We start from the raw sequence: 144,179 nt of genomic DNA, 5'->3' as shown, positions 1-144,179 counted from the left end.
CAAAATATATTTTATATTTGAGATTCTTCAAATAGCCACCCTTTGCCTTGATGACAGCTTTGCACACTCTTGGCATTCTCTCAACCAGCTTCACCTAGAATGCTTTTCCAACAGTCTTGAAGGAGTTCCCACATATGCTGAGCACTTGTTAGCTGCTTTTCCTTCACTCTACGGTCCAACTCATCCCAAACCATCTCAATTTGGTTGAGGTCGGGTGATTGTGGAGGTATGTCATCTGATGCAGCACTCCATCACTCTCCTTCTTGGTAAAATAGCCCTTACACAGCCTGGAGGTATATTGGGTCATTGTCCTTTTGAAAAACAATTGATAGTCCCATTAAGCCCAAACCAGATGGGATGGCGTATCACTGCAGAATGCTGTGGTTGCCATACTGGTTAAATGTGCCTTGAATTCAAAATAAATCACAGAACGTGTCACCAGGAAAGCACCCCCACACCATAACACCTCCTCATCCATGCTTTATGGTGGGAAATACACATGTAGAGACCGTTCACCAACACCGCGTCTCACAAAGACACAGCGGTTGGAACCAAAAATCTCCAATTTGGACTCCAGACCAAAGGACAAATATCCATTGCTCGTGTTTCTTGGCCCAAGTAAGTCTCTTCTTTCTATTGGTGTCCTTTAGTAGTGTTTTTTCCCCAGCTATTTGACCATGACGGCCTGATTCACACAGTCTCCTCTGTACAGTTGATGTTGAGATGTGTCTGTTACTTGAACTCTGTGAAGAATTGATTTGGGCTGCAATTTCTGAGGTTGGTAACTCTAATGAACTGATCCTCTGCAGCAGAGGTAACTCTGGGTCTTCCATTCCTATGGCGGTCCTCATGAGAGCCAGTTTCATCATAGCGCTTGATGGTATTTGCGACTGCACTTGAAGAAACTTTAAAAGTTCTTGAAATGTTCTGGATTGACTGACCTTGATGTCTTAAAGTAATGATGAACTGTCATTTCTCTTTGCTTGTTTGAGCTATTCTTGCCATGATATGGACTTGGTATCTTCTGTATACCCCCCATACCTTGTCACAACACAACTGACTGGCTCAAATGCATTAAGAAGGAAATTCCACAAATTAAAAAGGCACACCTGTTAATTGAAATGCATTCCAAGTGACTACCTCATGAAGCTGGTTGAGAGAATGCCAAGAGTGTGCAAAGCTGTCATCAAGGTAAAGGGTGGCTATTTGAAGAATCTCAAATATAAAATATATTTTGATTTGTTTAACACTGTTTTGGTTACTACATGATTCCATATGTGTTATTTCATAGTTTTGATGTCTTCACTATTATTCTACAATGTAGAAAATAGTAAAAATAAAGAAAAGCCTTGAATGAGTAGGTGTTCTAAAACTTTTGACCAGTAGTGTATATATATTTATTTTTTAATCCCAGCCCCCGTAGGCCATCATGGTAAATAAGAATCTTAACTAACTTGCCTAGTTAAATAAAGGTTAAATAAAAAAAATTGCCAGAAATGGATAGGCCTACGCATTGTTTTTGCGCTCGCCCTTTTACCCAAATTAACTGCCGCGAAGTCCAATTTGAGAACAGGGCTTTCGAGATCACACACAAAATCCTGGAGGGCTTTCTGTTAGGGCCCTCTTTGTCCATAATTTGGCGTGGGTATCCCATCTGTGCAAGCTGAATGGACAGTGATCCTTTGTTGGGGAATACCTCGAAATGTGGAGGAAATTATCATGTTTTTGTTGGCCACTGTATCGGAGATGCTGTGCATCATGGATGCGCTGGATGAGGGGTCACACAGCAGCTATAGAACAGACAAGTGTTCCGTTTTAGCTGGGATAATGTCTGTGTGCATCAGGATATAGGCTACATGAGCCATCCATGTTTGTCAACGAGATGTGGGCTAGTGCATCTATTTCAGTATGACAGTACTCCCAGTGCAAGAAACCATTTCATTGACAGATTATTTTCCAGTTAAGAGCATCCAATGACTATTTTGCACATTGAAGATCTAAACTATTTAATTTAACCTTATTCAATATTTATGCAATTGGCATATTTTCATTATCTAATTCACGTCAATGTGGTACAGGACTACACTATGAAAACCTTAGAATTATTATTCTATTGGCCTATTATGTTGTAAATAAGATCATGCTATGCATCATAAATGGTGAGATTCTGGGTTTGAGCGGGTTCGCAGACGCAGTGCACCCCCTCATTGAACTCGTTATGAAAACGGCATGAGACTGACACGAGCCAACATTTCAAGACAGATGGGGGTCAAATGAAAATTCAGTGAAGCATAAAGTGGAACATCAAGCTTCTATTTGGGGTAGACTAGCCTTGTTGGAACAGTTATTTGAATATTATAAGAATGCCATGGATTTGCCATCATGGAATGTAAATGTTCCAATATTAAATGGATCCAGATGTTAAATATGTATAGGCCTACATCAAAACTGTATTTGCTAGCATAAGTTACCTATAGTGCTATGATGGATTCATTGTTGTCCATAACGGATATTGATTGCCATTCTAGTGGCATATAGAGTCATAGGCTACCCTCCCTATAGGTCTTTAGCAGAACGATGGAGTGCTTATCTATATACAGTGGGGCAAAAAAGTATTTAGTCAGCCACCAATTGTGCAAGTTCTCCCACTTAAAAAGATGAGGCCTGTAATGTTCATCATAGGTACACTTCAACTATGACAGACAAAATGAGAAAAAAAAATCCAGAAAATCACATTGTAGGATTTTTAATGAATTTATTTGCAAATTATGGTGGAAAATAAGTATTTGGTCACCTACAAACAAGCAAGATTTCTGGCTCTCACAGACATGTAACTTCTTCTTTAAGAGGCTCCTCTGTCCTCCACTCGTTACCTGTATTAATGGCACCTGTTTGAACTTGTTATCAGTATAAAAGACACCTGTCCACAACCTCAAACAGTCACACTCCAAACTCCACTATGGCCAAGACCAAAGAGCTGTCAAAGGACACCAGAAACAAAATTGTAGACCTGCACCAGGCTGGGAAGACTGAATCTGCAATAGGTAAGCAGCTTGGTTTGAAGAAATCAACTGTGGGAGCAATTATTAGGAAATGGAAGACAAACAAGACCACTGACAATCTCCCTCGATCTGGGGCTCCACGCAAGATCTCACCCCTTGGGGTCAAAATGATCACAAGAACGGTGAGCAAAAATCCCAGAACCACACAGGGGGACCTAGTGAATGACCTGCAGAGAGCTGGGACCAAAGTAACAAAGCCTACCATCAGTAACACACTACGCCGCCAGGGACTCAAATCCTGCAGTGCCAGACGTGTCCCCCTGCTTAAGCCAGTACATGTCCAGGCCCGTCTGAAGTTTGCTAGAGAGCATTTGGATGATCCAGAAGAAGATTGGGAGAATGTCATATGGTCAGATGAAACCAACATTTTTTGGTAAAAACTCAACTCGTTGTGTTTGGAGGACAAAGAATGCTGAGTTGCATCCAAAGAACACCATACCTACTGTGAAGCATGGGGGTGGAAACATCATGCTTTGGGGCTGTTTTTCTGCAAAGGGACCAGGACGACTGATCCGTGTAAAGGAAAGAATGAATGGGGCCATGTATCGTGAGATTTTGAGTGAAAACCTCCTTCCATCAGCAAGGGCATTGAAGATGAAACGTGGCTGGGTCTTTCAGCATGACAATGATCCCAAACACACCGCCCGGGCAACGAAGGAGTGGCTTCGTAAGAAGCATTTCAAGGTCCTGGAGTGGCCTAGCCAGTCTCCAGATCTCAACCCCATAGAAAATCTTTGGAGGGAGTTGAAAGTCCATGTTGCCCAGCAACAGCCCCAAAACATCACTGCTCTAGAGGAGAGCTGCATGGAGGAATGGGCCAAAATACCAGCAACAGTGTGTGAAAACCTTGTGAAGACTTACAGAAAACGTTTGACCTCTGTCGTTACCAACAAAGGGTATATAACAAAGTATTGAGATAAACTTTTGTTATTGACCAAATACTTATTTTCCACCATAATTTGCAAATAAATTCATTAAAAATCCTACAATGTGATTTTCTGGATTTTCTTTTCTCATTTTGTCTGTCATAGTTGAAGGCCTACATACAGGCCTCTCTCATCTTTTTAAGTGGGAGAACTTGCACAATTGGTGGCTGACTAAATACTTTTTTGCCCCACTGTACAACACCCTCGTGATGACCAGCCAATGAGTACTGTTACATGCACACAATAATGCTTTACAAGAAGAATACATTCCCTTATAATCCTGTTTACATGGACACATCTGAAACCTGATGGCATTCCGATAAGTGCAGAAAACCGCCACTCAAAATGAACGTTCTAATAAACAGCGACCATGTTACTTTTGAGAAGCATATTTGATTCTGAGTTGGGACATATAACGTTTTAATGTGAAAACTACTTCGAAGACACATACATTCAGTTGTTCTGAACTTACTTCACTCGCCCTAAAGAGGGAGGCTCTCGGCTGGTGCTAGCACATGCGCAGATCAAATACATTGCTGAAACGCCCATGAAGGTGTTTACATATCCTAATAATTCTAAAGATTACTAAAAAAAAGTTGTTTTAATCGGCATATGCTTACTCCGATTTTGACCTTATGCTGATTCAGATAAGTAGAGTAAGGTGTTAACATGACTTTTGCATAATCTGCCTACTGATACTCAACACGGGGGCCCCTCAGGACTGCATACTTAGTCCCCTCCTGTACACCTTGTTCACCCACGACTGCGTAGACAAACAGCATCAATAAGTTTGCTGACGGCACAACAGTGGTAGGCCTGATCACCGACAATGATGAGACAGCCTATAGGAAGGATGTCAGAGACCTGGTCGTGTGGTGCCAGGACAACAACCTCTCCCTCAACGTGATCAAGACAAAAAAGCTGATTGTGGACTACAGGAAAAGGAGCACGCCCTCATTCTCATCGAAGGGGCTGTAGTAGAGCAGGTTGAGAGCTTCAAGTTCCTTGGTGTCCACATCACCAACAAAATCACATGGACCAAGCACACCAAGACAGTCGTGAAGAGGGCATGACAAAACCTATTCCCCCTCAGCAGACTGAAAAGATTTGGCATGGGTCCTCAGATCCTCAAAAGGTCCTACAGCTGCACCATCGAGAGCATCCTGACTGGTTGCATCACTGCCTGGTATGGCGACTGCTCGTCCTCCGACCGCAAGGCACTACAGAGGGTAGTGCGTATGGCCCAGTACATCACTGGGGCCAAACTTCCTGCCATCCAGGACCTCTATACCAGGCGGTGTCAGAAGAAGGCCCTAAAAATGTTCAAATTCTCCAGCCACCCTAGTCATAGACTTTTCTCTCTGCTACTGCACGGCAAGCGGTACCGGAGCGCCAAGTCTAGGTCCAAGAGGATTCTGAACAGCTTCTACCACCAAGCCATAAGAATACTGAACATCTAATTAAATGGCTACCCAGACTACCTGCATTGCCCCCCCCCCCCCCCCCCCCCCTTTACACTGCTGCTACTGTCTGTTATTATCTATGCATAAGTCACTTTAATAACTCTACCTACATGTACATATTACCTCAATTACCTCGACTAACCGGTGCCCCCACACATTGACTCTGTATCGATACCCGGCTGAGAAGTGAGTTTCACAAATCCCCATATGCTACATTCACCCCCCATCTCACTCCACAGCATTAAGCTATGTGCAAACGCAGATCCGGGTCACAGTACCATTGTAAAGAGCATCACACTGCTTGCTTAATGAGTACAGCTTTCTCCTGATTCAGCTCTTAACGAGGCTCAAAATCATCCCTTCTGGCTTGCAAACACATGCGACTGCCCTCCTAAAGCGTATGACCCTATCTCTCCACCAAAAAGCCAGCCTTTCGGGAGTGCAAGTGGGGACACTTCAGGCTATGGAGTGAGTTTCACAGATCCTCATCTACTACATTTGGTTCCATCTGACCATCCTGTTTCTTTTGATCATGAAAAACTCCCCAGATCCTGCCCTTGACAAGCACTCATAACATAATGCAGCCACCACCATGATTGAAAATATGCAGGGTTAGTGATAGGATTTGCCTCAAACCTAGGCCAAAAAGTTAATTCCTTTGGCGTTTTTTTCTTCTTCAGTAACAGTTTTACTTTAGTGACTTGTTACAAACAGGATGAATGTTTTGGAATGTTGTTGTTTTTTCAGTACAGGCCTCCTTTTTACTTACACCAGTTTTGTGTAGTGACCAAGCAATTGAACGGTTTCCTTCCTCTGGCAGCTCAGTTAGGAAGGACTTCTGGATTTTTGTAGGGTCTGGGTGATATGATACACCATCCAATGCTTAATTATTAACTTGACTGTGCTCAAAGTGATATTCAGTGGGTTTGTGTTCATTTCGTCAACAATAACTATGACGAAAAATACTTGGCAATTACCTATTTATCCTGACAAAAACTATAACAAGATGCCCTGGGAAAAAATGATAACAATTAAAAATGACTTTTCATTTTAGTAGAAAATATGAGTCGAGACTAACGGATATTTTATTTGACATGAAGCTCCTTTTCATCTGTTTTGTCCAATCCTAAACATGCATGCAGAATATTTCATGCAATCTGTTTGAGCTGATCTGCCCGGCTTCCAGGCGGTCACTTCAGTCACTCGTCCGTCTTTTTAACTGATGCGAAACCAGGACACTTGACTTGTAACTAACCTCAACTAGAAACAATGTTTACTCTTACTTTCATGTAGGCTATTTTTCCTTTGATCACATTATAAGCTTAATTTCCCCATGTGTTCTGTTATTCATTCATCTGTGTTGCCGCTCTCGTTCCGCCGTCCACAATGAGGTAGCGGTAGCTCTTTCCTATGGGAAAAACCAATGCTATTTGTTGAATATTACACTGAAAAAATGATTGGAATTTACGTCATTCAAATGTGTACATCGATTCCACATTAATGAAACATGTTAGATAAACACTTCTTTTTCAGTTTACCTACTCTTTTTGTCAAGCAAATATAATGTGTTCAAGTAAATGCACTGTAATGGAATACAATCAATTTAACATGATTTGGTAAAGCACATTTTATTTGAATGAAATGTGAAGCTTCAAATGGATTTGATCATGTTCCCTAAACCTGATCACAACTTAATAATTAAAATTTTATTGATGATATTACTCATAATTATGTAGAACTTTGTCCATAATTTATATTATAGACAAGGTTCTACATAATTATTCATGGAAGCACAAGATGAAATGCTGCCATTTTCTACCTTAGTGTTTGAATTGACAAAAATAAGGGAATAAAAAGCATATGCTAAAGATGCGTAACCAAGGAGCAAGAGACCATTTGCATCAGTGACTAAGACAAAAGGCATGCGTTTCAAAAATTACTGTATTTTAAAAAAAATGGTTCAGCTCTTTGGAATGACAAATGTCCATTCACTGACATTCAGTGTTCAATGAATTGCACAGGTCTAAATCACATTAATGTAGGCTATACAGCGGCAAGAAAAAGTATGTGAACCCTTTGGAATTACCTGGATTTCTGCATAAATTGGTCATAAAATTTGATCTGGTCTTCATCGAAGTCACAACAACAGACAAACACAGTCTGCTTAAACTAATAGCACACAAACAAGAATATGTTTTCATGTCTTTATTGAACACACCGTGTAAAAATTCAAAGTGCAGGGTGGGAAAAGTATGTGAACCCTTGGATTTAATAACTGGTTGACCCTCCTTTGGCAGCAATAACCTCAACCAAACATGTTCTGTAGTTGTGGATCAGACCTGCACAATGGTCAGGAGGAATTTTGGACCATTCCTCTTTATAAAAAGGTGTCAGTTCCACAATATTCTTGGCATGTCTGGTGTGAGCCGCTCTCTTGAGGTCATGCCACAGCATCTCAATCGGGTTGAGGTCAGGACTCTGAGTGGGCCATTTCAGAAGGCGTATTTTCTTCTGTTGAAGCCATTCTGTTGTTGATTTACTTCTGTGTTTTGGGTCATTGTCCTGTTGCATCACCCAACTTCTGTTGAGTTTCAATTGGCGGACAGATAGCTTTACATTCTTCTGGAAAATGTCTTGATAAACTTGGGAATACATTTTTCCGTCGATGATAGCAAACTGTCCAGGCCCCGAGGCAGCAAAGAAGTCCCAAACCATGATGCTTCCTCCACCATACTTTATATTTGGGATGAGGTTTTGATGTTGGTGTGCTGTGCCTGTTTTTCTCCACACATAGTGTTGTTTGTTCTTTCCAAACAACTCTACTTTAGTTTCATCTGTCCACAGAATATTTTGCCAGTAGCGCTGTGGAACATCCAGGTGCTCTTTTGCGAACTTCAGACATGCAGCACTGTTTTTTTGGACAGCAGTGGCTTCTTCCGTGGTGTCCTCCCATGAACACCATTCTTGTTTAGTGTTTTACGTATCGTAGACTCGTCAACAGAGATGTTTGCATGTAACAGAGATTTCCGTAAGTCTTTAGCTGACACTCCTGCATTCTTCTTAACCTCATTGAGCATTCTGCGCTATGCTCTTGCAGTCATCTTTTAGGCTTTTTCTTCTCTTGACTTTATATTGCGATTGGCAACTTTCAGAAATTAGGTGCATTACCGCCACTGACCTAGTTCGTCTTTCAGTCACCCACGTGGGTATAACCAATGAGGAGATGGCACGTGGGTACCTGCTTCTATAAACCAATGAGGAGATGGGAGAGGCAGGACTTGCAGAGCGATCTGCGTCACAAATAGAACTGACTTCTATTTTAGCCCTTGGCAACGCAGACGCTCGTTGGGGCGCGCGAGCAGTGTGGGTGCAATAATTGAATAATATAGATTCCTACATTTATTTTGCAATGCTCGCGCAAGCGACGCGAGCGGTTGAAGTCATTCTGTTACCGTGGACTGATGAACATCAAGGCTTTTAGAGATACTTTTTTAACACCATCTGTGAAGATACGTGTGATGAAAGACTGAAGTGAGAAACAAGAATGATGCAGCCCATAAATAACAATAAACATAGTAGTGTCTAGTCTTCTTAACTAGGGGCTCATTTGACTATACAGGAATAGATTGTGCCTCAGTAACACAATTACCAAACACTGCATCAACAGATCTTTACCAAATAACCTGTTAAGTGGGCAATTCTAAATTGGGATTGGGACCCATCATTAATATCTATTGATAAGATTAAACGTTGACACTGTCTCCAACACATTTTGACCATGATGACAGTGTCTCACAGGAGATGTTTAACAAGGTCCCTAGTAGCTATCTATAACCGTTCCCTACTCTCATGCTGTGCGGCTTTTCACTCTTCCTCATGGACCTGTAACAGGCAGCCCTCACGGTGATCTCCCCTGTCAATGTATATTTGTTAGATACTGTGTAGAAGACATGAATAACAATTATTTTTTAGCTAGCAAATATAGCTAGCAAGCATAACTTAACCAAGCTAACGAAAATACACACATTCTCAGATAGTTTCTGTCAACGTTACATCATTTTACAAAGTAACTAGCTATAGTTAAATTAGCTAGCTAATATGATTGTATCTAGCTAACGTTATATCTGTCACTGACTTGGTACTCACCTTCATAGTTGTCTATGTAGCTTCCTATATACATCTTGAACCCCTTTTCATTCTTGCTAGCTGGAGGCTGATTTAACAATTCGATGTACATCATTAATATTAATTTGAGGCAAGTCCTGAAAACACCTAGTAAAAAACTGCGACATAGTGGTAGTAACATTATATCGTCGATAACAACAAGACTGGCTTCCGTTCTATAGTATGCGCCACCGGAAATTGCCACGCCGGTAGGAAGTGTGTTTAGAACGTTCGATCATGGAATGTGCATAAGGGCTATTCGGACTACAACCACACAGACAAACGTTGAATAAAATCAATCACCATGCTTACCTTGACCAAGATTCTAGGTACTGTCTTCTCCAGCGTTCTGTCGTGGCAATTTCCTCTATTACCAAATGAGGAGAGTTACAAACCACACACCAGTCAGAGTTATACTTAAACTTCATCTTTAATAATGTGAGCTTTACCATAGCCCTGTGACTTTCAACAATTCACTATCTATAATGAATTGTTGAGAGTCCCAACATAATGGCAACTGAGATCTTTTATAGCAAAGATACACCCCTCTCAACTTACATGACGAACCACAGACCTTTAGGAACTCTTCACAAAGGGCCTTTTACTTGAGAAAGGAGTATCCCTTAGCCAGATTGCATTCTCTATAAATTATCGCTCAGTTTGGTCTCTAAAACGAGGTTCTAATCTCGTTCCTGGTACTTCATAGTACCAAAACATTACCTCATCCAAGGCATAACTCAATTGTCAACTCTATATACTCCCATCTCAAGTAAACCCCCTCTTCTCCCCACTCCTGGACAAGCTCACTGAGTGACTTGCGCACAGACATTGTGGAGCCAAGAGATAATTGGTTCCCCGTTAATCACGCCATCCCTTCACATGGTTTAACAGATACATTCACATATGAAGACAATGTTCCATTCTGTACTCCTCCCTTTCTGATATTCTGCATATTACCAGAGACATGTAAAAGACAAGCCTGACCTCTCCCCTCTCTGGGCCTCAAGTGACCGAGCCCTAGCTGAGAAGGGAAAAGTGCAACTGCCAACAGTATAGTCCAAAGGGATACATTCTAATGACAAGTATCTCACATAAGCATATTATGTAAATAAAACATCTTATTTATCTATGTTACCCAACTAATTCTGATTCATCCGCCACATTTCTTTCTGGAAGGTTCTTCTCTCGCGCGGTTCGAATTGTTCCTCATGACTCGTCATAAATTAACTTTATTGGTTCACACTCCCCCTACATGATTCAAACTAGCAGATCTGATTTTGCTTCGTGTTGCATTGATTGCAAGCTAATGATATCGCGTTGAGAGGAGAAACAAACATGTTTCAGTAAATCACACACAATATATTTTGTAAATCTGACAGCCCACCTTGTCCCGTTTTTCTCTGTGCAGGAGTACAGTAATACTGTACTTCTGGCATCTTTGTAAAGCTCATTCTCTCCTTTTTAAGGAAACTACTGTTATTTACCGCCCTTGATGGTTATGATTGGAAAATCTGAGCTGTAAATTGTTTCACCTGTAACCAAGGCCTATGGCTGTCATTGGTTACAATCTGCGACAATATCAATGTTGCCGGCTAAGGTATAGGAGGGGATAGTGGGCCTAGTTGGACAAGGCTATTCGAATGTACACATGATGGAATTTAGAGGTAGTCTAAATATTCATTATTTAGCAGAAAAAAATGCACTGACTATTGTGACTAAAATGGCTGTGAATAATTTCTCAAGAGATTTAGGCGACTGATAAAAACTAAAACTAACGATGAACGATGAAATGACTAAAATGTGACTTAGTCTAAAAGGTATTTTAAGACTAAAATCTAAGACTAAAACGAAATAAAATAGCTGCCAAAATTAACACTGGTTTGTTTTTTTTGCTGTTTTTTATGTGTACCTATCTGTGCACGTTTTTATGAGCCATTGGAAAAGGTCCTTGGTCTTTGTGGTAGGGAGGGAGCCTGATCCTAGATCAGCTCTCATACTCTAAAACACTTTAAGTACAGGCACAGGTTTCATTTAGTTTAGTTTATTTGGATCCCCATTAGCTATTGCACATGCAGCAGCTACTTTTCCTGGGGTCCACATAAAACGTAAAACACATAAGGTTATATTACATTAAATAAAAAATCAAATAAGAGTTATATATTGTCAAGACACCAAGAGACAACAAATAGACTATTTACACACTATTTATAAATACATATTCATATATTCGTACACTCTTATATTACAGTACAGTTAAAGATGCAGTCCGGGATCTTAAGCACTTACAAATTTGCAACATATTGTACGAATTGGAGTTGGAATTCATAACATATGGTACAAACTCTTTGCAGGACCTAACATATAACACCAAATGGATGACGTAGTGCACTACTGGCACTGGCTCGTGAACACTACTTTCAAAACTACTGGCGGAAATTATACAAAAGCTCTGGAGCATCACTTTAAATTAGATCTTTAGAAAGAGGAGAGGCGTTGCGAAACAAGAAAATGTTTTATCTGTTTTTTAAAGCTTAACTTGCTTTTGCCTGAGTAACCTCTGGTGGCAGCGCGTTCCATGATGACATGGCTACATAACTGAGCGACGCATTCAATCCGTTTTTTGGTTTGGGTACCGTGAAGAAACCCACAGTGGTGTGTCTGTTGAGGTGTATGCAAATACATTTACGAGTGGTTAGGAATTTTCATAAAACACTAATGTTTTCATAACACCAGAAAATAAGTGGTCGATATCTCCTCAACCCTCAACCAGGAAAGACAATCATGCATGTTGCTAGTTCTGTGTTGAGCCAGTTGCAGCTTTGCTATGTCTTTCTTTGCTAAACCTAACCATATCACTAGACAGTAATCAAGATGGGAAAAGACCAAATCCTGAACAACTAGTACAGTTGAGCTTGAGTCAAAAACGTATTTTTTTTTTAAAACAGACATACCTCTCCCGATCCTCACAACAACTTTGTCAATATGATCTGACCATGATAGCTGACCATCCAATGTTCCTACTAGGAGTTCAGCTTCTTCGACTTGCTCAACACCCTTCATGCTCAACTCCAGTTTAGGTCTTAGAGAATGTTTTGTCACCTGGTCCCCAGGAAGGTTACGCATCGCACAAGGATCTACATAGTAGTAGTGGGGAGGTGGAGTAGTCAAACATTGGAATATTTTTTTTTACATCTCAAAACATGTAACACACTGCAACAAGAGAAAGATGGTGCTATGTTAACTAAACCAAGGTGCCACGAAGCCTAATGATCTGTGCCCACCCACTTGGCAAAAACTGGTTGCGTCGACGTTGTTTCCACGTCATTTCGACAAAATAATTCAATGTGATGACATTTAACTGCCTCGCCTGGTTCAGCAACTACTTCTCAGACAGAGTTCAGTGTGTCAAATCGGAGGGCCTGTTGTCCGGACCTGTGGCAGTCTCTATGGGGGTGCCACAGGGTTCAATTCTCGGGCCGACTCTTTTCTCTGTATACATCAATGATGTCGCTCTTGCTGCTGGTGATTCTCTGATTCACCTCTACGCAGACAACACCATTCTGTATACTTCTGGCCCTTCTTTGGACACTGTGTTGACTAACCTCCAGAAGAGCTTCAATGCTATACAACTCTCCTTCCGTGGCCTCCAACTGCTCTTAAATGCAAGTAAAACTAAATGCATGCTATTCAACCGATCGCTGCCCGCACCTGCCCGCCCGTCCAGCATCACTACTCTGGACGGTTCTGACTTAGAATATGTGGACAACTACAAATACCTAGGTGTCTGGTTAGACTGTAAACTCTCCTTCCAGACTCGCAATAAGCATCTCCAATCCAAAATTAAATCTAGAATCGGCTTCCTATTTTGCAACAAAGCATCCTTCCCTCATGCTGCCAAACATACCCTCGTAAAACTGACTATCCTGCCGATCCTTGACTTCGGCGAGGTCATTTACAAAATAGCCTCCAACACTCTACTCAGCAAATTGGATGCAGTCTATCACAGTGCCATCTGTTTTGTCACCAAAGCCCCATATACTACCCACCACTGCGACCTGTATGCTCTTGTTGGCTGGCCCTCGCTTCATATTCGTCGCCAAACCCACTGGCTTCAGGTCATCTATAAGTCTTTGCTAGGTAAAGCCCTACCTTATCTCTGTTCACTGGTCACCATAGCAGCACCCACCCGTAGCACGCGCTCCAGCAGGTATATTTCACTGGTCACCCTCAAAGCCAATTCCTACTTTGGCCGCCTTTCCTTCCAGTTCTATGCTGCCAATGACTGGAACGAATTGCAAACAAATCACTGAAGCTGGAGACCCATATCTCCCTCACTAACTTTAAGCAATAGCTGTCAGAGCAGCTCACAGATCACTGCACCTGTACATAGCCCATCTGTAAATAGCCCATCCAACTACCTCATCCCCATACTGTTATTTATTTTTTTTTGCTCCTTTGCACCCCAGTATCTCTACTTGCATATTCATATTTTGCACATCTATCACTCCAGTGTTTAATTGCTAAATTGTAATTATTTCACCACTATGGCTTATTTATTGCCTATCTCCCTTATCTTACATCATATATATACGTTTTCTCTATTGTGTTATTGACTATATGTTTGCTTATTCCATGTGTAACTCTGTGTTGTTGTTTGTGTCGCACTGCTTTGCTTTATCTTGGCCAGGTCGTAGTTGTAAATGAGAACTTGTTCTCAACTAGCTTACCTGGTTAAATAAAGGTGAAATTAATGAATTAATTAACGTGGAAAGCTATTTGGATTTCCAGAAAGTCATTCAACCTAAGGGGATTTCATATTTTTTACCTAAATCCAATGTCATGGTGAAATGTTTTGTTGGTTTTATATTGAATTCAATCACATGTGAATCAAAACCAGATGTTGAAATGACTTCTGTGCCCGGTGGGACACATTTTTCTTCTTTAAAAGTATTTCTTAATGAGACATATGCATTTTGATTTTGATTTAGTAAATGTTCCATTTCATCTTCCAGTGGTTTAAAAAAGTCCAACTCCTATAGGTCCAGGTGCAGAAGAAATGAAGTACCAAACTTCATTACGGTTACATGTTGTAGTGGTGAAGCATTGCCAGAAGTCTCCCCTATCATACTAGGCATCATAATGGTGCAGATGTATTTCAGGCCAACTTGAATTGTCAATACATGGAACTGCAAACCTAAGAGTATACAGTGGGGAGAACAAGTATTTGATACACTGACGATTTTGCAGGTTTTCCTACTTACAAACATGTAGAGGTCTGTAATTTTTTTTTTTTTTTTTTTTTAAATCATACAATGTGATTTTCTGGATTTTTGTTTTAGATTCTCACAGTTGAAGTGTACCTATGATAAAAAATTACAGACCTCTACATGCTTTGTAAGTAGGAAAACCTGCAAAATCGGCAGTGTATCAAATACTTGTTCTCCCCACTGTATGTGTTAGTCTGTGTAGCCTCTCTAGGAAAGACAATGGCCAAAAAACGAAGTTCACATGGACTGAGACATGGAATGATTTTCTCTTTATAGGGAAAAATTGAATAGTTTTATTATAAATTATCAGTATTGTGGAATCCTTTAAACCCAAACATAACAATAGAAAGTAATTCATCCTCTGTAAATCTGGGTACTTTACAATATAACTACATTGGTTTGATCGAAATGTATAGTCCTCTGGATCTGTACAAACGAGTTCCTCTTTAAACATAATTATCATCAGTGTTTCATTAGATTGTAGAAATGACAATACTGTAGTTTATAGTGAAATGCTTTTTACACTGTAACTATCAGATGATAAATCTCAATCAAGTACATTTTGTATAGCATTCAAGTCAATTACACCCTAAACAAGCAAGATCTGGTGTGTACAATGTTACACTGCCCTTTGTGGTGCATCATATATTTACCATCTGTTTTTGTGAGTGACATGTCAATCAGAATATGCCTCTGGAGGTGTTTGAGCTTGAAACAAGAAACTGGTGTAAGAATTTATAAAACAGCTTGCCAAGCATAAACCAACGTCATTTTCAGGAAGCATCTGCCACTTAGAAGCGTAAACATATAGTAACATTTTTACACTGTAGCGAAGGACTCGAGTCAATACGACCAGGTGACGCGTCTCCTGGCCACAAAGCTTCCGCATCATTTCGAGTCAACAGGGGAACAACAAAGCGACAGGTGATTAATGTATTACTGTACAGACATGTTTATTTAATAACTAAATAAAACATATATTATGTCAACTGCAATGCTGAATACAATATGATACGAGAGTGGGTGACACTGTAATATCTCATTTGTGCTATATAGACTGTGATCACATCCTAATTTGTCTAAATATTTTTTGTTTTGGATTGTGCCATGAAAAAACAATAAACGAATTCGAGTGACATCCTGAAACAACGATTCCTAATTGAACTGACTGTAGTCTAACGGATCGGAGGTTCTTCAGAAATCTATGGTCAGTGTAGGTGAGGACCATTTTAAAACTCCATTTTAACTCGTTCGTATCTATTCTACAGTTGTCCATAGACTATATGTCTCTGAATTTAATGATTGAGCGCCAAATGAAGGGTCGCATTGTCTGCGTAATGGATGTCACGAGAACTGCACGAGCCGGGTGACTCGGGCACCAGTTGGTTGCGCAAGTGTGTTTTTGACGCACACAATAACCTACAAGATGAATGTAACAAACCCAAAAGACTGTCTCAGTATGTTTTACATTTAGCCTTTTTATAACAAGTGTATATTCTTTGTAGTTTGTAGGCCACCGAACTACCGGAAAACATAGCATGCGTAAGGGGGGCATAGCGTTCATTCTAACGAGACCTAGAAAAACAAGTCAAAAGATTATATTGTGGATTCATGCATAATATGTTTGGCTTACATGTCACCGTCAAATCAAGTCAAACAACGTTCACTTCTAAATCATTTAATAGTACAGGCTAAGGCACCCCTAGTCCCCAAGCGTGGACAGATTGTAAGCGCATATGAACTTCATCAATGACATGAAATGTAAATACCCAAGCCAAAATCCAAGCTAAAAAAGTACACATCTGGTGCCTCAACTTTGGTTTCCCCTTAAACCATGTCAAATGGCTCTATGGCGTCACATTAGAGACTCAAGATATATTCCTAATGTCCTCCAACAGCAGTCTCTCTGACGCATCGGCCTGTATCAGACACGAGATCACGGTAGTCTGCATTAATTCTAGGTAGTAATAACTACAATTTTACTCGTATGGCCTTTTTATAGCCTATGCTTCTATAACTGAAATTAAAGAGATCGTGCGGTATTTCATATTTCAATCCTATGTATTGGACATTGTCTTTCGGTATACAGAATTACAAGTGGGCTAAGCTGCAATCAGACATAGTCGAGGTTATTGGACAGACGGCTCGATGGCGCGTTTTTTGAATGCACGATTTCATATGGGCATTGAGGGGTCTTCATTGTGCGGCCCCTGTAGATATGGGGGGCACGAGAACGACACGAGCCTGAGGAACAAAAGGACAGATGGCCCTCCGGTCCATCTAATGAATTATGGAGAATTTGAAGGAAATTGGACCATCAAATATTTCATGAAGGGTGAGGTATCTTTCTATCTGATAATGTTGCATTATATTATTGTTATATTAGGCCTATAGGCTCCTGAAACTAAATACAATGCTCAATGCTATGGGCATCCAACGATATGATCATATTAATGATAGCCATCACATCTTTAAAAGAAGGTCTACCTTATAACATTATTTGACTGAAAATAGTGTGAGAAGGAAAGATAACTGGATTAATAAACTATACTGAGCTCATTTTGTGAAAGAATCAATCGATATAGATGTTTAACATGAAACAAATCTCGTAAACAACAACCAAAGCCAAACATGTTTTATGTTTTGATGTGGTAATATGCATACGGTTAGGCTATATTCCAGATATTCAGGTTTTGACGCTGAGGGCTTAGTCAAGCCTTAGAAGGCGTGGACCAATCGCCTCCGCCCACAAAGAGCAAACCAGCCACACTGGTTCACCAGCCTAGTGCGCTAAAAGGGCGCTCAATGCAATTCACTGTTCCAGCCATCCACGGGCAACGCCACGCTCCTGCTCCATCGAAGCTCCATCAAAGCAAGGAGGCCGATTTCTGGTATGTAATCATCAATAATATCCTCTATAGTATTATCATTACACGCTTTCCTTGAACGAACGTGTGAACTGTTTATATTATTCGGAGCACTCTCGAATTGGCAGAGCAAGTCGTTTATGTTGCACCATATAAGCATGAACGTCATTAGCATTTATCAGTACATTTGTAAATGCATTAAAGTAGTATCATAATCATATTGGTATGAAAGTAGCCTATTGTATCGATACAATGTAATCTTGTGCTTGTGCATGATTAAGTAACATGCATATCGAGAGCCTTTATTGTTACTCTATTATATGTAGAAGGTCTGTTCCATAATATCTGTTGTTATTAGTCATATTCCTGTTATTCACTCATGTCAAAATGCTCAATTATGTCAAGTTAGTGTTAATTCAATCATGGATAAAGTGCTGTTGTTAATGAGATTCACGAATTTGTCAATTGAGGACAAGTGTGTGAGAAAGTTCGACCATGTAAATTCTCACCAGCAGCTCACACGGATGACTGCATTGCTGTGGTGTGGCAGAGGAATGGTAAGTTGGTGGTCATTAAGAAAGAATGTGTTAATGTGTTGTCTCAAGGTTATATGGATGTTGGAATAGCTTGTATCTACAGTAAATAGGCTACATCTGTCTGCTAATGTAACATGAAACCTAATTGTAGTTCAATCCGTGCAGTGTCAATAAGTGCATTTTGAATGACATAGTTAGCCTTAAACACTTAATAGTATGGTCAGTAGCTTAAGTCAAACAGTGGTTTTGTCTTTAACACACGTGGCAAATACTTAAAAGCAATGTGGCATCTCAATAAACAGCTCAGATAGTTTTGCTTTATGAAATGTCAATATGTCAAAGACATGCATTATTAGTACAAAAAAAAAAAAGAGGGAATCAGAGTTAGGTCTACAAGGAGTTTACAACACATTATGCAGATTCATTTAATTGGAGGTGATTTCAAAGGTCTTTCACTTACATTAGTATTTCAACTTGAAAGAGATAAACACTATATTTCTCAACATGTTAGATATCAGAAATAACACGCATACTCTTAGAAGTAAATCCTATGACGTTTGCCAGGACATTTCCAGACGTACTTGTTATGAAAATGGGTTTTATGTTTTTATTCCCACATGTTTTTGTTTTCATTGCATTAAGATGCTATGAATATATATTTATATATATTTATATTTGATCTGTAAAAAAATATGCATGAATTATTTACTCACTAACTGTTTTTAAATCATTAGAAAACTGTCAGAATCTCAGTCATTTATAAACACCATAGTTATTTGGAAAAGTGGTTAATCAAATGTTTCATTAAAGCGGCAATCATATAGTTTTAACCATGTTTTTAGGCTATATGGTGTTTGTTTAAATGTACTTTGTTTACAAACATTGGAGTAAAACAAGCGTATATTTTGGGTTCTGATGATGGAACTAAGCTCATGAGGCATTTATAAGTAATACTTTTCAAAAATCAATAGGTAGGTATACATATCATTAATTCACAAGTCCACAAATGGATGTAGCAACAGCAGATTGCCCCTTTATGGATCTTAAAGTGAATTGACTAGTCTTTATGAATATATATATATATATATGCTATTTATTAAACGATTTTATTCAAAGCGGCTTCCAGTCATGCGGTCCCGGGAATCAAACCCACCATCCTGGCATAGCACCAACCCAAACCAACTGAGCTACAGAGGACCACATGAATGTAGATTGCAGTGTTACCGTGTCATTTTAAACCCCATATAGAGAACAAAAACCCATTGTTTCTGTTTGACCAATTCCACTGGGCACACACTGGTTGAATCAACGTTGTTTACGGGTCATTTCAATAAAATTACGTTGAACCAACGTGGAATAGACGTTGAATTGACGTCTGTGCCCAGTATACCTGTTAGATATACACAGTTAGGTATTGCTTCACAACGTGTGTGTGTGTGTGTGTGTATGCGTCTGTATGTCAAGAGAGAATCCACCATTAAAGTCTTCAGGAGGATCAAACTGGACGGCCAAATAAAGTGATCTCTTGCCGTTTGTGTCTTATTTAATTGTGACAATTTCACATGATGTAGCTATGCTAAACTGAAACACACATACATGCTGAAATATTAAAGTTTTTGTTGTGGTCTGGTCTGGTTATTTATGTATAGTACGCTATGGGTTGGGGTTATAAATGCGGCATTTATAGATTGCAGAAAAGTATGGTGTTGGGATGCATATAAATCCTAGTTGTCAATTATATAAGGAAATGTAGTTGTAATTTCCGTGAGAACATATTTACATATATCATTTTATATGGAAAAATTCCAATTGGTCAACGTATCGGTTTTTGTGAGAATAAATCTCCCCTCAGAGACTAGATGATGACGCACAGGACTGTGCCAAAATACATGTAAAACGGTAGGCGTCTTGGAGGTGGGATAATAACGATTGTCACAAAGGTTTAAAAAGAAAAGTGTTGAAAATGGAACCATAAAAAAAGTGACATTAAACACCCAATTGAACTCTGAATAAAAAAATAAATAAGAACACGGCCGTTTTATTTGTAATTTGATTTCAAAATGAATTTAAGGTGCTATATGAGAGGCTCTTGATTTAAGAAGCGAAACAATGAATAGGCCTCCAACTGCACGCGTGCTGTTTGCTCAACCGAGGTTAATTCATGGCACGCGCCACCCCGCTGAGCATTTGGACAGATGGGCCAACCTCTCTCTGCGGAGGCTGTGTGGAGGCACTGCCATTAGTAAAGGAATTTGGTAACTGCAGTAGACCTACACTGGAAAATATATTTAATAACATGTTTATATTTAGCCATAAAATGTAAATACATGTTTTCATTTGAATGTAAAACACAAACCTACAATATAGGCCTAGGCCTAATTGCAGGGTATAATATGCAGTGATTTGTTGCTCATGTTATTGTTGTCATTGTTTTTAATTCGAGTCAATTTTGTTATCTTTTTTTATTTTGTTTTATTTGATCTGTCTTATAGATTTGGCTATTTCCACCCATAATTTTGGTTTAACTTGCCATTAAAATCTATTTGTAATATCCTACATTGTTAATTTTCACAATTTTCAATAGGTTACTAAAATGTTGAAAACAAATTGGTAGGCCTATATTGGAAACCAAAACGTCACTGAAGTTCCCCGGGGAGGCAGCAGCGTTCCTGATTTGAATGTTCCCGCGCAGGCAAGCAGCAGATGGCGATAACAACGGGCCTTCAGTTTGGCCATGCTCTGAATGTAATTGAATAACTGTCACACGTCAGACGCGTGCAAGGAATACCCCCGCGTTCCCAGACTTCGTCTTCAACGTTCAAATTGAAAAACCGTTGGAAAGCCTGTTCCAAGTCAATCGGGATTTCCAAACATTTGGAGCGTTTAAAATGACCATGGAAACAAATACCCATAAAAGACTAGTCTAGCTCCATAGTGCTTTATTTCTCTATATGGTCTATATAGCCTTATAACCCAAAATGTTTGTGCTATAAGTAGGTTATATACAGCAGCTGTTCTCTACAACAATAAAATAAAGCATATAAATAAATATATAATATAGCATAGGTCGTTTTTTTGAAAGCCTATTGAAAGCCTAAAAAAGGCATTTTAGCCTAATAATCACGATTGCGCAAAACATATCCATTTATTTCTGGCAATAAAACTAGTGTTCCTTATTTGTGCCATCAATTAATTGCCAGTCCCTCATGGGGTTTTAAAAGTCCAATGCAGCTGTTTTTATCTCAATATCAAATCATGTCTGGGTAACAAGAGGCTACCTTGCCGAGTTTGTTTTCAAAAAATTTTTTTATAATTTTTTACAAAAATAGCTACTTAACAAAGAGCAATTTCTCAAGCAAGGGAAACCTGAAAAGTAGCTGTTATTAGCAGAGAGGTTTGTAACTCTTTCTTATTGGTCTATTAACTCATTTACAGCCTCCATCCAACAGGCTGAAACTTCCGGCAGTATTTTCAAACAGCTCTTACACTAAAAAGGGCATTATCATCATTTTCACAATCTCACAGTATTATTCCAAACTCATAGTGTGGAAATATATATAAAACACGGGAAAAATCACGTTTTTGACTGCACTGGGCATTTAATAAGCACCTCCTCTTAGCAAGCACCCGCATGGTGTCTATAACAATTGGGCTTATGGCAACAGATTGTCCCATGAGGTACGAGTTAAGCACGGGGCTCAACCCATAGAGACCCAACCAACAGAGTGTGCTTGAGCAGAAAGTGATAAACCAGATAACACGAGTAGTAAAATAGAATGCGTGCTTATGATACAGCAACAATGCTCATATTTCTGTGCTTAAAACCGTTTGTTAAATCATCTTAAGGGCTGGAATTCTATTAAACGCCATTACATGATTCTTGCAAGTCTAACTAAACAAAACGAATAGAATATGATGGGATTAAAGTCTCTGAAAGAATATCATACATACAAATATATATACAAATATACAAATATTATATTAGGCTATAAAAATGTTGGGAACTATAAGACCTCAATAATGCTTTTGTGGTAAAGATCAGCCTAACATACAAGTCTCATCTAAAGGCCCAATGCAGCCATTTTTATATTAATATCAAATAATTTCTGGGAAACAGTTAAGTACTCTACTGTAATAGATTTCCATTAAAATCGTAAAAATTTGCTTTTTAGCAAGAAAACATCTCTCAAGCAAGAATTTTGCTAGGGCTAAGACTGAGTGGGGAGGGGATAACGGAAAACTAACTGTTATTGGCAGAGAGGTTTGGAACTCTTTGTTATTGGTCTATTAGCCAATTTACCCCACGGTGATGTCACCATGGAAACCCAAAACTCATGCAAGCCTGCTGATTATAAGGTCCTGTGTTGATTGGGGCGGTTACTAGTCCAACGCTCTAATTAGTGGTTAGAGCGTTGGACTAGTAACCGAAAGGTTGCAAGATCGACTCCCAGAGCTGACAAGGTACAAATCTGTCGTTCAGCCTCTGAACAAGGCAGTTAACCCACTGTTCCTAGGCCATCATTGAAAATAAGAATTTGTTCTTAACCTACTTGCCTAGTTAAATAAAGGTAAAATAAAATTGTATTTTCAACCAGAAACTATCAGGAAATAACACTGATCACATTTTTTCTCCCTTTTACACTTCTAACACTGAAACTAACAGTGTTAGTATCATCAGCTGTTGTACAATATGATATAAAACACAGGGACATCATTTGACTGCATTGGGGCTTTAAGGCTATATCTTATTCACAGATTATTGATGTTTTATCCAATATTGATGCATACCCAGCTAGGTTGCTTGTGTGAGCTGTGGTCCAACATATGATGATTTCCTGACACACTTTGGTGATGAAACATATTGCAATTCATCACAGTCAACCATGGAGAGGCATGTGCACAGGTATGCTACGGAGATGGAGAATAAAAAAATATATATATATATTTGTGAGATGCGCCGAATACAACAGGTGTAAACTTTGCCGTGAAATGCTTACTTACAAGCGTTTTCAAAACAAAGCAGAGTTAAAAAGTAATAAAACCCCCCACACAAAGTTTCAGAATTGGTCGGGAGCCCGTAAAACAGCCGCTATCCACTGCACGCCATCTCCTGATATTGAAATGGCCTACAAAATGCACGAGAAAACGCACGACTCTCACACGTGTTGCTCCACCCCTACTTCCAATAAATATTATTGCAGGGTCCCTTTACATGATGCAAGCCATACATTTTGTTTCTGGACTACATCAACAATAAGATCTGTTTTTTGATATGAGCAAAAATGATTTAAAACGTTTTCTGATATAGCATGGGCTACCTGGCCTACAGGCTATTGTGTGTCCCCTGATGCGAACCACTAATTATATTGGGTAATGCAGAGTCTATCTCGAGTATGTAAAAGGATTTCGGAATTCAAATATACATAGGACTAACACTGCTTTGAAAGACATTACAGCCCCTTATAAGCAGTGGTGTGTAATGATGGATGTCAAGGGAAGCCAGGCGTCCCCCAAAAATTGACCAAGAAAAACAGAAAATTATCAAATGTTCGTGTCTCTGTTTCATAATTTTCCTTTAATTCAATAGGCTGAATGTACACTACAATGCCAAACGTATGTGGACACCCCTTCAAATTAGTGGATTTGGCTATTTCAGCCACACCCATTGCTGACAGGTGTATAAATTTGAACACACAGCCATGCAATCTCCATAGACAAAAATTGGAGCTCAGTGACTTTCAATGTGGCACCGTCATAGGATGTCACCTTTCCAACAAGTCTGTTTGTAACATTTCTGGCCTGCTAGATCTGCTCCAGTCGACTAAGTAAGGTGAATGCACCAATTTGTAAGTCGCTCTGGATAAGAGCGTCTGCAAAATGACTTAAATGTAAATGTTATTGTGAAGTGGAAAAGTCTTGGAGCAACAACGGCTCAGCTGCGAAGTGGTAGGCTACATGTAACAGTGCAGCTTCCGTCCCTCTCCTTGCCCCTACCTGGGCTCAAACCAGGGACCCTCTGCACACAACAACTGACACCCACGACGCATCATTACCCATCGCTCCAAAAGCGGCCCTTGCAGAGAAAGGGGAAAAACTACTTTGAGGTCTCAGAGGGAGTGACGTTACCAATTGAAACGCTATTAGCGCGCACCCTGCTAACTAGCTAGCCATTTCACATTGGTTACACACACAAGATCATAGAACAGGACCGCCGAGTGCTGAAGTGCATAGCGCGTAAACATCATCTGTCCTAGGTTGCAACACTCACTACCGCGTTCCAAACTGCCTCTGGAAGCAACATAAGCACAATAACTGTTTGTCGGGAGTTTCATGAAATTAGTTTCCATGGCCGAGCAGCCGCACACAAGCCTAAGGTCACCATGCGCAATGCCAAGCATCGGCTGGAGTGGTGTAAACCTTGCCGCCATTGGACTCTGGAGCAGTGGAAATGCGTTCTCTGGAATGATGAATCACGCTTCACCATCTACCAGTCCAATGGACGATACTGGGTTTGGTGGATGCCAGGAGATTGCTACCTGCCCGAATGCAAAAATCAAATCAAATTTTATTGGTCACATACACTTGGTTAGCAGATGTTATTGCGAGTGTAACGAAATGCTTGTAATATAGTGCCAACTGTAAAGTTTGGTGGAGGAGGAATGGTCTGGGGCTGTTTTTCAAGGTTCAGGTTAAGCCCCTTAGTTCCAGTGAAGAGAGATCTTAATGCTACAGCATAAAATGACATTCTATACAATTCTGTGCTTCCAACTTTGTGGCAACAGTTTGGGGAAAGCCCTTTCCTGTTTCAGCATGAAAATGCCCCGTGCACTAAGTGAGGTCCATACAGAAATGTTTTTTTGAGATCGGTGTAGAATAACTTGACTGGCCTGCACAGAACCCTGACATCAACCCCATCGAACACATTTGCGATGAACTGTAACGCCGACTGCGAGCCAGGCCTAGTGGCCCAACAACAATGCCCCACCTCACTAATGCTTTTGTGGTTGAATGGAAGCATGTCCCAGCAGTAATGTCCCAACATCTAGTGGAAGCCTTCCCAGAAGTGTGGAGTGCTATAAGAGTGGCTGTTATAGCAGCAAACGGGGACCAACTCCATATTAATCCCCATGATTTTTGGAATGACATGTTCTAAGAGCAGGTGTCCACATACGTTTGGCAATGTATCTCACCGGAGAAAGCATCCGAGTGAGCAAAACAGCGCCCCTCTGTCTCTGTATGTGTATCCCATCTAGGCCTATATGATGCTGTCTTATTATTACATTTTTTCCGCCCGTAGTATTGAATGCAAGGGAAGCTAATAATAGCCAATCAGCGTTGAGCTAAACTGAGTGAGCGCACCCAAAAAAAGTGTCAAGGAAAGCCAGTTTGGATTTGGCTTCACACCAATCACATCAGGAGCAAAACATCAAATCACAGAATAAAATGTAACTGTTGCATCTCATTGTGTTGTTGTCCTCCGGTGGCTAGCTAGCTAGCTAAAAGTGTCCCTTTCCTAAATTAACCATGGATGGATGTAGGGATTTGGACTTGTGGGTTTTACTTAATTCTTCTTACTGGCCAATGATTATAATGGCGATTCTGATCGAACTATAAATTCATACTTTGTGCCCCTGGCCTGAGGGGATGGAAGATCAATATGTAGCTAAATGTAGTAGGCTAATGTAAACTAGCTGGGTCCTCGTAGCCCATGAAAGGAAGTTAGGCTATCGAGCAAGCATTTTAGCCAGGTAGCCTATGACAACACAAACTAAAAGCATACTGTATGACGGAGTCATAGATCATTTTCTCAACATGAAAGAAATGATGGCATTACACGAACGCAAGCACAAACAGAAATCACAACCATGGACAGCCAAATCATATTTAGGTTACGTTGATTGGACTAAACAGTTTTGGTATCTTTTAGTTGTCACTGTATTAGACTAAACATATGTGATTTGATGTTGAAATGGTGCTGGAATAGTGGAGGCAGCTCCTGTTTTCTTTGTTACTTGTGATTTGGCATGGGTCCTCAGATCCTCAAAAGGTTTTACAGCTGCACCATCGAGAGCATCCTGACGGGTTGCATCACTGCCTGGTATGGCAACTGCTCGGCCTCCGACTGCAAAGCACTACAGAGGGTAGTGCGTACGGCCCAGTACATCACCAGGGCCAAGCTTCCTGCCATCCAGGACCTCTATACCAGGCAGTGTCAGAGGAAAGCCCTAAAAATTGTCAAAGACTCCAGCCACCCTAGTCATAGACTGTTCTCTCTGCTACCGCATGGCAAGTGGTACCGGAGTGCCAAGTCTAGGTCCAGGAGGCTCCTAAACAGCTTCTATACCCAAGCCATAAGACTCCTGAACAGCTAATCAAATGGCTACCCAGACTACCTGCATTGCCCCCCTTTACGCTGCTGCTACTGTCTGTTATTATCTATGCATAGTCACTTTAATAACTCTACCTACATGTCCATATTACCTCAATTACCTCGACACTGGTGCCCCCGCACATTGACTCTGTACCAGTAGCCCCTGTATAAAGCCTCCACATTGACTCTGTACCAGTAGCCCCTGTATAAAGCCGCCACATTGACTCTGTACCAGTAGCCCCTGTATAAAGCCTCCACATTGTTAATCATTTGTTATTCTTATCTCTACTTTTTTAGGTATTTTCTTAAAACTGCACTGTTGGTTAAGGGCTTGTAAGTAAGCATTTCACTCTAAGGTCTACACCTGTTGTATTTGGCGCATGTGACTAATACCATTTCATTTGATTTGAACTCTCCCTGGTTCTAAATGAATAGTTGTTTAGTAGTCCGAAAATGTCGTAAACATTAACTAGCATGACCATGCTTTTGGTCATGTAACTGTTTATTACATGCAATATGCTTTGTGGCAATCACCAGACAGAGGTTGCTCTCAGGTTTTGTGATGAAATAAAGGTGTGGTTGATTTATTCTGCCACTGTGTCTCGACCTTATCACGGTCGCAAGGCATATTAACTAACATGTTATACAGCAAACAATCCAATTATCAATGCCCCATAGGTTGTAATATGGCTTTTTTTGTTGCTTGGCTTCCCCAGTGATTTTACCAAAGCACTGCTACTGCTTATAAGGGTAGATAGATTTTGCTACAATGTTATTTATCGACCACTGAAATAGCACAATCCCAAACTAAAAAGTGGTCAACTCTCCTCCCGCAGAGCAGATGGGGTCCGGAGGTTTTGGTACCAACCCTTTCTCTAACACACCTGATTCTGCTCATCAAGGTGCTGATTAATATTTGATTAGCAGTGTCAGTGTATAAGGCTGTAGGTTGGGTAGCTAGGTTGGTGCAAAAAGCTTGCAAAACAAGTATCTCTCCGTGAGGACTGGCCACCCCTGACATAGGTTACTGTCTCTTTAACTACTGATCCGATTTCTAGAGACGTTCTGTTACTGCAGGAGTGATCTCCCCCCTGATGGATTATTTAACAAGTGCTGAGTCCCAAATCGCAATCTGTGGCCACAGATACATGAGCCAAGATAGCCGCGCGCAATATTCTTCGTAGCTAATTTAATGGGCTACAACGTCGATAACGTTCTCAAAGCTGAGTAATATCTAAGAAAGAAGGCGATAAAACCAAGGAATATCCCTGCAGCAGGTGTTTGAGCTATGGTGTTGAGGCAGCGGAGAACAAGGTAGCCATCAGTTGAACATTATCGTCGTGCGCGATTACAAATCACCGGTACGCAATAATGATTAACTTCATTCGCTCAATTATACGAACATGACTGGTAATTGGTCAAGTCTGTGGATATAAAGCAAAAACATATGTTTTTACGTAGTAAAATGACCAAATACATGCGCATTGAAAGACATGTCCAAAGAAATAGGCTTTTTCTCGTTCTCAAAAAGTATGCTTACTTAGAGATGCATTTTTAAAAATCTGTCAATTCAGCAGGATAGGCTTCTAAAGACTGGACATGCATTTCTGTTCCTGTAATGAACACATGACTGAAATGACTTATCTACGAAGAAAATAGTTCTAGAGTTAAATAGAGATTAACCTCATTTAGATGGTGCGTTTATAAATACGGAGGAGTTGTCGAGCCGCAGTTATGGTGGTGGAAAGGACACTGATTGCCGCAAGGCAGGGGGATGTACAAACTCTGAAAGTGCAATTAGCGGAGAAAATACTGAACAGCGGAGTAAAGGACCTTTTGGGAGCCTCACCTGTCCACCACGCCGCCCGTACTGGAAAACTGACTTGCCTACGTTTCCTCGTGGAAGAAGTTGGTTTACCAGGCAACTGTTTGGCGAATAATGGCGCCAGCCCGGCACACGACGCTGCTGCCACTGGCAACCTATCCTGCTTACAGTGGCTATTAACTCAAGGGGGATGTCATACCGCGGTGAGTCAAGTTATTTTCTTGCCTCGGGCATACAGTACAGTAGCTTTTTAAATGGTATGATTAGTTCCCTATAGTCATCACGTAATTCACCACAGGCCTATTTTTCTCCTTTCAAACAAGAGCTTCAGACCTTCCGATATCTATACGACAACGTCTAGAGCAGCCAGGTCAAGGCCTACAGTGTATGGCATTTGTTCCAATAGTCCTGCAGCCTAGACCTGAAAACATGTATTATGTCACAAGAGTAGTCATCTTGGATAGTCCCTAACCATCTCTGTCAGGTCATTATTAGTTTGTCTGTAAAATTGAGCATATTGCCACATTTCCAGCCTGAAAATTCCATTCAACACTTTTTCACACTACTTCAACATACTAACACAATTAGTCACTCAAACAGTTCTTTCACATTTGTGATAGGTCTAAAGAAATTACCTTTGTCTATACTACACCACTATGCTTGTCCAGGCTTTTGTCTCAACGAACAACACCTGGGATCATTGTAATAGCTATATCAGGGCTAAAGTGTTAGGATTTATGTTTATGCACTATAGCCTGTTTGAAGATGAATATTGTTTTGTTACACACACACACACAAGCAATACAGAGGGGGGTGTGTGTGTAGGTGTAAGGACTGACCAACACAGGCCATAAAAGTTGTGGACAGTCTGGAGAGGGGAGGGGTGCATCTCTCTAGACCAACCAGGAGATTAGAATACTGGACAATACCATATTAGGAACTGTTTCAGTGTAGAATCGACAGACACAAGACGGATCTAATCTACCCAGCAACCAGATGTGGACAAAAGGAACGCGCCAAGGGGCTTGGACAAATCCGAGGGGGGCAAAGTCTAAACCACGCCCAGCCTCTACTGTGATAGGCCAACAGACGCGTTGAAACTACGTCATCACGGTATAAGAACAGCTGTTTACGTACTTCCTGCCAGTTCCCTGTTAACCCTGCGCGGTGATACAGCGAACCCGTATATACGAAAATTGCATTTGCCATTCATTGTTTGCGGTAATTAAACATAATTAAAGAAAGTTAGCAGACCTGGCTTTTTATTTATCCTGACACCGGATGTGTTACACGCAGCGTACACAAAAGGCACACCTGTTGCAATTGAGAACACCTGAGATTGTTATTAGTGATTACACCCAGACCCCAGGTACCCATGAGAGAGAGAATTAAGGAGACGGTATGTGTCAAAAAGGGATTGATTGAGCTATTCCTGTGTTCTTCCTGTGCAGCTGTTTCTTCGAAGTAAAGGCCTGTGGTGACATTTTTATCCGACATGTACTTTACTTGTATAAAAAGGTTGGATGGAAACTTGTTTTCAAAGTGTGACATTTGTGTTGTAAATGAATGTTCAGGGAAAGTTTTAGTAAAAAGTGAAGTATGTTTGGATGTCCTCATTTAGGGTGTGCTTATGTATCATGATAGTGCAGCTGTTTCTTCGAAGTAAAGCAAATGTTTGCAATAAAATGTAATGGCCTGATTGATGTGTAGAGACCTTGTTGAACTGAAATAAAACGTGAAACAGTTTGTATTGAATGGGGGAGGCCTGAGTTTGAACAATGTGAAACAGTTTGACATTTTTGTGGTGAACTTATGGAGCTGCTGGGTAGTGAGCTTGTGACCCCTTGTATAATGAATAAGTAATTTCCGGGGTTGGTCTGCAGGGTATAAGTAAGTGTTAGACTTGTCTTGTGAACACTACGAGCGACAAGAAACCTCCAAAAGAGACAAACCACAGAGAACTTGAAAGAAAAAAATTAAGAAAACAAATCCATGTTAATTAAGTACTGGCGACCTTAACATTGGAAGTAGGACCCTGGCTAAAACAGAGAAATATATAGGGTGAATTCAGAAACAGTTGGACATCATGTAAACCGGGACATATTAATCCTGAGAAGTACATTTTTTGGTCTGACAAGTGAAAATCAAAACCATTGTTACTAATGATGCTTTCAAGACAACTGGGGACTCCGGAGGGGGGGGTTAAAATGCTTTTTCGCAGTCGGCGCTAGTTAACATTTTTTTTTTCTTCCCAAGTTCCCAGTTGTCTTGAACACTCTGACGTCGGAAGTCTGAGATTGCTGAGTTGTTTTGAACGCGGCATAAGCCCTTGCAGAGAAACCGGCAAAATCACTTCATTGGTGTGACATCATAGAGGGGGCGGAGCAAGCTTCAAACAGGAATCTCACCCAGTGAAGCACCTGCCTCCTGAGTCTGTACAGGAGTTGCAGTGATGAGACCAGACTAACTACCAATTGGATACCACGAAATTGGAGAGAAAATGGGGTAAAAGTAAAAAAAAAAATATATATATATATATATACACTGCTCAAAAAAATAAAGGGAACACTTAAACAACACAATGTAACTCCAAGTCAATCACACTTCTGTGAAATCAAACTGTCCACTTAGGAAGCAACACTGATTGACAATAAATTTCACATGCTGTTGTGCAAATGGAATAGACAAAAGGTGGAAATTATAGGCAATTAGCAAGACACCCCCAAAAAAGGAGTGATTCTGCAGGTGGCCGTAGGAGGGCAACAACCCAGCAGCAGGACCGCTACCTCCGCCTTTGTGCAAGGAGGTGCACTGCTAGAGCCCTGCAAAATGACCTCCAGCAGGCCACAAATGTGCCTGTGATGTATAGGCCTAAAGGCTGAGACAGTAAGATGACAGCGGCAGAAGAAATTCAACGGTAACTTTTTTTGTTTTATCACAAAACTGGATAGCAACCTCTGTCCAGTGAAGTCCACAAAGCATATTGCATGTAACAGACAGTTACATTACCTTCAAGCAAATTAATGTTTCCGACATTTTCGGACCGCTAAACAACTATTACGTTAGAAGCACGGAGAGTTGTTGCAAGTCACAAAGAAAACAGGAGCTGCCTCCACTATTCCAGCACCATTTCAACATCATCTAATCACCTCTGCTTAGGCTCATACAGTGACAACTAAGATACCAAAAACTATTTAGTCCAATCAACGGAAGCTAAATATGATGTGGCTGTCCATGCTTCTGATTTGTGTGTGTGTGCAAGTAGAAACACATGTTGCAATGCCAATGCCATCCTCCTCTCATGTTGACAACAGTCTATCACTCTGTCATACAGTACACTTATTTATTAATTTTCTTGTCCTAGGCTACCTGCCTAAAATGCTTGCTCGCTAGCCTAACTTCCCTTCATGGGAAACGTTTGCTAGTTAACATTTAGCCTTCTACATCTAGCTACATATTGGACTTCCATCCTCTCAGGCCAGGGGCACAACAATGTATGAATTAATGGTTGGATCAGAATCACCGTCATAATCATTGGCCAGTACGGAGAATTAAGTTAAACCACAAGTCCAAATCTCTGTCTGCATACATGGCTAATTTAGGAAAGGGCCGACACAACGAGATGCAACAATTGTAGTTTTTCTGTCAATGACGTATGCTCTCAATGGGATTTGATGGGCGTGATGCCAAATCCAAGCTGGCTTCCTTTGACATTTAGTTTTTTGGTGCGCCAGGACCATCCCCAGTTTAGCTCAACGCTGATTTGGCTAATTGTGTTTTGTTTTTTTTGTCAAGGGAGGCCAGATGCTCAGTGACTTCTCTTCCCTTCAATGCTACGGGCCGCAACAATGTCATAGTCGTTTGGACCAGACGGCATCAGATAAATGGCCTACTCGTAGAGAGACAGAAGGGCGCTGTTTCACTCGCTTGGATGCTTTCTCCTGTAAGATACATTCAGCCTCTTGCGATTTGAAGGAAAATGATGAAACGGAGACATTGCTTCCCTTTGCGTCCACGAATACACACTACTGACGACAACTACTACTACAATTATTTTTCCCCTTTTTTCTGCTCAATAAACTAGTGCCAGTAACGGGAGCAGCCTAATAAGAGATCCCTTCATTACCGCTACATGTTCACCATTCAATGCTAGGCTGAAGTGGTTGACCGACTATTCAGCCACCACAAAGTGTGCAAGTGATAAGCAAATTGGCAAGCATTTGTATATGGCCTCTCTTATCATTAGTAATGTAGTCTAGATGAAGTTTGACACAGTGGGTGGTCCTTGTTCGTTTCCACTCTATATGTCAGCGTGTCATTGACACCTCTTGTTTTGTGAGTGGTTTCAGGCACAGTGTTACCCAATTCAGATCATATATGAACGTCTTTCAAATTATTTCAGGTTCACCCCATCTCTTTTTAATAATGGTTTCATACCTGTTTTTAAATGACTTGAATCTGTTTCAGGCAGACTTGAATGCAGGGCATAATGTCATCTTTTTTAATGCTGTATAGAGCTATTTTGTTGTTTGGAAATAGTACTCTCTTGTTCCTGACATAAAGGTGAAGTGAGTCCAGTGAATTGATTGGACGATACATTAGCACAAACCAGACTGTCACGACTTCTACCGAAGTCTGTTCCTCTCCTTGTTCAGTTGGTGTTCTGCGGTCGACGTCACCGGTCTTCTAGCCATCATCGATCTATTTTTCATGTTCCATTTGTTTTGTCTGGTTGTCGCACTCACCTGGTTTCAATTCCCTAATTACATGTTGTATATGTTCCCTCTGTTTCCCCCATGTCCTTGTTGGGAATTGTTTATTGTAAGTACGTGTGCTTTATGTGACTGGTGCGATACGGGTTGTTGTGCCCATGTGTTTTGTTATTTTTGTATGCTGGTAGTTATGTACATTAAACGGCTCCGGCTACTTACCAAGTTCTGCTCTCCTGTGTTTGACTTCCGATCCACCAGTTACGCACCCATTGACACAGACATTGAATAGTCCTGTGTACGTACGTGATGTAACACGTGTCCTTGATCTAGGCTACTACTAGGATGTAACCAAACTAACCCGACACATAAGCCCTGACGCCTATTTCTAATATTTCCCACTTTTTGCAGGACAGGGATAGTTCCGGAGCCACCGTTCTCCACCTCGCCTCCCGGTTCAGCCATCACGAGATCACTGATTGGTTGCTGAAGAGCGGGGAGGCTGATGCCGGGGTGTCCACAGAGACTGGGGCCCTGCCTGTCCACTATGCTGCTGCCAAGGGAGACCTGCCCTCCCTCCGACTCCTGTTGAGACACATCCCAAAGTAAGCTAACCCACTTACCTAGCCATTATCCACAAACAGCGCTAATGTGGCTAACCCTGACAGGATTTTGGGATGTTTCAAAAAAAATTATCCAAATAATTTCTGGGTAAAAATGCATAATAAACACTGCTCAAAAAAATTAAGGGAACACTTAAACAACACAATGTAACTCCAAGTCAATCACACTTCTGTGAAATCAAACTGTCCACTTAGGAAGCAACACTGATTGACAATAAATTTCACATGCTGTTGTGCAAATGGAATAGACAAAAGGTGGAAATTATAGGCAATTAGCAAGACACCCCCAATAAAGGAGTGGTTCTGCAGGTGGTGACCACAGACCACTTCTCAGTTCCTATGCTTCCTGGCTGATGTTTTGGTCACTTTTGAATGCTGGCGGTGCTTTCACTCTAGTGGTAGCATGAGACGGAGTCTACAACCCACACAAGTGGCTCAGGTAGTGCAGCTCATCCAGGATGACACATCAATGCGAGCTGTGGCAAGAAGGTTTGCTGTGTCTGTCAGCGTAGTGTCCAGAGCATGGAGGCACTACCAGGAGACAGGCCAGTACATCAGGAGACGTGGAGGAGGCCGTAGGAGGGCAACAACCCAGCAGCAGGACCGCTACCTCCGCCTTTGTGCAAGGAGGAGCAGGAGGAGCACTGCCAGAGCCCTGCAAAATGACCTCCAGCAGGCCACAAATGTGCATGTGTCTGCTCAAACGGTCAGAAACAGACTCCATGAGGGTGGTATGAGGGCCCGACGTCCACAGGTGGGGGTTGTGCTTACAGCCCAACCCCTTGCAGGACGTTTGGCATTTGCCAGAGAACACCAAGATTGGCAAATTCGCCACTGGCGCCCTGTGCTCTTCACAGATGAAAGCAGGTTCACACTGAGCACATGAGACAGACGTGACAGAGTCTGGAGACGCCGTGGAGAACGTTCTGCTGCCTGCAACATCCTCCAGCATGACCGGTTTGGCGGTGGGTCAGTCATGGTGTGGGGTGGCATTTCTTTGTGGGGCCGCACAGCCCTCCATGTGCTCGCCAGAGGTAGCCTGACTGCCATTAGGTACCGAGATGAGATCCTCAGACCCCTTGTGAGACCATATGCTGACACATGCACATTTGTGGCCTGCTGGAGGTCATTTTGCAGGGCTCTGGCAGTGCTCCTCCTTGCACAAAGGCTTGGCTACACAGATGTCGATTGACCCGCACGAGCAGTTTGGATGAAATGGTTCGATAACTTATGTACATTTATGTTGCAATGCTCTTGCAACGTGGGCAGGCTGGTCAGCATGTTAGATGCCAATACGATGTGTTACGATTGGATGTTCCAAACATACTTCTCACTATACAGTATGTCTGCTGCAGAGAGAGACGAGAGGGAGCTTGAGAATTTTATTTTTGTATTATCTTTTTAAAATGTTTATTTACTGTTTATCGGCCTGGGCTGAATCGGTGAATTTGTCCTCCACTGTCATCCTGTCTCTCCACAAAGCTAACAGGATGAGTCTCTGCTGATAGTGCTACTGGAACATAAAAGGTGGGGAAAACTGGCAATAAACCTCTGCGAGATGGTCACACACAGAGTTTCACACATGTTTCACAATCAATTAGAGCAGATTAAGAGCTTTGCTAGAGCTTAATTGCAGAATGTGGTCAAGGGAGGCACAGCGACAGGGCCATAAAATAAGCCTTTTAGACTTTCTAAAAGCCTAAGCGACAGTGGGTGAACTTTCAACAGTGTCTCTCGTTCTCTCTGGGTCTAAAGTGTAGGATTTGGATTAGCCTAATGCACTCCCACTTTTCTGTATTGCTTTTTGTTAGATCTTCAACTTTCTAACAAGATGTATTGTTGTCTGGGTTTATCCAAGTCTGTAAACCACTATTGATGTTTACCTTTCAATCGCTCTGGATAAGATTGTCTGCTAAATGACTGAAATGTAACATACAGTTTCGGCCAAATATATTGGCACCCTTGCAGTTTTCTTAAATAATTCCCTTATTTCTTCTAAAATCTTTTGAAATTGAAAACTTTTGGTCACCACACCTTATTGGATTTTCTACATTGCAGAACAGATTTTCTGGAGCTAGTACCTGGTTGCACAGCCTTTGGCCAAGATAACTGCAGACAAAATGCATCTTGTAGCCATCAATGAGCTTGCTGCACCTTTCTACTGACAATTTGTCCCATGTGCAACCCATAGGTTTTGGATGTGATTCAGATCTCAACTCTTTGCTGGCCACTCCAGAACAGTCCATCTTTTTTTTAACCCTTCCTGGGTGCTTTTTGATGTGTGTTTGGGGTCGTTGTCCTGCTGGAAGACCCACAACCTTCAATGGAGCCCCATTTTTAGACACTGGGTTGAACATTGGACTACGAAACACCTGATAATGTGCCGATTTCATGCCTTGCGCATGTTCAAGGCCCCCAGTACCAGAGGCAGCAAACCAACATCACAACTTTATCAAACCTCACCCATCTTTGATTGTAGGGTCTTCTTTTTATGGAATGCTTAATTTGGTTGTCAGTAAACACACCGCTGATCTGTATTGCCAAAGAACTCACATTTGTTCAATGGTCCACTGAACATTTCCCCCAAAAATGTAGGCTTTTTTTTACTGTAGGTGGGATTTTGAGTGTCTTTTTCAGCAGAGGGATCTTCCTTTGTCTACCAATACTCAAATGAAGTGTTCAAAGAAAAGGACACCCTCCCTACAATGACATATGGGGGAGGTTCGATAATGCTGTGGGGTTGCTTTGCTGTCTCTGGTACTGGGGGTCTTGAATGTGTGCAAGACATAATGAAATCAGAAGATTATTAAGGTGTTGGAGTGCAATTTTCAACCCAGTGTCCAAAAACTGTCTCTGTTGAAGGATGTGGATCTTCCAATAGGACAACAACCCCAAACACACATAAAAAGCACCCTGGAATGTTTCAAGTAAAAATGCTGGATTGTTCTGGAGTGAACAATGAAGAGTCCAGATTGTAGTCACATCCATAACCTATGGCGCGAGCTGAAAACAGCATTTTGTCGAGGGCACCCCTCGACATCGAATTAGAGCAGTTTTCTGCTGAGGAGTGGTTCAAATTGCAAGTAGAACATTGCAGCAAGCTCATTGATCACTACAAGAAGAATTTGTTGGCAGTTGAAGTCGGAAGTTTACATACACTTAGGTTGGAGTCATTAAAACTCATTTTTCAACCACTCCACACATTTCTTGTTAACAAACTATAGTTTTGGCAAGTTGGTTAGGACATCTACTTTGTGCGTGACACAAGTCATTTTTCCAACAATTGTTTACAGACAGATTATTTCACTTATAATTCACTGTATCACAATTCCAGTGGGTCAGAAGTTTACATACACTAAGTTGACTGTCCCTTTTAAACTGCTTGGAAAATCATGGCTTTAGAAGCTTCTGATAGGGTAATTGACATCATTTGAGTCAATTGGAGGTGTACCTTTGAGTTTGAAGGTGGGCCTTGAAATACATTCAGTGTCAATTTGCTCGAAAATCGAAAGAAATCAGCCAAGACATCAGAAAAAAATTGTAGACCTCCACAAGTCTGGTTCATCCTTGGGAGCAATTTCCAAATGCCTAAAGGTACCACGTTCATCTGTACAAACAATAGTACGCAAGTATAAACACCATGGGACCACGCAGACGTCATACCGCTCAGGAAGGAGACACGTTTTGTCTCCAAGAGATGAACGTACTTTGGTGCGAAAAGTGCAAATCAATCCCAGAACAACAGCAAAGGACCTTGTGAAGATGCTGGAGGAAACGGGTACAAAAGTATCTACAGTGGGGAGAACAAGTATTTGATACACTGCCGATTTTGCAGGTTTTCCTACTTACAAAGCATGTAGAGGTCTGTAATTTTTATCATAGGTACACATCAACTGTGAGAGACGGAATCTAAAATCCAGAAAATCACATTGTATGATTTTTATAAGTAATTAATTTGCATTTTTATTGCATGACATAAGTATTTGATACATCAGAAAAGCAGAACTTAATATTTGGTACAGAAACCTTTGTTTGCAATTCACCAACACAGCTCCCTAAATCCTCTAGGTTATATCAGAAGGGGGAAAGGGATGAAGTGAAGAAGAGAGACTGTTATTGTGTGTGTGTGTGGTCTCACCTAGTGTCCACACTAAGTGGCTACACAGTACTTTATGCTGAAAAAGACACATGAGGACAAACAATAGATTATACTGTATGTGACGCAGACACCTATCGGAGTGTACCTGAAACATTTAAATATAGAGGGCTATGTGTCTCACCTCATGGTTATTGCAAGGCTAACCCCCAGGGAAATCCTGTCTTGGTAGCAACAGATAGTCCAGTGAAAATGGCTGTGCTTATGTGGCTGTAAATCTGAAAATTAGCAATTAGCAAATTATCTTACGTTTTTTTTAATTAATGCATGTGAGACAGGTTCCATGTACAACAAGACAGGCAGAGAGGAAGAGAGAGAAAAGAACACAGAACAGTTTAATTACCTCTGGTTATGGACACTTGCCAGCAATAAAGCTTCCACTGCCTGTTCCTCGGACAGTGAACATCTGGCAATATCTACATTTTCGGCCCCTTGATCAGCTCGCTCTCTGAAAGTAAAGAAAATAGCTTATTTTTTGTAGATATGAAAACAATAACTGAGATAAGACCGAAGCAGCAGATGTCATTTTCAGGATGCGTCAATACAGCACAGAAAGCTTAACACCAGACTGCTATTGTGGTTGTTCATTAGGTGATGGGAAATATGCAATATGCATACAAAATAATATACTTACCTTCCTTGAAAATAGATCTATACCACCAAATGAGACAATGTTGTATCTTGAAAAAAAGCACTGGAATTAAAAGTGAAATGTTTCACCTATTAACCTGCTTCATTATTTATGTATTACCAGTTGATGAAGAACAACTCCAGTTTCATACATCATTGAAAATTTGTTTAGGAATAAGTAAGATTAAAAAAGTTAAAATAACTTCTTAGATTTGATGGAGACATTATACATATATAACTCTTCATCTGACATATCAGAATAGCATTCCCTGACAGACATATTGTGTTCTTTTATCCTTCTGTAAAAAATGCTAACCGTTACACTGTCATGAAATATGATTATATATCGACTATGAAACAAATAGGACATGGCCTGCTTATGAGTTGCCGTGAAAGAAAGTTAGATTAATTAAACTGAAAATGGCGAGAACAGGCGTTCGTAGCTAAATGCTTTTGGTTAGATTGAGAATAATAATGGCATGATTTATCATTCTACATTATGTATGTAATATAGTTATGTTATGAACCGACACTGAATCGTAGGAGCTAACTACTAGCTATGCAGAAGTTGGATGGAAGAATGCCCAGTGCTGCTTACCTGAGATGTCATCATCACATAGTCCTTCTTCGTAGGTATCCGATATGACTTCCTTTGTGTCGGAAAGAAAGGCTGAGCAGTATTGGTTGTAGCCAATCTGACACTCAAAAAATTGTCAAAATGGAGGGTGGTTCATAGCAAAATTTGTTTTGTTTTCAAATGCATTTTTTGTTCTCTAAATGACTTCCTTTGTGTCGGATAAAAGTTGCTTTCAGAACAATTATTTTTGATTGGAACTAAAAAGTTTTGCTCTCGACAAAAAGACACATGTACCTCCATAGCATATAACAATTTTCCTGTGAATAACCACACCTTCATACAAACATGCAGAATTCTTGACGCACAACCGAATATGCTGCCATATCCTGCCAGCACTGCCATATCCTGCCAGCACTGCCACATCCTGCCAGCACGCCCACAAGCGAGCCGCAGAATGATGACGCGTGGAAGAGGGAAAGGAACGAGATGGGAACAACAAGAATTTGTTGCAAGTTGGGCCCCTCCCCAACAGCTAATAGCTGAACAATACACTATTCAGCCTTTACTGAAGAATAGTCTAATAACCGAGCTAGGTGTGAACACTCCCCCTCCTATCACAGACCAGATTAGTCCTAATGACCAAGGGGTAGCTTGCTACTCAATGTAATAAAGTAAGGACTTTTCAAATAAGTTATGTTGGCTGACAATTTGTTAGCTACGCTGTCCTTACGAACCACATAGCATATCATTACAGCAGTATGTACCGGTATGTTAGCTATCTAATTACCCAATGTTTATTGACTTGATTATTCCCATCATTCTTAGCTTAGCTAAATGGTATAGTCGTTGTGTGTTCTCAATGGACATTCGGGTGCTTTTGTAAATTCGCTCTGGCTATCTCCACCGATTTCAGAGCGCGCTCGTCTGAGTGTACCAGAGCGCAGAATAATTCATTTTACGAGCGCTCAACACCCATTGAATATGGCCGGTGTCAGTAAACGTCGGCAAAATTGTTTCCAGCAGCACAGTTAGTCACCAACTCTCTGGTTAACACGAGAACTGCCTTACCAGCTCTGCTAGGGTGAGTAAAATGGTCAGAGTGGTCTCATTTGTTTCTGGAAGTAGCTTGCCAGCTAACCAACTTTAGCTTGGATGCTTGACTGCCGTTGTAAGGCCAGAACGCTCAAATCAACCCTACTCCTTGGCCCAAACGTCCAGTGTGCGCTCCGAGAGCGAAACTGTCTGAATTTACAAACTGACAATCTGATAACACTCCGAATTTATGAGCGTCACGTTGTGCAGCGCCATATTTTCTGTTCCATCCTAACGGAAACCCTGAGGGTTTTTCAAATATCATGGAATTGAAACACCATAATATTAATCAAATTAATTAAGCAAGTACCAGTCAAAAGTTAACACACCTACTCATTTCAGGATTTTTCTTTATTTTTACTATTTTCTACATTGTAGAATAATAGTGAAGACATCACAACTATGAAATAACACTGGTCTCCCGCGTACCCCACATTCTGTAGTACAGACATGGTCTGCTCTCCCTTATGTAAGGATTTAGGCACTTTCCCATGTTTCCTGCAGTATGTATTGTAGACTGCACAGTAGCCTAATAAACAAAAATACATTTAATTAATAAAATAATTATTAAAAAATACTCTTTCAAAATGCAGATGTTGATTTAGTTATGGATCCATAACGAATTACTATGGGAATAAATATCACTGATTTACAGAAATATTGGAACAAAGTTGTCTAATGAGGGCAAACAATTTAGAATCCTGTAGCCTACTCCCGACTGTCACGTTGTACAGCGCCATATTTTCCACTGCATCCTAACGGAAACCCTGAGGGTTTCGTTTTTCTCGGAATAAAAACACCATAATAGTAATCAAATTAATTAAGCCAAATTTCTTAAAATCAATCCCATATGCTATGTTATTACAAAAAAGGTTTAACATTTTCTAGTAATGACAATACGGAATAGTATCAAATGCTTCTCAACGATGCCCTCTGGTGGTCAAACTAGCTCTAACTTGCATTAACATAAATGGCTGACTTTGGCAGCAGCTAATGGGGATCCATAATAAATTCAAATAGGCAAGACTAGCAACCTTAGGCATGACATGCCAGCAACAAATGCTGACACTACACATCCAAGTATAAAGTATATGTAATTTTGAATTCGGTAAAGTGAGTGTGAAAGAGGTGAGAGTCGTTGTTGACTATCAACAATGACAAGCCACCGGGATCTGACAACTGAGAATAATAGCGAATGATATTCCCAGTCCTATTTGCCATATCTTCAATATAAGCCTACTAGAAAGTGTGTGCCCTTAGGACTGGAGGGAAGCAAAAGTAATTCCGCTACCCAAGAATAGTAAAGCCCCCTTTACTGACTCAAATAGCCTGTTACCAACCCTTAGTAATCTTTTGGAACAAATTGTGTTTGACCGGATACAGTGCTATACAACAGACTTTGAACACACTTATATGGAAGGACATTCAACAAGCATGGCACTTACACAAATTACTGATTGGCTGAGAGAATTTGTGGGAGCTGTTTTGTTAAACTTCAGTGCGGCTTTTGACAATATCGATCATATTCTGCTGCTGGAAAAACGTATGTGTTATGGCCTTACACCCCCTGTAATATTGTGGATAAAGAGTTACCGGTCTAACAGAACACAGAGGGTGTTCTTTAATGGAAGCCTCCAGCATAATCCAGTTACAATCAGGAATTCCCCAGGGCAGTTGTCTATGCCTTTTTATTTTTCTCAGTCATTACTAATTTTACCAATTACTTTACAATTTTTTTCTCACATCTGTAGCCTACTCCCGACTGTCACGTTGTACAGCGCCATATTTTCCATTCCATCCTAATGGAAACCCTGAGGGTTTCGTTTTTCTCTGAATAAAAACACCATAATAGTAATCAAGTTAATTAAGCCAAATTTCTTAATCGATCCCATATGCTATGTTATTACAAAAAAGGTTTAACATTTGTTCTCCCGGAGTGATGCAGCGGTCTAAGAAACTGCATCTCAGTGTTAGAGGCGTCACTGCAGACCCTGGTTTGATTCCAGGCTGTATCACAATCGGCCATGATTGGGAGTCCAATAGAGCGGGGCAAAATTGGCCCAGCGTCATCCGGGTTAGGGTTTGGCCTGGGTAGGCCATCATTGTAAATAAGAGCCAGAGAAGCACTTTATTATGGACAGTCTTCTCCCCATCTTAGCTACTGTTTATCAACATGTTTTGACCATGTCAGTTTTACAATCCATGGTTACTCCAAACAGTTTAGTCACCTTAACTTCCACATTATATATTACAAGATTTAGTTGAGGATTAGGGTCTAGTGAATGATTTGTCCCAAATATTCAAAGCCATTGGCATGTCATAATTTTTTTATTTAACTAGGCAAGTCAGTGAAGAACAAATTCTTCTTTACAATGATGGCCTACCCCAGCCAAACCCTAACCCGGACGCCGCCGCCCTATGGGACTCCCAACGGCTGGTTGCGATACAGCCTGGAATCGAACCAGGGTCTGTAGTGACGCCTCTAGCACTGAGATGCAGTGCCTTAGACCACTGCGCCACTCTACACACATGTACACATGGATGTTGTATTGTAGATATGTGATAGTAGAGTAGTGGCCTGATGGAACACACTTAATGTGTTGTAAAAGTGTTATGAAATGTAATATTTGAAATTGTATAGAACTGCATTAATGTTGCTGGACCTCAGGAAGAGTGGGGGATCCTTAATAAATAGAAATACTATCTCTGGGGTGCCAATAATTTTGTAAATTCCATTTGTCTTTCATTTCTAAAAATGTTTTTGTAAACTTAAGTTTACAAAAATAAAATTGGTTCTGATATGTTGAAATCAAATCAGGTGTGGAGACAGCTTTTTTTTTTTTTATCGACTTATTTGAGAAGAAATAGGGAATTATTTACAAAAAGTACACAGGTGTCAATATATTTAGCCGCAACTGTACCTGTTGAGACTGTCTAAGGGTGCAGGCCACACAGTAGCGTGCCGTGGGCCTGGGGCCTGGGCCTTCAGTGAGGTCCTACACAGTCCCACCCGAATTAAACTACCTCTTATTACCATCATTATGATGCCATGGCTCTAGACACTATACATTTAGACAGAAACGCAGTATAACCAGGCGTTGCGTCACCTTGAAATTGACATTTTTATTCAGAGAATTGCAGGGGAAGAGTACAATACAGTACAGTTCAACTAATAGGCAAGAACATAGTCGAGTGCAACAGAGTTATATTAATATTCTTCTTCTATCCATTTCTGGTCCACAAACTTTGAGCTTTAAGTCCCCAAAAAAATAAATACAGTGTGTTCACTAAACAGCGCATTGTCGCACCCAAAGCAGTTTCACCGTGATGATAAAGACACATAACTATTCACTGAAAATAAAAGAAAGAAAACAAATAATTTGCAACATAGGCTATTTGCCATTTTATTTTGTTAATATATAGGGTATTTAATATTAACGAAATAAAATGCGAAACATACATACACATTTAATAAAAAATAACATGCATTGTATGCCTACTCACCAAAGACTGATTATTTGAACACAAAATCCTTCCTCCTTTCTTTCCTCAAGAAGACTTCAATGACTCTGTTGTACAGTCTATCTGTGCGTTTTAGTTCCACCAATAAGTCCTTTTCTATCGACATGGAGGCTAATGCTGAAAGCCGAGTCTGTCCAGTAGCATTTCTGGAATACGTTTTGATTCGCTTTAAGGCCGAGAATGACCGCTCGACAGAAGCCGTGGACACAGGGATAGTCACTGTCACACATGCCAATGTGTAAAGTTGCCCCATGTCCTCATTCAGATTTTTCTGCTTAAGGAAATCAAGGAGATCAGAGGGACTTTTCCCTTCAAAATCAGTCATAGCATACATTACAGTCAGTTCTGTTTTTAGCTTGGATAGGTCGAACAGTGTTCCGTGACTCTCTGTTAAGCTGGAGAAGGCTGTTTGCGGGATTTTTTTCCGGTAGGTCTGAAAGTGCCGGGGGTCCAGGAGGGAAAGAAACATACATTTTTCGTGGTCTTGAAACCTGTTTCGTATCTGGCAAAGAATGTTGTCCAGAATATTGCTGTGGAGTTGTTGATAGTATGTGCGAGGGTGTCCTTGTGCTGGGCCTCTGTGTGCGCTGGGTGAACTTGAGATGCGCGCTGTGTCATCGTAGATTTGACTGAACCTGCACCTCTCTCGCTCAATTGTGTCACAAAACTAGTTCACCCTTGTCAGGCAGAATTGTACATCCAAAGTTTGTTTCTGTAGAATTCCAAAAAGCACATCCGAATAATTAAAAATCCCATTGAATGTTTCAAGCAAAAAACAAAACTCAAAATCATCCAAACGTGCATTAAATCCATCAGCCATAAGCACAGTATCCCCGTCATGGTCATCATGATGTTCCAGTAAGTGGTTAAACAGCTCCTTTAGGGCAACTCTCTTTTCAAAGACTGCATTGACCAATCTAGATGTATATTGCCACATCGTTGGTGCAACCTTAGGAAGACGACGCTGGCAGATGTCATCCAGCAGTTGCGTGCGCTTAGGGGATCGTGAGAAAAATGCTGCACGGCCATTGAGGTTGGCAAAGAAGACCTTGCATTCTTTAAGCTTTGAGGCTCCTTGAGTCAGTACTAAATGTAGTCGATGTGCATAGCAGTGAATGAATAAGGCCATCGGTGCCCTCTCCTTAACTTTAGCCTGCACCCCATTGAGTCCAGATGCCATGACTGCTGCGCCATCAAAACACTGTGCCACAACTTTATCCAGACTACATTCATTTTCCTCCAAGAAACGGAAAATAAGAGCGGCAATGTCATCAGCTCGCTTGCCGCTTGTCACATCTTCAAATCGGATAAATCGCTCCTTGACTCCTGTGTCCGTCACATAACGCAGGACGAGTGAGAGCTGTGCTGCATTTCCCACATCTGTTGTTTCGTCCACCATAACAGCAACAAAGGGAGCTATTTTAATCTCCATTTTGATCTCTTCTCCCATCACTTCAGCAATAGCATAAATTAGGTCATTTTGTATTTTGCCTGACGTCCCAATGAACACTTTGTTAGTGGACAGGTGGTATTGTAAATCTGTGTTGCTTTCAGAAAGAAAAGAAAGAAGCTCCACGTAGTTCCCTTTGTTTGTGGAGTCAGCACTTTCATCGTGTCCCCTAAAAGAAAGTTCCTGTTTACCCAAAAACATGACACAATCAATGAGTCTTTTCAATATTTCCCTATTTTTCTTCACCTTTTCATTGTGCAGCTCCGTTGCCCTGCGCGATTGTTCATTGAGCTGTAGATCCACTCGGGTGTCCTCAAAAGTTTTCAAAAGCACCATTGCTTGTAAGTGCCCAGCCGTACTTTGGTGTCTCGTTGCTGCCTTGGTTAGACAACTCAAGTTTGCAAAGCCAGTGTGGCTCCAAACACCAAATCGATCACTTGCAAATAATAGGCATTCCCAGCAGTACAGTTTGCAGTGCTTCTCGGAGCCTGTGAGCTATTGATAGCGCTCGTAGTTGGAACTTTGAAAGTGGCGAACAAACCCCTTTCCCGCCTGTGACAGGCTTTGTAGCATCGGCGTCGGGCGACCTCTCCTTACAATGTTTAACTTTTCTTGAAAAGTTTGTCTTGAGAATGGCGTTATAATTATATCCTCGACCAAATCGATATCTTCTCCTCCTTCCGCCATTGTGGGTTGAAAAAACAGCTTAGTCATACGCAAATTAATTTGTTTATCAAATTCAGTTTCCTAGTTCTGAGGATCTGCATAGACCTGCCCATAGGACCTGCTTCTCAATATTGGTAATCCAATCAAAAGACGTGCACGCACTACGCCTGCTAGCTGGCTCCTGTGTAACACTGGAGCCAGCCAGCAGGCGTACAATAGCCAACTCTAAAGCTGATTGGTTGACACTAAATTTTCATTTCCATTCACTTTAAGCTACAAGCGCCCGCACTGTTGATTCTGAAGGCCTGAGGGCAGATTTTAGACCCCTGGCAACACATGATGGCTGAATATGATTGGATAAAAGATCTAACATAAAGACCAGCCCTCCAAATCTCAACCTGGGGCTGGAAGCAGTGCAACCAAGAGGAAAGCTATGAAATGAAGAGTATAATTCTTACTCTGGGGAATAATTTAATACATATTTGTGGGAAAATATATTTAAAAATATATATATATTCTGATGATGTTTAGGCCAGCAGAGAAGGCCTTGCTGGCCCTGACGGCCCACCACTGAGGCCACAGCAAGCTAGAAAACTGAAATAGTAGCACCTAAATAATTGTTGAGAATGTCAAAAATGTAAGTGATTTTTGCATTAGCATGACCATGTAAAGCGATCTTTCCCTGTGTGTGAGAAATAATGATGATAAGATTGGCCTTACACGGAACACGGGTTAGGGGAGAAGGGTGTGTATTGTACATCCAGTAATAGTGGAGGCAATTTCAAGTTGACTAATTGCAGACAAACCTGATAGCTTGAAAAAAATAAAAAATGATTGTGTTTGTTGGACGGTGTCATCTATTGTTGCACTTTGTATTGCTACCCTCTCACAAGGACAAGCCCTTTGAAATCTACACCTGTACTCAAAGCACTTCCTTTATAGGAGTACCTAAGTATTTATAGGCTAGAACTCAGTAGTCCCCCTTGTCATGAGGCATCTCATAAGAGCACAGACATCTTGGTGCATTTTCTCTCCAGTAGTATTTGAGGGGGGTTGTGTGTTGCGGGAATGTTAGTATATAAGCACCAGCCCCTTTCCATAAACCTATGTTGTTCTCCCTCTCCAGACCCCGGGATGCAGGAGAGCTCCGTCCCACTTTAGTTTCACTCCTGAATAATGCAGTTGTCTGCCCACTTCCTGATGACAGAACTGCAGATAAGGTCCCTTTCCTGTGGTGAAATATTTAAGGGGTGTTTGTTTTGGGTTCTAACTATGTTGGCTCTGTCCGGTGAGGTGAAACGGGGTGGAGTTGCCACTCCTACTTCATTAACCCCCCCCCCCCTCCCTCCATGTCTGGCCTGTCACCACACTGCTGCCTGGTTAACCCTGGGGTAGTGAGGAGCAGGACCAGTGGAGCGGTAAGCCTCTTAAGGGGCTCATTGCCTGCTTGTCAGTCAGTGTCCAACTAAAGAAAGGCCTTATGGGATTTAGAGGGGAAGCACTTGTTCACTCCTTGACCTCCCGCTGTGACTACGAGATCTGGGGCAAGTGCTGGAATTGTCATTGGATGGTCCACCCTGTTGGCCTTTGGGGAACAGGGAGAACATTGAGGGTGGAGTTTGGTTCCAGGGGGTGGAGTTGGCTCGACCGAGCTCATTCTGAGGGTGTTATGAAGTTATTGTTGACCTATTAGATTAGTTTGGTTATTCAGAACCCCCCCCCCCCCCCCCCACACACACACACGAATAGCATTAATTCCCAAGTGTTGGAAACCGGATACATGTTTACCCAAAACAATGTCATTTTACATGGTAATTCATTCAATAAAATTGAATACAGGTCTGTTAATCCTCTTTTAGCGTTGTCGATTCCCAAACAAAGAATGGTGCCACACCCCTCTACCTGGCCTGCCAGGAGGGTCACCTGGAAGTCGTCCAATACCTGGTGAAGGACTGCGGGGCGGAGCCGAGCATCAGAGCCAATGACGGGATGACACCTCTGCATGCTGCCGCCCAAATGGGCCATAACACTGTTATTGTCTGGCTGGTAGGTCAATTGTCCTGATTCATACTGTCTGCTTTTGTCATTTCTTCTACTGTATTTGTTGTACTATTGTGTATTTGGGTCCTAGACAAGCACTAAATAAATCCACTGTGGGTGTACATAGGGCTGTTGCGGTGACCGTATTACCGCCACAATAGTAGTCATGAGTCATGACCGCAGTCAAAATCCACGTGACCGTTGAGTCATGGTAATCTCCTCTTATACACTCTGGACATGTTTTGGTAGTACCCAACTTTCTAAATACCATCAGGGCTGGTACTCAGGGCTCTGTTGTCCCTCCATCAGGTCCTAATGGCCTGGTACTCAGGGCTCTGTTTTCCCTCCATCAGGTCCTAATGGCCTGGTAGTCAGGGCTCTACTGTCCCTCCATCAGGTCCTAATGGCCTGGTACTCAGGGCTTTATTGTTCCTCTAACCACTCTGACATCAATGCAAATGCAATAGAAAATCACATCAAACACATCATCAGAACAGTATCATGCTTTTAAAACTCACCTCACTGTGATGATCAATTTGAAGAAAGTTCAACAACAGGTTGAAACTGAGTGTAACACGTGTGGATGTTGTATCAAAGCCTAAGACAAGGAAATGGACAGCGCTTTCTAAGGTGATGATTCATTCAAAACCCTATTTGCATATTAGAGCTTATGCATATGCACAGGCCTATATATGAGCTCAAGCCTGAAAAAGCTGAATTAAAATAATAATTGTGCTGTTTTACAATACATAGCCTATGCATGGCAGAAAAACATTAAATTATATTTTAAGATATCTTTGGTACATAATAGGCTAGATCAATATTCTAAAATGAACACATTTTAGTAATCACAGAGTGTGGACTGTGTTATTATGCATACTGGATGGACTGGTTACATTATGCTCCAAACTGTCTATTTATGAGTCTGGGAGAGAACGTATAGGCCTAGGCAATGCTGTTGGTTCATTGATTGTGCAGGGTGGCTTACAGAGTTAGCCTACCATTATAGTGAATGTGATTTTAAATAGCCTAGTAAAAGGGATTTTTTTTATATATTCATAATTTATAGGCCGACACATTTACCTTTTTTAGCTACATCATATCTCACAACCATGAGTTTGGGCGGAATATCACCTGTCACGTAGGCAGAGGCTGTATGCTCCTCAAACAGTGGTTGATGCATGGAGTGTAACAACCGAAGTAGACTATCCAACATGATTGAAAAAAGAATTGGTAGGAAAGCGGCCTCCATTCGCTATTGACTGCATACAGATGACATGTCTTTTTGCCCCTGACCCTTTGATAATGGGCCATTCTAAATCGCAACTCATTTTATATATTAGTAAAGACCACATTTAAATTGAGAATAGTCTGATGGGTGAAAGTATGATCACTTTCTCAAATCCTCAATAGCCTATAGTTGCATTATGCAGCCCATTATATATTTTGATTTCTAAAGCATTTTAAGCTTTGTATCATTCGCAACTAAAGTTGCCAAATAGGTTCTATATGTTAGATTTAGAGTTGTTTTAAATGATCACTTTTACGCTCAACATAGCATTTAAGTCATTTAGCAGACGCTCTTATCCAGAGCCACTTCATATGTGCACTCGCTCCACAATGGGAAAAAATGTCCTTTTCTATTTTATTCAGTTCAATTATATTCTTCTTACTACAAAATGGCACAGGACTGGTTGCGTATCTTGTCTGCTAATTGAACAAGCCTACAGCCTATGGCCCATAGCCAGATAACATACAGTAGGCCTGCTCATATTCTGTTCTTCTGAAATACATTTATGTTTCTTTAGACCTACAATCATGGGTTTATTGTAATGGTGTTGAAATAGATTTTTTTATACTTTAGATTATTTTAATGTAGATGTTACAAAGGCACATCAGCGGCTTGTATAAGTGGAGATGCTAAACACGTTTATGTTAATTAAGTGTCAATTACCGTGAGATTGGCAGTTTTTTGCATGCCAATAACCAGCTGGCAAAATGTCATGACCGCCACAGACCCTACATGTACTTTAGTATCCTTTTAACCATAAAGGGCATACAGTGCCTTCAGAAAGTATTCAGACCCCTTGACTTTTTACACATTACATAACAGCCTATTGTCTACTTATTAGTCAAATTAAAGAGATACAGTGTATTCAGACTCCTTGACTTTTTACACATTTTGTTACGTTACAGCCTTATTCTAAAATGGATTACATCTTTTTTTTCCCCTCAGCAACCTACACACTCCCCATAATGACAAAGCAAAAACAGTTTTTTAGAAATTGTTGCTAATTAAAAAATAAATAACATAAAAACTGACTACATTTACATAAGTATTCAGACCCTTTACTCAGTACTTTGTTGAAGCACATTTGGCAGCAATTACAGCCTCGAGTCTTCTTGGGTATGATGCTACAAGCTTGGCATACCTGTATATGGTGAGTTCCTTCAATTATTCTCTGCAGATCCTCTCAAGCTCTGTCAGGTTGGATGGGGAGCGTTGCTGCACAGCTATTTTCAGGTCTCTCCAGAGATGTTCGATCGGGTTCAAGTCTGGGCTCTTGCTGGGCTACTCAAGGACATTCAGAGACTTGTCCCGAAGCCACTCCTGCGTTGTCTTGGCTGTGTGCTTAGTCGTTGCCCTGTTGGAAGGTGAACCTTCACCCCAGTCTGAGGTCCTGAGCGCTCTGGAGCAGGTTTTCATCAAGGATCTCTCTGTACTTTGCTCCATTGATCTTTGCCTCGATCTTGACTAGTCTCCCAGTCCTTGCTGCTGAAAAACATCCCCACAGCATGATCTTGGTTTCATCAAACCAGAGAATCTTGTTTCTCATGGTCAAACTCCAAGCGGGCTGTCATGTGCTTTTTTACTGAGGAGTGCCTTTCATCTGGCCACACTACCGTAAAGGCCTGATTGGTGGAGTGCTGCAAAGATCTTTGTCCTTCAGGAAGGTTCTCCCATCTCCACAGAGGAACTCTAGATCTGTGACCAAGGCCCTTCTCACCCCATTGCTCAGTTTGATTGGGCGGCCAGCTCTAGGAAGAGTCTGGTTGGTTCTAAACTTCTTCCATCTAAGAATGATGGAGGCCACTGTGTTCTTGGGGACCTTCAACAATGCAGAAATGTGTTGGTGCCCTTCCCCAGATCTGTGCTGAGACACAATCCTGTCTCGGAGCTCTACGGACAATTCCTTCAACCTTGTGGCTTGGTTTTTGCTCTGACATGCACTGTCAACTGTGGGACCTTTATACAGTTGAAGTCGGAAGTTTACATACACCTTAGCCAAATACATTTAAACTCAGTTTTTAACAATTCCTGACATTTAATCCTAGTAAAAATTCCCTGGGGTCACCACTTTATTTTAAGAATGTGAAATATCAGAATAATAGTAGAGATTTATTTCAGGTTTTATTTCTTATATCACATTCCCAGTGGTAAAGTTTACATACACTCAATTAGTATTTGGTAGCGTTGCCTTTAAATGGTTTAATTTGGGTCAAACATTTCGGGTAGCCTTCCACAAGCTTCCCACAATAAGTTAGGTGAATTTTGGCCATTCCTCCTGACAGAGCTGGTGTAACTGAGTCAGGTTTGTAGGCCTCCATGCTTCGGATTGATTTGCACTTTTCGCACCAAAGTTAAAAAAATATATATTTCACCTTTATTTAACCAGGTAGGCTAGTTGAGAACAAGTGCTCTCGTTGAGAACAGCCAACGAGAGTGTACAGGTTGCAGTGGTGGGTAGTATATGGGGCTTTGGTGACAAAACGGATGGCACTGTGATAGACTGCGTCCAATTTATTGAGTAGGGTGTTGGGGGCTATTTTATAAATGACATCGCCCAAGTCAAGGATCGGCAGGATGGTCAGTTTTACAAGGGTATGTTTGGCAGCATGAGTGAAGGATGCTTTGTTGCGAAATAGGAAACCGATTCTAGACTTAATTTTGGATTGGAGATGCTTAATGTGAGTCTGGAAGGAGAGTTTACAGTCTAACCAGACACCTAGGTATTTGTAGTCGTCCACATATTCTAAGTCAGAACCGTCCAGAGTAGTGATGCTGGACGGGCGGGCAGGTGCGGGCAGTGATCGGTTGAAGAGCATGCATTTAGTTTTACTTGCATTTAAGAGCAGTTGGAGGCCACGGAAGGAGAGTTGTATGGCATTAAAGCTCGTCTGGAGGGTTGTTAACACAGTGTCCAAAGAAGGGCCAGATGTATACAGAATGGTGTCGTCTGCGTAGAGGTGGATCAGAGAATCACCAGCAGCAAGAGCGACATCATTGATGTATACAGAGAAAAGAGTCGGCCCGAGAATTGAACCCTGTGGCACCCCCATAGAGACTACCAGAGGTCCGGACAACAGGCTCTCCGATTTGACACACTGAACTCTGTCAGAGAAGTAGTTGGTGAACCAGGTGAGGCAGTCATTTGAGAAACCAAGGCTATTGAGTCTGCCGATAAGAATACGGTGTTTGACAGAGTCGAAAGCCTTGGCCAGGTCGATGAATATAGCTGCACAGTGTTGTCTCTTATCGATGGTGGTTATGATATCGTTTAGGTTCTTGAGCGTGGCTGAGGTGCACCCATGACCAGCTCGGAAACCAGATTGCATAGCGGAGAAGGTACGGTGGGATTCGAAATGGTCTGTAATGCCTGTAAATCTGAGATGCTCCTAACAGGGTGCTTTCCCCACTGTAGATGTAACATGCGAGTCCCTAAACCTTGCTGTCAATTTTCTGTTTTGGGAACTGGTAGCGAACATCCCAGTTGTGGATTTCAGTTTTTAATGATTTTATCAAAATCACCTTTAGAATTGTCTCTGAATGTATTCAAACTGTCTTTTTAAAGGTTAGATGGATTCAATCAGTTTGATATAGAGGAGGACTGGAAGTCCGTAGTGAACTCACTCATATCAAATCACTTTGCAAACGCTCCAACATCCTACTTTTTTTTTGCACATTTTCTTTTTTTATGTTTTAATTGGGGATGGGGGTTTACGGGTACAATATTTTCAGTTCATTACTTCACACATTGTACCTATGACCTGCAACTCCAAATTATATATATTTTTTAAATTACAGAAGCTACAGAACTACAAATGATGTATCATATTTTACATACAGGAAAAGAAAGAAACAAAAAATAAGTGGTCCTCCATCTTTCCATCCCATTCCTCCAGCCCCCCCCCCAATGTTTTCCACCCCTCCCCCCTGGCAATTAGAGTTGCTTGTCAGTCACTCCTCCCTCCTCCCCCAGAAGACCAAATGAAACCCTGACTCTTAGATGGCAATCACCTCACTCTCCGCCAATTCATCAGTGGATAAGCATGTAACTACAGCGCACTCTCACATCATATGAAGAAAGGTGCCTATCTGATTTAGGGAACACGGAATGCCACGGTCATATTTTTCCATTTTCTGTTCCAGTTAAAGGGTTGTTAAGATTCACTTAGATCTGTAGACCATATTTTTTAATGGGCCTTCTCTGAATATGAGCTTTCCAACAGTTGTTTATATATTATAGAGGGAAGTCCTTTCAGGAGCCCAGATCATTTATTTATAATTCCCTTCATTGGATGGTTCGGTCGTTGGATTTCCAACATCCTCTTCTTAAAGTGGTCTCATATTTTTTTTTTTACAGTGAGCTTTCTTTGGCCATTTTGCTTGTTTTTACTAGCCAAGTTAGCTAGTGAGATTCACAATTGTTTATAAATTTACAATTCGTTTTCTTTTTTTGTGGGGGGGGGGGTCAAGGATAATCAAGCATAATTCAATTTCATTACTATATTATATTATGGTCGTCTGCTGCAATATCCCGTCCGTGACAAGGATTGACGAGTTGTGGATGCTAAGATGCCGTTCTGCTCACCACTGTTGTATTGCGCCATTATTTGTCTGTTTGTGGGCCGCCTGTTAGCTTGCACGATTCTTACCATTCTCCTTCCACCTCTCATCAACGAGTTGTTTGCGCCCACAGGACTGCCGCTGACTGGATATTTTTTTGTTTGTCCCACCATTCTCGGTAAAGCGTAGACGCTGTCGTGCGCAAACATCCCAGGAGGGCGGACGATTCTGAAATACTTCATCGGCGCGCCTGGCACCAACAATCGTACTACGCTCAGTTGCTTAGGTCCATCGTTTTGCCTGTTCTAACGTTCAATCGAACAGCAACTGAATGCCTCGATGTCTACCTGCCTGCTTTATATAGCAAGCCACGGCCCCGTGACTCACTGTCTGTGGGAGCGATCCATTTTTGTGAACGGGATGGTGTACCTAATAAAATGTCCGGTGAGTGTATCCTTTTCCCACCTCCTCCCTACTGCTTGCTATGAATTATATTTGATGGTGCATGTTTAGGCCAGTGCTTGACTTGGACGGAAATGGGTGACGGAACTCCTCCATACTTTTGCACTAGTATTCTATATGAGATGCAGGAATTCAATCCAAATAACATTTTAGGTGCAAGTGCTCTGTTCCGGTGAGCTCCTGCCAAAGTCGAGTACTGTGTTCGGGTAAAAAGACAAATAATGTTCCGTTTCGAACACTGACAAACGGAGCACCAAAAGATTTGCTCAATCTGATTGGGAACATCCATATTAGCAAAACTGCAGCAATATTTTCAGAACTACTTATATTGTTGTTAAAGTACATTTTTAGAACAATTCTGGGCCATAAACGTACAGAATATTAGGAGAACATTCCAAGGATATTTCAGACATTCTTAAAAATATATGTGGTGATGTTTTGTGGAATGTTAGCTTGAACCATCATTTTATGGGAATATACGCTAATGTCTTGGGATTGTCCCCGGATTGCTGGTCTGTTATCAATACACACAATTGGTTGTTAGGCCTATACTGGATCTTAATTTGACCATCCTGTTGCAGTACATGTTCCTGCGCCGTATTATAGTGTATTCAAGGTTTTTAAAAAAGGGTTTAAGTTTGTAATTCACACTTTTTAACAAAACATTTTATCAACCCATACAAAAATGTCCATTATAATCCACATAGTAATTCACATTTCCTGTTGCTCGAGGATAATTTTCCTGCTGTGAGAAACTGGTCAAATGAAGATCCTATACCTGGGTAGGCATCTCTCCATTAATGTTAGCGAAATGCTCCAGTAATGTTTCCTCAGAACTAATTTAATTAAATCATGATTACTGAAGAATGTATAGGGAACATTATTGTAATAATCGTGTCAAAACGTCAAACTAGAACTTTGAGAGCATTGTGGGAATATTCCCTGCTTGTTGTTATGGGTGTTTTGAATTAATGTTTTCTCAGAACCATTTCTATTGCTCTCTCATTTTGTTGCGGCAGTATGTTCTTAAAGCATTACTGATGCATTGGCTTATTAAATTACCTGGAAACCTTATGAGAAAGTTAGGGATATGTTATGTGGTGGTTGTTACAAACATTTTAGTGAAAGTTAGGAGTACATTACAAGTATATTTCATTGGAAACATTTTCTGATAAAACCAACAAAAAAATTATCCTAATGGGCCTCCCGGGTGGCGCAGTGGTCTAGGGCACTGCATCGCAGTGCTAGCTGCGCCACCAGAGTCTCTGTCGCAGCCGGCCGCGACCGGGAGGTCCGTGGGGCGACGCACAATTGGCATAGCGTCGTCCGGGTTAGGGAGGGTTTGGCCGGTAGGGATATCCTTGTCTCATCGCGCTCCAGCGACTCCTGTGGCGGGCCGGGCGCAGTGCACGCTAACCAAGGGGGCCAGGTACACGGTGTTTCCTCCGACACATTGGTGCGGCTGGCTTCCGGGTTGGAGGCGCGCTGTGTTAAGAAGCAGTGCGGCTTGGTTGGGTTGTGCTTCGGAGGACGCATGGCTTTCGACCTTCGTCTCTCCCGTACGGGAGTTGTAGCGATGAGACAAGATAGTAATTACTAGCGATTGGATACCACGAAAATTGGGGAGAAAATGGGCTAAAATTTAAAATTAAAAAATTATCCTAATGTTAGATAAAATCCTGACTAGAACTTAATGGGAATTGTAGAATTTATTTGACAATTTGTAAAATCCATACGTAAGGGCGCTCCAGCTGGTGAGGCCTCCACATACAATTTAAGAAAATTATCAAGGATAACACAAAGCTTAACAGCTTATTTCCATTGTGGTCCTTTTGAAAAGGGAAAGGGAAAGGGGGAATACAACAAGGTTAGGCGGCGATTGTAATGATGACAGACACAACTTTAGTTTGTTTCACAGCATCCGATAATTAATACAATTTCTGTTCCTAATAAACAACTATGGACAGGTACATCTTCCTTGTCTCACATACCCTTAATATATATATATATATATATATACACACAGTCGGAAGTTTACATACACTTAGGTTGGAGTCATTAAAACGGTTTTTCAACCTATAGTTTTGGCAAGTCGGTTAGGACATCTACTTTGTGCATGACGCAAGTAATTTTCCAACAATTGTTAACAGACAGATTAGTTTCACTTATAATTCACTGTATCACAATTCCAGTGGGTCAGGAGTTTACATACACTAAGTTGACTGTCCCTTTTAAACAGCTTGGTAAATTCCGGAAAATTATGTCATGGCTTTAGAAGTTTCTGGTAGGCTAATTGACATCATTTGAATCAATAAGAGGTGTACCTGTGGATGTATTTCAAGGCCTACCTTCAAAATCAGTGCGCCTTTGCTTGGCATCATGGGAAAATCAAAAGAAATCAGCTAAGACCTCAGCAAAAAAAATTGTAGAACTCCACAAGTCTGGTTCATCTTTAGGAGCAATTTCCAAATGCCTGAAGGTACCACGTTCATCTGTACAAACATAGTACGCAAGTATAAACACCATGGGACCACGCAGCCGTTATATCGCTCAGGAAGGAGACACGTTCTGTCTCCTAGAGATGAATGTACTTTGGTGCGAAAAGTGCAAATCAATCCCAGAACAAGAGCAAAGGACCCTGTGAAGATGCTGGAGGAAACCGGTACAAAAGTATATATATCCACAGTGAAACAAGTCCTATATCGACATAACCTGAAAGGCCGCTCAGCAAGGAAGAAGCCACTGCTCCAAAACCGCCACAAAAAAGCCAGACTACGGTTTTCAACTGCACATGGGAACAAAGATCGTACTTTTTGGAGAAATGTCCTCTGGTCTGATGAAACAAAAATAAAACTTTGGCCATAATGACCATTGTTTGGAGGATAAAGGGGGAGGCTTGCAAGCCGACGAACACGGTGGCAGCATCATGTTGTGGGGGTGCTTTGCTGCAGGAGGGACTGGTGCACTTCACAAAATAGATGGCATCATGAGGGAGGAAAATTATGTGGATATATTGAAGCAACATCTCAAGACATCAGTCAGGAAGTTAAAGCTTGGTCGCAAATGGGTCTCCCAAATGAACAATGACCCCAAGCATACTTCCAAAGTTGTGGCAAAACGGCTTAAGGACAACAAAGTCAAGGTATTGGAGTGGCCATCACAAAGCCCTGAACTCAATCCCATAGAAAATATGTGGGCAGAACTGAAAAGGCGTGTGCGAGCAAGGAGGCCTACAAACCTGACTCAGTTACACCAGCTCTGTCAGGAGGAATGGGCCAAAATTCACCTAACTTATTGTGGGAAGCTTGTGGAAGGCTACTCGAAACATTTGACCCAAGTTAAACAATTTAAAGGCAATGCTACCAAATACTAATTGAGTGTATGTAAACTTCTGACCCACTGGGAATGTGATGAAAGAAATAAAATCTGAAATAAATCATTCACTCTACTATTATTCTAACATTTCACATTCTTAAAATAAAGTGGTGATCCTAACTGACCTAAGACAGATCTTTACAAGGATTAAATGTCAGGAATTGTGAAAAACTGAGTTTAAATGTATTTGGCTGAGGTGTATGTCAACTTCTGACTTCAACTGTGTATATATATATATATATATATATATATATATATATATATATATATATATATATATATATATATATACACACACACAAGACATTTGACCAGCAAACCAGGAATGGTTGTTCCTGTGGTAGAAATGGCACATTATGCCTTGCGTTTTAGTTATTCATTTGCAGCTCACCACCAGTTACTTACATACATACATACACAACAATAACACATTTGATTTACATAATCCCCTTCCATCTAAGTGCTTAAAGCTCTTTAGTCTACAGAGCAACACCCATCCACTACCAATGGTTGATAGAGAATGCTTAATGTTAGGATTAGGGTTAATGGATACCAATTTGTTGGTGGGAAGTTGAACATCTATAAACTAAGGGGAGCCAACTAACAAAGTGTTACCGAATCAAATGGCAGCTGGCGCTACATGCTGTTCAACCTCTACTATTGTCCGTTGCAGGTGAGCTTCACAGAGATCAGCCTGTCAGACCAGGACGGTGACGGTGCCACGGCCATGCACTTCGCCGCCAGCCGCGGCCATGCCAAGGTGCTCAGCTGGCTGCTACTGCACGGTGGCGAGATCATCACCGATAGCTGGGGCGGAACGCCGCTACACGACGCCGCCGAGAACGGGGAGCTGGAGGTGTGTGGGGGGGGGGGGGGGGGGGTTTGCCAGTTTATAACCGTACATAGGGAGGGATCTGTAGGAGAACACATGACAATGGTTCAATGGGTTTAGACACCGTATAGGGCTGTGTGTGAGGCCAGTCAAGACAGAAAGGGGGATGGGAATTACGAACAGGTAACTTCATACAAATCCAGAAATAGCCAAGGGGGCCCATTACACCATGCATTTGAGTGAGAGCGGAAAGTTGATATTGTCTCCCAAAGGTTAGACGTACAGTTCTTTTTTTTAATGAGCTGACATTCGTCTGGGTTGCTGTCTGTCACTATCTCTCTCTTCCTCTATCTCTTTTGGAGTCGTTTCTAACTCTCCTTCTCCCCCCTCTCTCCATCTCTCTCTCTCGTTGACGATGTTGTATGTTCGCTTACTGTTTTTATGTTTGCTATGAGTATGAGCCGCATGCCTGTATTTCTATTCATTAAGGATCCCCAGTAGCCGCTGCCAAGGCAGCAGTTACTCTTCATGGGGTCCAGCAACATTAAGGCAGTTATATACAATTTAAAATATGACATTACATTTCAAAACACTTTCCACAACACATTAAGCGTGTGCCCTCAGGCCACTACTCTACTACCACATATCTACAATACAAAATCCATGTGTATGTGTGTGTGTAGATTGCGTGTCTTATCATGTGTACGTGTAAGGGTGTGTGTGTCTCTTCACAGTCCCTGCTGTTCTATAAGATGTATTTTTATACTGCTTGCATCATACCTGATATGGAATAGAGTTCCATGTAGACATGGCTCTACGTAATACTGTGCGCCTGTCAATACTTTTCTGCTTGATAATCAGCGCACTTCTGTATGCTGTAAAAGCGTTACATGGTCACTGCCCATAATATTGCATAGTGCAGAAAATACACGAGTTCAGGGGCCTTGCTTTAACAAAGTTAACCATTTTCACTGTAGTGTCCAAAACGTCTTTCAAGCTGTCAGGCATTCCCTTGGTAGCAAGAGCCTCTCGATGGATGCTGCAGTGTACCCAAGTGGTGTCGGGAGCAACTGCTTGGATGCGCGTTACCACTCCACTGCCCCCCTGTCATGGCTTTTGTGCAATTAGTACAGATACCAACACATCTTGACCACCAAAGTCCATATGATGTCACAAAGCTGTCCAGTACTTTACAAATATCCTCTCCTGGTTTCCAGTGGTTTTCAGAAGAGGATGTCTTCCTTAATTGACCCCCCCATAAACGTAACGGACATATACCAGGAGCTGTGCCAGGCCCGCCACGTCTGTTGGCTCATCCAACTGTAACGCATAGAATTCACTGGCTTGTATGCAAAGCAGTAATTGTTTCAAAACATCTCCCATGTCACTGATGCGTTGTGAACAGTGTTGTTTGATGAAGATACTGTCTGTATAGTTTTTTTTTTTGCCTTTTCCCTCAGCGTTGTCCCAGCCATATCTGCGGCAGCAGGAAGAATTAAGTCCTCCACAATAGAATGGGGCTTGCCTGTCCTATCCACTCGGTAGCTCACCATATAAGACACTTCTAGCCCCTTCTTATTAATGGTATCTGTTGCTTTTATACATGTCTTACTACTCGAAAGGCATCTTAATTATCTCTCAAAAAACTCCTGTGGCTTATTTTTCAAATTGGCATGTTTTGTTTCTAAATATCTGTGCAAGAGGGAAGGTTTCATCGAGTTGTGAGAGTACTTTTGCACATATAACACACCGTGGCTGAGGAAAGGCACTACTCCCAATATAAGTGAACCCCAAATCAATGTAGTTATCATATGTGCGCCTCTTCGATGGTCCAACATCCCTGTCTGTTGTTCAGTGCTTTCCTGGGTAAGGGAGCAGTAGCTCTTCAGCTGCATTAGATTCACAACTGTCAGTGTCCATGCTAGCTGGGCTAACAACAAATGTAGAATTACTGATGCTAGCATTGGATGCCCTTGTGGAAGCAACTTGTGTCGTTGACAGGTGCAGGTGTAGTCCTGCTGGTAGTAGCAGTACTACCACCAGTAGAGCTGGTGTGTATCTCTATGGACGCGGGCCTTACTTTTTTTTAACCATTCATCAATTTTCGAGCAAACAGAATGAGCAGCAGCTACGTTTGGCTACATACGGACCGTTAGTGGAATTCCCCCGAGACAGTAACGGTTAATGTGATTGGATGTTAATTATTTGACAAGGCTACCTGTATTTGACATTGATGTTATTTCGCTGAACACTAGATGGTTTAATTTTATTTTTGGCATTGAAACGAGGCTACTCAGGCGAGGGGAAAAAAACTCACCCAAATGTATAGCCTCGTTGGAAAATATAAATGGACTGTTTGAAAATGTGAGAAAAAAAACTACAAATCAAATGTTTATTTGGAGTACCCCCAACGGCATTGCGCGTATCCCAGTTTGGCAATACCTGCGTTAGGAGATAAAGCAGATTCTTCATTTCACCTGTCACAGACCGGATCCTTGTGAGTCACTCACTGTTGCAGCACTCCAGGAGATCTAGTTACAGTATGGAATACACAACTAAAGGTTTACCAGCCAGATATCTTATGACTATTAAGTTAACGGTCTAAAATGTGCTAAATGCTCTGTCTAGCTAAGTGGTTAGCTTCTTGCAAAATCAAGCTTCTCTAGGTGACAGCAGAGAATCCCCTCCTGGATCAAGAACCTTGCTGTCAAACATTTATTTTGTGTGAGTAGCATTTTTTTTAGTTACTTGTATAACTTTATGAGCTGGGATGTCTGTCCTGCAAGTAGTTTGTCAGAGACTGTATAAAATGTTTGCAATGTGCTTGTTAGCATTTAGCTAGCATTCACTGTGGGATTTTACATGTACTTGTTAGCATTGCTAACCTTCGGATTCAGAGGGTCAGTGGGGTTTGAAAATAGCGGCCCTTGTGTTCAGTGCCGGTATTACCGAATATCCCTGGTTAGCAAAATGTCGGAATGAAGGTTCGACAATCTGGATAACGGCCAAACCTACCGATGACATTTGGCTTACTCCTAAAAAGAACGGACAAAGTTTTTTTTCGCTCTCTCTCCCTCCCCTCTTTCTCTCTCCCAGTGCTGTCAGATCCTGGTGGTGAATGGGGTGGACCTGGGCATACGGGACCAGGACGGCTTCTCGTCGGCCGACCTGGCAGAGTACAACGGGCACGTCCAGTGTGCCAAGTACCTGTGCACTGTTGAGAACATGGTGAGACACGGGATGCATTCGACAGGACACACTGTAGTGAAATTGTTTCAACGGAAAATGTAATGAAGTCCGTTTTCTTCCACTGGTGCCTTATGAATACAACCCAGGTGAAATTTGTAGGTAGACATCATTCAGGGCGATATCTAGATGAGAGGAAGATTAAGTCTATTCCAGCCAGGGCACTAAATTCACTTTTTTCGTTGGTAGCACTGTTGCCCCGAACTTCAAAAAGTAAGGACCACCAGTCAAAATTTAGATTTTTTTTTTTTTTTTTACTGCAAATGACTGTCCTATCATTCTTAATTGTCATCAGCTGTTACCTTGATGTAGAACTCACTAGAGTGGGAAAGACATTAGAATAAAAACAACTTTTTAATAATTGTATTCAAAAGTGCAACATCAAACAATTTTATATAGGTGAATAACCTTTTGTATTTAAAAGTACAACTGCAAACTGTTTGCGCAGGATACCTAATTTCCATATGTTGGGTTGATTTGTAATCCATAATTTTTCTGCATGAGTAACATGGGTCTGAATTTGGTAAAAGCCATCTCTTCTTTGGCAATGCAGTAAGCGGTGTTAAATTTAATCTGTAGCTGAGTTAGCTGCCTGTTGACCGGCTTGTTCCCTGTCAAATACGGCTGTCTGGTAGTAGACGTAGTGATGTTGTTCCTGTCCCCTTCCCCCAATGCACTTGTCCCAGAAATTGATGTGCTTTTGGCATAAGTTATGTTTTAGCAATGACTTGTGTTTTAGGCTGCTGGACCCAGTAGCAAAATAAGTTTCCCTGCTGCTTTTACGCCACACTTACAACAGTACTCGCAGAACTTTGTGTTAGTTTTATCCCTCCTTAGCCACTTGAATTCGCGAAGTCACCCCTCTCAAAACATGTAGATCTTTGACTTTTTCTGAGGTGGATCGGTAGCAGCATATCCGACATTGTCCATCTTCTTGTCACGATCGTCGTAATGATGAGACCAAGGCGCAGCGTGCATAGAGTTCCAAATTATTTTAATAAAGAGAAACTCACTAAACAAAACAACAAAAGCACAAACGAAACGTGAAGCTACTGGAGTGCACAAAGGCAACTTACTGTAGACAAGATCCCACAAACACAAATGAGGGAATGGCTACCTAAATATGATCCCCAATCAGAGACAACGATAAACAGCTGTCTCTGATTGGGAACCATATCAGGCCAACATAGACATACAAAAACCCCTAGACATACAAAACTAGAGTACCCACCCTAGTCACACCCTGACCTAACCAAAATATATAGAAAAACAGAGATATCTAAGGTCAGGCCGTGACACTTCTGGTTGTGGTTGAACATTTCATAATTAGTTTTTTTTGCTAAGGAAAGCTTAAATTCTGCCGCATTTCGTTGTTGTTCTTGCTAGCTAGCTTGCAAGCTAATGCCATTACTTAGCTGACAGAAAGGGGCGGCACAATTCTGAGGGAAAGTTTGCATGAAAAGGGATTAGTCGTGTGCCTGGGATTTAATTAGCTACATTGAAACTTTTGTAGCATTATGATTGGTTATGATTTGTACACAATGTATCAGCCTGTCTTGTTTGCGCAGTGAAGAGAAGAGATGGCTGACAAAACATTACAGTGGAACAAAATGTAAGTAGTTATAACGTCATAACGAGAATGATGACGCGTGGAAGAGGGAAAGGAACAAGATTGGAACAACAAGAATTTGTTGCAAGTTGGGGAGGGGGGCTAATAGCTGAACAATAGACTATTCAACCTTTACTAAAGAATTGTCTAATAGCCGAGCTAGGTGTGGGAAAAAAACTCCTATCACAGACAAGATTTGTCCTAACGACCAAGGGGTAGCTTGCTACTCAATGTAATAAAGTAATGACTTTTCAAATAAGTTACCTTACACGTTATGTTGGCTGACAATTTGTTCGCTACGCTGTCCTTACGAATCACATACCAGTACATACTGCTGTAATGATATGCTATGTTAGCTAGCTACCTAACGTTAGTAGTTATACATCAATCTTGCCATTAACTATAGGCTATCTAACTACCCAACGTTTATTGACTTGATTATTCCAGTCATTCTTAGCTTAGCGAAATGGTATAGTTGTTGTGCGTTCCCAATGGACATTCTGGTGCTTTCGTAAATTCGCTATGTCTATCTACACCGATTTCAGAGTGCGCTCGTCTGAGTGTACCAGAGTGCAGAATAATGAATTTACGAGGGCTCAACACAAGTTGAATATGGCCGAGGTCAGTAAACGTCGGCAAAAAAGCATAATTAAATAGTTTCCTGCAGCACAGTCACCAACGGTTAACATGAAAACTGCCTTACCAGCTCTGCTAGGGCGAGAAAAATGGTCAGAGTAGTCTCATTTGTGTCTGGAAGTAGCTAGCCAACGTTAGCTTGGATGCTTGACTGCCGTTGTAAGGCCAGAACGCTCAAATCAACCCTACTCCTCGGCCCGAACGTCCAGTGTGCGCTCCGAGAGCGAAACTGTCTGAATTTACAAACTGACAATCTGACAACGCTCCGAATTTATGAGCGTCGCGTTGTGCAGCGCCATATTTTCTGTTCCATCCTAACGGAAACCCTGAGGGTTTTTCAATTATCATGGAATTGAAACACCATAATATTAATCAAATTAATTAAGCAAGTACCAGTCAAAAGTTTGGACACACCTACTAATTTCAGGATCACAACTATGAAGTAACACCGGTCTCCCGCGTGCCCCGCATTTTGTAGTACAGACATGGCCTGCTCTCCCTTATGTAAGGAATTAGGCACTTTCCCATGTTTACTGCAGTATGTATTGTAGACTGCACAGTAGCCTAATAAACAAACACATTTCATTAATAAAATAATGATATAAAATATTCTTTCAAATGGCAGATGTTGAGTTAGTTATGGATCCATAACGAATTACTATGGGAATAAATATCACTGATTTACAGATATTGGAACAAAGTTGTCTAATGAAGGCAAACAATTTAGAATCCTCCAATCCTGTAACCTACTTCCTACCGTCACGTTGTACAGCGCCATATTTTCCATTCCATCCTAATTGTCCCCTGAGGGTTTTGTTTTTTGTTTTTCTCTGACTAGAAACAACATAATATTAATCAAATTAATTAATCTAAATTTCTTAAAATCAATCCCATATACTATGTTATTACAAAAAAAGTTTTTAAATTCTCTGGTAATTCCAATACGGAATACTATCAAATGCTTCTCAAAGATACCCCTGGTGGTCACACTAGCAATAACTTGCAGTAACAGAAAAAATGGCTGACAATTTAATGACGTGCCACAGAATGCTGTAGCAGCACGCAAGGTGTGCTGCAGTATGACACAACTTTTAAAAGAGGGAACCACTGTACAGTAAGTTGTACAACTTGAGTATATAGAGCAAGATAGAAATGTATCATGTGTAAGAGAGAGATGATTATTGTCGTGTCAACTCTATTTGTTACATTTCGATATTTATCATTCGAAATGTTTGACATCACTGAACACACCCCAAGACAAGCAAGCACACTCATTTTCTTCAGGAAATGTACCTTTCCAGTCCCACTCCCAGGCTAAGTTAGGTTGCTCTCCCCCAGGTTCCTGGTTGACCTTGTTTTGTTAACCCCTCGTTGTGGTTGTCTTATCCAGAGTGTGGCGCACCGCGTGCTTTCCAGGGACCCATCGGCTGACCTGGAGTACAGCAAGCAGCCCGACTTGGGCCTGTCGTCCAACAACACGATGCCCCCGGCAGGGTCGCGGCAGGCCCAGCAACCGGCCCACTTCGACATGGGCTCGCCCTCCAGCACCCTGTCCAACTACGACTCAGCCAGCTCCAGCCAGTGTAGCATGGGAGAAAAGCGGAGCTGCTCACCCCCTTCATCACGAGCCCCCGCCGGTCAGTCACACAAGCTTTCACGCACCCCACCCCACACCCCAGCTTTCACACACACACGCACCCCACACGCACCTCACCCCACACCCCAGTTTTCACACACACGCACCCCACCCCGCAACCCAGCTTTCAGACACATGCACCCCACACTCGTGCACACACACACGCTCCCTCACACACACTATTTTAATTAACTTCCTGAACTGGCTGGATTGAACTATGGGACAATTGAACTAAGGACAATAGTTAAGATTACACAGGGCAAAAAATAGTAATGGTGAGGCAATCGGTGCCAGGATCTATGAATACACTATTTGTATGATTTTCCTAGCCTGGTATAAAAAACAGTTTGCGCTTTAGCCAATTTTAGAGTGTGTGTGTGACCCCAAACATGACATGACATCTTTGATTTGGTAATGTGTACACTGTTATCATTTATCAACAATTGTGGGAACTACCACCACTCATCTGACTGGAACAAATTCCATGTAACAATTTGCATTCCTTTGTTTGATGCCACAGCAGCACTCCATACTAGTGCTTCCCTCTAGTGGCAGGTAGGATAAATCATCTGTCTGTGAATCAACCACTGCATGCTCTCCAAACAAAATGCATTCCTGGAGAGCTACTTGGTGTGCAGGCTTTTGTTCCACACCTGCACTATTATTTAACAAGGTAATGGATTTTATAGTGCTTTTCCAGGTGCGCAATGCACTTTACATAATTATGTGCAATACCCAACCTGGGTGTTTCTATGTCCTTAGAAATAGAATTCCTAGAACAGCCGTTAGTCCACCCATCACCCACCCATTGACTTGATTGGTAATGTCTGTTCAAGGAATTCTAGGTATTTCTATAGCCACCTCATCCATCTCGCCCCTGACCCATTGTGTCCTTGTCGCAGGCGGAGGCCCAGCGGAGTCGGCCATAAATGACATGCAGACTTACACGGACATGCTCAACCCTGACGTGGAGGCCGGAGCGCCCCAGTGCAAGGAGCCCGCCGCCACCGCTCAGCCACCTCCCCCACCCCTGCTGGCCTTGCCAACGCCCCCTTCCCCTGACTCCCCCTCCCAAACGCCCCTGCCTCCCCCCGGATACCCTCTGCCACAGTCCCCCGCGGACTCAGCCGATATCTATCTGAAGGTGAAGAGCAACCTGAGGCACGTGGAGAAGGTGAGCTTTCGCTCTTCCTTTACTGGTGAAAAGCAGAAGGGCACAACTCAGGTTCCTCAAGGGACACAGTCCTGTTGTTTTTGTTAACCAATCCCTGGTGTAGAGATTAAAACACACATGCGCACACACACTGTCAAGCTCTCACTTGCACAAACACACAAGGCTTCATGTTGTCTCACACACTAACTCCAATCTCTCTCACACACACACACACACACACTATTAAGTCACTTGTACATGCAGTCCTATTAATTAAGAAGCCTTTTTGAAGACTTTTGTGTCCATTGAGAGAACATGCCGGCAGGGATGTCCTTGTCCCATTGCGGACTAGCGACTCCTGTGGCGGGCCCAGGTGCAGTGCACGCTGACACCGTCGCCAGGTGTATAGTTTTCTCGAACACATTGGTGTGGCTGGCTTCCGGGCTAAGTGGGCATTGTGTCAAGAAGCAGTGTGGCTTGGTTGGGTTGTGTTTCGGAGGACACACGGCTCTCGACCTTCGCCTCTCCAGAGTCAGTACGGGAGTTGCAGCGATGAGACAAGACTGTAACTACCAATTGGATACCACGAAAAAGGGGTAAAAATAAATAATTATTTTTAAAAATTCTCTGGGTGCTGGTGACAAATGGCCAAGTCCTCACAGAGGGTTGCCTTTAGATGCCACGCTAAGATAATATCCTAGCACAGTGCAGTAAGCTGATCAAACAGACCTTTAGCCCGCCATAAGAACAAAAAGCTTAAACAGCTGAAGCTCAGACACAATTCAGCTACAGATACAGATCTAGGACCAGCTTACCCCACTCCATATTAGGAGATGGTACACTCAGAGCCTTCAGTTGACAAAGGCAATTGTGAATGCAGGTTTTCATGGCTGTACAAAGGAAATTGTGTATACATGGCTGTACAAAATCAGTTCATCTCTTGTATCTGCTTGATCACAGGTCTTAACAAATCACATAAATTAGTGGTTAACAGGATTTTTACATGCCTACTGTCACGCCCTGGCCATAGAGAGGCTTTTATTCTCTATTTTGGTTAGGCCAGGGTGTGACTAGGGTGGGCATTCTAGTTTCTTTATTTCTATGTTTGGCTGGGTGTGGTTCTCAATCAGAGGCAGCTGTCTATCGTTGTCTCTGATTGAGAACCATACTTAGGTAGCCCTTTTTCCCACCTGTGTTTGTGGGAAGATGACTTTTGATTAGGGCACATAGCCTTTAGCTTCACGGTTTGTTTTTGTAGTGTTTGTTGTTTTGTTCGGCGTCTTTTTTCCAAATAAAGAGAAAATGTACGCTGACCACACTGCACCTTGGTCCTCTTCTTTTAGCGGTCGTGACAGAACTTCCCACCACCAACAACGGACCAAGCAGCGTGTTAAGGAGGAGCAGCGTGTCCAGGATTCCTGGACATGGGAGGAGATCCTGGACGGTAAGGGACCCTGGAGGCAGGCTGGGGAGTATTGCAGTCCACGGGAGGAACTGGAGGCAGCAAGAGCAGAGCAGCAGCGTTACGAAGGGACTCGGCTAGCAAGGAAGCCCGAGAGGCAGCTCCCCCAAAAAATTGGGGTGGGCACACGGGGAGTGTGGCTGAGTCAGGTTGGAGACCTGAGCCAACTCCCCGTGCTTCGTACTGGTCAGGCACCGTGTTATGCGGTGGAGCAAACGGTGTCTCCAGTGCGCGTGCACAGCCCGGTGCGCTACCTTCCAGCTCCCCGAATCAGCCGGGCTAGAGTGGGCATCCAGCCAGGTCGGAGGATGCCGGCTCAGCGCATCTGGTCGCCAGTACGTCTCTACGGCCCGGGATATCCTTGGCCGGCTCTGCGCCCTGTGCCTGCGCCCCGCATCTGCAGGGCGAAAATAACCATCCAGCCAGGACGATTTGTGCAGGCTCTACGCTCAAGACCTCCAGTGCGCCTCCATGGCCCAGTGTATCCGGTGCCTCTGCCTAGGACAGGGCCTCCTGTATGTCTCTCCAGCCTGGAGTCCTGTGCCTGCGCCTAGAACTAATCCTCCCGTATGTCTCCCCAGCCTGGTGAGCCCTGTGGCAGCTCAACGTACCAGACTGCCCATACGTCTCCTCCCTCCAGTGATGATCCATGGCACGAAGCCTCCAGTGATGATCCATGGCACGAAGCCTCCAGTTATGGTCCATGGCACGAAGCCTCCAGTGATGGTCCATGGCACGAAGCCTCCAGTGATGGTCCATGGAACGAAGCCTCCAGTGAGGAGTCATGGAACGAAGGCCTCCAGTCCGGAGCCTCCAGCGACGTTCTCCAGTCCGGAGCCTCCAGCGACGTTCTCCAGTCCGGAGCCTCCAGCGACGTTCTCCAGTCCGGAGCCTCCAGCGACGGCCTCCAGTCCGGAGCCCCCAGCGACGAGGGTGCCCAGTCCGGGGTCGGTGGCGAGGGTCCCCGCACCAGAGGCGCCACCAAAGTGGGGGGAGCCAGAGGCGGAGGGGGGGGGTCTAAGTCCCGCACCAGAGCCGCCGCTGTAAAGGAAGCCCACCCGGACCCTCCCCTTTAGAGTCAGGTTTTGCGGCCAGAGTCCACACCTTTGGGGGGGGGGGGGGGGGGTACTGTCACGCCCTGGCCATAGAGAGGCTTTTATTCTCTATTTTGGTTACGCCAGGGTGTGACTAGGGTGGGCATTCTAGTTTCTTTATTTCTATGTTTTCTATTTCTTTGTGTTTGGCCGGGTGTGGTTCTCAATCAGAGGAATATTTTTATTCTGTACAGTCTTCCTTCTTTTCACTGTCATTTAGGTTAGTATTGTGGAGTAACTACAATGTTGTTGACCCATCTTCAGTTCTCATATTACAACCATTAAACTCTTTAAAATCACCATTGGCGTCATGGTGAAATCCCTGAGCAGTTTCCTTTCTCTCCGGCAACTGAGTTAGGAAGGACGCCTGTATCTTTGTAGTGACTGTGTGTATTGATAAACTATCCAAAGCCTAATTAATAACTTCACCATGCTCAAAGGGATATTCAGTGTCTTCTTTTAAAATGTTTACACTTCTACCAATCGGTGCCCTTTTTTGCGAGGAAAAAAACCTCCCTGGTCTTTGCGGTTGAATCTGTGCTTGAATTTCACTACTCGATTGAGGGACCTTATAGATAATTGTATGTGTGGGGTACAGAGATGGCGTAGTTGTCACGGCCGTTAAAAAAAGAGGACCAAGGTGCAGCGTGGTAAGCGTACATTTTCTCTTTATTTAGAAAAAAGACGCCGAACAAAACAACAAACACTACAAAAACAAACCGTGAAGATAAAGGCTATGTGCCCTAATCAAAAGTCCTCTTCCCACAAAGACAGGTGGAAAAAAGGGCTACCTAAGTATGGTTCTCAATCAGAGACAACGATAGACAGCTGCCTCTGAGAACCACACCCGGCTTTGCCAACTAGTGACCACTCTGCAGAGCTGCCCCAGAACAAGATGCATGACGAAAAATGCATTACCCACCGTGTGTGTGCACGGGCACACACACACACTTCACAAAGTGCTGCTTGGGGACAGCAGACGTGAGCCAACAATGCAAATACACCCATGAAGCCACAAAGGACAAGAGAAAAGAAGAAACAATAGGACAATACAAAGGGGAAGAGAGAGGTCACTGACGTTGGGGATATCGGTCAATTATTTCTGCCTGTCTTATTTCTGCCTGTCTTGGATTTTAGAATTTATTCATCTGTTGAATGTCTCTCTAGCTTTTGCCATGGTTCCTTTTGAAAATTAAATGAATGCAATGAAAATTGAAATGGCGAGGGCATTTCTGATGCTTTTGTTTTGGTGAGATTTGACAGGAAAAGTGGGTGTCTGAATTGAGGAAGTTGACCCCATGGCTTCTACAGTGATATACTCAACAGCCATTTTTTTTAAAATATGTATTTGTTTATTTATTTCACCTTTTATTTGACCAGGTAGGCCAGTTGAGAACAAGTTCTCATTTACAACTGCGACCTGGCCAAGATAAAGCAAAGCAGTGAGACAAAAACACAGAGTTACACATAAACAAACGTACAGTCAATAACACAATAGAAAAATCTATGTACAGTTTGTGCAAATGTAGAAGAGTAGGGAGGTAAGGCAATAAATAGGCCATAGAGGCGAAATAATTACAATTTAGCATTAACACTGGAGTAATAGATGTGCAGATGATGATGTGCATATCACTTAGTAATATAGCATAATCCTGTATCTGGTTGGTAATACTCTGTACACTTGTTAAAAAATATATAATTGTCTATAGTGATAAGTACAGAGCCCATAAGAAGAAATTGTTTTTACCTCAAACTGCTGCTTGGGTGCCGTGTGTAGTTTTGTACAGTGCAAAAAAAAAGTATGTTTTTCGAGCATAACTTCAGCAATCACCCTTAGGCTGTTCACCCACACTGAATAAGCCTGGCCAAAAGTGGCAATACTTAACTGAGTTGTGAGGAGATGGAAAGAAAATTCAGACGCATCCAAGCTTTTGCTCGAGTCAAACTTGCAATGTAAATAGTTTTAATGCAATACTTTGCATTAGGTAAATACTCTACCCCAAAAAAGACATAGGTGGAAAAGCACTACATTTTTACTTCCCGAACTGATTGAATGGAAAGGAATTGTCCCCAACCCTGGACTACCATAATATCATGAAAAGGCCTAGCTATCTTTGAAACATGGGTCCTTTCGGATAAACTGTTGTCAGGTGTCTGAGCTTTCTTCTCAACAGAGCTAGGAATGGGAAAGTGAGCAGCCCGGAGATGCAGTAGAGGGCCATGTTACTGACCTCTGACCCCTCCTGTGAGGTCACGGGGGGGGGTTCTCTTACCTCGAACAGGAACTGTGTAAATGTGAAATCTTATTTTCTTTGATCCCAAAGGCTTTTGTGCAATATTAATGGTGATGCTTTAACCCAGAGGCAAAGAAGAAAATACTTTTTGTTCCTGGTGCTGTTAAAGCTGCTTTTGCTCTAAATCCTCCAGAGGTGACACAATATCTTACATTTTTTACCCTCAAATGTCGACAAAACACAATGTCATTTTTGTGTAGATAGGTTTCGTGTTGGGCGATGAAGACTTATTTTGTGAATGTTCTGTGGTCTACGCTTTGCAACTGTTTGCCTAAACATGTATCATATAGAACAAAAGACGATCTGATCACTTAAAAATATCGAACTCCTACTTTTGATCTAACGTAGCCAAGAAAACAACACGCAAACCCTAACATATTTATTTACTCACTGCTCATTGGTCCCTTGTTTCTACCCAGCAACTGACTCCAGAAGAGAGCCACGATAGGCTGCGCCGGGTGGACTCCAACAGAAAGTCTCGAAACTTCAACAAGCAGCCCAGCACGGGGGACTACTACAAAACCCTGGGTAGCGACGCGGTCGACGACCGTGGGGTCCGAACCATGGTGCCTAACAAGGAGGTAAACAGGACCAGACAATCAGGCTTCTCCAACTTCAGTCCTGCAAACTGGATGTGCAGGCTTTTGTTCCAGGCCAGCACTACACACCTGATTCAACTAATCGTGGTCCATACCTAAGACCGTGATTAGTTGATCAACAGGTGTGATAGTACTGGGCTGGAACACAAGCCTCTCCAGAACCGTAGTGTATTCACTGTAGAAGAGGGAGGCATTTGTTTTTGGGGGGGGTTCATGGGCTATTCCTCTCTTTTAACTTTTTAAATATATTGTCTGGATGTTCTGTGACATACACAAAACCAGTTCTGTAATAGTCAAGTCAGCGGCACAGCATCATGATGGCTACCGTACCATGCCCCCCTACAGTCAACTGGCTGGAACCAACAGGACTGGCTCCCCAGAAGTCTGTCCCTCCCAGGCCTTAATCATCACCTCAACCAAGGGCTTGCTGGTCCACCTCTCTGGCGAGGCAGGGTCTCCCTTGTAGAAATCATTAAGATCACATCTCTGTTGTATAAAGACAGATGAACACAAACAGAAAATAAACTACTGTCCTTAAGGGCTGCAGTATTGCTATGCTTTGAATTAGGTATGCACCGATACAACATTTTTGGCCGATACCGATATCCAATATTTTCCTTGCCAAAAAAACCCTGATACCGATATTTAAAATTTTTGCGGCCTTTTAAGCATTCTAGTACAGTTCTTAAAAAATATGTGTTTTACCCCTTTTTCGCCCCAATTTCGTGGTATCCAATTGGTAGTTAGTCTTGTCTCCTCGCTGCAACTCCCGTACGGACTCAGGAGTGGTGACGGTTGAGAGCCGTTCATCCTCCGAAACACAACCCAACCAAGCCGCACTGCCTCTTGACACAATGCCTACTTAACCAATGCGTCGGAGGAAACACCATACACCTGGCGACGGTGTCAACGTGCACTGTGCCCGGCCCACCACAGGAGTCGCTAGTGCGCAATGGGACAAGGATGTCCCTGCCGGCCAAACCCTTCCCTAACCCGGACGACGCTGGGCCAATTGTGCGCCGCCCCATGGGTCTCCCGGTCCCGGCCGGCTGCAACAGAGCCTGGACTCGAACCCAGAATCTCCAGTGGCACAGCTAGCACTGCGATGCACTGCGCCACTCAGGAGGCCACAGTTAAATAGTTAACACACACATACACACACATGGACACAGCAGTCTAAGGCACTGCATCTCTGGCACTGCAAGAGGCATCACTACAGTCCCTGGTTCGAATCCAGGCTGTATCACATCCGGCCGTGATTGGGAGTCCCATAGGGCGGCGCACAATTGGCCCAGCGTCGTACGGGTTTGGCCAGGGTAGGCCGTCATTGTAAATAAGAATTTGTTCATAACTGACTTGCCTAGTTAAATAAAGGTTACACACACCACACTGACCAAAAAGTTATTTTGTTGGCCTTTACGTATGTGCCCATTACCACTAAAACATAATCAAAACCTATTTCTTTCACTTACTTGCTGTGCTGTTTCATTGTTCAGTCGTTTCATTCTCAACCAGGATTTCATCATACATGTCAAGTAGTGAAGTTTCAGCTCTGTCTGTCCGTGGCCTCTCTTCCTCGGTGCGCACTGTCACCGTGTCCGTTTCCATCTTGTCCAGCTGTCTATGTAACACTTAACGTAAACCCTGTTTCTTTTCTGCATCGAATTAGCGGTCCTTGTACCAAGCATCGAGCATGGCTGCGACAGTAAAGAGGCTCAGAGAGAATACCACCGAATCACTTGTTCACAGCCTCATGTACTTTTGTAGGTTTTACCCCCACGGCCTGTCGGCAGTTTTGTTGGGCAGGCGTTTCAATGCCATGACAGAGGGTATCACGTCTGCTGCAGATGCAGTTGATGAGCTTATTTCTCCAGTCAGATGTTCGAATGGCGCTAGAAGTGTGTTCATGTTCCAAACATGTTCTCAAATGCCATTGAAATGGCAGCAGTAGTATGAGAACCAGCACATTCTTCAGCATGCAATACGATCTTCCTCAGTACGAAATCCTTATCACTGTGCTGTCAGACTCAGCATGCTGATGGGGCTGACATCGCTGGTCCAAATGTCATCGTTACGCTCATAGCAAGTAGCATCATTGAATCCCATTATCGTGGCGTTAATGGATTTCGCCTTTGAGTTTTCTCGCTGAAATGTTCTTACTCTTTCAAATGACTGCTGGACTTGAACTTGTTTAGTTGTTGGAAGTGTGCGCTTAGTATTTTTCTGCTTTTGTTCTGTGTAGCGCTGTATTTTTCGTGGCTTCATTACGTCATCTACTTACATTATATATGTATGCACGTCAGCTTTGACATCGGTTTTGCACATCGGCGTTAAACTAGACATCGGGCCGATGTTGGGATTCTTTGCTAATATCGGCCGATTCCGATATGCTCACCGATATATCGTGCATCCCTAGATTGAATTGTTCCCTGGCATTTAATGGATGCCTTCATGTCATTGATAGGCCAGGGGTATAATTTAATCTCTGATTTGAAAAGGCAAGGAGGAAAACTAGTGTACACTTTGGTCATCAAGGAGTTGTGCACCTGGGGCTATGTGTGACTACGTAGGGCGAGACAGAGTTAGGTGTATTTTGTCTGTGGCCATTGTGTTGCGTTAGCCTTGGGCCACCACCATAGAAATATAATTGTTATAGAAAGTAATGTTATTTCTAATGGTCACCACAGACAGCAGTGTTTGCCTGTGTCTCACTCTGTGTACCCCTGTTTACCATCCGTTGCCAACTCACTAACTGCTGCACTCTCATTTCCATCACCGCCCGAGTCTACGTCCTGTTGTGCAAAGTCACCTGCAGAACACAGACCCCAAAAAACGGAGTACAGTTCCATATCTTACAAAGTGGAGCTAACCAGGACTGACTGTGCTGACTGCACTGCCAGGGAAATTTAAATGCTTTAAATGCAGACTTGAATTTGTATAAACCAGTGCTTTATCTTTTTAAAGGTAATGTCTTGTTTCAGGTCTAATCTGTTGGCTTTATGGTTTTGTTGTACTCACTAAACCTAAAGAATATTGTCTCAAATAAAATAAGCTAAATGTAAATTTTTGGGGTCAACACAGAAGAAACAGTTGAGCAGACAAATATTTCCACAGACACGGATCAATCAGGTCTTGCACGCATAGTCAACAGGCTCCCCAGGGAGCGGACAAAAATCTCATGGGTATCAGTTTGGTGTAATCTACATTGAGCCAATTAGGACCTCCGTGGGGCGTCCTAACCCTTACACGTCCCCGAGGACCGGACAGATGGCGCCCCACATCGCTCCCGGCTAATCATTATCGCCAGCTGGGGCCCGGCACGTGCTGGAGAGGGACCCCCGTGAGACCCCCCCCCTGGATGACCCCATCCCCTCATTATAGGGGAAGAGGGGCATAATGACAGGCACGCGTGTAAAAAGAGGAGGAGGAAGGGGGTTAAATGTCACGGTCCATTAACTCTGTAACAGCTGTGTTAGTGTCACTGTCAGGCTGTAGTGGGGGGTGGTGCGGAGGGGTGGGGGGGCTATTACTCTGTTACTCACAGCAACAGATGCCCCCCCACGCCCCAGAGGGACACTAGATTAACTCCATTATTATTCCCACTGGGCGTAATGTCTTTATGTGTAGATTTAAGACAGCAAATGTTTAATTGAGCCGTCATTTCAGAGTCAACTACAGTACCGTACATCTGTCACAGTATTACTCCCCCTCTCTCCTCCCACTACAATAATGTTATTGGCCCAGCACAGCACAGCTACTGTAGACTGTCTTGGCAGGTATTCCTGCGAAGACAGGAGTGATATGGTTCATTGGCTCCTACCATTATTACAACTTCCTCTCAGCTGTCAAGGAATGAGATCACAATAAGATCCGGATGGGTGATGTTTTGACTGTACAAAAATGGGGAGATGTTACCAAAAAAAAGTAGATTCACAATTTTATCTGCATTTCTTCTTTTCACAATGTCCATGGCAAGGGACTGATTTGGGTTTAAAGATAACTGTACCGTGTATGCAATTCAATGAAAACATTTGCTTTCGATCAAGTGTTGTACATAGTATTTGAAATCTCTGCATTTTAGCTCTGTCAAAATGGGGCCCTTTATATTTAAGATGGACAGGCAACCCTTATCATTTTCCTCATGTTATATGTTTTGGCTGGTGGGATATGAACTAACCATTTTCTATTCTTTATGATCCAATCAGGGTTCTCTGTTATTGGAGGAGTCAGCCGACAGCCCCGCCCCCAGCCCACAGAACGGCACCACCGAAGAGTTGCCCCTCCCTCCTCCCCTGCCCCCACTCCCCATCAGCAATCCAACCCCGGCACCCCCTCCTCCCCCGCCATTGCCCTCAGAAATGCCCACCTCCCAGTACAGCCCTTCCTCAAGCACCAACCAGCGATGCCCCTCTTCAGGAAGTGAGTCATCACTCATGCTATCTTTCGCTTTCTCTTTTTCTTAATTTTTCTTTCCTCGCTTTCACTTTCTCTCTATTTTCACTACCCTTTCCTTTCTTTCTGGCATTGTGCTTCTCTCCTCTTGTAACTGCAGTCCATTCTGAACATGGTTTCTTTCATGTTACATTTGCTAGTTTCACAGATGGCAAAACCAGTGTGAAGTGTCAATAGACTCCTTCTCCACTCCCCCTGATGGTGCACTAATTCCTGGAAAGCTGAGTTGCGGCAGGCGCAAAACTGGAACAGTGTTATCTCATTCTGTAGCCCGAGAGATGAGCCTGGCTTTACCGTCCCAGATAACTGATTACAAATGTATGCCCTCGTTCAGGGCTATCGTTACCAACCGGTTTAGTGTTCAGCAATTTCCTTAATTCCCCCCCTCTCTCTTGACTGACTGGCACTACCTGACATGGTTGCTCTTTGCCCTGTCTGCTCCTCTGTTCTAGTTACAAAAATGTTCTATGGTTGGGGGAAATTTGATTTTAGCAATATGTTCAATTGTTCCATTCCAGAGCATTGGGGCGCTGCGTCAGCACTATGATGTCAGCCGCTCTATAGTCAAAACCATAGAGATAAAACTTTCTCATATTTGATTTGTCCTGTTGAATTTGACACTCATCTGTCTTCTATTACGGCCATCTACTAACAAGCTCTCTTCTTCCTCCTTCAATTGTGTCAATGGTCCTATCCCTCTCTCCTCTCCTCTCCTCTCCTCCGGAACACCTGCTATCTGTCTGCATGTGTCTACCCCTTCTCGCTCTCCTCCTCTTCTCTCTCTCCACTGCTGCCTATCTGAAGGTGGGGAGTTTCTGTGCCCCTCTCCTCAGCCTGAAGGCGGCCCACGTAGGGTGATAAAGAGTAAGTACTAGTAGCTTCAATTCAACTTTATTTATCCCCTCGTGGGCAATTAAGGTGCGTCTCAAATCAACATCCTTGTCGTCCCTCTGGGCAGAAGACCTCTCTTTTAACCCATACAAACCATTTCCTTTTATTTTCTTCCTCTCCTTTCTTTCACATCCACCTGCCACGGTGCTTGTCTCACCGTCTGCCTGCTGGAGACACACAGTCGATTAGGCAGAAAACTACAAAACAAATAAGTGGTCAGAGGCTGTATCCTGGTTGGTTGATGCGTGTAATAAATGGACAATACATGGGTTATAAAGGGGTAATAAGAGTGAATTAAAGCTGTAATTATAGATGGGTGTGGACAAAGAGACCAGAGAGCTTATTCAAATTAGGTGTGTGCAAAGTGTAGAGCGTCACAGAAAGACATACAATATAGAGCAGACATGATTCTGGTCAATAACATGGCAGAGAAGCATTGAACATACCCTTTCTGCACAACACATTTCTATCAGAATCTTCCGAAGTAGACCCAATAAGCCCAGCAACACACGTTTCCTCCTGACGAGAGGGAGTTAAAGGGGAATTTCACCCTGGGGAATCTGGACTTGTTTTCATCATGTCTGAGGCATTTCTAGGACCGTGAGATGTTTCACACATAATTGCCCAGGAGGAAGGCAGGTCAGGGCTTCCCCCGCAGAATGGTGCACCCTATGACGGCTTGCGGTGTATTGATGTAGTCCAGCTCTGTGGCATTTGGCGAAGGCTGTTAAACTGTTTGTGGGTTCAGATATGGTTGTCCTTGTTCGATAGAGAGATGTCTTTCAGCGATGTTCCTATCAGCAGTTTCATTGTTAAATATACGAGCAGACATATTTTTTTCAGTCTCTGAAAGACTACAACTTGTGTTGGACGGTGCTTCGTGCTCTGGCCCCTGTCCCTCTCCCAAGATGGACTTTTTCGAAGAAGAGTGTCATAGTGTGTTACTGATGGTAGGCTTTGTTACTTTGGTCCCAGCTCTCTGCAGGTCATTCACTAGGTCCCCCCGTGTGGTTCTGGGATTTTTGCTCACCGTTCTTGTGATCATTTTGACCCCACGGGGTGAGATCTTGCGTGGAGCCCCAGAGCGAGGGAGATTATCAGTGGTCTTGTATGTCTTCCATTTCCTAATAATTGCTCCCACAGTTGATTTCTTCAAACCAAGCTGCTTACCTATTGCAGATTCAGTCTTCCCAGCCTGGTGCAGGTCTACAATTTTGTTTCTGGTGTCCTTTGACAGCTCTTTGGTCTTGGCCATAGTGGAGTTTGGAGTGTGACTGTTTGAGGTTGTGGACAGGTGTCTTTTATACTGATAACAAGTTCAAACAGGTGCCATTAATACAGGTAACGAGTGGAGGACAGAGGAGCCTCTTAAAGAAGAAGTTACAGGTCTGTGAGAGCCAGAAATCTTGTTTGTTGGTGACCAAATACTTATTTTCCACCATAATTTGCAAATAAATTCATAACAAATCCTACAATGTGATTTTCTGGAATTTTTTTTCTCATTTTGTCTGACATAGTTGAAGTGTACCTATGATGAAAATTACAGGCCTCATCTTTTTAAGTGGGAGAACTTGCGCAACTGGTGGCTGACTAAATACTTTTTTGCCCCACTGTAGTAATGACTATATGCTGTGGCAGAGCCAGGGTGAAATTCCCCTTTTAATGTGGGGGGGGGGGGGTGTCAAAGAGACTAAAGACTGTTAAATCACCAACCCCAGATGCAGTCTCCAGCAATAACCCTTAGAAATTAACGCTGAACCTGGTGCCATTGGTCCCCATTGCCGTCCCACTGTGGTGCCCATTGCGGTCCCATTGTGATCATATTGCTGTTACATTGTGGTCCCATTCCCGTTCCATTGTGGATGGCTATTTACTGAGTAGTGCACCTGTCAGTAGTTATTTCACCTACTTATTTCCTTTCTGGCAAACGTCCTATGTCCACACCCTCAGCCTAAACACAACCATGCACATAGTGTTCACACACACACACACCAATCCACACCCGTCGTTCTTGCCTGTAGAGAAAATACCACACCATGCAAACCTAAGCCTGTCTGCATTTGTGAACTGCTAAAGTTTAGCTTGTGCTCCTCAATGAAGATTTACTAGGACCAATTAGACGAAAGTAGGCCCAGAGTAATACCATCAGTTGTCAGGGGGTTTCTATTTTATGGATATTTTGTATATGGTCTTTGTGAGGATTTGTATCTAAATATATGTATGAAACATAGTTAATCAGTCCAATTTAAAGAAATTCGGTGAATGTGACGTGTAACTTTTAGTTTCTGGATGGATGATGGTCCGGGATGGTGTCTTAAGAGCTGAAAGGTGCCTGCTTCTTGATCTCGCCTTATCAATGGTCAGGCTGGCTCTGTGCGCGTGCGCCGGGGTAGGCGGGTGGTCAGGTTGCTCATTAGCTTGACTGACTGAGATCGCTCTCTCCCTCCCACTAATCCACCCTCAGAGCCTCTTTGAGCATGGGGTGGTGCTGGACGAGGCAGGGTAAGGCAAACTGGAGAAGGGGAAGGGGGGGTGAGGCTGGATCTTAAATCCAGGCCCAGTTTGGCAAGCCGTTCGCTGTCGGCGCCAATTACCACTGATTCCTGTATATTTCTCCCCAACTGTGATGGGTCTTTTATAGATGGCTGCTCTCTTTTCTCTGAGGATAGAGAGGGAGAGAGCGCAGGAGGGAGCGAGGGGGAGGAGAGGGAGTAAGAAGGGGTGGGTGATTGCATGAAGCTTAGCCCCGGTTGCTCAGTCAGCCTGTTGCCGTTTCCTCCTGTTTCTGTTGCCTCGCAGCAAGTCGGGTTTTTGTCTCAGTCGGGCAGGAATGAAGGAATGATCTAAAGTGAACTGGGTCGTCAAATTCAAGGGAGTTCCACACACAAATTCAGGTATCTATCCTACTGTTTTATTTATTTGTGTCAAGTTTTATGCTTCGTCTGTCATTGGGGATTTTAAAGAGTTTACCTTTTGGTGTCTTAGGTATGATGCATGAATCGTATGATGAGTCTATTTGCTAGTGTTCATTTTATCATATAGTTAAGTGTTTTACCTGCTGATTGAGCTGTCAGTCTGAGGCATTTAGCAGGTGATTTTGTCGTGAGGGTTCAGGCAGCCCTGTTGAATGAACCGTTTAATTGTTAATGTTATTTGAATACGTTTGTGGTATCTAATCAAATTGAGTTGTTTGCGCTTCATTTCTTTACATTTTTATAAATCACTTTAGCTGTTCAATATGGCAGGCATTGCATAAGTATGTTTCTCAGGTAACATAATTGTTTAATAACAGTTATTGCGGTAATAGACATTGTCACCATTGTCACTTGATGCATTATGACAGTTCAGACAAATCACCTGTTGGCATCGCAGGTTGTGTAGTCTATTCATTACTTTACCAGATGGAAACTCCCTGTTGTTTCTCTACTGTCCTTTACACCGTTACAATTTCCAAACAAAGTGCCTTTGTTCCCGGATTTAACAATAAAGACGCAATTATTAGCAGACCCTATTTTAGGGCCCAATTCTGTTGTAAGGGGATTAGGGCTCGTGGCAGCCTTTTGTTTTAACTAAGATTCCAGTTTTAAGTCTGAAACTTAGTTTTACACAATGAGCTGTGCCGGAGCATCCCTAACCTGTGCATTTTGATTGTTCCGAATCGGTCATGTGAAATCATTTGCTGCCCCTTTCTCTCAATAGCAGCAAATTGGCAGTGTGTCAATCTATCTCTCCATTGGTTCTAGAGTGGTGCAAAGTCCTGTTTTTTTCCCTTGATGCTGCACTCACAGATTATTTGCTGAAATATATAATTCGGTGCACATGACCCCTCTGCCCAAAATTGTTTCGTTTTCGTTTCCAAACCATATGATGAATGGCGATTAGTTAAATGGAAAGTGGAGGCCCCATTATAGTCCTTTCACGAGTCATTTTACCACAAGTGCAGCCAGGCAGTTACTCTAAAAAGAAGACAATAAAAACGGAAGTTTTGTAATTGTAATTTTTACAAATTAATATAAAATGAAAAGCTGAAATGTCTTTAGTCAATAAGTATTCAACCGCTTTGTTATGAAGTAATACTACAAAAGACTTGGCAAAGCAATTCACTTTTTTGTCCTGAATAGAAAGTGTTATGTTTGGGGCAAATACAACACATTACTGAGTACCACTCTCTATATTTTCAAGCATAGTGGTGGCTGCATCATGTTGTTGGTATGATTGTATCGTTAAGAAACGGCATGGAGCGAAGCACAGGCAAAATCATAGAGGAAAACCTGGTTCAATCTACTTTCCACCAGACACTGGGAGATGACTTCACATTACAGCAGGGCAATAACGTAAAACACAAAGCCAAATCTACACTGGAGTTGCTTACCAAGAAGACAGTTAATGATCCTGAGTGGCCGAGTTACACCTTTGACTTTAATCTGCTTGGAAATCTATGGCAAGACCTAAAAATGGCTGTCTAGAAATGATCTACAACCAATTTGACAAAGTTTGAAACATTTTGAAAATAATAAATGAGAAAAATGTTGCCCCACCCTGGTGTGGAAAACTCTTAGCCTTACTCAGAAAGACTCAGCTGTAATCATTGCCAAAGGGTATTCTAACATGTATTGACTCAGGGGGTTGAATACTTACCTAATCAAGATGTATTATGGGTTTTATTTGTCATTATGTTAATTCTTACATTTGGAAAATATTCTTACACTTTGACAGAGTATTTTGAGTAGGTTGTTGACAAAATATGATGAATCCCCCTTTGTAACACAATTAAATGTGACTCACGACCTGGATTCGGTCTTATGTAGCAAAATGTGAAATTGTGTTTTTTTACATTGGATAAAAGTAGAGACTCAGAGCTACAAAATGGTATATCATGCACTGCATTTGAGGAACAATGAGAAAGTAATTCTGCATTGAAAGGTGATCAACTTGTAAACTCACTTTTGAGAAAATCGCCTTTGAATGTTTGGGCATCTAGTGAAGAGCTCTTTGTCTATTCAGCATCATTCACACCCTCTTAGGCTTTAGCCCCACCCATCTCGTTTCGCTCTCGGAGCGTTCAGAGCGCACACTTGACACTGGCCGATTTGTTTACCTCTGGATAACATGAAAACAGCCTAACCAGCACTGCTGGCAACAATTTCATTATGCTTTTTTGCAGACGTTTACTGACACCGGCCATATTCAACGGGTGTTGTACACATATCACGTAACGTTAGCTAACGAGCCAGCCTGCTAACGTTAGCTAGTTAAACAACAATGAACAAAGTGCCTACACTGCCTAACATTAGACTCTCTAGCTACAAAAGCAAACAGCTCTGGGAAACGAATAATAACGTCCGCTAGGGAGCCAGCTAATGTTAGCTAGCTAACAATACACTTTAGCTTAAGACATAGCTAGCTAGCTAACAGTATACTTTAGCTTAAGACATATAACTAGCTAGCTAGGTAAACAATGAACCTAGCTAGGCAAACACCGCTTAAGATCACACACGTCATGTAACGTTAGCTAGCGAGCCATCCAGCTAACGTTAGCTAGTTAAACAACAATTAACAAAGTGGCAACAATGCCACAGTGCTGGGAGCAAACCAACCAGGTCCAATGTTAGCTAGCTAACATTAGGCTCTAACTAGAAAAGCAAATGGCTCTGGGAAACCAATAATAACGTCAGCTAGGGAGCCAGCCAGCTAATGTTAGCTAACAGTACACTAGCTTGAAATGAAACCATTTTGTCAAATTTAGAAACGTGTAATATCTGAATGTAGCTAGACTATCTTACCTGTTTACATCAACATGCATCATGGACGCGTCTCCCTGTCAGGAATCCCATTCCACAGTTGCCCTTAGTTTGAAAATGTAATCTGGAGACAGGTGTTTTCTCCATCTCTTTAACTATCATATTCTAATTCCACTGATTTCAAAAAACTTGATCCTCCAGAAAGTGGAGATCAACACTTATGCAGCTCCACTACACAATACATTTATGTTAAAGCTGCGTCCGATAGCATTATCAAAACAGACTGACAAGCTCAAATAGACAGAAGCCTTCAATATGGCAGACCAATCCGAACTTCTCTCTTGGCATGTCCAGCCCACTCATTATCTCAGCCAATCATGGCTAGTGGGAAGATTCGCCCCTTTTTCTGTGGCTTAACCAACAAGGCTCGTAAATGTAACAATTGTATTCGTATTTACAGATGGCATACAAGTTTGTTATTAAGGCACATGAATGTTCACATGTTCGAGAAGGCATTTCTGCCAAAAAACGCATTTTGTAAAAAAAAAAAATTACGTTCAAACGTCTCTTTTGTGAAGTCGTGACTTGCGACATATGCCTAGTTTCCTGAATCGGGTCACAAATGTGGAAAAAGTCAAGGGGTGTGAATACTTTCTGAAGGCACTGTTGGTGTTCCAGGGATGATGGTGTTGTGAGCCATGTAATCCATCTGGCCCCGCCTTGTGAATGTTAACCTGTTTTAAAGGTTTTACTCAAATCGGCCATTTAAGAGCGAGATTACAGATGTCCAGAACAGCTGGTGCTCTCATGCATGGTTCAGTGTTGTTTGTCTTGAAGGAGGCATAGAAGGCATGTAGGCTTTTGGGTTTCCCTTTGTAACCTGTGATAGTTTGCAAGCCCTGCCACATCCTACGAGCGTCAGAGCCTGCGTAGTAGGAGTCGATCTTAGATGTTTGATGACTTGTCGTAGGTTGTTTCCTTATAAGACTCCCAATTGGTGTTCTGCTCCTTGAAAGATGCTACCTTAGCCTTTAGATCAGTAAAGATGCTGCCTGTAATCCACAGCTTCTGGTTGGGATATGTACGTACTATCACTGTGGGGATGACTTTGTTGATGCACTTATTAATGAAGCCAGTGCTCAAACCGAGGTTAGTGATTGCTGTTCTGATGTCGAGAAGCTGTTTACCGTCATAGGAAATGATGGCGGAGACATTATATACAAAAATAGTTAAGATCGGGATTTTAAAAAATCACACAAAATAGCAGAATTGGTCAGGAATAAAACTACCGCTATCCACTGCAGCACCGACCTTAACTCTCTAAGAGACGTCTCCCACACTACCCCCTCTGAGTGTTAGTGTAAAGGGAAAGGCTCTCCCACACCACATGTCCCTGCAAGAACAACCTTAATTACCTTAATATACCAGTACCACTCTGTTAGCCAGATTAAAAATGAAAGGCTTTTAAAATATCCACACATTTGTGAATCATTACATTAATCAAGTGTGTAACGCTATGTACAATATGGTTTCAATGAGAAGCTCCTGTATAGTTTGAATTACTTCCATCTTAGGTTATGTTTGTATTCTTTCAATGTATCACAATTATTCTTGCCGAACGTCTGTATCTTGTGGTTGGTAATGTTTTGTCTTGGATAAATATCAAAAAAAAAATCCTTGAGCTTACAATTACCATCCAACCATTTCTCTTTTTGAGGTTTCCAATTAGAATATTAGATTTTTTTGTCTATTGCATAAATGTGCTTTTGTGGCTGCTTTATGATAAATCTAATGAATGAATTTCTCGCTCACTCTCTCTCTCACTTTTCCCTCCGTTCTTTTGTCCTCCCCAGGCAACAAATCCTTCAACATGATGTCCCACACCGGAGACAACACGGAGTTGCTGGCTGAAATAAAAGCGGGGAAGAACCTGAAGCCCACCCTACACAGTAAAGGCTACACAACAGTCTTCTCCAACAGCGGCCTGCCGGGCAATAATGTATGTGGCTTCTACACTGTCATAACGTGACTATTATTAAATGTAAAGACTGTTATATTATCAATTCTCTGTAATTATTCCGTGATTTGTTTAATCACAGCATAGTAATTAACTAGGAAGTCGGGGCACCACGGGAAAATGTTTAAAGAGCCTCTATTTCAAAAATGTAACTCTTCAGATATTTTCATATCTTTATTGATTAGTCACTTATTAATGTATTACCTCACCAGACATATTCTGAATGTCGCAAACCCTTGGGTATCTGCACAAACCCTAGCATAAATCATGAATCAGCGATATACAAATTGGCTTAATTATTTATTTACCAACTAAATAAACACACACACAATAGGTCATACGTTGTTTACTATCATGATACAAAGAAAAGTCCCTAGTAGATGAAACCGATATGACAGCTTGGTAGACAAAGGAAAGGGGTGGGGACAGCTCAAGAGCGGGAAACTCAGTGGACCCACGTACATAGAGTTGATAACTACACTCATGGAAATGCTAATACTTTAAACATGCACAGCCACTCATTCGAAAATAAATGGCAATTTACATATTTACGAGTGTATACCTTTGTTGTCCCTCTCTTTAATCGCCGGTGTCACGTTCCTGACCTGTTTTCTCTTGTTTTGTATGTGTTTATTGGTCAGGGCGTGAGTTTTGGGTGGGCAGTCTATGTTTTCTTTTTCTATGTTGGGTTTTTGTGTTCGGCCTGGTATGATTCTCAATCAGAGACAGGTGTGTATCGTTTGTCTCTGATTGAGAGTCATACTAAGGCAGCCAGGGTTTCACTGGTGTTTTGTGGGTGTTTGTTCCTGTGTCAGCGTTTGGGCCACACAGGACTGTGTCAGGTTAGTCACGTTTGTTGTTTTGTTAATTTGTAGTGTTTGTTGGTTTGCCATTAAATCATGAATACTTATCCCTCCGCATCTTGGTCCGATCCATGCTCCTCCTCGTCTGAGGAGGAGAACGACATTGACAGCCGTTACAGAAACACCCACCAAACCAGGACCAAGCGGATTGGAGAAGGACGGCAAGAACAAAAGCAATGGAGAGAAGAGGAATGGACATGGGAGCAAATATTCAACGGAGAAGGACCCTGGGCTAAGGTGGGAGAGAATCGCCGCTCTCGGGAGGAGAAGGAGGCAGCCACAGCCCAGGAGCGCTGGTATGAGGAGGCAGCACGTAAGAGAGGCTGGAAGCCCGAGAGGCTCACCCAAAAATTTCTTGGGGGGGGGGGGGGCTAAAGGGGAGTGTGGCGAAGCCGGGTTGGTTACCTGAGCCAACTCACCGGGCTTACCGTGGAGTGAGAGGGCGTCGTACTGGTCAGACACCGTGTTATGCGGTAAAGCGCACGGTGTCCCCAGTACGCGTGCTTAGCCCAGTGCGGGCTATTCCACCTTGCCGCACTGGGAGGGCTAGGTTGGGCATCGAGCCGGATGTCATGAAGCCGGCCCAACGTATCTGGCCTCCAGTACGTCTCCTCGGGCCGGCGTACATGGCACCAGCCTTACAGGTGGTGTCCCCGGTTCGCCTGCATAGCCCAGTGCGGGCTATTCCACCTCGCCGCACTGGCAGGGCTACGGGGACCATTCAACCTGGTAGGGTTGGGCAGGCTCGGTGCTCAAGAGCACGTGTCCTCCTTCACGGTCCGGTATACCTGGTGCCACCTCCAAGTACCAGTCCACCGGTGGCAGCCCCCCGCACCAGGCTGTCTCTCCGGGTTCTCTCTCCAGCTGCTCCCACCTGTCCAGCGCTGTCAGAGCTTTCCTCCTCTCCAGCGCAGCCAGTGCCTATACCACGCGCCAGGCTGTCTCTCCGTCTCCTCCCTACAGGTCTGCCAGTCTGCCCAGAACTGCCCGTCTGGACTGAGCCTGCAGAGCCGTCGTCCAGCCAGGACCAGCCAGAGCCGTCCAGCCAGGACCAGCCAGAGCCGTCCAGCCAGGACCAGCCAGAGCCGTCCAGCCAGGACCAGCCAGAGCCGTCCAGCCAGGACCAGCCAGAGCCGTCCAGCCAGGACCAGCCAGAGCCGTCCAGCCAGGAGCTGCCAGCCAGTCAGGAGCTGCCGGAGCCAGCCAGCCAGGATCCGCCAGAGCCAGCCGCCAGCCAGGATCCGCCAGAGCCAGCCGCCAGCCAGGATCCGCCAGAGCCAGCCGCCAGCCAGGATCCGCCAGAGCCAGCCGCCAGCCAGGATCCGCCAGAGCCAGCCGCCAGCCAGGATCCGCCAGAGCCAGCCGCCAGCCAGGATCCGCCAGAGCCAGCCGCCAGCCAGGATCCGCCAGAGCCGTCCAGCCAGGACCTGCCAGAGTCCCTCAGCCAGGACCTGCCAGAGTCCCTCAGCCAGGACCTGCCAGAGTCCCTCAGCCAGGACCTGCCAGAGTCCCTCAGCCAGGACCTGCCAGAGTCCCTCAGCCAGGACCTGCCAGAGTCCCTCAGCCAGGACCTGCCAGAGTCCCTCAGCCCGGAGCTGCCGTCCCTCAGCCCGGAGCTGCTGCCCCGTATCCCGGAGCTGCTGCCCCTTATCCCGGTGCTGCCCCTTATCCCGATGCTGCCCCTTCATTTAGGTGGGTTTAGTTGGAGGGTGGTCATTGGGAGGGGGATACGGAAGCGGGGAGTGACTATGGTGGGGTGGGGACCTCGCCCAGAGCCTGAGCCACCACCGTGGTCAGATGCCCACCCAGACCCTCCCCTAGACTTTGTGCTGGTGCGCCCGGAGTTCGCACCTTAAGGGGGGGGTTATGTCACGTTCCTGACCTGTTTTCTCTTGTTTTGTATGTGTTTATTGGTCAGGGCGTGAGTTTTGGGTGGGCAGTCTATGTTTTCTATTTCTATGTTGGGTTTTTGTGTTCGGCCTGGTATGATTCTCAATCAGAGACAGGTGTGTATCGTTTGTCTCTGATTGAGAGTCATACTAAGGCAGCCAGGGTTTCACTGGTGTTTTGTGGGTGTTTGTTCCTGTGTCAGCGTTTGGGCCACACAGGACTGTGTCAGGTTAGTCACGTTTGTTGTTTTGTTAATTTGTAGTGTTTGTTGGTTTGCCATTAAATCATGAATACTTATCCCTCCGCATCTTGGTCCGATCCATGCTCCTCCTCGTCTGAGGAGGAGAACGACATTGACAGCCGTTACAGCCGGTCCGTCTGCTGGATAGTCAGTAGATGGACAAACCAGAGACTTTCTATCAGAGATCAGTCTTTCGTAGTTGTAGCTTGTTATAATGGATACGTCAGGCGTACAATTCGGTCGTTCGATCGGTTGCGTTTACCAGACTAATGTACTTAAACAGCTGCAGACTGAATAATTGGTCTTTAGTTTGTAGATTTCAGCATGGGGATGATCCCCACGTTCTCTCGTCTTGTCCTTAGGTAGAGTTGTAGTGTAAACCATTTTGCAACATCCGGCTCATGCCTTAGTCTGCTTGGTCAATAGAGTGGTAGCCATTTCAACGTGGGGACCCCGTCCCTGCGTTCTCTTGACTAAATGTACATTTTTGTCACAAGTCCTTTTATTAACTCTGTGGAAAGGGGCGTTCCATGACGTTTGGGTGTAATGTCTGTGCTCACAGGGGCGTGGCCACTGACTGATCATACGTTACTATGAAAAACTATTCTCATTTAGAAGACTAAGATCACATTATCTTTCCAAAAGTATTCTTATACTTAATCATGTATTTCATACAACATTGATACAAACTCCATTTACAAACAAAGATACAGTAATGTGTGTCTCCTGTCTTTCATGAGGTCACCAAATGAAACAAGTTCAACATGGTCATTCTTTGCTTCCCCACTGACCGGTTCCACATTCTCAAAAATATACGTTTTGATGGGAACAGCTTCTCTGTTCCACTGTGAAATCCTCTCTCCCCATACTGCATGTCCAAAGGGGGAGAGGGTCTCTTCAAGGAATTTACGACCTGTCGTTAAGTCATAAAACTGTGGAGAGAGAGAGGGAGGGGGGCACCTATGATCCTGCCCCAAGGGCAGTCATGACAACACCAACACTAGATAGATAAATAGATATGGTCAATGTAGCAGACACTTTTATCCACACACCACAGCGACTTACAGAATATGCAAATCATATTGTATGGGTCAAATCCTAACTCCAATTTAAGTAACATTTTCACTTAGTCACGCTTTAGTGTCAATAGGAGACAAAGTGAAAATTTGACTTAGGGCATCAGAAGGATGCAGAAGGAAGTGAACTTACCCGTGAAACCTCATTGAAGTGACTAGACACACTCTGCAACATGAGACCAGCTTTCATCCCACATGATCAACATACACTGTATGTCAGGGATCATTAACTAGATTGAGCCGCGGACTGATTTTTCTTCTTGAGCGGATAATTATGTAATTATGTTCTCAATCTGGGAACACAATTACAAATAATTTGTAGACTGCAAATTCACCACAAGAAACCCAAACAGATATAATGTTGGAATATAGAAAATGTAAAAATAAAACCATGCTTACATTTTGTATATGATCACGTGTCTCTTTATTATGTGGAAGAATACTTGGGAACAGATTTTCTTCAATTAAAATCACTTGGAGCTGATTTCCTGGTGTTTTTACAGTATTTTATGCCCAACAAAGAAAAACATTTTAAAAGTACAAAAGTTTTGCACAGCCGTTTGCACTTATCACAATATGACCATTTAACAGTTGGTCAAATGGTGACTCACTGATGGCTGAACAAACATGTCACTCAATGGTGGTTTTTAATGCTTTTGACTGTTTACTCTTTCACCGTGGAGAAGAAGTGGGGTGTGCTAACTTGGTGACTCAACCCATTGTTCTCCCCCTCAGAGCTGGCATGGCCTTCACCGCCACGCTTGGTTGCATTACACTGAATTAGGCCAAAGCGTCCACTCAGTGAATGCAATGAGTGAGGAATTCGATATGAGTGGTGCTCTGTGTGGGTGTTATCTGCCGTGTGACACCCCGAAGCAACTCGTTCAGTTCTCCTTTTATTCTATAGGCAGTCAGTCTTGTTTCAAATACATACGTACATAACCAAAAGTATATGGACACCTGCTCGTAAAACATCTCATTCGACAATCATGGGCATTAATAAGGAGTTGGTCCATCCTTTGCTGCTATAACAGCCTCCACTCTGGGAAGGCTTTCCACCAGTTGAAAATTGCTGCAGGGACTTGCTTCCATTCAGCCACGAGCATTAGTGAGGTCGGGCACTGATGTTGGACAATTAGACCTGGCTCGCACTCGAACCATGAAAAACAGCCCCAGATCATTATTCCTCCTCCACCAAACTTTACAGTTGACACTTTATATTTGGGACAGGTAGCGTTCTCCTGGCAGCCAGATAGTGAAGCATGATTCAGGCGTTTCCACTGCTCCACAGCCCAATGGCGGCGAGCTTTACACCACTCCAGCCGACACTTGGCATTGCGCATGGTGATCTTAGGTTTGTGTGCGGCTGCTCGGCCATGGAAACCCATTTCATAAAGCTTGCGACGAACAGTTATTGTGCTGAAGTTGCCTCCACAGGCAGTTTGGAACTCGGTAGTGAGTGTTGCAACCGAGGAAAGGCGAGTTTTACGCGCTACGTGCTTCAGCACTCGGCGGTCCCGTTCTGTGAGATTGTGTGGCCTACCACTTCACAGCTGAGCCGTTGTTGCGCTTAGAGGTTTCCACTTCATAATTACAGCACTTACCGTTGATTTGACAAACTGACTTGTTGGATGGCCTCCTATGACAGTGCCATGTTGAAAGCCACTGAGCTCTTCAGTAAGGCCATTCTACTGCCAATGTTTCTCTGGCGATTGTATGGCTGTGTGCTCGATTTTATATATCTGTCAGCAACGGGTGTGGCTGAAATAGCTGAATCCAACATACTTTTGTATATATAGTGTATCTTGGATTCTGTCATTCCTCAATGTTGCACATCCTATGTAGTTCATGTATATCGCAACTGAGCGATCTATTATGATTTAGTTAAAGCCAAAGACATTCCTGTTTGACCTTAATGAACAATGAAGCTTTTGAACTTTATTCCCCTCTTTCTGCCACCCCCAGGGAGAGAGCCCCATGTCACCGCCCCAGACCCACACGGTCAGCCCGTCCTCAGCCAAGCCCACGTCTCCGCCCTCCGCCGCCAGCGCCACCTCCCCACCCACCGCCCCCAGCCCTGTGGGCACCAGCACGCCCCGGATCCTCTCCACCTCCAAGAGCAGCGAGCAGCACCTCAATGGGAACGGCAGCGGGGCAGCAAGCCTGATGGGACAGACACGGAAGGGTAGCCTGGCGGACGTGGAGGCCCTAGTGCCCACACACGACGAGCAGGGCCGAGCCATCCCTGAATGGAAAAGGAAGGTGATGGTGCGCAAGCTCCAGGTGAAGATGCAGGAGGAGGATGAACACAAGCGCAAGGTAGGCGTGAATGGAGGAGGTGTGAGAGAAAGGAGTGTGATGACAAACATTTACAATTTCAGCTCTTTTTTTTGTGCTGCTGTCACAGAACGGGCACTGAGGGGAAAACAAGGTCGGAGTGGTTAAAAGGGTTGGGCTGAAATGTGGGTTGGTGTGTGGTTTTGGGGGGTTTGTTTAAACGGGTTTAATAAGCTAAAATATGGAATTGTTTTAAGATTTTTAATTTAAGTATCCTAAAAGGGATCCCCTCCAAACATATTGAAATATTATTTGATAAAAATAGAATAACACATTCAAAATTGACAAAAAAAGACAGTCAAAAAATGTATCATAAGGAATAAGGTTTTGAAGTTTCTGTCCTGTATCTAGGAGAAATAAGAAAGCTCAGGGAATATTTTAGTTTTTTGGGACACATTATTAACCTCTTATTTTTGTTGGCACAAAACTACCTCGATACTTCCATTCGTTTGTATGGGTTACCTTCAGACGAGTCCCGTGACACTTATGGGGGTCGCAGAGCAACACAAAAAAAAGTTTCCCCTTTCCATTGAGTGGTCATAATAGTATGTAAACTATTCTGAAGTTAGATGTTTTTGTGAGAGGACTGAATTTTGGGATGTCTCATGGTCTGGCAAACACCGCTGTAGCTTGGCCACCTTCCACCGCAGATGATGAAAGGCCGACATAAGCAGATGCAGTGGATTGAAACGCAACCTTGATACCTGATGGATTTTTTTATCATGTTACTTTAGATTGACTCTTAAGGATTGTAAATGCCTGGGTTTGAGTAAGAACATTGCCGTTGTAGTGCTTCTCATGTTTTATTGGTGTTGTAATATCTGACTGTTGATTTGATCTGTTTCTGGCTCTCATAAGAAGTCGGCCTACAGGTTGGAGTCAGATGATTGATTTGTTGGTTGTGAGGACACTTACGCGAGCAGTCTTTCACTTTTAAGCTTTTATATCCATGTTTTGTGATTTAGAATTAATGATGTCTTTTTTTTAATGATCATTAGGTTGGCATGTAAAGTTGAACTCTCTGATCTGCCTGGCTGCTAGCTACTAGTATCTGTGCCCTTATTATCTGATACTGTTACCTGTAGGAGCTTGAACATAAAGGATTCTGTACATTGGCAGCAGTTCTGTCATAATACAAGTAACACACGTGCGTCTTGAACAATAAACATGATTGACAGGCTAGAACCCTGTAGCCTATGTATTCCCCAGGGAGAATGCCCCTTAAGCAGTTTGAGAGCTTCTTTGCTATTGCCCTTTAAGTGCTCTTGTTAAGGTAGTCCTATCAGACATGTGCAATGTGTTTGTGTATTTATATAATCTATATTTTATGTAAACGTATCAGTGTCAGATTGCTTTGTTCTGACTGGAATGTTAAATAGGATTTCAGACACTTAACGGTCAGTACTTGTTCCATCCAAGATGGTAGACATTGGCTACTGTACTAATATAGTGACAGATGCCTTAATTGCTTTTCAAGTCCATGAAGGACCCATACATGTTATGTTGATGTAACAATTTCCTAATTTATCAATGGGTACATTCTAAAAGTGTTTCCCAACTCAAGTCCTCGATTATCCCCAACAGCACACATTTTTGTTATAGCCCGGGACAATCAGATTTACTTGTCCATGCTTGTCCCGGGCTACAACAACAATGTGTAATATACAGATATTTCCTGTTTTTATATACTGAGTTCATGAGTCACAACCAGGGGTTGGAACCAAAAATTATTTTCAAAATCGTTTAGTTCTACAACAGAACCGTTATTTATTTTTTTGTTCCGACCAGCAAAATACAGTCCTGAACCGAATGAATGCTAGGGGAGAGAAAGCTAATCTGGGTTGTAGCTTTGAGGTCTCGGGTAACATGTGGTTTTAGTAAGGAAAGGAGCATCCAGCGTGTGATTTGGATGTGCGGATGTCAATGCACTTTTTTGATTTGCATATCAGTGGTCAAGACAATCTGATGTCATGATAGAAGAGGGAATGATCTAAATGTGCTTGCAGCAATGATTCCCTGAATTCTGAAGAAAAACAAATACGTTTCCGCAGTTGCTACATCAATTTGTTGGACTGTTAAATAACTGTTATTGCCGTTGATTCTTGAATAATATAGCTTATACATTTGAGCTTAAACGGTCGTACCCCATCAGAACCCAACATTTCAGCTTGTTTTTACTCCAATGTTTGTAAACAAAGTCAATTCAAACAAACACTATACTGTGGCTTCAAAAGATGATGGTCAGTCCTTGCATCCATAGCTTTGTCTATGAATTTGAGTGGTGATATTTCTCCATCCCTCAGGTGTTTACCAAAGCAAGTGGCAGGTTGACCGCTTTGTTTAAGTTTCTTATGTGTTATTGGTTTGATAAAGTAGGTCTTTGAAATCCAAAAGACCGACCCTGATGTTGGAGAATGTAGTGTAGGAGGTGGTTTGTCATCAAAGAACTTATAGAACATATTGTACTTAGGCAATGCAAGCTATGTAACATAATTTGATCAAACCGGAGTATTGCTGAAAATGTTTAAACTTTGAAAATGTCAAATACTGTAGAGAACAGTTGGGCGCTGACTAGGGCCGGGAACATACCAGCATCGCAATATTTTTTCCATGGCAAAAATGAAAACGTTAAGCAGACCAAAAGTCTTCGGTCCTTTAAAAACCTGCTCTATATTGTGTGATACATCTTGGAAAATAAACCAATGTGACTCTGGATGACAACACAATGATGTGTGTTTCCAACATTAGGGCTGTTTTCCTAAAGTTAAAATCTGCTTTGTGTTTTGTTTCCTTGCAACGATACCAACGAGTATCGCAATACTGATATCATTCTGGCCCTACGCCTGACCCCCCCCCCCCCCAAGAAACTGCACCCTTGGCATGCTGGAGTAACATTCTAATGACATTTATACTCGCGTATTTTTAGGGTGTGTGCTGTTTCCGCTTCGTCTGAGTTAAACTTCTCCATGAGATACACTGTGCTGTCATTAGTCAGAGATACTTCTACATGAGATACACTGTGCTGTCATTAGTCAGAGATTACTTCTACATGAGATACACTGTGCTGTCATTAGTCAGAGATACTTCTACATGAGATACACTGTGCTGTCATTAGTCAGAGATACATACAGTACTTGACGTCATCATATAGGTTTGACAAATATTCCCCCGATACTCACAATGGACTATCAAACCAATTACTCCTTACATATACAATTCTTGACTATGAAGATGGCTTTATTATCAAGAATGATGATCACTTTGCCGTCTACAAAATGTTAACCAGAACAGAGCCATATATTCCTCGTCCTCAGTCTCACATGGTGCTGGTTGTTGCATGAGCTCTAAGAGGAGGAAAGTAGGTCTCCAGTGTTCCTTTCAAGTGTTTAGGGTTACGCAATGGCTTACATGCTATCATTTTTACCCAGCCTGTGACCTTATCAGGATGTAAACAATGCACACCTTTCAGAACAGATTAGGAGCTTGTCGAATAATGATAGCGGGGTTTGTATTCAATGGAAATGAATTATGATTTTGTTACTGTATTGTTTTGCATCTACACTTTCACATGTTCATATATTCACATTAGCAAATAAATTGGTTACCAAATTATAATCCTTTAGATTGTTGATAATACATAGGGTACAGTTATACATCTCATCACACTTTTGAATTTTTTTTATACACTACCCTGACTAAAAGTATGTGGACATCTCCTCGTCGAACATCTCATTCCAAAATCATGGACATTAATATGGAGTTGGTCCCCCTTTGCTGCTATAACAGCCTCCACTCTTCTGGGAAGGCTTTCCACTAGATGTTGGAACATTGCTGCAGGGACTTGCTTCCATTCAGCAACAAGAGCATTAGTGAGGTCAGGCACTGATGTTATGAGATTAGGCCTGGCTCACAGTCGGCGTTCCATTTCATCCCAAAGGTGTTCAATGGGGTTGAGGTCAGGGCTCTGTGCAGGCTAGTCAAGTTCTTCCACACCGATCTCAACAAACAATTTCTGAATGGACCTCGCTTTGTGCACAGGGTATTGTCATGCTGAAACAGGAAAGGGCCTTTCCCAAACTGTTGCCACAAAGTTGGAAGCACAGAATAATTTAGAATGTCATTGTATGCTGTAGTGTTGACATTTCCCTTCACTGGAATGAAGGGGCTTAACCCGAATCATGAAACGGCCCCTAGACATTTCTACTTCACCATAACAGCACTTATAGTTGACCGGGGCAGTTCTAGCAGGGCCGAAATTTCACAAACTGACTCGTTGGAAAAGTGGCATCCTATAACAGTGCCACGTTGAAAGTCACTGAGCTCTTCAGTAAGGCCATTCTACTTCCCAATGTTTGTCTATGGAGATTGCATTGTTTGATAAATGTGTAAACATGTGGCACCCTCCTGAATTACCCCCAGATGTTGGCAATCTTGACATTGGATTGCTTTCGTCATTAGAGATCAACAGTGTTAACGGTTTGCCTGTAGCATAAAACGTGCTTTTCAAGAATCTCCTTTAGAGCCTGAGGTGAGTTCAAGGGTTATTTTTCTTTTTAAATTGGACTTTTTGGGCATACATTTTTATAAAAGTGAAGCCGCTCCGAATACCCCAACCAAAAACAACAACCCTCTGTTTGTTCTCTGCACCGACCCCATCCCTCTAACATACCCACCCACTTGCCAACACATCTACAGACCTACCTACCCACCACACTTGCTTAACCTATTCACCTGATGTGAGTGCAAAACAACAATAACAAGCAAACGTGACACAAGACAAACATTCAACAGGTACTAGTAGGGACAGGCGGACAGGACCGGACATGTAGATAACATTTCATAACAAATTTGACATTTGCCTTTGGGGGAAGTAACCATGTTGTAGGAAAAGATTGTTATATGGGGTGAATCTTAATTGGCTATGTCAACCTGATTAGACACCGATACCATTGTTTTATAATAATAATAATAATTAGCTAAAAATAAATAGTAATAGCAAGTTGGGCGTTAGAGGAAACACTACGGTGGGGATCAGCTCATCGGGAGGTGAGTACTGGGGTGCAGTTTGTTGAATGATTTTCATTTTGTCTTTGGTGGATGCTGTCATTTTTCCCTTTGACGTGGCCATTGAAAAACAGAAAATTGGTTTCTGTTTTTCCAGTTGAGTAATAGTGTGTGTAGGGAGTTTTTTTTTTTTGCTGATTGTTAAGGCGATTTGAAATGGACTGATGATGTTTGGGAGGCAGGTCGGATGATGAGACATCTCCAAGAAGGCAGAGGGATGGGGGGAGGGGAATGCTGTGACCCGAAAGGGTGTTATTTCTTTCCAGAACTGAAGGGTGGTTGGACAGAGCCAGGTGGCGTGAAAGTAGTTCTCTGGAGTGTTGTGACTAGTGTGAACGCATCCAATTGTGTGCATTTTGTGTTGAGGGTTATGTGCTTGGTGAATTTTGTGTTGAGGGTTATGTGCTCTGTGAATTTTGTGGTGAGGGTTATGTGCTCTGTGACTTTTGTGTTGAGGGTTATGTGCTCGGTGCATTTTGTGTTGAGGGTTATGTGCTCGGTTATGTGCTCTGTGAATTTTGTGTTGAGGGTTATGTGCTCGGTGCATTTTGTGTTGAGGGTTATGTGCTCTGTGATTTTGTGTTGAGGGTTATGTGCTCTGTGACATTTTGTGTTGAGGGTTATGTGCTCGGTGGATTTTGTGTTGAGGGTTATGTGCTCGGTTATGTGCTCTGTGCATTTTGTGGTGAGGGTTATGTGCTCTGTGCATTTTGTGTTGGGGGTTATGTGCTCTGTGAATGATCTTGTACTGTATAAGTTGTGTGCTAGGGTTGTTAGTCATAACTGAAGATGTTATTGCTGATTGGTTTCCAGAAATTGATATTGGGTAGTGATTGCATTCTGTGACCGGTAGAGAGAGATTGGTATCTGGTGGCAGGTAGCCTAGCCTAACCGAAAAGCGTCGACTAGGACTAGGTGAAAAATCTGTTGATATGCCCTTGAGCAAGGCACTTGACCCTAATTGCTGCTGTAAGTCACTCTGGATAAGAGCATCTACTAAATTATTAAAATGCCAAATGTTTTTTATAGGAGTCTGTATAATATGGAGAATTGTTTATTTTGATTTGGCTATGCCTGCCAGCTGTTCTAGTAGTGGTGTTTGAAGGAAAGTGTTTAATAGATTGATTTTGGTTTGCAGAGATTTTTTAAATTGGAGATATTGTAGAAGCTTTCACTAGCGGTTGTCATATTTCTAGATTAGTTCAGGGAGTGGTATTAGTGAGCCATTTTCAAATATGTGTTGTAGATGGGTGATTTCTCGGTTTCCATGAGTTGAACATGGGCAGTTTCTTGTTGATTTGAAACCCTGGGTTGTTCCAGATTGGGGTGAATTAATTTAGTGCTGGGGTGTAATTTGTGATCTTATTGATTTTCCACCAAGCTGTCGGAGTTGTCGAGATGATGACCTGGTTTTTGAAGCAGTTGGGGTTCTTTATAGTCTGGTTGAGGAATGGTAGGTCACTTACAGAGTGATTTGTTGAGGTTCTTTATAGTCTGGTTGAGGAATGGTAGGTCACTTACAGAGTGATTTGTTGAGGTTCTTTATAGTCTGGTTGAGGAATGGTAGGTCACTTACAGAGTGATTTGTTGAGGTTCTTTATAGTCTGGTTGAGGAATGGTAGGTCACTTATAGAGTGATTTGTTGAGGTTCTTTATAGTCTGGTTGAGGAATGGTAGGTCACTTATAGAGTGATTTGCATTCTTTGTTCTATTTCTAGCCAGGGGTTTGTTGTTGATTGGGATACATTTATTTTACTATGTAGTGGAATTGGTTTGCCAGATGGTAAAGTTTAAAATGTGGTGCAGTTAGACCCCAAGATCTTTAGGTTTTTGTAATGTGGACAATTTGAGTCTTTTTTTTTTCTTTTTACATTAGAATGTATTCATCTTAGTCTAGTGTGTTGAACCAGTTAACTGTAGAAACGTAGAAATGTTGGATGTCAGTCTTGCCGCTACAATGGGTCTACCTGGAGGAGGAGACACTTGTTTGTGTAATTTAGCGACTGTATAGAAAGTTGGTATCTTAAGAAATGTCACATTCTCTTTTTGGTGATTTGTCCTGATTCCAAACAGCTTTCCACTGTGGATGAGATGTCACAATTCAGTTTGCGATAGAAGTCACGTTTACATAGTTGTTGGCGACATTTATTCACATAGTCACATTTGTTTTGTATGCAAATCCCTCCTACTTTGTCACTTTTTTTTGTAATTATAATCGAAGGATCTGACTAAGTCCTTAAGAGCTATCCTCTCGTCTCTACTCGGGTTATCATAGGCTTTGTGTTTCTGTCTTTCAGTAGGTCACCTACATCATTTTCAACAATCCTTCAGAAGGTTTCTATGGACGCATTGCATTTGGAAGGAGGTATGAATTAACTTCTTGCTCTAAATATGGTTCTCTCGGTACCTCAGCTGGGTTAATGGCTCCAACTCCTCCTTGACTCACGGTAGGGCAGGTACGTCTATTGATTAGCGTGGTAAACCTATGTATACATCTCACTGTTGATGACACTTCAAGTGGAGTCATGTTTCACTCTTATCAAAGAACTCAAGCAATCTCAGATTATGGAAAAACTTGAATAGATATATCTGGACGTCAAAGTCATTAATGGGTACAAATGATAAGCCCTTATTGAGAACACTAAGTTGAGCTGATGTCAGGGTCTTACTTGATAAGTTGAACACATTTAGCTCCTGTTGGACTGGGGGCCCGTCCTGGATCTCAATTGGTAGGTGTCGCGGGGTGGTAGTGGATTTCTCCTTCCCCCAACGTATGGGTCAAACCCTCTTACGTGCTGGGGTATGTGTCCTCGACATTGTCCCCGGTGTCCCCCCCCTCTGTTGTACAAAAAAACACTCATCGTTGGTAGAGGAGCCAGAGTTAGCGCTGTCTGTGGATAGTTGGTCTGCAGAGGGAGAAGAAAGCCATGAGAAAACTAGTTTAGATCAGTCATGGAAATAAGTGCTGAATACAAATTGGCCCCCTATTTAAAAAGAAGATGGAGAACAGGCTATGAAAGAAAAATACTGGAGTTTTGGTGCAGATACAGCCAACTACCGCATAAATAATAAAGTGATATTGTCAAAACGATACTATACAATATATCGTCAGATTTTTTCCCACATCACTACTGTTCATGATTGGCGCTCTAATGTTTTGTAAAAGGTCATGCAAGGCTCCCCATACCCAACTAGCCCTTTAATCCAAGCTACAGTATAATTTGATCCATGCAGTAAGACTAAATCGAGTAGGAGTATAGTACTTTTTTTTTTTTTGCTTTGTCGCACTACTTAAGTACCACACCACAAAAAGCCAGTCAGTCGATGTGGGTATTTTAACATTCGTCAACCAACATTCCTCTACTGCAACAGACACCCATGACAGCAAAGATGCATTTTGTCATAGCGTTTTCTCTTCTTCCCTCATGTCCAGATTACATTTTTCCCCCCTGGACTATTAACCCTTTTACTGTCATCTGCTGTCATGCTAGCGAATGTGGAACGGTGACTTATACTGAAGACATAAGGAGATTACTCCTTACAGTGGACGACTTCCGATCTACTTTCAGCCAATTGGTTCGAGCTGGGATGCGCCCTCGTACAGGCTGGAGTCAAGATTGTGGACTGGATACATGGTTGAGACTGAGGGTACTGTCTAGATATTCGGAAACCCAATAGACAGTTATCTGCGGCAATTTATCAATGAAAACACCGGCCACCCAGAAAAATATTCATTATTAATTTAGAGAGAATGATTGTCAACTTAAATGGAGGAGATGGAGGAGATAACCAAATGACATAAAAATAAACCCTGTCCTGTCCAGTGGTTTTAACTTCTGTAAAAAATATAATGAAAAAAGGATTTAGATTAGATAACAATTCAAGTAGCTAAGTCAGGGGTTCCCAAACCTTTTTGGCCCGCGACACCATTTTAATATTAATGTTTTTGTGACCCCACCATGTTAAAAAAAAGTGTGGCTGCAACCCTTATAATTTAGTGTATTCTGTGCTCACAACCCAGGATGAATTCATAGTCTCCGGCAGCGTTCGGACCTGCCGATCTGCGGTCAATAAGATGAACTCAGCTTATAAGCGTCCCTTAGCCAAATCAGATCTTACCGTGAAATGCTTACTTACATACATTTCTAAATCAACAATGCAGAGTTTTAAAAAAGTTTGCTAAACTAAAGGAAAAATAGTAACACAATAAAATAACGGTACAGTTGCGTCCACACCCTCCATATGGAGCCTCCGACCACATTTTCGATTCAAGCATAAATTGACTTTTAGTCTAGGCCTCCACAATGGATTAGTTCACTGAGATGGGCGCAAATATATATATATATACACACAGTACCAATCAAAAGTTTGGACACCTACTCATTCCAGCGTTTTTCTTTATTTCTACATTGTAGAATAATATTGAAGTCTATGAATTAAGACATGGAAATATATTTTAGATTCTTCAAAGTAGCCACCCTTTGCCTTGATGACAGCTTTGCACACTCTTGGCATTCTCTCAACCAGCTTCATGAGGAATGCTTTTCCAACAGTCTTGAAGGAGTTCCCACATATGCTGAGCACTTGTTGGCTGCTTTTCCTTCCCTCTGTGGTCCAACTCACCCCAAACCATCTCAATTGGGTTGATGTCTGTGTGATTGTGGCGGCCAGGTCACCTGATGCAGCACTCCATAACTCTCCTTCTTGATTAGATAGCTCTTACACAGCTTGGAGGTGTGTTGGGTCATTGTCCTGTTGAAAAACAACTGATAGTCCTAAGCGCAAACCAGATGCGATTGCGTATCACTGTAGAATGCTAAGTGTTGCTTGAATTCTAAATAAATTACTGACAGTGTCACCAGCAAAGCACCATCACACCACCTCCTCCATGCTTCACGGTGCGTCTCACAAAGACACAGCGGTTGGAACCAAAAATCTCACATTTGGATTAATCTGACAAAAGGACAGATTTCCACCTGTCTAATGTCCATTGCTCGTGTTTCTTGGCCCAAGCAAGTCTCTTCTTCTTATTGGTGTCCTTTAGTCGTGTTTTTATTTTTATTTTATCAATTCGACCATGAAGGCCTGCTTCACGCAGTCTCCTCTAAACAGTTGATGTGTCTGTTACTTGAACTCTGTGAATCATTTATTTGAGCTGCAATCTGAGGTGCAGTTAACTAATAAACGTATCATCTGTAGCAGAGGTAACTCTGGGTCTTCCTTTCCTGTGGCGGTCCTCATGAGAGCCAGTTTCATCATAACGCTTGATGGTTTTTTGCGACTGCACTTGAAGAAACTTTTAAAGTTCTTGAAATGTTCTGGATTGACTGATCTTCATGTCTTAAAGTAATGATGGACTGTCGTTTCTCTTTGCTTATTTGAGCTGTTCTTGCCATCTGAATCTGGTCTTATGTGGCAACATTTGAAATGGTGTTTTTTACATTAGATAAAAGTAGAGACTCAGAGCTACGAAATGCACTGCATTTTTGAGGAACAATGGGAAAGTAATTCTGCTTTGAAAGTTGATGAACATGTAAGCTAACTTTTGAGAAAATGGCCTTTAGTGAAGAGCTATTTTTTTGTCTGCACCCATTCAGCATCGTTCACATCCTCTTAAGCTTTACCCCCACCCATCTCGTTTCGCTCTTGGAGAGTTTAGAGCGCATGCTTGACGCTCTGGCAGATGATTTGTTTACCTCTGGATAACATGAAAATTGAAAAAAATACACCTTGATCTCTTCTCCCCCCTCTCTCCAGATGAAATCCTGTGACTAGAGATGTCTGGCCGCCCAACAACCTGCCAACTTGACCCCATCCTCTCCTCCCTTCTCCAGACCATCTCTGGAGACCTTACTTCCCTCATCAATTCATCCCTGACCACTGGCTGCGTCCCCTCTGACTTCAAGATGGCCAGTCGCTCCCCTTGTCAAGAAACTAACACTCGACCCCTCTGACGTTAAACTACAGACCCAAAGCTGACTCTCTCTCCTCTGTTCTCATCCTCCGACATCTTTCCGCTGCCTTCGACACCGTGAACAATTAGATCCTCCTCTCCACCCTCTCAGGGTTGGGAGTCTCACGCTCTGCACACTCCAGGATTGCATCCTACCTAACAGGTGGTGTGGAGAGGATCTGTGTCTTCATGTACTCTCACTACTGGTGTCCACCAGGGCTCGGTTCTAGGCCCTTTTCTCTTCACACCAAGTCACTCTGCTCTGTCATATCCTCACATGGTCTCTCCTATCATTACTATTTGGATGACACTCAACTATTCTTCTCCCCCCCCCCTTCTGACACACAAGGTGGCAACATGCAACTCTGCGTGCCTGGCAGACATCTCGGCTTGGATATCGGTCCACCACCTCTGCGTAACCTCGACCAAACAGCTGCTCTGCCTCCCGGGGAAGGCATGTCTGCTCCAAGACCTCTTCATCAAGGTTGACAACTCCACGGTGGTCCCCTCCCAGATTGCAAAGAACCTTGTCGTGACCCTGGACAACACCCTATTGTTCTCTGCAAGCATCAAAGCAGTGACTCGCTCCTGCAGGTTCATGCTCTACGACATCCGTAGAGTACGACTTTTCAATGCTAGCATGACTAGGTTTTCTCAATTTAACTCACCCAGTACATCGTTTGGCCATGGTTTTCACTTTTGGGACCGTTCCATCAGTCCTAATGTACCAACCCGTATGGTAAAGAATTATGAAAATCTGAAGAATCTTGTATGGCAGAAGATTATTTTAACAAAAATCGATTAAGTAATCTAAGTATCTGGCAAGTTTTTCCTTATGTCAGTGGCATATTTGTGTTAACTTATTTGCCATATATGACATGCATGATTTGAATTTCCTACATTGATATTGTATGACATATTTGAGACAAAATATGAGTCATCTATAAATATTACAGAAAAGGTATATGTTCTGACAATATAACCTATACAAAATAAATGCTTTCCTTTATGAGTTTCACATTCAATATATAGGGCTGCCCAAATGGCGCAGTGGTTTAAGTGGCGCAGTGGTCTAAGGCAGTGCTAGATGTGCCGCTAGAGATCCTGGTTCCAGGCTCTGCCGCAGCCGGCCGCGACCAGGAGACCCATGGGGTGGCGCACAATTGGCCCAGCGTCTTCCGGTTTAGGGGAGGGTTTGGCTGGCAGGGATGTTCTTGTCCCATCGCGCACTAGCGACTCCTGTGGCGGACTGGGCGCAATGCATGCCGACACTCGCCAGGTGTACGGTGTTTCCTCCAACACATTGGTGCGGCTGGATTCCGGGTTAAGTGGGCACTGTGTCAAGAAGCAGTGCAGCTTGTCTGGGTTGTGTTTCAGGGGCCGCACGGCTCTCAACCTTTGCCTCTCCCGAGTCCGTACAGGAGTTGCAGCGATGGGACAAGACTGCTTTCCCTCTTCTTCACCTCCTGCTTTCTCCCTTCCTCTTGCTCCTCCTCCTCGCCTCCCCTCCTGCTTTCCTCTTCATCCTCCTGACCCTCCCCTCCTGCTTTCTCCCTTCTTGCTCCTTCTGCTTTTCCCCTTCCTCCTCCTGCTGCACCGCCCTCTCCCCTGTTCTCCCTCCTTCGGCATTCCAGCTCCTGCTCCTCACGGCGGACTTTGGTTCTTTTTTTTTAAATAAGTGTGATATTTTGTGTGTCCATGTCAGACAGTGCAAGGGCTTTGAAATGGGACATACACATGTATATGAGACCTTGTAAGCCAAGCCTTCTATGTCTTGTATGTTTTTTTTATACAATACATTCTACATTTCTGTTCTGTCTAAATGTTACCCACCCATACAAGTCAGATATTACAATAATATTTTATGAAACTTGTATGTGTTTCTGCTGCCATATGTATTAATTACAAGTTCCAGGTAGAACATATAGAATAATTTAACAGAATTCTTATATCTTTTCCATATGGGATTCCCGCCCACCTGGTGTTCTGGGTGAGCGAAATTGAGTCCACCTGCTGTAGCTTTACCAACTTTACCAACCCAGAGATTCAAGGGGAGGAAAATGATATGTAGTGAGTAGACTTCTTTCCCAAATCATGGGAAAACAAAAATATAATTACTTGACCCCCTGGAAAGAATTAACAAAAACACTGAGCAAATGAAAATGCTATTTGGCCCTCAACAGAGAATACACATTGGCAGAACCACTGTGACTGACCCAAAATGAAAGAAAGCTTTGACTATGCATAGCCTGGCTCTCGAGCGGACAGGCTATGTGCACACTGCCCACAAAATTAGGTGGAAACTGAGCTGCACTTCCTAACCTCCTGCCATATTAGAGACACATATTTCCATCAGATTACACAGATCCACAAAGAATTCGAAAACAAATCCAATTTTGATAAACTCTCATATCTACTGGGTGAAATACCACAGTGAGCCATCACAGCAGCAAGATTTGTGACCTGTTGCCACAAGAAAAGGGCAATCAGTGAAGAACAAACACCATTGTAAATACAACCCATATTTACTTTTTTTTACTTTTTTACTTTAACTATTTGCACAACGTTACAACACTGTACATAATGACATTTGAAATGTCTTTATTCTTTTGGAACTGTGTGTAATATTTACTGTTCATTTCACTTGTTTTGGCAATGTAAACATGTTTCCCATGCCAATAAAGCCCCTTGAATGAATTGAATGAGTAGGTATGAGGCTCTAGGAGAATCTTAATTGAATACTCCTCACGTCCTCTTATCGCCGCCTCCTCAAACCCATTGGAGGAGAAGGTCACGGGCGGGACCTCTGGCTTTCTCATCCAATGAGTTTTGAGAAGGAGTCTTAAGAGAGCTGACATGAGAGATTCTCCCTCTGTGAGTGGATTTGATCAATTGGGTTTTTGTGTCACCTCTAATCTAAATGTCCATATTTTATCATGGCAAGAAAGGACACCATGTTCAAAGGACCATTGAACAATCCATATTTCAATGTCTTACCAAGTTCAGCTCACACGTGTATACAATAAGACACAGTATTGGTCTTTGCCTATCAGTTCATAGTATTAGCTCAAGAGAACTTCCATGCATTCCCTAAACAGCAACCGTTCTTGTTACTCGTCCAGGTATGTATGGATGCCTTCCGACTGCGGCCGCCACGCCTTTTATATGATGCATACAACCATGTAAATCTAGAATGGATGCTCCGCTGTTGTATAGGTTTCATTAAACTGGCTTTGTCTCACTTTCCTATTTTTACTCCCATTCCAGAGTTCCCAGGGGAACCTTAAAAAATGCAATGTGTAGAGAGCTAAGCTTACACGGATACTGTTGGCTAGGGCCAGTGAAACACTGTGGGGTGAGGGGGATAATGGATCTGTTGCCAGGTGAAGATGAGAAATCCAAGATGGCTCCCATCCTCTAATTAGGACCTGAAAGAGACAGGTTTCAGTGTGTCCACAACCTGTCTGCAATGAGCTGGGTTTCAGTCACTTAAAAATGGCTCTCCAAATCTCATTTTATTTGTCACATGCGCCAAATACTTACGAGCCCTTAACCAACAATGGCGTTAAGAAAATATTTACCAAATAAACTGAAGTCAAAAAATAAAGAGTAACACAAAATGACAATAACGAGGCTATATACAGGGGGTTCAGGTTAGTTGAGGTAGGGGTAAAGTGACTGCATAGATCCTAAACAGCAAGTAGCAGCAGTGTAAAAACAAAGGAGGGGGGGGGTGTCAATGTAAATAGTCCAGGTAGCCATTTGTTTAATTGTTCAGTAGTCTTATGGCTTGGGGGTAGAATCTGTTAAGGAGCCTTTTGGACCTAGACTTGGCGCTCCGGTATCGCTTGCCGTGCAGTAGCAGAGAGAACAGTCTATGACTTGGGTGACTGGAGTCTTTGACAATTTTTTGGGCCTTCCTCTGACGCCTGGTATATAAGTCCTGGATGGCAGGAAGCTTGACCCCAGTGATGTACTGGGCCGTACGCACTACCCTATGTAGTGCCTTACGGTCGGATGCTGAGTAGTTGCCATACCAGGCGGTGATGCAACCAGTGAGGATGCTCTCAATGATGCAGCTGTAGAACCTTTAGAGGATTTGGGGACCCATGCCAAATCTTTTCAGTCTCCCGATGGGGAAAAGGTTTTGTCGTGCCCTCTTCACGACTGTCTTGGTGTGTTTGGACCATGATAGTTTGTTGGTGATGTGGATGCCAAAGATCTTAACTCTTTACCCGCTCCACTACAGGCCCTCCTTTTCCTGTAGTCCACGATCAGCTCCTTTGTCTTGTTTACATTTGAGGGAGCGGTTGTTGTCCTGGCACCACACGGTCAGGTCTCTGACCTCTCCCCTATAGGCTGTCTCATCGCTGTCGGTGATCAGGCCTACCACTGTTGTGTCATCAGCAAACTTAATGATGGTGTTGGAGTCGTGCTTGGCCACGCAGTCGAAGGGTGAACAGGGAGTACAGGAGGAGACGCACCCCTGAAGGGCCCCCGTGTTGAGGATCAGCGTGGCAGATGTGTTGTTGCCTACCCTTACCACCTGGGGGCGGCCCGTCAGGAAGTCCAGGATCCAGTTGCAGAGGGAGGTGTTTAGTCCCAGGGTCCTTAGCTTAGTGATGAGCTTTGTGGGCACTATGGTGTTGAATGCTGAGCTGTAGTCAATGAACAGCATTCTCACATAGGTTTTATTTTTGTCCAGGTAGGAAAGGGCTATGTGAAGTGCGATTGCATCATCTGCGGATCTGTTGGGGTGGTATTCAAATTGGAGTGGGTCTGGTGTTGATGTGAGCCATGACCAGCCTTGCAAAGCACTTCATGGCTACCGAGGGTGGTAGTCATTTAGGCAGGTTACCTTCACTTTCTTGGGCCCAAGGTCAGCTGATAAGGTCTAGACCTGGGTTCAGATTTTTTAAGAAATTGCTTTAGCTTGGCTGGAATGCCAGATGGGTGACGTTTGCAGTTTTGTGACTACTCTATTTGATACCTTGCGCCAGGCAAGCTCAACAAAGCAACAGATAATGTATTTGAAATGTTTTTAAAATGGTATTCGATGCCAGGACAGCTCTTTACAGTGTATGTTTCAGCGATACTATGTAATCATTATAAAGGGTCCAAAATCAGGTGCTTCACCTTTTGTGAGCTACATCATTGGAGAAACAACAAAGGATGGGAAAAGTCTCAGTTCCTTGGAGGCTAATGGGATGACTGTAGTAGTGGAGTTGGGCAGGGACAGTGTTAAAAGCTCTTGTGTGTTTGGTCCTCTGCAGGTGGATGAGGAGGTGGCGCGCCTGGCGTCCATGCCAGGATGGCGGAGGGACATCATCAAGAAAAAGCTTGATGAAGAGAAGTGAGTGAGAGGTGGTGCTACCCATCCCATTCCTCCAATCAGGAGCTTCCACTGTTACGCCATTATCTCTTCAATGATTTGTCCTCCCTTCTGTCAATTTCTACGGTTGTTTGTCTGTTTGCCTTGGTTCATGTTTTTTCTCATTTTTTCTGTCTTTTCCCCCCTCAAGTTGGGTGGGTTGATAAAAAGTAATGTAGATCCTGAAATATTTAGAGCAAATAGCATATAGCTATCTACTGTATAACCACTATACACATTATTTTCTGTAGTCGTTAAGTAACATTTTGAATGCCATGCATTAATACTGTATTTCCTTAAATTCCCTTTTGTGCCTAACTTCTCCGGGTCGGGCAGGGAACAAAAAAGGTAAGAAAACATTCTATAAAATGTTCATTTATAATATGCCACAAACTATCATGATCTTGGTTTCCATCCAATTTGCAACAGATTTTAAACAGATTGGTGCCTTTTCCCACCAGAGGGGTTTCCATCAAACTGAATTGTTGCGTACAAAAGGTTGTGTGTATTGCGTTTTTTTTATTTTTATACTTTTGCAGTTAAATTCCAACGTACCGAATAACAATGTGTTATATAGAGAATGTACAATACCATGCACAATCATTTTGGATCAAAATTCGAAATACATTTCATCTTGATGTTCTGATGCCGTTTGGGCAATTTATAGTATAGTTTTTTTGTGGAGTAATGCAACTGTTTTTCTGTGTAATTTTTATGTTTTATTTGTGCTTCCCAGACTGTGTTTTTGTCTTTATATATATACACTGCTCAAAAAAATAAAGGGAACACTAAAATAACATATCCGAGATCTGAATGAATGAAATATTCTTATTAAATACTTTTTTCTTTACATAGTTGAATGTGCTGACAACAAAATCACACAAAAATTATCAATGGAAATCAAATTTATCAACCTATGGAGGTCTGGATTTGGAGTCACACTCAAAATTAAAGTGGAAAACCACACTACAGGCTGATCCAACTTTGATGTAATGTCCTTAAAACAAATCAAAATGAGGCTCGGTAGTGTGTGTGGCCTCCACGTGCCTGTATGACCTCCCTACAACGCATGGGCATGCTCCTGATGAGGTGGCGGATGGTCTCCTGAGGGATATCCTCCCAGACCTGGACTAAAGCATCCGCCAACTCCTGGACAGTCTGTGGTGCAACGTGGCGTTGGTGGATGGAGCGAGACATGATGTGCTCAATTGGATTCAGGTCTGGGGAACGGGCGGGCCAGTCCATAGCATCAATGCCTTCCTCTTGCAGGAACTGCTGACACACTCCAGCCACATGAGGTCTAGCATTGTCTTGCATTAGGAGGAACCCAGGGCCAACCGCACCAGCATATGGTCTCACAAGGGGTCTGAGGATCTCATCTCGGTACCTAATGGCAGTCAGGCTACCTCTGGGGAGCACATGGAGGGCTGTGCGGCCCCCCAAAGAAATGCCACCCCACACCATGACTGACCCACCGCCAAACCGGTCATGCTGGAGGATGTTGCAGGCAGCAGAACGTTCTCCACGGCGTCTCCAGACTCTGTCACGTCTGTCACATGTGCTCATGTGCTCAGTGTGAACCTGCTTTCATCTGTGAAGAGCACAGGGCGCCAGTGGCGAATTTGCCAATCTTGGTGTTCTCTGGCAAATGCCAAACATCCTGCACGGTGTTGGGCTGTAAGCACAACCCCCACTTGTGGACGTCGGGCCCTCATACCACCCTCATGGAGTCTGTTTCTGACCGTTTGAGCAGACACATGCACATTTGTGGCCTGCTGGAGGTCATTTTGCAGGGCTCTGGCAGTGCTCCTCCTTGCACAAAGGCGGAGGTAGCGGTCCTGCTGCTGGGTTGTTGCCCTCCTACGGCCTCCTCCACGTCTCCTGATGTACTGGCCTGTCTCCTGGTAGCGCCTCCATGCTCTGGACACTACGCTGACAGACACAGCAAACCTTCTTTCCACGGCTCGCATTGATGTGCCATCCTGGATGAGCTGCACTACCTGAGCCACTTGTGTGGGTTGTAGACTCCGTCTCATGCTACCACTAGAGTGAAAGCACCGCCAGCATTCAAAAGTGACCAAAACATCAGCCAGGAAGCATATGAACTGAGAAGTGGTCTGTGGTCACCACCTGCAGAACCACTCCTTTATTGGGGGTGTCTTGCTAATTGCCTATAATTTCCACCTTTTGTCTATTCCATTTGCACAACAGCATGTGAAATTTATTGTCAATCAGTGTTGCTTCCTAAGTGGACAGTTTGATTTCACAGAAGTGTGATTGACTTGGAGTTAAATTGTGTTGTTTAAGTGTTCCCTTTATTTTTTTGAGCAGTGTATAATGTTGTTTATTTATGTTGTATTATACAGAGCGCATTTGGAAAGGAGATTTAGGTTTCAATATGTCTTCCCTGGCAAAATATAGGTTAAATAATAAAATACAAATGATTTAATCCGTAGCCTAATAAACTGCATGCTTTCCCAAGTCGTAGTGGGACACAACATATCGTGACTCCATGTTTACTTCTATATGATGGTTATTATACCAATATTTGCGCATTTAAACCACCATTTCTCGCGTAATACATTTTACCGATACAAAAAGATCCCACATTGTCGAGCGTGTTTTGCTTTGTCAACATTTGGAAAGTGTTGACGAAGCTGTTAACTGTTTTCCATGATCCCTGTTGTGACATTCTTTATCCGACATGTACTTTACTCGCATAAAAAGGTTGCATGGAATCCTGGTTAGTAGTATATGCCATTTAGCATTTTGATTGTTGGTTTCACATGCACTGAAAAGCCTATATGAATTTGAGATCAAGGTTTCCAACTACTGGTCAGTAATTGTATTAGAATAATACCCATCATTTGATACATCCCCCATACCTGCCGTTATAATGAAGCAGTTAAACGCTCATATAGTAAATAGTCTTAAGACATCATATAAAATGGATCAACTAGAGGCAAGGCATTATATTGACTTCTCAGCCCTCAAATGTTGCTGCCTTTTTGATACAATAGGACTCAGTCATTAACAATCAGCAATCAGCGTTAGGTGACTAACTCATTGATCCTGCTCAGTGTAATACGACACGTTTAAAAGTTAGTTAAATCATCCGTAAGGCAGAAGTCTATTTACCTGGTATGTATTTAGAAATGACACTAATGTATGTTTACCAGGTAGTAACCAGTTATAGGAGGTACCAAAAGTATTCATTGTTACCAGACCAGGGTCAAATATTTGAGCTTTGGTTTGCCAGGTACAATGGAACCAATAGAATAGTCCCAAAAGTTTAAACTCCCAGCTAATTTAAGCCCATCTCAAATATTTACATTTGACTGTGGTGACCTAGCCTAAAATCCAGAATCTGTTTTGTGCTTACATTCCACTCCTTGTACTCCGTGTCATGCCAGACAAGACAAGGAGAGGTGAACGTAACAGAGTCGTGCCCAGGGTGATAGTGACCTTTTTATTTACTCAACAGGGCCAAACCGAGCGAGCTGTACTGGGCTATTCTGGTAACGCATGCACCATAGTTACCATGTAAAAAATAACATATCAGAGACAGTACAGTAGAGTTCGGGTTGGCCCAGAATCAGGCAATTGTTTCTTAATACAAGCTGAGACAGTCACACATTGAATCACACTGACGCCTTGTATTCACCTTCCCTCTTGTTGGTGCACTCAGAAAAGAGGAGGAGCTTGCAAACAAGGCAAAGGAGAGCGAGGAGAAGAACGAGCAGGAGCGACTACGGACCATGGGTTACAACGAGAGCAAGTTGGTGCCATGGCAACGGCAGATCATCCTGAAGAAAGGAGACATAGCGAAACAGTAGATAGCGCCTCCCCATCCAACCCTCTTCCCCTTTAATGTCAACCAACCAACACCCAACCCAACCCTCATCGCACCCCACCCCAACCAGGTTTCCACTAGATAACACAGCCACAAAGTCAGATTCCAGAGCCACAAAGGCAAAATTAGCTACAAAAATGTGTGTTTTGGCCTTAATTTAAGGTTATTAGGGTTAGGTTTAAAATAAACGTTTAATCTGAGAAATTATAGAAATGTGCCCAGTGTCTTCGAGAGTTTAGCCATAATTATGACTTTGTGACTGTTAACTAGTGACGACCCACCAAACAGGACCATGCCACCTCCCAACATGCTTTGCAGCTCTGCCATCCTGAAATGGTGTGGCCGCACCAAGGTCCCGTGGACAAAAACTGTACGTATCGCAACGTTAGCGGTGTCCGATTCAAAGGACTACATGACCACATTGAATAGATGCTCCTACCCCTTTTTGTCTTGGCAAAACATTTGGCTAAAAACTGTACGTATCCCAACTGTATGAAGACCCTTAGTCTTGAATCATATACACTAGCTTTACTTCACATTATTTAACATGACTGTAGGAATTTCCCATACACTCGAACAACCTTTCTCAATGTTGATCTGTTGGTCTGTCTTGTTGGGCATTGTGGGAAAAGTTGTCATTGCTATAGGTTCAGCAGTGTTTCATAAATAGAAAAACTGTCCACAATCGGTTTTCTCTGCATTTGATTCACCCACACTTACATTGATAATTGAGCTCTAAAACTAGCCTGTTGTATTCTACTGTAGGTTTGCTTTTAGGATGGAAAATGTCATGGTTAACATAATAAGCAATGGCATTTTGATACTGTATATATCATCTCCATGTATTGCACAAAGACCTATATAGAACCAGACCATTCTACTTAATGATGCTATTTTTCATTGAGCCCATCTGAACTTCCAGAGATATTATTGAACCAAATGGGAAATTGATAAAGTCCCTCCTGTACCTGTTATTTTTTCAGTGTACGTTAATATCACATGGCTAACTGCAACCATAAGTCATTTAAAATGGGTTTATTAATATCGTTGTGGATAATGTAATTCAAGTAAAAAATAACACTGAACAAAAATATAAAAGCAACATGTAACAATTTCAACGATGTTACTGAGTTACAGTTCATTTAAGGAAAGCAGTCAATTGAAATGATTTCATTAGGTCCTATGGATTTCACATGACTGGGTATACAGATATGCTTCTGTTGGTCACAGATACCTTTTTGTTTTTTTTAAGTAGTGGATCAGAAATGCTGTCTGTATCTAGTGTGACCACCATTTGCCTAATGCATTGTGACACATCTCCTTCACGCTGTTGATTGTGGCCTGTGGAATGCCTCACTCCTCTTCAATGGCTGTGCGAAGTTACTGGATATTGGCGGAAACAAACCGTCGTACACGGCAATCCAGAGCATCCCAAATATGCTCAATGGGTGACATGTCTGGTGAGTATGCAGGCCATGGAAGAACTGGGACATTTTCAGCTTCCAGGAATTGTGTACAGATCCTTGCGACATGGGGCTGTGCATTATCATGCTGAAACGTGAGGTGATGGAGGAGGATGAATGGCACGACAATGGGCCTCAGGATCTCGTTACGGTATCTCTGAGCATTCATATTGCCATTGATAAAATGCAATTGTGTTTGTTGTCCATAGCTTATGCTTGCCTATACCATAACCCCACCGCCACCATGGGGCACTCTGTTCACAACGTTGACATCAGCAAACCGTTAACCCACACGAAGCCATACATGCTGTCTGCCATCTGCCCGGTACAGTTGGAACCGGGATTCATCCAGGAAGAGTACACTTCTCCAGCATGCCAGTGGCCATCAAAGGTGAGCATTTGCCCACTGAAGTCAGTTACAATGTCGAACTGCAGTCAGGTCAAGACCCTGGTGTGGACGACGAGCACGCAGATGAGTTTCCCCAAAACGGTTTCTGACAGTTTGTGTAGAAATTCTTTGATCTTGCAGGTAAAGAAGCCAGATGTGCAGGTCCTGGGCTGGCATGGTTACGTGAGGTCGGTTGGATGTACTGCCAAATTCTCTAAAACGATATTGGAGGCTTATGGTAGAGAATTTAATGCATCTGGCTACAGCTATGGACATTCCTGCAGTCAGCATGCCAATTGCACACTCCCTCAACTTGAGACATTTGTGGTGTTGTGTGACAAAACAGCACATTTTAGAGTGGCCTTTTATTGTCCCCAGCACAAGGTGCACCTGTGTAATCAGCTTCTTGATATGCCACACTTGTCAGGTGGATGGATTGTCTTTGGCGAAGGAAAAATGCTCACTAACAGGGATGTAAATTGTTTTTACATTTATTTATTTAACCTTTATTTAACTAGGAAAACTAGTTAACTTCGTTAAACACGTGTGCACAACATTTAAGATGTTGTGGGATCTTTTATTTCAGCTCATGAAACATGGGACCAACACTACATGTTGCTTTTATATTTTTGTTCAGTTTGAGCATATAACCCTTTTTTACTTTTCAATGAATGTCCTTATTGTGATCATGGTGAATTGTTTGTGTATTGCATGTGTCTTATGGATGTCATAATTGACTGTTGTCCAACCAAAAGCACATCTCTTGTTATCCAAGAGGATTGAACACTCCACAATCATGCTAATTAAAAAAACACAATATTTAGCAAATCGCTATGAGTTCAACAAGCAAACATGTTTTCTTTTATCGATTGTATAAAATATTAGGAGCACAATCGTAACAGAAGTCTCATCAGCACACTGAATATTGCAAAAGTCCCACAAATACATCAGTGACTCCTGTGTCCTTTATCTGGCTTTCACCAGTAAACCTTGGAATGTAATATTTTATGAGCAGATCCTTTTACTAGAGGAGTTCTCTTTCTCTCTCACTTAATATATTTTCAATCCACCTACTGGTTTTTATCTAGGTAAATGTTGTAGGGTTTTTTTTTTTTGTCAGGGGACCAAACTATAGGTAACTCGGGCATTATCTTTTTCAGAAATTACCATTGACACATTGTTGGTTTCGTAGGATGATGTGCACTAATGTTGTGGCTGGAGTTGTTGGACCTCAGAAATGTGCCAGACGTGTGTTTCTGAATGTGTATATAAAACATACAGTATATGGGCATCCCCCAATGTCAAAAAATGTGCTACAGGTTCACTTCAGATGTACATTTTTGCAAGTGTATCAAACATAATATATAATGAAATGCATGGTCCTTGTTGAGAAACTATTTGGAAATATTCAATTCATTGGATGGCATATTGATGTGAAAATGTAAAAGTATGTAAACGTCATTGCCATTAGAAGATTTTCTATACGTTTAATACTGTATATAGTAACCCTCAATACTTTGTTGTTTCATTGTTCCCATATTACAGTTCTCAGCCTTGCTTACATAGATTGTTGGTTCATGAATGTAAAACTATATTTTCAGATTGTCAAATGGAATCTTTGACCTTTGTAAATTGATTTATCTACTACTGCCTTTGTATTTATTATGGATCCCCCGGCAGCAGCTACTTATCGAGTCTGGCAAAATTAAGGCAGCTATACAATTTTAACACATTACATTGTATTGTTTTTAAACAAATCAAAATATATTTCAGATTCAAATAGCCACCCTTTGCCAAGTGTGCAAAGGTGTCATGAAGGCATTCTCTCAACCAGCTTCATGAGGTAGTCACCTGGAATGCATTTAAATTAACAGGTGTGCCTTTTTAAAAGATAATTTGTGGAATTAATTTCCTTCTGAATGCGTTGGAGCTAGCAACAGCTAGTTACGGAACCCAAACCATCTGCGCGATCGTGCATACATTTATTTTGTCCCCACACCAAAAGCGTTCACGACACGCAGGTTAAAATATCAAAACAAACTCTGAAACATTTATATTAATTTGGGGACAGGTTCAAAAAGCATTAAACATTTATGGCAATTTAGCTAGTTAGCTTGCTGTTGCTAGCTAATTTGTTCTTTTTAGCTAGCTTGCTGTTGCTAGCTAATTTGTCCTGGGATATAAACATTGAGTTGTTTTACCTGAAATGCACACGGTCCTTTACTCCGCCAATTAATCCATACATAAAATGGCCAACCAAATCGTTTCTAGTCATCTCTCCTCCTTCTAGGATTTTTCTTCTCTTGACTTTATATTGCGATTGGCAACTTTCATAAATTAGGTACATTACCGCCACTGATCTCGTTCGTCTTTCAGTCACCCACGTGGGTATAACCAATGAGGAGATGGGAGAGGCAGGACTTGCAGCGCACTTTGCGTCAGAAATAGAACTGATTTCTATTTAAGCCCGTGGCAACGCAGACGCTCGTTGGCGCGCGCAATAATTGTGTGGCTCAGTGGGGTCCCGTGTGGCTCAGTTGGTAGAGCATGGCGCTTGCAACGCCAGGGTTGTGGGTTCGATTCCCACGGGGGGCCAGTACAAAAAAAGTATGAATGTATGTACTTGTAAGTCGCTCTGGATAAGAGCGTCTGCTAAATGACTTAAATGTAAATGTAAAATGTAAAAACATAGATTTCAAAATTTGCACGCGAATGGTGTAGTTAGCCTGTTAGCCCTTGGCTATTGAATAACAGATTTCAAAATTTATTTTGCAATGCGAGCGAGCGGTGTGGTCAGCCTGTGAGCCTACAATTTCTCTGAAATTCTGCTGGACAATTGCTGAACAACTGGACGTTATGTCACACTAAGTTATTTGCAAGAGAATCTTTCTTCGAGTTGGACAGGTACAGTACTTTTATGAATAGTTTTTAATTACGTTTTGTTAAGAGGGAATAACACAGCAGTCGTCGACCGTGGGGCGCTGCACTCACATCCCTTTCTAATCGATTTAATGGTGGAGTTTTCAGCGTGGGTATATGCAATTATTTTGTTTAGAGGTGGCACCACTGGTTCAAAAGTGTTGTTGCAAAATTCATACATGTATTTTCTGGGCCCTCATTTATAAACCTTGCATAAATTTTACACAATTTCTGCCTGCGCCATTTCTGAAAGTCTGCCCACGCCATACAAGCGCAAGTTTCCTGTTATAAAAATCAGACCTTGTCATAAAACTGCTGAAGGAGCATTAGAACTCTGCCTGAAAAACACCTTCCATTCACTTTTTATGGTGACAATAACGCCCTTATTTGCTATCTAATGTGGAACTATTGGCATTAGGCCAAGGCATGCAGAAGACCAATTGTTGTTTAATATTTAGTTTATCAATAGATTATTGGGTGTCTATACCCTGGTTTGGTATAGGCTCAGATTAAATATGCAATTATGTCACGCTCCTATCTCACACCAATACTGTAGCATACCCATACTGTCAAACATTTCACATAAACTACCGGTCTACTTTGTTGGCAGAATGTTTAAATCTTTAGCATCTTTAGGATGTTTAAATCTTTATGCTGTATCTGGAAAAGGACCATAGCTGCAGGAAGTACGGGGTGCTGCAGCCGCCTCTGATAAATCAGAATAAGCTTTTTTTTTAAGGTTCATCCATATATTTACTTACAAAGCTAGGAGACTGAATTTCAATATCCACCCTCCAGGAAGACAATCTGTTCCTGTATTTATTGAGTATTTGTGCCGCCATAGAAACGGCCCCTCAACACATATTGATCTCCAATATAGGCAATGAAAGCCAAGGATCTGGTATCATGTACCACCTCACAATGCCAAATATGGAAAAGATACAACCAAGAGCAGCACAGTCTAAACTAGCAACAGTCACAGCAAATTACCATTCTTATTTCATCAATACTATCAAGTGCAAGTATATTAAGGTTATAATATTGTGGAGAACAATCTAATGAATAATTATATCAGTGGAGGCTCTTCAGAAGAGGAAGGGGAGGACCATCCTCAGTGAATTTCAGAAAAAATCTAAATAGTGAAACATTAAAGGTATCCTTAGTTTTATCTAAAAAAATGTTAATTATATTCACGTCACCAACGAATGTATTAAAATACACAGTTTTGCCGTGAAGGTCTACAGTAACCTCAACAGCACTCGATAAGGTAGCACACCATGGTGTAGCTTCCGTCCTCCTCTGGGTACAATGACTTCAATACAAAAGGTAGGAGGCTCACGGTTCTCACCCCCTTCCATAGACTTACACAGTAATTATGACAATTTACGGAGGACATCCTCCAACCGATCAGAACTCTTGCAGCATGAACTGACATGCTCATAAAAAAATGTATCTGTCAGTTATTGTATGGCTCCTTCGGGAATATGAACTAGAGGTTGACCGATTAATCGGGATTGGCCGATTTAATTAGGATCGATTTCACGTTTTCATAACAATCGGTAATCTGCATTTTTGGACACAGATTATGGCCGATTACATTGCACTCCATGAGGAGACTGTGTGGCAGGCTGACTACTTGTTATGCGAGTGCAGCAAGGAGCCAAGGTAAGGTGCTAGCTAGCATTAAACTTATCTTATAAAAAAGACTCAATCTTAACATAATCACTAGTTAACTACACATGGTTGATGATATTACTAGTTTATCTAGCTTGTCCTGCATTGCATATATTTTATTTTATTTCACCTTTATTTAGGTAGGCAAGTTGAGAACAAGTTCTCATTTACAATTGTGACCTGGCCAAGATAAAGCAAAGCAGTTCGACACATACAACAACACAGAGTTACACATGGAGTAAAACAAACATACAGTAGGAAAAAAAGTCTATATACAATGGGAGCAAATGAGGTGAGATAAGGGAGGTAAAGGCAAAAAAAGGCCATGGTGGCGAGGTAAATACAATATAGCAAGTAAAACACTGGAATGGTAGATTTGCAGTGGAAGAATGTGCAAAGTAGAAATAGAAATAATGGGGTGCAAAGGAGCAAAATAAATAAATACAGTAGGGGAAGAGGTAGTTGTTTGGGCTAAATTATAGATGGGCTATGTACAGGTGCAGTAATCTGTGAGTTTAAAGCTAGTGAGTGAGATAAGGGTTTCCAGTTTCAGAGATTTTTGTAGTTTGTTCCAGTCATTGGCAGCAGAGAACTGGAAGGAGAGGCGGCCAAAGGGGGAATTGGCTTTGGGGGTGACAAGTGAGATATACCTGCTGGAGCGCGTGCTACGGGTGGGTGCAGCTATGGTGACCAGCGAGCTGAGATAAGGCGGGACTTTACCTAGCAGGGTCTTGTAGATGACCTGGAGCCAGTGGGTTTGGCGACAAGTATGAAGCGAGGGCCAGCCAACGAGAGCGTACAGGTCACAGTGGTGGGTAGTATATGGGGCTTTGGTAACAAAGCGGATGGCACTGTGATAGACTGCATCCAATTTGTTGAGTAGGGTGTTGGAGGCTATTTTGTAAATGACATCGCCGAAGTCGAGGATCGGTAAGATGGTCAGTTTTACAAGGGTATGTTTGGCAGCATGAGTGAAGGATGCTTTGTTGCGAAATAGGAAGCCAATTCTAGATTTAACTTTGGATTGGAGATGTTTTATGTGAGTCTGGAAGGAGAGTTTACAGTCTAACCAGACACCTAGGTATTTGTAGTCGTCCACATATTCTAAGTCAGAACCGTCCAGAGTAGTGATGCTGGACGGGCGGGCAGGTGCAGGCAGCGATCAGTTGAAGAGCATTCATTTAGTTTTACTTGTATTTAAGAGCAGTTGGAGGCCACAGAAGGAGAGTTGTATGGCATTGCAGCTCGTCTGGAGTGTTCTTAACACAGTGTCCAAAGAAGGGCCAGAAGTATACAGAATGGTGTTGTCTGCGTAGAGGTGGATCAGAGACTCACCAGCAGCAAGAGCGGGGGTGCCACAGGGTTCATTGATATGAGAAGAGAGTCGGCCCAAGAATTGAACCCTGTGGCACCCCCATAGAGACTGCCAGAGGCCCGGACAACAGGTTGCTAGAGATGCGACCCAGTCGTTTGTTCGATTAGTTCGATATTTATGGTCGTTAGTTCTTTATGTTCCGTCGCCGTTGATCTTTCAACGGGGGGGGGCTGCCTCCTCTGGGACTCTTTATTGGGAGTCAGAACACACTTATCTAAATAGTAAAGTCCACCTGGGATGCTCTCTATGCTAATACAGCCACGCCATTCGTTGTCCGCCTTAGTCCATCCACTCCCACTGGCTAACCTTATGTCAACAGCAATATCTCCCTTCTCAAAAGTTTCAGAAGCACCTAGATGCGTATTAAATTAGATTTATCAGTGGTATCTTCTACTCTGTAAGGTGAATGCTTAAAGTTACAGCTTATTAACTGCTCCTCCATATATTTTGTTGGATTAAAGTTTCCAGTTAAGTGTCCTTTGGGGGCAACATCCATTGTCATGGACAGGCATGGCACTCGATTGTGTTTGAATGGGACATGGTCCATTCAAAATGGATCTTAGATCTAACTGATACGTAGTAAAAGATGTCTTAATATTCAGTTCCCACAAGTTGGGAACACAGTAGTAGACGTCAATGAAGTGGAAAGTGTCCTTCAAAGTACAGTTTCACCATTCGGCGACCTTTGGTTTCCAAACAAGTGGCCTTTGCGTATTCACCATATTATTATCTCATTTTGGTCACCTCCCTGACCAAAGCCCTTATCCCTTGGTTGCTCAGTTTGGCCGGGAGGCCAGCTCTAGGAAGAGTCTTGGTGGTTCCAAACTTCTTCCATTGAAGAATGATGGAGGCCACTGTGTTCATGGGGACCTTCAATGCTGTAGATTTGTTTTGGTACCCTTCCCCAGATCTGTGCCTCGACACAATCCTGTCTCGGAGCTCTAATCGAATCAAATCAAATTTAATTTGTCACATGCTCCGAATACAACAGGTGTAGACCTTACAGTGAAATGCTTACTTACAAGCCCTTAACCAACACTGCTTTAAAATTAAAATAAGTGTTAAGTAGAAAATAGAAAATAAAAGTAACAAATAATTAAACAACAGCAGTAAAATAACAAGCGAGGCTATATACAGTGGGTACTGGTACAGAGTCAATGTGCGGGGGCACCAGTTAGTCGAGGTAATTGAGGTAATATATACATGTAGGTAGAGTTATAGTGACTATACATAGATTATAAACAGAGTAGCAGCAGCGTAAGAGAGGGGTCTTAATTAGCTGTTCAGGAGTCTTATGGCTTATGTAAAAGCTGTTAGGAAGCCTTTTGGACCTCGACTTGGCGCTCCGGTACCACTTGCCGTGTGGTAGCATAGAGAACAGTCTATGACTAGGGTGGCTTGAGTCTTTGACAATTTTTATGGCCTTCCTCTGACTCTGCGTCTCTGCACCCAGAGCCCTTACTTGTGATCGAACAGCCTCCGGTCCACGTTTGTCGTTCCCAGCCACCAAGTCCTTAATCTTTTCATCCAGAGCCAAGTCTGACATGTCAGAATATAACGGGTCATGTGACAGATTGAAGTGTCTGGGAAAAAAAGTAACAATGGACAGGGATGAGGTAATGCATATCATCATAGTCATTTTAAAGTCCTGTCTTGATTGTAGTCATTCTAAATTGTTTGATTGGTAAGAAACTGGAAACCATGCATCTAAAGTCTGTAGTTTATAGCATTACTCCCAAGAACAACTGGAAACCATGCATCTAAAGTCTGTAGTTTATAGCATTACTCCCAAGAACAACTGGAAACCATGCATCTAAAGTCTGTAGTTTATAGCATTACTCCCAAGAACAACTGGAAACCATGCATCTAAAGTCTGTAGTTTATAGCATTACTCCCAAGAACAACTGGAAACCATGCATCTAAAGTCTGTAGTTTATAGCATTACTCCCAAGAACAACTGGAAACCATGCATCTCTGGACCTACTCACTGCCACAGTCATACTCTGGACCTAGTTTTGTCCCATGGAATAAATGTTGTAGATCTCAATGTTTTTCCACATAATCCTGGACTATCGGACCACCATTTTATTACGTTTGCAATCGCAACAAATAATCTGCTCAGACCCCAACCAAGGAGCATCAAAAGTCGTGCTATAAATTCTCAGACAACACAAAAATTCCTTGATGCCCTTCCAGACTCCTTCTGCCTACCCAAGGATGTCAGAGGACAAAAATCAGTTAACCACTTAACTGAGGAACTCAATTTAACCTTGCGCAATACCCTAGATGCAGTTGCACCCCTAAAAACGAAAAACATTTGTCATAAGAAACTAGCTCCCTGGTATACAGAAAATACCCGAGCTTTGAAGCAAGCTTCCAGGAAATTGGAACGGAAATGGCGCCACACCAAACTGGAAGTCTTCCGACTAGCTTGGAAAGACAGTACCGTGCAGTACCGAAGAGCCCTCACTGCTGCTCGATCATCCTACTTTTCCAACTTAATCGAGGAAAATAAGAACAATCCAAAATTTCTTTTTGATACTGTTGCAAAGCTAACTAAAAAGCAGCATTCCCCAAGAGAGGATGGCTTTGACTTCAGCAGTAATAAATTCATGAACTTCTTTGAGGAAAAGATCATGACCATTAGAAAGCAAATTACGGACTCCTCTTTGAATCTGCGTATTCCTCCAGGGCTTAGCTGTCCTGGATCTGCACAGCTCTGCCAGGGCCTGGGATCGGGAGAGACACTTAAGTGTTTTAGTACTATATCTCTTGACACAATGATGAAAATGATCATGGCCTCTAAACCTTCAAGCTGCATACTGGATCCTATTTCTACTAAACTACTGAAAGAGCTGCTTCCTGTGCTTGGCCCTCCTATGTTGAACATAATAAACAGCTCTCTATCCACCGGATGTGTACCAAACTCACTAAAAGTGGCAGTAATAAAGCCTCTCTTGAAAAAGCCAAACCTTGACCCGGAAAATATAAAAAACTATCGGCCTATATCGAATCTTCCATTCCTCTCAAAAATGTTAGAAAAAGCTGCCTTCCTGAAGACAAACAATGTATACGAAATGCTTCAGTCTGGTTTTAGACCCCATCATAGCACTGAGACTGCACTTGTGAAGGTGGTAAATGACCTTTTAATGGCGTCAGACCGAGGCTCTGCATCTGTCCTCGTGCTACTAGACCTTAGTGCTGCCTTTGACACCATCGATCACCACATTCTTTTGGAGAGACTGGAAACCCAAATTGGTCTACACGGACAAGTTCTGGCCTGGTTTAGATCTTACCTGTCGGAAAGATATCAGTTTGTCTCTGTGAATGGTTTGTCCTCTGACAAATCAACTGTACATTTCGGTGTTCCTCAAGGTTCCGTTTTAGGACCACTATTGTTTTCACTATATATTTTACCTCTTGGGGATGTTATTCGAAAACATAATGTTAACTTTCACTGCTATGCGGATGACACAGCTGTACATTTCAATGAAACATGGTGAAGCCCCAAAATTGCCCTCGCTAGAAGCCTGTGTTTCAGACATAAGGAAGTGGATGGCTGAAAACGTTCTACTTTTAAACTCGGACAAAACAGAGATGCTTGTTCTAGGTCCCAAGAAACAAAGAGATCTTCTGTTAAATCTGACAATTCATCTTGATGGTTGTAAAGTCGTCTCAAATAAAACTGTGAAGGACCTCGGCGTTACTCTGGACCCTGATCTCTCTTTTGACGAACATATCAAGACTGTTTCAAGGACAGCTTTTTTCCATCTACGTAACATTGCAAAAATCAGAAATTTTCTGTCCAAAAATGATGCAGAAAAATTAATCCATGCATTTGTTACTTCTAGGTTAGACTACTGCAATGCTCTACTTTCCGGCTACCCGGATAAAGCACTAAATAAACTTCAGTTAGTGCTAAATACGGCTGCTAGAATCCTGACTAGAACCAAGAAATTTGATCATATTACTCCAGTGCTAGCTTCCCTACACTGGCTTCCTGTTAAGGCAAGGGCTGATTTCAAGGTTTTACTGTTAACCTATAAAGCGTTACATGGGCTTGCTCCTACCTATCTTTCCGAGTTGGTCCTGCCGTACATACCTATACGTACGCTACGGTCACAAGACGCAGGCCTCCTAATTGTCCCTAGAATTTCTAAGCAAACAGCGGGAGGCAGGGCTTTCTCCTATAGATCTCCATTTTTATGGAACAGTCTGCCTACCCATGTGAGAGACGCAGACTCGGTCTCAACCTTTAAGTCTTTACTGAAGACTTATCTCTTCAGTAGGTCATATGATTGAGTGTAGTCTGGCCCAGGAGTGTGAAGGTGAACGGAAAGGCTCTGGAGCAACGAACCGCCCTTGCTGTCTCTGCCTGGCCGGTTCCCCTCTCTCCACTGGGATTCTCTGCCTCTAACCCTATTACAGGGGCTGAGTCACTGGCTTACTGGTGCTCTTTCATGCCGTCCCTAGGAGGGGTGCGTCACTTGAGTGGGTTGAGTTACTGACGTGATCTTCCTCTCTGGGTTGGCGCCCCCCCCTTGGTTTGTGCTGTGGTGGAGATCTTGTGGGCTATACTCGGCCTTGTCTCAGGATTGTAAGTTGGTGGTTGAAGATTTCCCTCTAGTGGTGCGGGGGCTGTGCTTTGGCAAAGTGGGTGGGGTTATATCCTTCCTGTTTGGCCCTGTCCGGGGGTATCTTCGGATGGGGCCACAGTGTCTCCTGACCGCTCCTGTCTCAGCCTCCAGTATTTATGCTGCAGTAGTTTATGTGTCGGGGGGCTAGGGTCAGTTGGTTATACCTGGAGTACTTCTCCTGTCTTATCCAGTGTCCTGTGTGAATTTAAGTATGCTCTCTCTAATTCTCTCGTTCTCTCTTTCTTTCTCTCTCTCTGAGAACCTGAGCCCTAGGACCATACGTCAGGACTACCGGGCATGATGACTCCTTGCTGTCCCCAGTCCGCCTGGCCTTGCTGCTATTCCAGTTTCAACTGTTCTGCCTGCGGTTACGGAACCCCTACCTGTCCCAGACCTGCTGTTTTCAACTCTTAATGATCGGCTATGAAAAGCCAACTGACATTTATTCCTGATTATTATTTGACCATGCTTGTCATTTATGAACATTTTGACAATCTTGGCTCTCTCTAATTTTCTCCTTCTCTCTTTCTTTCTCTCGGAGGACCTGAGCCCTAGGACCATACGTCGGGACTACCGGGCGTGGTGACTCCTTGCTGTCCCCAGTCCGCCTGGCCTTGCTGCTATTCCAGTTTCAGCTGTTCTGCCTGCGGTTATGGAACCGCCACCTGTCCCAGACCTGTTGTTTTTCAACTCTTAATGATCGGCTATGAAAAGCCAACTGAAAATTATTCATGATTATTATTTGACCATGCTTGTCACTTATGAACATTTTTGAACATCTTGGCATAGTTCTGTTATAATCTCCACCCGGCACAGCCAGAAGAGGACTGGCCACCCCTCATAGCCTGGTTCCTCTCTAGGTTTCTTCCTAGGTTTTGGCCTTTCTAGGGAGTTTTTCCTAGCCACCGTGCTTCTACAACTGCATTACTAGCTGTTTGGGGTTTTAGGCTGGGTTTCTGTACAGCACTTCGAGATATTAGCTGATGTACGAAGGGCTATATAAAATAAACTTGATTGATTGATTGATTGATCTAAAGTCTGTAGTTTATAGCATTACTCCCAAGAACAACTGGAAACCATGCATCTAAAGTCTGTAGTTTATAGCATTACTCCCAAGAACAACTGACCTTAGACGATGTTTGACTGTCGATCGGGACACGTAGAATATCTGCTGAGACACACTGAAAGCACAGGACATCAGAAACCTCAGTTGCTCTTGAGTGATGGCATAACAAGGTGCACCTCTAGCTCCTCTCCAAGTCCGAGGAGCCCGGTAACCGGAACTGGCTGTAACAATAATACACTGCGTTTAGGCTACTTAATGTATTGTGACACAGCCCACCCTCATCATTCCAAAAACACTTTTAAATTAGGGTAACTGTCACAAATTGTGGCCAAGTAATGTTTTTATAATATTGGATTTTAAAGCCAAGACATAAATAGAAATGTTGACCAAGAATGAATAGAATGGGCAGCAGGAGAATGAAGAGTGAAAAAAAAACAAAAAAACAACAGTAAACCCAACCACACCCAACATTGGTCAGCCTCCCCCTACAGTAAACCCAACCACACCCAACATTGGTCAGCCTCCTCCTACAGTAAACCCAACCACACCCAACATTTATCAGCCTCCCCCTGCAGTAAACCCAACCACACCCAACATTGATCAGCCTCCCCCTACAGTAAACCCAACCACACCTAGCATTGGTCAGCCTCCCCCTACAGTAAACCCAACCACACCCAACATTGGTCAGCCTCCCCCTAGCCTACTCAAGGCTCCTCTGTATGGTCTCCATTCTACAAGATGACAGTTTGGTGAAAATAGACACCATAGATGGGACTACGATTCCTGTTCAAACAGTGCCATAGTACTAACATTAACGTTCCTGGTTCATGTCTGAAATTGTTCATTTCTACATCATAGGCTTAGGTGAAATATTAATTATTCAAAAGTAATATCTGTGCTGTTGGAAAGCTGATTTGTTGATATTAGCAAAGTTTTTACATGGCTGTCAGAGGTCAAATGAGCATTGTGAGCTTTGTAAATGTTTTCATGCTAATCGCGAGCTAGTGCGGCTAAGGCTAGGTAGCATTGAAATGATTTGTTTGATGTCAGTACTCCTCGATAATAAGTCACCTTTATGTAATTAGCAGTAAAAATATTACTAGACGGCGCCGTTCACTGTGGCTTTGGCCGGGGTTAAAAAGCGAACTAGAACGTTAAAAAGCGTAGGGTAGGCGGCTAAGGAACGTTAAAAAGTGAACTAGTAACTCATTTAGCAATCCAGCCATTTACATACCAGCATTCATTACAACAAAATACACTGCTCAAAAAAATAAAGGTAACACTTAAACACAATGTAACTCCAAGTCAATCACACTTCTGTGAAATCAAACTGTCCACTTAGGAAGCAACACTGATTGACATTAAATTTCACATGCTGTTGTGCAAATGGAATAGACAACAGGTGGAAATTATAGGCAATTAGCAAGACACCCCCAATAAAGGAGTGGTTCTGCAGGTGGTGACCACAGACCACTTCTCAGTTCCTATGCTTCCTGGCTGATGTTTTGGTCACTTTTGAATGCTGGCAGTGCTTTCACTCTAGTGGTAGCATGAGACGGAGTCTACAACCCACACAAGTGGCTCAGGTAGTGCAGCTCATCCAGGATGGCACATCAATGCGAGCTGTGGCAAGAAGGTTTGCTGTGTCTGTCAGCGTAGTGTCCAGAGCATGGAGGCACTACCAGGAGACAGGCCAGTACATCAGGAGATGTGGAGGAGGCCGTAGGAGGGCAACAACCCAGCAGCAGGACCGCTACCTCCGCCTTTGTGCAAGGAGGATCAGGAGGAGCACTGCCAGAGCCCTGCAAAATGACCTCCAGCAGGCCACAAATGTGCATGTGTCTGCTCAAACGGTCAGAAACAGACTCCATGAGGGTGGTATGAGGGCCCGACGTCCACAGGTGGGGGTTGTGCTTACAGCCCAACACCGTGCAGGACCTTTGGCATTTGCCAGAGAACACCAAGATTGGCAAATTCGCCACTGGCGCCCTGTGCTCTTCACAGATGCTTTAGTCAAGGTCTGGGAGGAGATCCCTCAGGAGACCATCCGCCACCTCATCAGGAGCATGCCCAGGCGTTGTAGGGAGGTCATACAGGCACGTGGAGGCCACACACACTATTGAGCCTCATTTTGACTTGTTTTAAGGACATTACATCAAAGTTGGATCAGGCTGTAGTGTGGTTTTCCACTTTAATTTTGAGTGACTCCAAATCCAGACCTCCATGGGTTGATAAATTTGATTTCCATTGATAATTTTTGTGTGATTTTGTTGTCAGCACATTCAACTATGTAAAGAAAAAAGTATTTAATAAGAATATTTCATTCATTCAGATCTAGGATGTGTTATTTTAGTGTTCCCTTTATTTTTTTGAACAGTGTACATATACTAGCTAAATATAAAATACTCCCTTGGCCTAATCAGACTTACAATATTAGCGACACATAGGCCTAAGTTACTTGCACTGCTGTCTCTGTCTGAGCCTCCAACAGCCATACACAGATCCATCCTCTGTGTTAGCTAGCAGATCAACTTTATGATTAAGTAATAATAGTATTTAAAAAGAATCAACCTTGTTAACGTGGACCGAAGGGCATCAAGTCCAGGATTATCGGCGAGCAGAAGCCGAGTGCAGCCATTTAGGGTCTGTTTGCAGCGGATATGGAAGTTCCTTCTCGCCATCCTCAATTGTGATGTTGCATCAAACTGACTGTACACAGATTAAATTAAAGGAGGAGCTAGGGAAATTAGCATATTAAAGAACGCATTCAGTTAGTGTGTGTAGGTGTATATTTAGCAGCTGTGGGCGTTAATTTGATGTGTGCAGGACCGCTTACAGCCGTTTATTTAGCATGTTAATTTAACGCCTGCACCTGCTTACTTTACACACGTAGCATTAAAAAAGATATCGTTTTGACCACGTGCTTTAAGACCCCAACGGCGCTCCAGGTAGCTACGTCGAATAACGCTGTATTAATCTCCATGTCTGTTGACACAAACTCCGTACATGTCTGTGTTGCAGCTCGAGAATCGGGATGTTGGATTTATTTTTTATTAAAATGTAAAAATTAAATCAGGCCCTATTAATTTCTGCGTATTTTAAACTCGGATCTTGTACATGGACAGAGAATTGCGTAGTTGGTACGTCTGCGATTATTAGATGCAATCTACCTTGATTGCAGTGAAGCATTATATTGTCCATCTTTTGGCTATTTAGATAACATAAATCAGTATCTCAGTTTCCAAGCTTTTCTGAACTGCAGCACACCTGGATCTGATAAACATTTTATTTCATACAGCATGTGAGCAAAATTAATGTATAAATGGATGGTTCGGATTACAGGATGCCAAGGTCATATTTTTCCATATTCTGTTCGTTAGTTGTTCAGATTCTCTTAGATAAAAAGGTAATGGCTAATGGCTAGCTCAGAATGAGCATTCCAAAAGTTGTGTGACATAGTTGAGATCAGTTCTTTCTGGAACCCAGGTGGAACCCCATGTTAATATTATTATAATTTCTATAGCACATTTTCATGTCAGTTATGCCTTCCCCATCAACACTTATGTTATGGGCCAAATGGATCATGCGAATGACAAAAATGAATATTCAAACTTTTCTTATCTACTATTTTATACCCAAGCAATAAGTCCCTCTGTCAATCAGTGAACGAATGGTATTTCTGTAGTTTATTGCCGTGGGTCTTGGGGTAAAAGAACACATTGTAATACATCAGCCAATTTATGTCAATACCACGGTGATTGCATTTAGCAGGCAAAACAAAAAACAGTTGAGTCGCCAGTTCTTCTTTGACTTTTATTTGAGCTTGCATTTTGTTAAAATTCATGTTTGAATACATAAAAAGTTTTTAAAAATGTCAAACTGACCAGATATCAAATTACTTTTTAAAAACCATTGTGTAAAAACTTAGGACCGATTTAGAAAAAAAACGTCTTCCGTTTCCCCATAACTTTTTTTTATATATAGCTGTCACTTAAAAATAATGGAACAAAACAGGTCTGCATAGATTCTGCAGGCAAATCGGTGGTAATCTGGTCAAATGCATGGTACAAGCTTAAGACGATCGTCAAGTCAAATCTGTTTCTTATTGCTCAGATCTTTGATGTTTCTTCTTGATGACGTCACTGTAGAGGAAAAGAGAGATTGTTAGAGAAGATACATTGACAGGTCAAATCCCTTTACTGTATCAGTCAACTCAGACTGTGCAGCAGCATCAAGACAGACAGGAGGACCAACAGAATGGCAGGAGGCCTGCAGTCAGTCAGGCAGACAGTTTGCTTGATCAAATCCATGGCATCACCATGGCCCCTGCCTTGGGTAATGAGCGCAGCGTCAATGGAAAGTGCAGACCGATGCTGGCTTTAGAACTCAAGAGTGAACTGGCCAGAGACATTACACGAAGGCCTACTGCCATCTGATGGACTTTTCCCACTGATATGTCGTAAATTGGGGGTCTCAAACTGGGGGCATGCGGGCCAGATGCGTCTTGCAAGCAGATTTAATGCGACCCGTGGTCGAAAATGTAGATTGTATATTGAGAAGTGCTGTGAATGACTACAGCTAATCAACTGATCATACTGAGGACTCAACCAAACTCTATTTAACCAGGTTTCTGGGATAAGTTATCATTTGGCCAAATTCCAAGTTGTATTTGAGATTTCTTTTATACATTAACCATGAATAAACCAGCACAGTCCACTATGAACAAAAACTAAGCTTGACTCTTTGGAAATTCAATCCAGCATGTTTTCTAACAAGGAAACAAATAATTGTTTACCCATATCCCAGAAATCAGGTATGCAGATTTGATTAGAGCACCAAGTAGCGATATGTGTGTGTGTTGGGACTCACCCGGACGATGGTAGAGATGGTATGCCGGTAGTTTCTACTCAGCCCCGCCCTGCTCGGCTGCGGGAGCGGACGTTTTCTCAAGGGATGGTTCGCCGTCGGCCTTGGCCTCCTTTCCATCCTGGGGCTTGCCACCGGTCTGTGGGCGTCTGCGGCGGTAGTTGAAGTTTCGGCGGTAGCGGCGCTGGCGGGGCTCCTGGTTCTCGCCGTCACCACCCTGGTTCTCCTTGTTTTCCCCCTCGCCGTCCCGTACCGGTCTGGGACGGGGTGGACCACCACCTCTGCTGTAGGACGGGACACACACTTTAACACCTGACAAATCTTAAAACAGCCCCTAGCACCCATACAACTTCAAATTATGACAGTGAATTCCATTTAAAAACTCTTACTGAAATCCCAACTCTGAAACATTGAGTCAAATTTCAGATGATTACCTAAATTGAAATTGACCCAAACCCCGGGGTTTGCAGATTTGATGGAATTGGAGGTGTCCAAAAGCAATTACGGGGATTTGATCCACCCAGCCTTCTAATGGGCTTAGGGGTGGTTGTGCATTACATGGCTGCAAGGACACATGGCCCAAACATCTTGTGTACCATGTGTGTGTAATATGTGCCATGTACAGTATGCAATGTGCTGCCTTGTCCTTATATTTCATGAATGGGCTTCTGTCAATTCTGCCATATACTCAAACAAGCTAAGAATTGACCATTGCCTAACAGTGCCACCATGTGTTTGAGCTTATAAAACAAGTGGTGGAGCTCACTCCTGTCATGTGTATGAACCTGTGTCTGTGCCCTCAACTACTTCTGATCAAGTACCAATTTAAATACCATGCCCCCATACAAGCTCATCGGTGCATACCAGGAGAGAGTAAAAGCAGTGCCATAACAGCCAAAATGGGAACAGGAATAACCTGAGAAAGTAATGGGCCATATACAGGGTGGTTGAGGGGGCATGAGAGTAGACGTTAACTACGCATATGCTGAGATCAGAGGTATTTATGCTCTATCCATTATTATTGTCAGAGAGAAGAGAAACTCATCACTTCAACAGCATTGATATTCATAGATTGTTTAGTTCAGGAATGATTCAAGATAATAGTCCATAGATAGTTTGGCCAATTCGCCATGTTCACACATTTCATAATACTTCTACCAATAAAAACAATCAGGACTAAAGAGACATGAAGTCGTTGTCATTTCTGAAGGAGTACCCATAGAGTACATTTAAATGCAAAGTAAAATAAACTTTCGGAAAGCAGTTGCCATTCAATGTTAGGCTGCAATAAGGGGAACACGCAGTCAGTAAACTGCCCAATGGTAACGTCGCAGATAAATAGATTCCGAATCACGTACCTTTGTGACAAATTCACCTAACCTTTAGTTGACAGGCAAATTAGATATGGCTTTCTGCTGTTATATAACCCCTTTTTGCAGCCTTGTGTCAATGAACTCAACACGCAAACCTTGGTCTGAACCTTGGTCGGAAGCCTCTGTAGTAGTTCTGCCTCATTGGTTTGTTGCCCTGGTCTGGACCTCCCTGGTTCTCGTCACCTTCTCCACCCTAAAAACAAACAGGAGTTAGTCACACACATTCAATCACTGACTCAATAGCCTAGATCCAGGTCTGAAACTCACCTTTTGGATAGAACGAGTCTTGAAAAACAGGAAAATATATACTTTGACGAAGGTCAAGTGACCGAAAGTTTAGTTACTATTAAAATTAAAATTAAATAAATGCACAGCTGTGCAGACACTTTTTCCTGTTTTGCATTTTACCTTAAGTTATTACCAGCCACTGATTCAGTGAGGAAATCAGTGACTGGTTTCTTCAAAATCAGTATTTGTCTGTTTGCAGCCAACTTCAGGTGCGGTCAGTATATTATATGAACCTAAGTGTTTTTCACTAGCGCCGACAAGACTCATTTTTCAGCCGGACACTTTCCCCACTTTAACAAGGCTACTAATTAGCTAGTCCTAAAATAATTCTGCTGAGCCCTCTTCCGTTAGAATGAACATTATTAATCTTCTAGCGATCTATTGATAGGACAGGCGCCCGTCAGTCACAAAGTCAGCGATGACAGGGAAACAGTGCTGGTTTGACAGTCTGCTGTCCGTCCCACCTCTCATTACCTGGGTGTGTTCTGTGCGCTGTGGTTGCAGCCACATTTCTTTACACCGGAGGGTGAGAGCATGAATTTGCACATCCCATATGTGGTAACGATGAGTCAAAATCCAATTAACCTATTGTTTTCTGGCACATTCATATCCTTTCGCGTGCAGGGTCCGACATTAAAGATGACCCAGGAAGAGTAAAAACATGTGCCGGCCCAATGGATCTTGTCGGCAACTTTTCAGCACAATTTTGCATTCCAGTTCAACATTTACCTGCAAAAATGGCTTAACCCTGGGGGACAAGCCACTCCAGACCACAGACGAGGAGGGCCTAGCTGGCTTCTTTTTCAATTTGGCTGGCTACTCCATGTGATTGAGGAAAACATCGCTAAATATAGATTGAAGCAATCAGCAGTAGGTGTAACATCTTGGGTTTGTGTGAAAGTTTGATTGATAGACCTATTTTGGTCAACCTGAGGTTTGATTTTGGTCTGTTGACCAGTGGTTTGGAGACAACTTTAAGTACGGTCAATATATAGACCTCTATGTAGACCTATTTTGGTCAACCTGTATTGGTCTGTTGACCAATACACGTGAGGTTTTGATTTGTCCGGCCATAACCAATTGTGGCGCGCATGTTTGACGAGAGTGTGTATGACATCACTGGAACAGGGCCGGACTGCTTCAGGAGTGCCTGTGACAGCGTACCTCAGTCATCTCTCCGCGAGGTGCGTTGGTGTACGGGGGCCGACGGCCGTAGCGTCTACGTACAAGGTATGGGGGGTAGCGCCGTCTCCCAGGGAAGGAGGGCCTGCGCTGCTGGGTCTGCATCTCTCCCTCTGGGGCGCTCTCGGCGCCCTCACGGCTCTTGCGGGGGGGCCGCTCTCCTTCGCCCTCACCGTCGCTGTCTGGGTATTCGCCGTCACGGGCTGGGCCCCTCCTGCGGGGGTACCGCCTATAGCGGTTCCGGTCAGCGGCATACTTGCTCCCCTGGACTGGGACACCCGCTGGGCCGGTGACATTGGCTGCCTCTGCTCCCTGGGAAGAGATACATACATAACCACTGGGGTGCACACTACCCTTCTGGAGTATGAAGTTGGTTTTAGCTGTGTATCGTTGCATGATATTGTGTTGACTGGTCAAATCCAAAATTGGGCACATTAGAATCACCGATAATCATAACTTTAAGGTACATGAAGTTAAAGTCTAGATTTGATTGCCTTAAATATGGCTAAACATATTAAACAAGTCATATGAAATAATTTGTGAGCCTGGAAGAGTGGTGCCAATTGATATGACAGCTAATAATAAAGCTCTCTGTTGTGTAAATAAAAGTTGTAACTACCTTCTCCCCTTCAACCACATCAAACTCCACAATTTCTCCATCTCCAACACTGCGAAGGTATTTCCTTGGGTTGTTTTTCTTTATGGCAGTCTAAAAATAATAATAAGAAAGAAAGTATAAAACATTTCATTACAAACTTGTCTTTGTGGTGCGAACTACAATCCAATTGTGATAACTGGAAAAGGTTCCATGTTGGGCAATAAATGACTCGACCATTGGAGAACTGGAGAGTTTTTACCTGGTGGACAAAGACGTCATCTTTCGTGTCATTCCTTGTGGGTGAAGGGAGAAAAAGGTGTAGTTAAATATAGGACAATAAAACCCATTGGATTAAAAATCTATTGTAACATTGAGGCTAACAGATTTTAACAGAACTGGCTTAATTGTGCATTCATTGAGTCTTTACACAACAAGAGCATGCCGTGGACAGCCAAATACACTTCCCAGCTTTGTAAGCAAATCCAAGCTGTATTAGGATTCGGAATGTTCCCTCACAAACACCCTCATCATATTAGTGTCTTTAGGAGACGCCCGGGAGAGTGGGGCAACTTGCCTGTTGATGAAACCGTAGCCATTTCTGACGTTGAACCATTTGACTGTACCCAAGACCTTAGTTGCTGAAAAAGAAAAATATGTACACACAATTTAGGTGTGATTCACTTGTTTTTATCCCCCTATATTTTTTTTGCATTCAAATTAATAAGGTGGCACCCCAAAAAAATGTACATGCACATGAGCAGTTTCTCATTTACATATTGCACATCAAAGGGGGGAAATTGTGAAGTGCACTTCAAGTGGGTAATCTAAAGGCAAGACTGATAAAGACCACAGACAAGGACCAGAGAAGATACTAGGGAAGCAAGCTATAATTAACCCCCAACCGTTGGGCTTTTTATAGATTCTGATGCTAAACCCTTGGTGTTTGCTTCCACCTGCCATGGCATGGTCCAATGCATATCACCATTACAGTGGCGCAACTTTCACTGGGGACAGGGTGGTCATGACCCCCATTCTGAAATTAAATTTTGTCCCTCCCAGTTTTATCATTGCACTGTGATACAACAACAAAAAACGGCAGCAGTGTGCTTGAGGACCACGCGGACACCTCAGAGCGGCCGAGTAGGCTGTTGGGAGGTTAGCCGGCTGGATTTAGGACCTGTCCGAGCGGGCTAATAGGCTGTTTGATGACAAAGCTTCTGAAAGACTGTTCAAGTCTTTGGTGCAGGCCAGCCAGAGGCAGCTGCTGTCAGTGCATGTGTTGCACTCTTTCGACGATTTGTAAAAGCAGAGCAGAAACTGGCTACTCTTTAGTTGACTGATGTAGCTGGCAAGGTAACTGCTGTTTAACTAAACAGAAGAAAAAAGGTGTTTATTCCCAGAGCTGAGCTGGTAGTGTAACAGATGTAACATTGGCTAATGTTTCATCTCGACTGAGGTGAATGAATTAGCTAGCTAGTAGCTACCACAACCAGCTCTAGCTATTGGTCAGATAGTAATAATAGCCACTGCATATCGATATCCAACAGCTTTTTGTATGAAATGTTTTGTAGCCTTTGTTTTGTCCCATTTCAACAGAAGTAAATGAACTTGGCTTGCTTTCGCCAGTTGATGTACCATTCGAATTGGCTAGCGTTAGCTATTTGTTTTGCTTCAATCACACCAGACCTGAATCAAACGATGAAATCAGCGGCCAAACTATTGAAGGTTAATGGTTTGACGTTTTCAGTGCAATGTGAATCATAATTAGAGTCGGTATAGCATTGTAACGTGAAACATCAGTCAGTTTCGCTAACTAATTCCCTATTTTTCACACTGACAGTAATAAACAGCTCTACAGGCTTTACGGTCATCGTACAGTCAGTACACAACATTATGCTCATCAAGTCTTAACAGGATCAGATGGTGACAGGTGTCCCAGCAGGGTCAGACAGCCAGGGAAGACCAGTCTACAGAGCGCAGGTTGATGGGTAGACCTACAGTATCTACAGGACAGCAGTTTAAAGAAACAGTCTGGGATCTGGGAATAACGGTAATTTCAATTATTGAACAATTGATTCTATTCTTGGTTAATATAATGTATAAATGGACACCAAGGTCATTCTTTGTCATCCCTCATCTTAGGAGGATCAGATGGTGACAGGGTTTCAGCAGGGTCAAGCATCCAGGAAAGACCAGTCTGACAGAGCGGAGGTAAGTTTTTGCAGATAAAACACTATTCTCTGTGCAGTAAGCACTGGACAAGCCAGATGCTTCAAAGATTGAAACTATTTTAAGGGAGGAAAACCTGGTAGAAGCTGTTGATGATGAATGGATACAGATATGTTTGAATGCCAAGTCATGTTCATATAATCTCAGACAAATTGTTGCCGTGTAAAACCACATGCCAGCGAAACATTAACATGGAATCAAAAGTCAGTCCTCTGCTGTAGGTAAATTAACAAAAGGGGATACATTTGCATAGGTTATGGTCTTGTGAAGGCTGGCTGAATTCTGGCAAAGAGTATGTTCTTTTATCTCAGCATGTCTACAGATTCTCCATTCTCCCTGTTTTTGTTTGCTTGGAAATGTTGATACTGGAGACTTATCAAAAGAAACTATAACCATTAATTGGAAGCTTCAACAATGTCACAAAGGATGGACGAAATGTCAATTTAGGTATCACTATATTTGATTACAAGATTAAGGATATATTGGGCAACTTTCATAAAGTCTGGATGCCTTACATGGAATACAGTATGACAAAAGTATATTGAAAACATGCCCACGCCAGGGGAGATATCTATTTAGGCAATCTCTAGCTGCTGGGCTGCTCAATCCTGGCCCTGGGGGGCTGCCGTCCTGTGGGTTGTCACTCTGGCCTTGGCCTAACCCACCTGAAACCAATAATAAATGTTTCAATGTTTCACAAGCAGAGTGGGGGGAGCTGCAGGGTGGTGGACCCCTAGGGACAGGACGACCCAGCTCTACAGTGTGCAAGTAAAAATGCCTCTACAGTGTACTATTAGAGATTAATTATATGGAGGATGTGGTGTTTGTGTGTAAATGTATGTTATTTTTTAGTTTTTATTACTTGTTTCCTAACATTACTTTTAGGAAGGCATTTTTTTTTTTAAAGATGGGAAGGAAATTGATAGGAGAGTTGTGTTGTTATTGACTAGACTGGTGGGGGTCAGGTATGCAGGTGGCTGGCTAAAACTAAAGTTGCACCCCTGCATCATTAGCTCCAAAAACGCCCATCCTACGTGTTATGAGACCAGAACATATCGGTACTAGCCTAGACATTCAATGTGGCCTACCAGCATTTAACCAAACTGATCAGAACGAGTGCCTGCCCTGGAGGTAGCATAGCTAGCTAATGTCATGTGTAAGCTGGACTGCTAATTATTTTCCGAGCGGAACTATCTGAGCATCATTTATGAATACTAGGTAACTAGCTAGACAACCATTTACCCAGTTCAAAAGAGCAAGACTTGAATCTTCGCACGTGGCGTCGCGCCTTATGATGATAGCTTGCTACTTTGCTAGCTAACGTTAGCATATTATATTTGGTCTCAACCGTGTGGTTGGACATGAGCCAGGATGTCGTTCATAACGTCAAATTAATACTCATGTGCACAGAGGTAGAAATAGAGTGCTGGGTACGGTTTCATGCTTAATAAAAGTACAATTGTCAGCCAAAGCGGGACAAAAGAAATTCGTAGAATCCGAATATCAAGGCGGACATTTTGGGGGCCCCTATAACGTTAGCTATCACCTCGACCGAACGGAACGCTATCTAGCTTACTAGCTTAGCCATCTGCAATTTTACACGAAATAATAATTTGGGGGCTATGCTTTTTCATCATACACTTGGTTATATAGTTATCTAACGTTAGCAATGTATTAGCGAGCTTGTTAGCATGATCGCTAGCAAGCGAGTTAATTAGTATGTGCATAGCTGCGAACAAAGGGATACGAATGCAATCGAGCCTCTGCAGTGCAGTCAATCATGGGCCTCAATGAATTGTTTGTTACAAAACTGTCGTATACACTACCAATGTATTGGAAACAGTGTTCTTTATGTGTAACCAGTGCGTTACGAAACCGGGAACCGGTCACGACCACGGCCAATATCTACTTCTGCAAATGTTTTGACAGGTTAACGTTAGCTGCTGGCTAAATCACTGCTAGATACACGAGACTGCGGACAGGAAGGTAAGGTCAATCTAACTAACGTTGGTTACAATTACAACATGTGCCAAACCAGAAGCCAAACCACATGCATTACAGTATTAATTAACGTTAGTTAGCTAACGTTACCTCTAAACTTGTCTCATAGGTCAGGTGTGTGGTCAGACTGATTGATGCGTTACAAGTTAGGCTAGGTAGAAAACAGTTGTAGAGCAACTGACATTTTGAATTGGCAGTTGAGACTAACTATAAACGATATCTAACGTTAAACGATTTCAAACTAGCCATCATGCTAGCAAACTAAATAAAGAAACGGAACAATATTTAGCGGTTGCTATCTAACTAGTTAGCTAATAACAATATTATCTAGATTTAAACAACTAGTTAGTTACCTAACGTTAACTGTTTTAATAATCAGCTGACGTTGAACTAGCTAACGTCAGTTAGCCAATGGACATAGTTTATAGTTAAGCGAATTGTAGGTAAATTAGTAAGCTTTTTGGGAGTAACGCTTCTTGGGAGTAACGTTACCGTGCCAAAAACCCACAATTGCATTTAATGGTTCACCTGGCCAGCTTGCTTACCGATGACCTTCTTATCCCCCGCGGAAACGGCGGCTGCCGCCGGGCTGGATGGGCTCTCCGCGTCGACGACAGCAGGCTCCGGCGGTTGTGTCTCGGCCTCGCTGCTCATGTTTTCTGGTTGGTTATGGCTTTTGCCGGCGGTGGCTCTCTAGTGTGTTTCCCGGTTCTAGATGGTAACCTGGGCCGGCGGTGGTGGGGGCTGCTGCCTTCGGGCTCTCAACTTTCCTCTCCGCTCCCGTTGCCGATCGAACTGGGAGGAATGAGAAAAGATGCAAAGGAATATCCCTAGCCATAGTCCCTCCCACTCTATAATATAATTGGTCGAATTATTTCCCCTCCATGAACATAACGAATAGTTTCGTTACTATTGGTTATATTGGTTGCCAGTTATTCAACAAAAAAACACCATGAATATTGGTAGAAGAGAAATGTCGAAAACCAACACTGACTACAAGACAGAGCCAGACAGACGATCACGACACATTGTAGCTAGTTAACCCATTTTGTTACATTGTACAGTACGCCTAGATTATGGAGAACCAAAACTGCCGTAATTAGAATTTCATTCATTAATACATTCACACAAATAGATACATACATTAATACATCCATATAAATGTATACATAAACGGATGAATGATTGCATACAAATATATTACTATTTAAATAATTAATCCCACTTTTATTTTATTAATTTATATAATTTTCCTGTTTCTGTATTTCTTCCTCCAATATGATAATGAGGGGGTGTCAAGCAAAGGTATGTGGGTGGTGTCTAACACACCATTGGTTGATCAATGCCACAGTGCGTTGATCGATTGCATTTGCCTGGGCTGCATTCTGTATGATAAAGTGTCCAAAGTTTAAAGGTCATGTTCACAATAATATATAATTAATTAACATTTTGTTGCTTTGCCACACGTGCACAATAGAAACTCACAAAAATAACAAACGGCACATTTTCCTTGCTTGACGTAGAAACAGGTAAACCGTTTTGGATCACTGTGCCAATGACTGTACCAGATCTGTGTTACGCGTGGGTTGCCTTTGACAATAAGGCACCGGACTACAGCCGTATAGTTTTCAAACTAGAAGGCCAATAGACGAGAGTAGGCAAGAAGGAGTCTACCTGGATGGGCGAGAGGAATGTCCAGTTGTCCATAAAAGCATGGTAATCTACCTCAGTTTTACACTTCGCTAACTAGCTAGATAATGAAGTAAACTGCAGTCAAGTAAGGAGGAGCATGTTGTCATGATGGAATAAATCACCTATGTGAAGCTAGCCACAATACGGATTAGCCACAATAGTGGAATTTACTGTTTGCCTTAGCAATTGTTAGTGAGATGAGACATGGCGTCATAAAATAAATAATATCTTAGCAAGTTATACATTCACATGTATGCCATGTACTGTAATTTGTCATAGCTGTTATCACACAATGGCATGCATACTTTTAATTAGATCTATTGTCATTTACAGACAGGAATGTGAAATTGACATACTGATACATAAATCCTAAATACATGTGCCATTTTCTTGTTAATCTCTGCAGGTTTGTCATCTGATTTCTTTGAGCCTGGTGGAGATGGATGCAACCATACTACAAGGCAGGACATTTCGCTGCATCCAAGTTGAGGCTTGCTACCAGCAGGAACATGGAGCACTCTGTCAGTAAGTCATTATATTATTGTTTTATATTGCATGATACTAGGCAAGAGGCCCTGGGCCAGTCAGGGGTGAGGGTTCTCTCTCTTTATAGCACTCACTACCTCTATCCATCTCTCTTCAGGTGCTACAGAGACAGAATGGTCCAAGGACCTCCAGAGCCTTCTGATCAATTACCTGCGTTCTCTTCAGACTACAGAGAAGTAAGCTCCACTCATAGTGTACCTAATGCATCATGTAAACCTCCTTCACTGTGGCTGTCCGCCTGTGTGATGACATAGTATATTATCTAGAGCCACTTGTTGGATTGGATTTACTGTACTCACGCCATAAGTCATGCGCTCTCCTCCCTGTAAACGTCTCCCAGACTTTTATCAAAACTAACGTGTCCATCCAGCCCTTATCCCCAGGTGAGTCTGTTGGACTATGGAACTTTAGAGCAGCACATCAAAAGGCCTGCCACCCTGTTGTCAGGTATATGCAGACAGTTCCCTGAAGAAGGATGCCACTATCAAGGCTTAAATGCCACATTTTGGGGATGACCAAATGCAATATAGTTTTGTATCAACTAATTTGATTAGATTACAAAACAACTTTTTCATAGCATGTTTGTCACTAACTTTTACTTATTTCTGTGGTAACTTAAACTCAACACGTGGAGATTATGATTCAATAGGTCTAAAGTATATGAACGTCTCATGTAAAGGATGAATACATTGTATTAATGTATATCACACAGGTCTCAAGTAAAATATATATATATCCCAGACAAGATTGAAGAATGGGACAAGTAAAGTGAATATTTGTCAGTAATTGTGTCCGTAGCAGTTTTTATGAATTTAAGTGGTTACATACAATACATGTGCGACTGAATGACTTTACTTCCAGGTAAGGCCCTTGCTTCTGGTACCACTGAAGGCCACAGGCAGGCAGCTTAAAGAAATGTCACCATCCAGGGCCATGTCATAGCATGCAGTTGTCTGATTTGTGGCCTGCTGGAGGTCATTTTGCAGGGCTCTGGCAGTGCTCCTCCTGCTCAAAGGCGGAGGTAGCGGTCCTGCTGCTGGGTTGTTGCCCTCCTACTGCCTCCTCCACGTCTCCTGCTGTACTGGCCTGTCTCCTGGTAGCGCCTCCATGCTCTGGACACTACGCTGACAGACACAGCAAACCTTCTTGCCACAGCTCGCATTGATGTGCCATCCTGGATGAGCTGCACTACCTGAGCCACTTGTGTGGGTTGTAGACTCCGTCTCATGCTACCATTAGAGTGAGAGCACCGCCAGCATTCAAAAGTGACCAAAACATCAGCCAGGAAGCATAGGAACTGAGAAGTGGTCTGTGGTCACCACCTGCAGAATCACTCCTTTATTGGGGGTGTCTTGCTAATTGCCTATAATTTCCACCTTTTGTCTATTCCATTTGCACAACAGCATGTGAAATTTATTGTCAATCAGTGTTGCTTCCTAAGTGGACAGTTTGATTTAACAGAAGTGTGATTGACTTGGAGTTACATTGTGTTGTTTAAGTGTTCCCTTTATTTTTTTGAGCAGTGTATTATAATATCAGGGGAATATGGGCCCTGGCCTATCAGCATGCTTGCCTGTCAGGAATGCCACTCCACTTGAAATGCAACAAAAACATAAGTAAGAATTAGCTTAGTAACTTAGTTACTGAAACACTAATGTAAATGTGCACAAACCCCCTAATCAGCGGAATTATATGAAAACAGCCTATTTGCAGTCACATTTGGGACATTTTCTTGCCAACTTTCAGTCACAAAAGCATGAATAAACCCGGCAGGGGAACAAAGTAGTTTGACAAAAACTGTTCAAATTGCCAGTAACTACTAGTAGCTACCAATTATATAGCCAGTTATTTTCTAGAAACGTAACTGGAGTCCACTTAGCTAGCTAAAGTGAACTCTGTTGGTGGAGGTTAGCTAAAGTAAACTCTGTTGGTGGTGGTAAAACAACAGTATCAGCCTACTCGGTGACCTACTCGGTGACACCCACAGAACACAATTGTGAAGTGTACATAATCATTGTAGCTCATTTTGCAGGACTTTGACTGTGGGAAATCACCTCCCCAGTCAGTCTATTGTGAATATTGTACATTCATACTTCAATGTGCAGCACAGTGTAGGTCGGTGCCGTTTAAGATGAGGGAGGACGAGAAAATGTTTTATGAGCGTTGCCTTATTTCTATTACAGCATATTTGATGACTCATTCATATTCCATTCACCCAGCTCAATGTAACATCGATAGGTTTTGCTACCACATGATACTTGAATTTTCCCTATACCAAGGAGTTTTCTACAACCTAGCCAGTGGTGATTTTAGCATGTCAATCTTGGTGTGTCAAAAAAACATTTTTTTTTAGATGCATGCCAGCAAAGCCACAACACTAAACAATGATGTCGATTAAGGCAGGCCCCCGCACCTCTCTGATTCAGAGGAGTTGGGTTAAATGCGGAAGACACATTTCAGTTGAAGGCATTCAGTTGTACAACTGACTAGGTATCCCCCTTTCCCTTACATTAACAGCACTATAACGGTGACAAACGGTGCACACAAACTGTTGGGGCCTACATAAAGCTGTCCCAACAGCAGAGTCCCAACCGCAGTCCCAACACTGCTACACCTGGCTATCAGCGGAGCCTTGTCTGGCAGCAAAACAGTTCATTCAGCCTCATTTACTGCCTTTTAAAAAACATAGCTGATATGGCTGACTTGCTTAAACATATGTGGTTTCTACTGACAATTGAGAAGTACAAACTATGGCATAAATGGATGAAGAGAGGATAAGAGACATTCATGAGCGTGCTAGGACGGATATAGTCAATATAATTATTTATTTGTTCAGCATTTTTTAAATGCACAGCGACATAATTCAGAACATGGGCCGTTCTTACAGTATTCTCCCTGTACAACAATTCAGAACCGTAGGATAAATAAAGGGGGCATATAAACAGACAATAAAAGCTCTTACAATATTCGATGATGATATTTCTCTAAAACAGGCTATAGGATACATGTGCACCACCAAGTCAGAACAGGACAGATTTCCACTGGTCTAATGTCCATTGCTCGTGTTTCTTGGCCCAAGCAAGTCTCTTCTTCTTATTGGTGTCCTTTAGTAGTGGTTTCTTTGCAGCAATTTGACCACGTAGACCTGATTCATGCAGTCTCCTCTGAACAGTTGATGTTGAGATGTGTCTGTTACTTGAACTCTGAAGCATTTATTTGGGCTGCAATCTGAGGTGCAGTTAACTCTAATGAAGTTATCCTCTGTAGCAGAGGTAACTCTGGGTCTTCCTTTCCTGTGGTGGTCCTCATGAGAGCCAGTTTCATCATAGCGCTTGATGGATTTTGCGACTGCACTTGAAGAAACTTTCAAAGTAGCAAAAATAAATAAAACTGCAATTCCAATTCCCTAAAATGCTTTTTTAATGTTCATTGGAGTGTCACCTATGCCCTTATATTAGTTATATTCAAGAATAAAGCCAATAAATCATTTTTATTGTGATTCATATGAATGTCATTCAGTATTTAATTACATTTTTATTTTACCTTTATTTAACTAAGCAAGTCAGTTAAGAACAAATTCTTATTTACAATTACGCCCTAGGAACAGTGGGTTAACTGCCTTGTTCAGAACGACAGATTTATACCATGTCAGCTCAGGGATTGGATCTAGCATACTAGCCCAATGCTCGAACCACTAGGCTACCTGCCGCCCCTATAGCACTGTTTAAAAAAAATATATATATATATGCCCATTTTTCAAAATCACAAGGTTATATATCCATGCTTAGACTGGCAGAAATGTGAAATTATTTTATTTTGAATACCACATGTACCCGTGACACATCAAATAACTCAAAATTTGTTGAAGTTTTTTTTACAGAACTTCCTGCCTTACACTGAAAAAAATGCTAAAATCTATGAAAATATTTTTCACTTCATCC

General features: G+C 42.5%; 2 protein-coding genes and 1 long non-coding RNA gene across 6 annotated transcripts; 2 read left to right on the top strand and 1 right to left on the bottom strand.

Moving 5' to 3' along the window:
• Window positions 1–28,390: 28,390 nt before the first annotated feature.
• Window positions 28,391–111,924, top strand: LOC120060591 (espin-like). The gene is given in 13 exon segments (XM_039009966.1): window positions 28,391–28,684; window positions 33,602–33,795; window positions 47,766–47,952; window positions 58,305–58,487; window positions 61,560–61,691; window positions 65,345–65,591; window positions 66,499–66,764; window positions 71,947–72,174; window positions 76,398–76,611; window positions 85,130–85,275; window positions 91,329–91,682; window positions 107,991–108,070; window positions 111,777–111,924. Coding segments are annotated over 13 exon segments (2,673 nt in total).
• A 17,331-nt stretch (window positions 111,925–129,255) lies between these two features.
• Window positions 129,256–138,808, bottom strand: LOC120060934 (Y-box-binding protein 1-like). 4 transcript variants are annotated; one of them, XM_039010373.1, is made up of 8 exons: window positions 138,546–138,808; window positions 134,345–134,408; window positions 134,030–134,063; window positions 133,792–133,881; window positions 133,155–133,484; window positions 131,798–131,895; window positions 130,333–130,613; window positions 129,256–129,605 (listed from the first exon to the last, which is right to left on the bottom strand). In XM_039010373.1, the coding sequence occupies exons 1-7, from the start codon at window positions 138,652–138,654 to the stop codon at window positions 130,367–130,369; spliced, it is 972 nt and encodes a 323-aa protein (XP_038866301.1). In that variant the 5' UTR covers window positions 138,655–138,808; the 3' UTR covers window positions 129,256–129,605; window positions 130,333–130,366. The 4 variants fall into 4 exon arrangements, with proteins under 4 accessions (XP_038866301.1, XP_038866302.1, XP_038866303.1 ...); XM_039010374.1 differs by having other exon boundaries at window positions 131,810–131,895; XM_039010375.1 differs by having other exon boundaries at window positions 133,218–133,484.
• A 617-nt stretch (window positions 138,809–139,425) lies between these two features.
• On the top strand, window positions 139,426–141,024 carry LOC120060590. Its single transcript, XR_005478248.1, has 3 exons — window positions 139,426–139,716; window positions 140,099–140,217; window positions 140,336–141,024. It is a non-coding gene; the product is annotated as an uncharacterized LOC120060590 (long non-coding RNA).
• Window positions 141,025–144,179: the final 3,155 nt, after the last annotated feature.

This window comes from Salvelinus namaycush, chromosome 16, assembly GCF_016432855.1.
Source record: "Salvelinus namaycush isolate Seneca chromosome 16, SaNama_1.0, whole genome shotgun sequence".
Lineage (NCBI taxonomy): Eukaryota > Metazoa > Chordata > Actinopteri > Salmoniformes > Salmonidae > Salvelinus > Salvelinus namaycush.
This window is presented reverse-complemented; position numbering and strand designations above follow the sequence as displayed.

Excerpts from the sequence above, each read along its gene's own strand:
- LOC120060934 (XM_039010373.1), bottom strand. The coding sequence starts at position 138,654 with ATGAGCAGCGAGGCCGAGACACAACCGCCGGAGCCTGCTGTCGTCGAC. Across the intron at positions 134,409-138,545 it reads GGGGGATAAGAAGGTCATCG|CAACTAAGGTCTTGGGTACA; the intron begins GTAAGCAAGCTG and ends TTTCTTTTTCAG. Across the intron at positions 133,485-133,791 it reads ATGTGGTTGAAGGGGAGAAG|GGAGCAGAGGCAGCCAATGT; the intron begins GTAGTTACAACT and ends ATCTCTTCCCAG.